Here is a 124,326-nt window from a genome sequence, read left to right on the forward strand (position 1 = left end):
AACCCTAACCCTAACCCTAAGAGCCCTCACCCATTGCATCCTTCCCCTTCACACCCCTGTTCTCTAGCCGCCCTCAGTTAGTGCTCTCTACGTTTCGGTCTCTTTCCTCATTGACCTATCTTTCTCCCCTCACTATGTTCATGTTTTCTTTCTGAAATTCCATAAAAGTCAAGTTATAGGCTTTTGATATTTCTTACTGTTTTTGCTTAGCTAAATCCACTTTAGATCCATCCACATCCTTGCAGATGGTAAGATTTCATTATTTCTGAACCTGGCTCCTATTCCATTGAGAATACGTGGGAGATTAGATTCTACATTCATACATTTATATATATATATATATGTACATATCGCTCATCAGCGAATGGCCTTTGGGACTCCCTCCATTGTTTCACTATGGTTGATAATGCTGGTGTCCATATCATGGTGCTTATACCCCATTGAATGTGCATTTTTGTGCCCCTGAGGGAAATTCTTAGGTGGGCAAGTGCTGTATCCTAGGGTTGTTCAGTTTTGAGCATTCGGAGGAACCACCGTGCTCTTGTCCAGAATGGCTGCAACAACCCGCATGCCCACCGACAGTGCACGAGGGTTCCTCTGGATGCAGAACCTTCCCTGCCAGCAATTTCCTAAGGAGGAAACAGAAAACCTGGGGGATAACATGACTCAGACAGCGTACAGCAAGCAGCCCCAGAAATTCACCCCAGGGTGAATCCTGACGCCATGCCCTGGGAAGCCATCAGAATGCCTCTGGAATGCCAGTGGAATTCCCAAAGACTCTCCTTCTGACTTCACCACCCATGGAACTGCAGAGAAATGATGCCATGGCCAACTCTCTAGATGGTCCACTGAGTGAAACTAGAAAGTCAAGCTTCCCTTTTCAATCATCTAAGGCTTCTTGGAATCCTTTGGAATGTTCCCTCTGCCCTCATTGGAACTCCTTGGATGAAAAAGACAAATCCATTAGGATCCATCTCCTTGGACAAAGGAGAAGCCATCCTCCAAGCCTCTATCTGACCACACACAGCCACCTCACTCTAGATGCCAGCCATTCCACCACAGCCTAGGACCCATGGAATCAACACTGTTAGATGAAGGAACGCATTCTAGGTTCCTAACACTCACCAAGTCCATCTCATCTTCCCTTTCGAATCCAAGGGATTGCCTAGGAAAGAAATGTTCCAGATACCTTCATGAGCCAGAAATAAGCAGAGAAAATGAGATCCCCTGCCAGGTGCTCCCTGCAGGGAACCTCAGGACCTCTGGCATCCACTCGCCATGGCTGACAGCTGTGTTAGTGTGACTTTGTGGCTCCACTGGAGATGAGAGAAAACCCAGGATGTTTGGGGTGAGAGAGAAGATTTACCTCCCAAGCTGGCATGGATGTGCCACTGTGCCCCACGGGCCTGCTGTTTTCTCTGAATGCCGACGTCCTGGGACAAGCTGCATGATGGATTCAGACGCTCATTTCCAAACTTCAGGTCTCGTGGAGCCAGAGCGAAGAAGGGTTGTCAGGTGCGGTTATGGAGGCGCCTCCCACCTAAAGCCTACACACCTGCTCCGATTCCTGGGAGAAGGAGGGACACATGCTTGTTTCTTAAGTGGTCATCCACTTCCTTCTCAAGCTGGCCGATGCCCTTGTCCTTTTTGGAGAAGCAAATAGACTCTTCCAAACAGACACTCAGCCCCTCGGTTCAAAAGGCACCATGGGTCGAGTTTGGTTCCCCCGGCTCCAGACCCCCACCGGGAGGACCCTGCTGAACCATCCTGACAGCACAATCCCATCCAACCTGGGGCAACGGGGCACAGTGCTGAGTGGGGGCCTGGCTCCAGCGGTTGTGACCACCACTCTTGAGCCTGGGGAAACAGTCTTCAGCTCAACACTCCGTCCTGTGAAAACAAACTGCAGTGCCTCACGTTTCAGGGTCCCTCGCCCAGCACCTCCCCATTGCCCTCAGAGCCAGCAGGCTGCAGGGACTCCTCTTCTGGTGTGTTTGCCACGGCAGCTCGGCACTGCCTCCAGTGGTGGCAAGCGGCATTGCCACGCCTTAAAGTGACACTCCCATCACAGCTCACCACGCCCTCCAGTGGCGACCCTCTGTAAAGCCGCACCATCCCTTGTCTCCTACTGCAGCTCGCCACTGCCTCCAGTGGTGGCAAACGGCACTGCCACTTCTACAAGCGTCTCACACTGCATTTCACCACTGCTTCCAAGTGTGGGGATCCTTCACCGTCACTCCTTCCAGCGTCTCACATGGCATGTCAGCACTTGTCAGCACAGTGGGGACAAGCTGCAATGCCATGTCTCTCTCTGGTCCACAGATTCAGGTTGGCTTTCTGTGTATGCTCACTGGACATCTGCCAACACGTGCCCTCACTGCTGCCATCAGGAGCACAATCAGGGAACTGGGTATGTGGAGAGGCATGCACAGCACTGGGGTGTCTTTGGGCCTGTTTGGGGGGAGCTAGAGGCAAAGTAGCCCCAGCAGCTCCTAGGCTGGCTTCTTGACAGAGTCCACAGTGCAGTTAGTGGGATCCAGATCACTTTAATGCCCTCCAAGTGTCCTACCTGCCACTTTCCCAGTCTCTTCCTGCCCCGTGGTGTAGCTCAGGCTTCAGTGCTCTCAGTGGAAAGAGAGAGAAGTGGGCCTCTGTGGCAGCAGCCCACCCACTGAAGAAGCTGAGTGCTTACTCATGTGCTCTCACTTTCCCCCACAGGAGAAACTGCAGTGGCTGAGAGCTCAGCCCTAAGCTGTACCAACTGGCGGAGCGGGGGGCAGCTGAGGCACAACAAACAGTCACAAACTTGGTGGCTGAACATGGCACAAATGTATCATTTCATGTCAGTCAGAAATCCAGGCACAGCACAACCAGACTCTCTGCTCAGGTTCCTATGAGGCTGAAATCAAGATCATTCAGCTGGGGTGGCTGTTCTCATCTGAGGCTCAAGAACCTGTTCTAAGTTCACTGGTTGTTGGCAAAACGTATTCCCTTACAAATATAGAACTGAGATCTTAATTTTCTTACTAACGTTGGCCAAGACTGTTCCCAGATCCTAGAGAACACCTGTAGTTGCTTGAACGGGGCCCCACAGACAGTTCACAACATGGATGTTTGCCTTCTCCCAGGACAACCAGAGCCAATCTCTAACTTCTGCAACCAGCTTGAGAAAACTTTTAAAGGGTTTTTTAAGGGTTTGCCTGATTAGGTCAGGCCCACCCACAATAACATAACATAATCACAGGAGTGATATCCCATCATATTCACAGATTCTTCCTGTAATCAAGGAGATTATATAGGGCATATACAACAAAATGTGGAAATTCTGGAGGCCATCTCATGATCCTGTCTCCCAAAGAAGAGCTATGAGAAAAGATGTTCCTTCTTTCTTCCTCTGTGAGGATTAGGTATGCCTGGTATCTTTCTTATCAGATGGAGGAAGCTTGCCTGGGAATGAAGCCAACCCAGAGGAGAACAAAACAAGAGAAGTATTAAAAACAGAACTCTTACTGCATCCATTGACAACCTAGATCATGCCATATCTACAGGCCTGCCCACAGGCTTTTCCATTTCATAAGCCAATTAATTTTTCTTAAGCTGTAGGACTTCGACTCCATACCTTGCTTCTGAAATGGCCTTGACTATCACAGATGCTGAAATGTAAGGCCCCTGAAGATGCACTTGTGAATTTGCCATTTGGCCTGGGTCTTCTTTGTAAGAGTTTTACCTAATGGGCCCTTTCCCAATGCCCAAATTATTCATCCTGAAGAAAATTAAGTCACAAGTTTTGTTTCTTTAGTAAGGCTTGAGGGAGGAAAAGCATGCCTCCTGTCCAAACACACAGGGAAGAAAGAAATGATGAGAAGACCACACAAGGATATAAAAGATCTTCAACGGTGGCAAGGGTAGCAGAAACAATCTGGAATACAGTGAAATTGAAGAGATGCTGCCACAGGAGGGGATGAATTCGGAACGACTGCATATTGCTGTTGACAGTCAAAGAGTTTCCACTGCAAACAGAACTTTTTCTGCTTTAGTGGGAATGCCTACATTCATGGGTTGCTTTCACATATATGTCATAATTAATCTTCATGATAATTCAGTAAGGTAGTCACTACTGGTATACAGTTTCCATTTTATAGGTAAGGAAACTGAGACTCAGAAAAGTGAGGTCACTTGCTCAAGGTCACCAAGCCAGTAAATGGCTGAATCAGGACTATAAGTCAGGTTTCCTGGGTGCTGGTCCCCAGAGGTGGAATGACATGAGCTGTGGAATTGCCAGGTTCAGAGTCCAGCCCATCCACTGACCAGCTGGCTGGCCAACAGTGGATGGTTGGAGCAATGAATAAAATGACATGTTATGTGCCCAGAATAGAAACTGTTGGGAAGAATTTGTTCCCTTTTACATCATTCAGGAGTGGTGACCATGCCCATTGTTGCCTGAGGAAAGGACTCCTGGGGGTTGTTAAATGTTTGGGGGCAGATGCTGTGTGCAAGGTCTTTCTGGGAATGACAGGAGCCCAGAGGGGCGAGGAGGCTGTGGATGGCAGGGGGTGGTGTGGACAAGCCCTCTGGAAGGATGGAGGCCCACCCACCCCAGAGCAGGGCCCCTTGTGCCTCCTCATTCTGACCTTCACAGTTCTTGAGCACCAGGTGGGAACTCAGTGCCTCTGCTCATGTGCATTATGCAGACATGGTTCCAGTTCCTGGGTTGGTGGAGGTGAGGAGTTTAGCCCCAAAACACCTATCAAGTATATTCCTGGACATCTGAGCAAACACAAAATCATCGTCTGCAATGGGCAAGCTTCAACCCATGAGACACCAGGACATCTGTGAGCCCAGTCCCTGACTATGGGCTAGCAGTGGATGTTCTTCACAAACCCCTCACCTCTGCCGTGGCTTCTCCCCTCCACTGCTCTACCACACGGTCTTCCTCCCAGTGTGGGGCCACCAGGTGCTGCCTCTGTGGGAAGGCACAAACCGAGGAGCTGGTCCCAGCTCTGTCCTTAACTTGCTGTGTCATCTTGACCAAATCACTGGGCCTCTCTAGGGCTTGGTGTCCTTCGCTGTAAGACAAAGGGGCGGAACTCCCAGGGGAGTTTTTATTACTTGAGACTGAAAAACACCATGAAAAAGAGATAGCAATGCTGTGGGTTCCTCCGCCAGAAAAGCAGCTCTCCAGGACTGCCCAGTCTCACGAGACCCAGGACGTACGTGAAGCTGAGTAAGCACTTGTTAGAGAAGAGGTGATTGTCTTTATTTGTATTTATAATCGAAGCATTAAAAACAATTAAGCACTTTCTTCTTGTTGTCTTAAAAAGAAAAGAAAGATGGAAGGGTAAACCAGATGGCCCCCACCTGCTGTCTTCTAGCTTGAAATTATATTTACGGATAATTATTCCTGCCTCTCCCATGTCCCCCCCGCCCCCACCTTTTACCCCTGCCTGCTGTGATCTACCCCCTGCACCATTTTGACTAAAGGAGCAGCCGGTGACTGCCTTGTGTCCAGGCTTCCATATGAGGGTGTTAAAAGAAACCACAGGCCCAAAATGAAGTCATTAATGCTAAAACCACATCACCAGACCAAGGCTTAATACCTAACCTAATTACAGTTCCAGCCTTCTCCAGGAATGTAGTCTCAACCAGTCAGTCTGGAATCTTCTAATCACTACCAATGAGGAAATCTGCCACATGGCCCCTTTTCTTCTCCCAAAGAAAGATGATGTAATCCACTCTTTCCTTGTCTCTGCCCCCTTCAGCCTGTAAAAGCTTCCCATTCTGTATAGCTCCTGGGAGCTCCCCTCTACTTGCTGGATGAGATGCTGCCTGAGTCATCCATCATCCAACAAACCAATTAGATCGTCACAGTGCACCATCGGTTTGCAAGGCTCTACCCCATCTTATGGCACTGGAGTGGTTCTGACTTCATGCAGACTGCATTTTGAGCATCTGCAAGGGGGAAGGACCCCATGAGCTTGCATGGCATGGAGGCAGCTGGTAGCTTGGGAGTCCCCTCTCAGCCCAGCCCAGCCCTGGCCAGACTCCCCACCCCCACCCCAATCCAGGCCTGTGTCCTCCTGTTCGAGGAATAAGTCTGATGGGAGCCCACTTCTGGGGACTGCTGGGCAGGGACAGAAGGGTCCCCCCAGTAGACCTTTACAGCCCATAGGACAGTCACTAACTTAAGAGAAAGGTAAGGTAGTTAAAATAGACAAACAAGGGCCCGGAACTCCAGCAGGGCACCAGGTCTGGCCCTGTCATGAACAGGATTTTCCTGCTCTGGGCAACCTTTCCTGGGCACCACAGAGACCTGTAACCATGGACACGTCAAACTGAGATCTCTGGGCTCTTCTGGCTCCAAGCCCGCTGGGCCTGATCTCTCACTAGGTTCCACCACAGGACCCCAGAGCTTCCCCCCTCTCCCAGGTGGAGACATGGCACACACCCAGCACAGGGTGAGGGCGGGTCTCCTCCAGTGCACAGTGGAGACCAATGACTGACACACAACAGGTGTGACCTTCTTGCGGTGTCATCACCAAGAAAATGGCTCCAGATCCTCCATGCACTGGCCTCAGGCTATCCCACACCAGGACGGAGATGAACTGATGCCAAGGGTCACCACCAAGCCTAGGTGTCGCCCTGACTTACGAAAGGGACCTTGAGCAGAGCACTCACCGCAGGCCACTCGGTTAAGTGCTTGAGTGGGAATCGGGCCTTCAGCTGCAGGGTTCACAGCCTTCCTGTGCACCACACTGTCTGCCACAGGAGAGGTCAGGCTGCTAGCTGTGAGACCCGCACTGTGCTTACCGGTGACCTTCGCCATTTCTTCTTTCTTTCCTTTTTTTTTCCTTTGAGATTTATTTATTTATTTATTCGAGAGAGAGACAGAGAGAGCATGCAGGACGGGGGAGGGGTAAATGGAGAAGAGTCTCAAGCATACTCTGTGCCCAACACGGAGCCCAACACGGGTCAGCGCCATGACTCCGAGATCACAGCCTGAGCTGAAACCGAGAGTCCGACGCTTAAACAGTGGTACCACCCAGGTGCCCCTGACCTGTGCCATTCCTGTACCACACAACTTTAAATACAAGTGGCAAGACATTTCTTCAAAGTAATGTGGGAAACAGAGGCAGATGAAAAACTATTAAGTTTCCTTACCCACTGACAAGCCCTTGACACAGGCAGAGTGACATTCCTCTAGGGACTCACCTGCCTCTACCTTAACACTTTGCTAAGGGCAAATGATGACCCCTACCCCCAACCAGAATCCTATAAGTCTCCTTTAACAATTCCTTTGGAAACTTCTCTAAACCCTCCAAGATAGTGTGGACAATCATTCCCAAACATATGGCCCACCAATACACATCTAAAGGGTCTCGTGACAAAGGTTTTATTACTGGGAATGAATCACCTTTTTCCCAACATTAGCTAGCCCCTCAAGGTCCTGGAAACCTTGCTTCCAAAATTCCTTAGAGACTTACGCCATCCCTGACCCCCTCCCAACTTGCAAGCATATAATGGACCACCCCTCACAGCCCCAGGGCAGCAGCTCTTCGGGCCCACAAGGTCCTGTCCCTGTGCTTTGATAAACCACCATTTTGCACCAAAGATGCCTCAAGAATTCTTTCTTGGTGGTCGGCTCCAGACCTCATCCCACCAAACCTCACTTACGTTCTAAGACTTCATCAAAAGGACCCCTGTGAGCCAGCAGCTGAGAGGTCCCTGGATTCTTAGAGCTAGATTAAAGGACCCGGCCTGATATTGTGACAGTGGGAACACCCTGAAAGGTTTCCCATCATGAAAGGACAATAATGTGTGTCCCATCTACCTCTTGGGCTTGTTGCAAGGATGAGAAAAAACACTGTGTATGAACTTATTTTGTAACATTATGTCTTACGATGATCATAACTTTTATTTTTGAGAAAACTCGACCTATTGGTTGCCAACTGATATTTGAAGCAAAGGAAAGAAAGGCAACTAGCATTTGAGTTTTTAAATGTCCAATGTTACCAGTCACCTAAGAACTGTCAATTAAAATAAAACAATTCTATTTTTACCTGTTAAATTCAGTGCCCTGGGCATGCATTATGGTAGGCCACATGCAGGCCTCACTGAAATAAACTCTTAGGAGCAATCTGGAACAAGCACTTCGGGCTTCTGCCTCAGCCACTTAAGGACATAAACAGAGATGCGGAATATCCTTTATGCATAAGATCTTTCTCCTAGAGCAAGGAGGAACTGGAAGTCACTCACATGTACAAAACTGGAGAAAGTGAAAATGGCACTTAGCTCTTGTCTGTCCAGAAGCCCTTTAGTCAGCCTGACTTCTCCTTCTCTTTCAGAAGCCCTGCTTCAAAATTCTCCCAGCCCCTGTGGTTCCTACCACCGGCGCCGAGCTGAACCCACCTGCAGAGAAGGACACGTGGGCCGGCTCGACCAGTGAGGTCAGCCCACCTGGACACAGACGTTAGTCAGGAATGGCTCTCTCGCCGGGGAAGGTGTACCCTCTGCGCCCTAAGATGAAACTGGCTGCAGTTAAGACCAACGCAGTGGGAGGAGAAGCCAGGAGATGATACAGTGCTAAAGGAGTATTTTCAGATCAACGAACTCCTCGTTTTGCTTACACTACTCTGACGAGGGTTCCGGTCACTAACAATCAGCGCTAACACAGACCACTAGCTGGCAGCCAGAGGAGAGGGACCTGATGGGATATTCTGCAGTCAGTGCACGCCATCCTCAGGAGCGGTTTCTGGGAACATAACAAGACTGTGATTGAGTGAAAGAAGTGTGATTCACAATCCATACACAGCACAATAATTGATTTCACAGAAAAAATTTCATGGATGCAAAAATTGGAAGCCAGCACATCAAAATATTAGCAGCCATGCTGAGTGGTGAGATTATGAATTTTCAACCTTAAAAAATTGTCCATACAGATATATATCTTACAATAAATACCAAGGGAAAAAACTAAGAAAAAGATTTATTGATTTATACTTCCTTTGATCCAAAAAAGGACTTAAGCTATCATGGTCTTCTCAAATGAAAATTTTATTGTCTCTGAATGAGTTTGGGATTCTCCTAAAAAATACTGACCTACCAGTTTTGCACAACAGTAGAATGCTGGTTTTTTTTTTTTTTTTCATTACTAAAACTGAAAACATGCTCCATGATAGAAAAGCAGGCTCAGCTCTTCAATTTCTTTGTGACCTTCGGTCTGAATATCACTAAGAAGGGAGCCGTGATATTAACTGCCTCCAGTCAGGTTATTAATTCACTGATTTCATTGAACTGTGCCTCATTTCCTAAAGGATTTTTCTCCAACCCACTCCATGTCTCCAGGGAATCTGAACCTGAACTAAAAGAGTAAAAACACTAATTATTGGCCATGGCCTGGTAAAGAAGAGCAGACTTGACCCGCTAACCACACACCCGAAGCCAACAGAATCCCGCCGAGCACAGCCGTCTGGGCTCGGTAGTCTCAGGCTCCTTAGCCATTACCTTTCTTTTTTTTTTTTAATATTTTATTTAATTATTTGTCAGAGAGAGAGAGGGAGAGACAGCAAGCACAGGCAGACAGAATGGCAGGCAGAGGCAGAGGGAGAAGCAGGCTCCCTGATGAGCAAGGAGCCCGATGTGGGACTCGATCCCAGGATGCTGGGATCATGACCCGAGCCGAAGGCAGCCGCTTAACCAACTGAGCCACCCAGGCGTCCCAGCCATTACCTTTCTATCTTAAATTCTCTTTTCTTGATCAGGGCCTACCTCGTTCTCTGCCAAATCCAGTCTTCGTTTGAGACACTCATCCCCTCTGGTAAAGGCAAGGGCTCCGACCCTCAGTTGCTGCAGGTGGGCACAAGGGGCCCTGAAGGAAACGACATGGAGGAAGTGGGAACTCCATGGAAGCTGAGCAGTAGCAGCAGCAGACCAGGCCCCTGCTTCTCCTCTTGCCCCCACCGGGCTGCTTTTACCCCGGTGTGGCCTCATCAAGGCCATCCTCGCCTAACCTGGCCCACGGTGTCATTCTTGGGGACTTGAGCGGCTCCGAGGGCAAGAACCCAGCATCTCCATAGAGGGGTCTACGGTGCTCTCTGGTGGTCAGCCAGAGCACGACAGACATACTCTCAAGGGCAGAGCCAGCGCCAGCGCCCGCAGTGACACAGTGGTTGGCTCTCCGGGTGATAACTGGATCTTACCCGAACACAGAGGCTTTCATACAGCACCAAGTGGTGAAGGGAGAAGTCACCGTCAGTGAGTAAAGGGAGAAAAGCAGATACACACCCTCAGTCTGATTCTATCCCAAGTCCCCTCGGCACCCAAAGCCCCGCAGGAAGGCAGCCAACAGCTTTGCTAAAACAAAAATGCAAAAGGGTTTCAACAGCAGACAGTGAAAGCGTAATAAATACGAACATCCATGTTGAAGAAAACAGACCCAACACACTTCACGAAAATAATGCTTTTAATTATTTTGAGTGAAAAGCCCATTTTAGCAAGTTCAATATAAATCATTTTTCTTAAGCAGAAGCTGTTCACTAGATTTTAGGTAAGTTCATTTTGTAGTTTTAAAACATAACAACGCGTATTCCTCTTCCTTTCTTAGCCACGTAAGGATCCGGCAGCTTGGTTCCTGACATGCCTCTTGATGAAGGGTCTTCCCTCATCTTCTGAAACCATGTGTGCAGATAATAAAACCAGTTTCTTCTTTTCTGAAGAAATGTGATTTTTTTTCTTCAACGTTATCTCCTCCCTCATGACCTGACAGGTAGTAATAGCACAGAAGCCATTTAAAGATTTTGAGGGGCTGCGGCCCCCTGCTGAGAGCGGCATTCTTTAAAAAGCCACAAAGTGCAGCTGGGGGCAGTGGGTTTGGAGACTGGCTTAAGCTGGTCTATGTCTGGTAAACTCTACTTAAACAGAACACCAGAAAATGACACACAAAATTCCCTGCATCCTTTCTTCTTTTGCAAGCCCATTTGGGGAATAAAAATAAAGTGTACATATATGTGGGTGTGTATTTTGAGTGGAGAACACAGATTATACAGTGTCCACTTTAATGGGGAAATCAAATTCAGGAAAGGTTTATGAACTTCTTCTGTTCCAGGCAATTATCACTTTAATTTGAAAAGTGAAAAAAAAAAAAAAAAAAAACTTTGTAAGAAATAGTTTTGCCCTATGTTGGATCAACAACTCCCCAAGACTGTCAGGCACAAATGGACCACAAGGAGGAGGGTTTGGCATGATTACGCACATGCACAGTCACACAGGTCAGCCCCACCGCCGGGGTCAGGCAGCTTGGGCACAGCCATGGTGGACTGAGGCCCACTCCCCAGCACTGTGGCTTCCAGGAAGTAAGAACAGGTGTTCCAACGCCTTCAAACGCCAGTGGGCCATCTAAATCCAGCACTGGCTTCTCTTCAAGGAGCACTGCTGGAAAACTATTTGGAATGGATGGAATAAAACTTCCTTGATCATAATGAAAGATATCCCTTTAAGAAAATGGCTTCAAAATTTGCAAAAAAAAAAAAAAATATATATATATATATATATATATATATATATTCTAGCAACCACATCTTCCAAGAAATCCAGGAATAGTGCAACTCTATTTTGTAAACAAGCAAGCAAGCAAAGCCAACAAACCCATCTGGGAAATGTTCTACAGAGAAACATTAAGGCCTTCAGGTGTGCATAAGCCATCCACAGCCACCTCCGGGGTGTTGTTCAAGACGCCGTGTTCTGCTTCACCTGGAGAGGGGAAGAGAGAGGAAGAAGACTTACTTCGTTAAACTGGGTTGACAGATCTTACCAGGTCATCCTTCTAGGGAATGGTTCAAGCAACTCCTGATCCAGAAGCTTAAGATTTTGAGTGAATTTCAGCCACCCAGAATATGGAAGAATTGCCTGGGTTCTGGTATCTATAGGTATCTATAGGTGTGGGGTCTGGCCTCGGAGACTGGATGTCAGCTAGCACCCCTCCCCGGTGAGTGCAACCACAACGCCCTCTGCTACAGCCTCTGGGATGCGGCATCCAACTGTCTGAAATGGACCGTAGTCAGCTGAACTCTGAAAGGTCAGCCTCATGGCTGCCTCTCCCTAGGATTCTGTCCTGCCTCAGACAGGGTGACACCCTGGTCTAGACTTTGGTTCTCCTCTCAAGATGGGGAAATGCTCCCTCTTATCTCTGAGCTGCACAAAAGGCTCCCTAGTCTGCATAAAAAAATGGGAACCTCAAATTTATCTATGCCACCCACTCACTCAACATGGAGACTTACAGGGAAGCACAGTTTTATTTTCTTATTAAAGCCAGCATTCCCCTTGGGCATGTTATTTATACACAAATAATGTCTTTCAGAGATCGCCACGTCATGTCAAAGCAAACATTAACCTTGTGTCATGGGTCTGTCATCTTACTGGCCATCCTCCTGGATAATTCACTGCCAGGTCATCATGTTTTAAGGGCTGCCTCTCTATTCCTATGAAGTAAGGTGGCTTTGTCAGGCCAGGAGAGAATCGCTAGCCTGTGCCTCGCCTCCTGCATGCTCGGAAGCAAAATAAACGCGGTGACTGCTGGTTCCTCATTCAACCAGAGAAGCTGAGAATCTTTGTCTCAAATTATCAGCCTGAGAAGGAGCCACCTGCTCTGAGCCACGTACTGTCCTAGACCCTGTTTGGGAATGAATTAATGAATGAATAAAAGAAATAAAGAAAGAAATCTGAGCTTTGCTGATGAAGAAATTGACAAGGGCAATGGGAAGTCCACAGTTCAGTGTGGAGTAAAGAAATGCTGGAATATAAGCCCCCAAGTGAGCTACAATCTACGGAGTAGCCGCTGGGCCTGGAGGAGGGCAGCTAGGCCACCCACCTTGTCACCGGGAAAAAACTGCATTCTGTATTCCCTCATTTGAACCCTGATCTAATTTCAAAGGATCTAATCACACCCTTCTTTCCTGTCCTTTTCCCATCTTCAGGCTATTTTCTTCTTCGTTCTCTCCCGGAACCCCTCAGGGGTTGACCTCCTCCAGCCCCAAGTGTCCACCTCCTGGTGGGTACCCCACACGGCACCCGCAGCACTCACAGCACTGAGGCTGATGGGAAAGGGGCCACGTGCGCACTCAGATGTGCACCATTCACAGTCCAGGAGCACCCAAGTCTGATTCTCATGGGAAAAGGCCAGCACAGGTCAGCCAGGGCCCCAAAGCATCACCTCAAAACAAGGTTTCAACCTGGCGTTCAAGCCTATAGACAGAGCTCAGGGGTTGTGAACTTGGATGGAAAACAGATGTTTTCATTTTCATTAAGCTTTAACTGAAATTTATCATTTTCTTCCGTGATGAATGTGGACAGCAAAGCCCAGCGAACACGTATCTGTGACGGTCAGCCACAGAAATAAAGAAAGCAGATACTCTCACCTCACATTAGGGTTGTGGCAAATGCCATAAAATACTCAGTCCTCACTACTCAGAAAGTACAGTAATGTTACAGGCTCCCTATTAAATCTTATTTAATGTGTTCATTAAAAAGTCAACATATTACAACACCACACATTTAAAAAATATTTTTACAAATGTATTTCAGTAGAGTCGGCTTTCGTTGTACTGCCTATGTATTTTATACACCTAAATATATTATTCTGAGGGGGTGTAATAGGTTTTACCAGGTTGTTAAAAGGGTCAGTTTGTGGTATACGAAACAATGAAACCCCCCTCCCCCCGCTTTAAAAGACTGAGGACTGCTAATCAAAGTTGCAGTATTCGAAAGAAGAAAGATGTGTAAATACTTACTGAAATGTGACATTATAATATTCTTCAGGTGTCACTATTTTGGGTCCACCAAAGTAGTCCAGGACCCAGATGTTGGTTATATTCAACTTGGCAAAGAACCAATTATGGCTGGACGGCCAGGTTTTCATCTCAGGGTGTCGGACAAACAGGGAATGCTTAGCAAAGCCCATTTCCGTCTGGTTCACCTAAAGGGTTATACATGACATGAATGACTCATGGCAACCACACTCTATGTTCTGGCCTGCTAAGGGGGCGTGATTCTAGAATCCTGAAGAGTTTCTTTAGTTACAAGCTCAAGGAATCAAGAGAAAACTGCAGGAAGCATGCAGAAAAACGGAAAACATCCAGGAGCTCAGATGTCGGGGGTACAGATCTCCTGAGGTGGGGAATCATCATGAGGTCCACCTTCCACTGCTTGGCAGTCCCTCCAGGCTACCAGAGTAACGGGCACAGGGCATAGGATGAAATGTTGGGGTGCTCACGTCGTGTCACGTCGGCCCACGGACCCCGTAACAAGCCCGTGTTCAACGCGGAGGCAAACCCACAGACGAAGGTCTCGGGAGGCGCAGTGGAACTCGAGAGCCGCAGTGGAACTCGAGAGCATCGAGAGCATCGGCTGACCCTCCCTGCCCTGCCCCATTCCCACCTCTCTCCTACTCGTGAAACGCAGCTGCACAGCGGCACCCACACAGAACCTCCAGACCGCTGATCAGACTTGTCTCGGGTCATCGTGATCGGCAAGGTCAAGAAGCACATCTGCCGGCAGGGCGGTGGGGTTGGTGCTTCGACACCTGGCCCTCTGCCTCGCAGCGTTCACTGCGCTAAGTTCACATCTGGTATTTCAGCATACAGGGTCCGCTCCCAGCCCTAAGCCACTGTTAGCATACGGAGACAAGGAGCCCCACACGGGAAATACCGGGCAGTGTACAACATGGCCCGCAGCAGAGGGCTCTGGCTGAACAGGTGTTCCTTACAGAGGAGCTGAGAAGCTGTTACATCTGTTCAGCTTCAAAAACTCGTTCGTTTTCTGCATAAATATCTTATTGAACATCTATACGAAATCAACCAATTTAAGCCTTTAGTTTTCATCAACGCACACATTAGAACATATTCTCACTCTGTATCTCAATCACAAATCATTTTCATTTTGTTTTTAAATTCTTTCTTGGGGCGCCTGGGTGGCTCAGTGGGTTAAGGATCTGCCTTCGGCTCAGGCCACAATCTCAGGGTTCTGGGATGGAGCCCCACATCAGGCTCCTTGCTCAGTGGGGAGCCTACTTCTCCTTCTCCCTCTGCCACTCACCCTGCTTGTGCTCTCTTGCTCTCTCAAATACAATCTTAAATTTTAAAAAAAAGGTATCTCTTTTATTGTTAATAGATGTACTCATCTAAAACCCATCTCTGTTTTTGTTAACTACTCACCTTGGTAACGGTTCCTGACAGTATTATGTGAGCACAGAGGGGACTTTGGGGATCAAATCCCTGCTTCCTGCAGAAGTTTGTCTGTGCCAAAGACATGGTCAGCGTAGCATGTGGATTTTCCTGTATAGAGAAAATAAAGATCCTGGCACGTGAGGCTTTGTCTCTGGAGTCAACCTCACAAGTCACATGCACATTGTCCCTAGAGCTGAGTGTTCTTCAAGGAAACAATGAACTGTAAAACATCACCTACCATTTGAGAAAATGACTAGTTGGGTAGAGATTGATCTTGACTCTTCTTCCCAAAAAGCAGGGGCTAGGGTCCTATATTAAAAATTAACCAAGCCACTCTCTTTTCTTAAACTGTTAATGTTTCACATTCACCAGGGAAATTACGATTATGGTATCACCTAAATACAAGGCTGGTCTAGACCTTCGTCAAAAGATCTAAAGGGTTAGACTCTAGTATGAAACTAGGGCATAAAAATACATAGTTGTTCAACTAACTAATTGTACAATTTAACCAGGAAAGTTGCTGAATCATGTTTTGTGGTTATCTTAGGCTAGCAGAAATTGTGTGATTTCAAAATTGGAGAAGTTGTTCATTCCTGTTTTAGCAATAAGAGAAGAATGCTTAGACTCAAAAAGTGAGGCAAGCAAAATTCTTCCTTCTTTTTCAGAAATCAGCTTTAGGAAAGGCACTGTTGACAGATCACAGCAAAATTCAAATGTTGCATTTAGTACTTTAAACTCCAAGCAGCTTGTGTGGAAAATTCTGCCATCTCATGGTGACCTATCAAAACAACGAGTTTCAAGAGAGCTCCTTGAAATCATTTAGCCAAACAGCCAAACTGTCTGTGCACTATTAGGCAAGAAGCCTTAGGAGACCAAAAAAAGGTCTCTCCTTTCTCTGTGACTTTATAATCGACTGAAAAGTCAGACATAAACAAAACTTAAATAATGCAAAATGACACAGAAGAGATCAGAAGACAATACATAACTGACTATCAAGTGAATGGTACAGTTAGGTGTATTTGGAGTTTAAGATGTCAACACAGCCTGGAGTAATATGGACTCTACAGGGAGCCTTATAAGATACTCAAAATCAGGACAGAAGTGGGATGATATATTAACGGTAATGGGAATTTCAAAAACAGAACTGGGGAAATATGGCACATGATTGTCAGTAATGAGAAACCCAATCTGCTTGAAAAAGAGGTTTGGGGGGGTGGGAAGATGTAGGAGAGGTGGCAGGGGGTGGGGGAGTGAGGGGGGCTCAAGTCCAAGCTAAGGAGCCAGGACTGTGCTCTGCAGGCTGGCATCTGTCTGTGCTTTCCAAGAACCACCTGCATGGGGAACTTGTTAAAATGGTGATTTCTGGGCTCCATTCCCAGGCCTGGTATTTGTACTTCGAGCAAACATCCCAAGTGAATCTTTCGCAGCTCTAGACAGCCAGATGTTGTTAAAGGTCTCTGGGCAGAGGGAAATGCTATGTGGTATTCTGTGCCTATAAATCTGGTAGGTAGAGTGACAGGGAGAAGACAGAGGTCAGGAGGAGGAGGAAAACAAGGTATAAATCAACCTGACTGGTGAAATGACAGGATCAAGTCAGACTAATTCCAATGTGGCCACACCCTTTCACTGACATCTTGGAAACCTGAAATCCCGATGAGGTTCCTTACACCATCTCTCTAGACATGTCCAAAACCTGGGCTGGAATTCTACCTGGCAGCCATTAGCGGCTGGGCACAGGTAACTCCCTGCACATGGGTCTTAGTTGTCCTCCTTCCTACAAACAGGTGACCCTATCAGTGAGAGTTTAAATATAATCGTGGACAGCAGTGGTTCTCAATCCCCCTCCCTCATTAGAAGGATCAGGGAGGAATTGGGGAGTTGTTTTTTTTTTTTAATAAAACATGTTTTTAATACAATACCCGGGCACTTATTTTTTAAAGTCTTCCCGGGTGACTGTGTTTCCAGCCAAGGCTGAGCATCGCTGGCGTGGAATGAGCCTGCTTTGGGCAAATGCCTGAGTGGGGTGGGCTGGGAATAGGGACGGGATGGATGGAGGCGTGTGTCTTTTACAAAGAGCAGAGGTTTCTGATTTTGCTTCAGGTCCCCAGCGGCACAGATCTTCCAAGAAACTAATTTGGAGTCTCCATTTTCGAATGTTGGTAACGACAACAGACCCTCCCCCACCCCTTACGCACAAGTACAGTCCGACGCCCCTGTGGATGTCGGAAACCCCGCACAGACTGTTTTCCCGCGCACGCACACCCGTGATAAAGTCCAGTTATAACCGCAGTAAGAGGCCACGACAGCTACTAAGGAAACGGGACGCGGAACGAAGCGCTGTCACAGGGGAGAATGTGCTCAGTCCCTCCCAGAGCAGCTTGTGTGCAGGACCGCCTGGGCTGGTGACAAACGCGTCCAGGGACAGGGAAGTGGGGCTGGGACGGCCCGGCACGAGGCCGGCCTGACGGACACCATCTCCGGAGGAGAAGCAGGTGCTTCTAACGCGCACTTGACTCCAGGCAGATGGAACCAGGGCGTGAACCCGCGGCCAAGGGGTGCGGGGGAGCCGCTGCGATTCCAAAGAAAAACGCAACGAGCTGCGTGTGCGCCAAAGAAAGCCGGTCTGGGGGCACGTTCCGGTCACGGCCGCCCTTCCGCGACCCGAATCGGGAAGGCGGGCGGACCCCGCGCGGCGCGGCGAGTCACTCGGCCTGAGCCGCGGGTTCTTCACCCGCAGCCTGTCCCGGACTCCGCACAGCTCTCGCCCTCGAGCGGCAGAGCGGGGCGGCGAGGCCCCCGGACTGCGGCGAGCCCGGCCCTGGCGCGCGCCGGGCGGAAACGAGCCCACGGACCTAGCCCCAGCCCCGCTCCTTCCCAGGAAGGCCGTGGCACGGGGCCCCAGAGGCTACGCCCGGCACCCGCGGAGAGCCCAACTCCGCGCTCAGAAGGGCCCCGTGAGCCTCCGAGCGGCGCCCGCGGAGCCCCCGGACGATTCGCGGCGCCGGGTCCCGCCGGCGGGAGCGGGCGAAGAGCCCACCGCAGCGGCGGGCGCCGGACCCCAGCGGCCCCGCCGCGCCCCGCGCCCCGCGCCCCGCCCGCTCACCCGCAGGTTGCCGGCCGACAGCTGCAGCGGGCTCAGGTAGAAGTAGGGCGCGCCGCGGCCCGCGCCCGGGGGCCCGTCGCTGAGCGACAGCACGTCGGCGAAGGCCCGGCCGCGCACCGCGGGCTCCGCCGACACCGTGGCCAGCGCGCCCCAGTCGCACACGTGCGTCACGAAGCGGGCCACGCGCGCCGCGTCCTCGCGGGGCGGCAGTGGCGGCAGCGGCGCGGCGGCGTCCCAGTCGCCGTGACCCCGGCCGCCCCGGCCCCGCGCCGGCGCCACCAGCAGCGCCACCAGCGCCGGCGCCAGCAGCGCGGCGACCAGAGCGCGCGCGGACCCTCCGGCTCGGCCCGTCATGCTCGTGACCCGGGAGCGAGTGCGCGGCGCCGCGACCCACCGGGTTCGAGGGTCAGTCGCGCCCTCCCGGCCCCGCCCACGGCGGTGACCACGAGTCACGCCCCCTCCGGGGGACCAATCGGAGTCCGGGGCGGCGGAGGACGAGGTCGACGTGAAGCCTCGCGCTCCAGGCCCCGCCCACGGCGGCGACCACGAGTCACGCCCCCTCCAGGGGACCAATCGGAGTCCGGCGCGGCGGAGGAGGCGGGCCCCTCCGTGAGCCTTGCAACCTGCGGCGGCCAGAGTTGTTTCTCCGCCTCCCCGGCCGCACTTTTTTTTCCTAAATATTTTATTTCTTGGTGTACTTGAGAGGGAGGGAGGGGGAGAGCGAGCGTGCGCGGGGGCGGGGGCGGGGGCGGGGCCGAGGAAGAAGCGCACCGCCCGCTCGGCGGGGATGCAGGGGACCGGCTGGGTCCCAGCGCCCCAAGACCAGCCCGAAATCGGACGCGGACCCGGCCGGTTCCTGGACCGCGGCACCGTCCGACGCGTGGAGTTTGCTTTGTTTGCGGACGGGGAAACGGAGGCCCAGAGAAGTCGCGAAACCCGCCCGTGTCGTCCTGCTGGGAAAAGACGCGCACAGGCCTCGGGAGACGCCGCCGGCCGTGCTGCCCGTCCGCTGGGCCTCGCCGTCCGCAGCGAAGAGCACCGGGATCCGGTGGGGGCGGACAGGAGCCCCAGAGTTTAGGACTCTTCAGGCTGCTCCCGGCCCCGCAGGCTCCTCCCCAGGCCCGAGGCTGCAGTCCACCCGCAGTGTCCCCCGCGCGGATCCGAGCTGACCGAGGCCGCTGGGGACCCGCTGAGTCGTCGGAGGGTCCGTGGTTGCTCAGGCTTCTCCGCTCTGCTGACCCTCTCGCGCGTGGGAATAGCACTTCTTTCCGCTCCGGCTAAGAAGCTTCGTGCCGGAGCCTTTGGGGCCCGGTTCCCTGCGCCCACAGGCGCTCCCGCCGCCGTGAGCAGGGCCACCTCCCCGCCCCGGACTGCTCTTCCCTGCGCCTTATTACGCATTACCGCAATGGGTCGACGAGCTCAGACCCGGACCCACGTGCTTTATGCTGTGAGCTTTGGTCACTCTCCTCGAAGTGACCCTCCTGTCCCTGGCTGCGCTCCGCAGCCCCACCTTAACTGTCACACACGATGAATTGTTTGTCAGCCTCCAAAATCCGGCTCTGGCGGTTACCTGGCCCTCCGCGGCTGAGTTCCATAGAGACGAGTCATTCCACTCGTGCCCTGGGCCAGTCATGTGAGCGGGTGTGGGCAGCAGGTGTGGGAGCCGAAGTCCTGCCGCTGATTTCTGTCTCAAACTCAGCTCGGTGGGAATTTGTGTGAAGAAAGAAGACGCTTTACTCTGAATAGGAGGTTTTCAGTCCCCTCTGGTAGCCAAAAAAGTGTGAACAACCCTTAATAACAGTGGGTTTCCTTTTTAACAACTGAATTTGGAAGAGCTTCAAGCTAGATGGAAAACTAAGGAGGGAGGAATTTAAGAGGAGGAAAATCAGGTTTGTAATTTTCAAAAGAAATCCGAGTAATCTGAGTAACTGCCTTAACCTGTTAAGGAAAGAGTGTACATAAATTCGCGCTTGGAATTCTAATCTCAGCCTTGCCACTGTCAAGCCATGGACCGTAGAACTTCCATTCGCCTTGTTGGGGTTCAGTTTTCTCAGCTGAAATGAGAAACTGGGTTGATATCTGACACCTCTGTGGGCTCTATAATCTATTAAGATGCAAAATATGGACCTTTTGTGAGTTTCCCAATGACCTTTTTGCAAGAGGACAAAAAATACACTTTTTGTTTATTGCTATGCCTCTACGCTGGGACACAAAATAACAATAGGCCCTAGTACAGCTCCGTGGCCAAACAGGTGCCTGAAGTTGGTCTCCCTGTGCTTGAGCTTGTGAGCTCTACAAACCCCCTAGCTTTAAGCACCTGTCCCCAGGGACTGTCTGCCTGTGACCCCCCTGCTCTACCTCAACTGGGGGCATGGCCACCCAGATCTCTAGTCAGATGCACTCCCCGTGATGCCTCCTTGAACACTTTATAAGATTTTATTTATTAGACAGAGATCACAAGTAGGCAGAGAGGCAGGCAGAGAGAGAGGAGGAAGCAGGCTCCCTGCTGAGCAGAGAGCCCGATGCGGGGCTCGATCCCAGGACCCTGGGATCATGACCTGAGCGGAAGGCAGAGGCTTAACCCACTGAGCCACCCTGGCACCCCTTGACCACTGTTTCTGACAGGCCTTCTTCAGTTACTCTCCAGTGGGCAACACTGTTCGATTCTTCCTTTGCAATTATCACACTCTGTAGGAACTGCATTTATTTACATAGTTACTCATTAATGCTAGAACCGAAACTCCAGGAGAACAAGAATGCTGTTTATCTCACCCAGCCCTGTATTCCCAAGGCACAAGAGTAGGCACTCAGTAAATATTTATGGAACGGCTGCCAACGGAATTAATAACATCCGACGGAATTCTTCGCCGTAGAGCCTTCCAACATCAACAGTGGGGAGGGAGGTTGAGTAGACGGAGACGTTGGAGAGTAGCGTGGGGTGCTTCAGCTCTCCATCCGCAGGCCCTCCTCCTTGGAGTGTCAGGGAAAACCCTCAGCCAGGAGCGGCTGGAGCCGCCATCTGGGGCCTGTTTCTTGCCGGCTGCTGCTTGCAAACCGCCGCCCCCCTTGCCACACTGCCTCTCCGTAGGGCAGCTTACGTCCTGGTGGCTGCGTTGAAGCAAGTGGCGGAGGGAGAGAGAGAGAGCGGTCCAGCAACACGGAAGCCAGATTATGTGACTTCGCAAGACTCTCCGAGTGGCATCGCGTCACTGGAGGGGGGGGACTGGCACAGAATGTGAGTGGGCCAGAGAGGACATGGAGCTGTTGCAGTCACAGGACGGTGGCACTCAGTTACGAACCCAGCCAGTAGGAACTCAGAAAAACATCCGCAATCTGTAGGTCTCCTCCAGCCCAACTCTATACCCTCCCCTGGTCTCATGCCTTCGTCTAGAAATGGAACATGACGGAAAGGGGAAGGAGAGACTAAGAAACCCTCAACCACATAAACTGAAAGTGCATATGGCGGCAGTAATGTCTGGCTACCATGGAGCCCCCGCCTTGATTGTGCCTGGCGGCCGGGGCTGGTGCACGGATCTGCAGCGTCCGGACAATGGTGTCCCCGAAAGTGGCTCAACTAAAGGCTCTGCCAACAGGGGAAGGGCCCTCGTACCTCTGTGTGTAGCGGTGGTCTTAGCAGCAGAGGGCGAGCTCACTTGTGAGCCCCTGTGATAGGAAGGCTCAGAAGGGAGGCAGGTCCCACCGTCGTGAGGGGAGGCAAGGACCACAAACCCAGCGTGTTACTGTTAACGTGACCCAGGCATGGGTATCTGCTGGGCAAATGGAAGCTATTTATGTAGGTGAAGCTGTCATCAGAAGAAAGGAAAACCGTGAGTTGGCTAGCTAGAGACTATGCTTGAGGTGACGAGAAGCTGGCTTTGGTCCAGGTCCTCAAGGGCAACCATGGGACTTAACCTCCATGTCATTTCCCTACCACGTCCAAGAGGCTTAGGCTTGGTGGCAAACTCTTCACTTATCCAAAAAATGGACGAATGGCGTGGAGAGGTGTGTGGGAGATAGGGAATGTGGGGTCGTTAATAGTTTTTCCCAAAAGCAAGGAGGAAAATGAGAGCTAAGTAGTGACGGACAGCTGAATTGTCAAGACATTATGTGGCTCGTACATGAGCACTCATGTCATTTAGGTCTTCACACGAACCCTTACTAAGCCAATGTTTGATAAATATTTCTATTTTTAATGTAAGCGGCGTCTGCACCATAGAAAAAGCTATATTTATTAGGTCATGTCCTTTATTTTGAACAATCACAGGTTTTGGGTTAGAAGAGGATGATCTGATTTTGGAGGGTTAGTGGTGACGGAAGGTAGTGTCAGTAACTGTGCAACGACCAGAACGCCAGCGGCAGTAACTAGAATGAATTAAAAGTCCTTTAAAGACTTCTCCTTCTAGAGGTGCCTGGGGGGCCCAGTCAGTTAAGCATCTGACTCTTGATTTCAGCTCAGGTCATGATCTCAGAGTGGTGAGATCGAGCTCTGTGCTGGGCTATGCGCTGAGTGTTGAGCCTGCTGAAGATTCTCTCTCTCCCTGTCCCTCTGCCCCTACCCCCCACAACTGGTGTGTGTGCACACCCTCTCTCTCCAGAAAAAAAAAATAATTTTTAAAAAGAATATGTAAAGGCTTTGCCTTATAGATACATTAAGACTGTGAAAGACCATGGCCCAGAACACACTATAAAAAACAATTTTCAGGCACCTGGCTGGCTCAGTCGGCAGAGCACGTGAACCTTGACCTCGGGATTGGAAGTTTGAGCCTCATAGTGGTAGAGATTACTTAAAAAAAAAAAAAATTCTCATGTTCCTTAAATAATTAAAATCAGAGCATGTTATTTCTTTCCTTTCAGCCTCCAGAGTCAACCCCGCTGCTCCCTGCTGACTTCTCAAGCCACAGCTCCTCTGCTCACCCCCCGGCCCAGCCACTTGTCCCCTTGTCATCTCCCACACCTCAGACCTTGCTTCCCTGGGGCCTTCCACCTGTCTTCCTAACGAGCCGGCTTCTTCTCAGCCTCCTCAGCCTTTGTGAGGAAAGACTTTGCCTGGCCGCCCCTTCCAGAACAGTCCCTTCCAGTCCCTCCTGGCTCTGGGACCTGCTTTATTATCTCTGTAGCCCTCACCACAGCCGATAATTGTGTCTGTCCACCCTCTTCACTAAAATGGAAACTCTATGAGAAGAGGACTAACTGCGTCCCTCCGGGCCTCTGTAACATACTATCGCAGACGGGGGGCGCACAACCGACCGACGTTTATGGCTTGCAGTTCTGGAGCCTGGAAGTCCAAGCTGGGGGTGCCAGGGTGGTTGGGTAAGGGCCCTCTGCTGGGTCAAACACTTCTGGTATTCTCACGTGCTGCAAGGGACAAGGGCGTCCGGGGGATCTTTTATAAAAGCACGAATCCCCACCTGATCGCCTCCCAAAGGCCCTGCCTTCTAACACCATCACTTTGGGTGTTAGGATTCCAAGATGCAAGTGGCGGGGGGTTGGGAGAGGGGCACAGAACAGTTCAGACCACAGCAAGGACTTTGTCTGTGTGTTCAGTCCGGAATCCTGCTGGTCACAGACAATGCCTGGTCTACAGCAGGTGCTCAGGAATTGATGGCCGGGTGAATGAATACAGGGGTTTTAAATCACGGGCAATATTTAAAATATTTTTGACTGGGTTTACTTCTGTAGTGTGTACAGCTTAGAGTAGGATTTAAGATCACATCTTAATGCTTATCAGAGGAATATACTCCATCCATCTTTGTGTCCATCTGTCCTCCCACTCCCTCGTGAAAAGCCCAAGAATTCTGGATCCTCTTCAGGTTGTGGAGCCAATCCTATGACTATTGCCATGTGCAAAAATAAATCATTTAACTGCTGGGAAACCAAAGCCTTCTGTGGACAGTCTGCATTCAGAGCTCTGATCTCAGCTGTCGAGGACCACAGGCTCTCTGCTGCAAACGCCAGGGGCTGGAGAGCAGGTGTGGCGGGAACGGCACCCTCCCCCCATAGTTTCTCAGGGCGCAGGGATGAGAGGCTGCCTTCTCGCACGATGTTGCTCTAAACTGCAATCACTCGGTAGGTCTGTGGGTCTGAGCTCTCACAGCAACAGATCTTAGTGACGACGGTCCTCTCAGTATGATTCACGTGACAAGTACCTGTTAAGCTCCGTGCGCCCAGCACTGTTCTAAACACCTCCTGGGACCATCTCATTGAATCTCGCGTCTGCTGGTATACAAGCCCTCAACCTCATATCCTCATTTCCAAAATCCAAAAAGTTCTGAAAACAACATGTGTTTGTAAGTCATCTGGCAGCAGACCTTAACCTGGGGGAGGCTCCTTACCGTTTTTGTCCGCTCGGCTCCCCGTGCGTGCGCCTGTGTTTCACAGTAAAATTCCCAATGTTGTGGAAGAGATCCGCAACTAGAGTGCCATCCTCATAAGCCTTCTTTCTAGAACTCCAGGCCTGAGAGGCCCCTAAAGGAGGCTCTGTCTGGGGGAGGGAGGGACTGTGTCATGGGGACTTAGCAGGAGGATCAGCCCTACTTAGTGGTTCTGGGAACGGGTGGTTAACGGTGGGTCTTGGAGGGGGAGAGGAATTCTTCCTGCTTGTCTCAGCCAGGATGGAGGAATTTGGATTTCATTGGGAGGGGTGGGGAGGAGCAGTCATGGCAGGGCTGAGGTCGCATGCTACAGGAGGTGGAAGGAGCCGCTGAGGACGAGGAGTGGGAGGGCTTCCGTGGACACGTCTCCACCCTTCAGGGGCTCTCGCAGGGTATTTGCTGTAAACCCTGCTCTGAGGTGTTGTAGGTCACCAAAGACAGACACTTCTGGGCCCCTTATTACCTTCCTCAGATTTGGAAAACTGTGACTTCCGAGACACACATGGCCCCAGGTCTGTTGGCTGAGGGTCTGTTTTTATCTACCCCATCTTACGGTGGATGAGACTGAGGGCCACCGGGCTTAAGGAGCCCACCCAAGGCCTGGCATTTAGTGCGTGGACCAACAGACAACCCATTTTCTGCAAGTCACTCCCAGGAACCAGAGTCTCTCTCAGAGTCTCTAACAGCTGATTAGAGGGGGTACATGGACAACATCACTTAGGGGCTGTGCCCAGAGCTGCTGTCCCTCAGGACATGACATCCTGCTCTGGGCTGGAGGCAGAGGCACGGCCTCTCACCCTGAGGTCCGGGATGACTGAGGAGAAAGCCCGTTCTGTCAGTTCCATGTTGCTTGCCTCCAAGGGCTGAGAAGGAAACCTGTGCTTATTTTCCTCTCCACTTTATTTTCTCCGTGTCAGACTTTCTTGACCACTGTGACATAAATGAGAAATATATATTTGGCTTCTGCCCCCAGTTCCTGGCACAGACCTTCTAAAACCCTTGTAAGTTCTCGAGTGATGGGAACACCTTTCGTTACAATATGTGATTTTAAGAGTCTCATGCTCTACCGACTGAGCTAGCCGGGTGCCTTGCAATATTTGATTTTAGACCCGACTCCTGCACCCACTGACCTCTGGAGAGGGGAGTCGGGCCGGAGACTGACTTAATCACCAAAGGCCAATGATGTAATCAATGAGGCCTATGTATGAAACCTCTGTAGAAGCCCTAAACTGGGTTTGGAGAGCTTCCAGGATGATAAAAGCATTCATAAGCCAGAAGCACCCCAAACCCCATGGGGACAGAAGGGTGTGTGCTTGACACCCTCCTGGATCTCGCCCTGTACACCTTTCACCTGGTTATTCATCTCTATCTTTTATTATATCTTTTTTAAAAGATTTTATTTATTTATTTTTTTGAGGGGGGGTGTGCATGAATAAGGGGAGGGCAGAGGGAGATGGAGCTGAACAGGGAGCCCAGTGTGGGGCTCGATCCCAGGATCCTGGGAACATGACCTGAGACGAAGGCGGACCCCTAACGACTGAGCCACCCAGGCGCCCCAAGGCTGATCATTCTCTGGTTGAGGGTATACAAGTGGCTGTGTCCCCTGCTAGACCTTCCAAACAAGCTCTCGAGGTCCCTTTGTAGGAGAACGTAGGGGAGTCGAGGTTCTGAGACTCCGAACGCATCCAGTGAGGCACTGCGTGTAGCCATCTGCCTTCCAAAAAACCAAACTTCTTTTTAGAGCAGTTTTAGGTTCACAGCAAAATTGAGGGGAACAGTGATTTCCCAGTTACCTGCCGCCCCACACTGGCACAGCCTCTCCCATCTCAACATCCCCACCAGCGTGCCACATTTGTTACAATCAATGAACCCACACTAACACGTCATAATCCCCCAAAGTCTATAGTTTACGTTAGGGTTCACTCTTGGTGTTGGACGTTCCATGGGTTTAGACTGATGTATAATGACATGTCTCCACCATTATGGAACTCTACCAAGTCCCTCCACTGCCTCAGAATCCTCCAGGCCCCACCTGCTCATCCATCCCTCGTCCCCAGCCTCCCGACCCCCGGCAACCGCTCATCGCTCTAATGTCTCTACCATTTTGCCTTTGCAATGTCGGATAGTTTGGGTGGTACAGTGTGTAGCTGTTTTTTAGATGGGCTCCTTTCACTTAGTAATTTGCATTTAAAGTTCCTCCACGCCTTTTCAAGGCTTGATAACTCCTTTACTTTTAGCACTGGACAAGATTGGACTATGTGGGTGGGCCACTGCTGATTTGTTCATTTACCCACTGAAGAACATTTTGGTTGTGTCCAGGTTTTGGCAATCATCAATCAAGCTGCTATAAACGTCTGTGAGCAGGTTTTTGTGTGGACAGACGTTTTCAGATCCTTTGGGTGAATACCAAGGAGTGTGATTGCTGGATTGATGGCAAGAGAATTCAAATTAAAAAAAAAAAAACTATGGAAATAACCCTCATTCCTCCCTTGCTTCCTTCACTTATCTGCAAGTAGGCGTCAGCACGCACACCTAACATACACATCCATATCAGCAGGCATGTTTTGAACTTTTATCTATTAGCTCAATTAAGAATAAGAGAAATAGTAGGGGCACCTGGGGGGCTCCATAGTTAAGCGTCTGCCTTCAGCTCAGGTCATGATCCTGGGGTCCTGGGATCGAGCCCCGCATCGGATTCCCTGCTCCGTGGGGAGCCTGCTTCCCCCTCTCCCTCTGTTCCTCCCCCTGTTGTGCTTTCTCTACCTCTCTCTCTTTCTCTCTCTCTCAAATAAATAAATAAAAATTCTTTAAAAAGCCAAAGAATTTAGAACACAAAATTTAGGATACTCTGACGTCTTGTGGGGAGGCCGGAGGCTGAGAAGAAATCCCACTGGCCGTGTGGGAGGTAGTGGTAATAATCTAGTTTAGATATTACACATATATATAATATCTCTATACATTTATATAACATACTTACTTTTGCACGAAAAAGAAATTTCTTTTCCCAGCCCAGGAAGCCAAAAAACATTAAACAAGCCAGAGCCTAAAAATAAAACCTCTTTCACCCAGTGATTAAAAAAAAACGCAGATGTTCTGTCCTTTTTGTGTGCCGAGGACAGTTTTTTGGGGGGTGTCCATTTATCTTTTTCTCTCCTTGGCCTGACAAACCATGTAAATGACTGTATTTTTCATTTTCCCATTTGCTTTGGCTGCTGAGAAGCCCCAAAGTGGACCTCTGCTTCCTGTTCATCTCTCTCGGCCCCTGGGACCTGCCCTTCCAGGCTGACAACCTAACTTCCGTTTCGGTCTTGTTTCAGAAGATACAACAGCATCCCGCCGATCAAATCCAGGCTAGAGACGTACTTTGGCCAGTCTGCAGTTACTGTGGCATTAATTTACCTTTTACCTTTTCATCTGAGAGGAAAGGCACAAATCTATGTGTGGACCCATTAAATGATCACGGGCTACACACACCCATGGAACCAGCCCAGATAAAGACCCAGAACATTCCAGGTCATCATGCTCACGTCTCCTCCTGGTTTTCCCCACCTCTCTGAGAAAAACCACCAACTGGCTTCCAACCTCCGAGATTCCAACTCGAAGCTTTGTAAGGATGGAGTTTCTAAAAGTTATAAATCAGAAAATCCACTTTTCTGCCATCCTCTAAGGAAATAGATCAGGAGGCCTAGGCCTGAAGCACGAGCTACTGTCCCTTAGAAAGGGTGTGACCTCCTCATTCTGTCACCCACTTGGCCCACTAGTACAAGACTCACAACCTTGCCTTTTCCATCTTTTGACCTTAATGTCAATGTTTTTGTACTTTTGACCACCCTGAGCCTCTCGTACAACAAGGTGGTATTAGATAAATAAATAAGCAAATCAAAAAGGAAATCAAATAAATAAGCAAATCAAAAAGGAAAAAATGTCCTCCCCTCAACTGAGCCTTCTCTTTGGCACAGAGGTCTGCTGGTGTTATCCAGCCACCCGGTATTACAAAATAAAGAAAATTCCTTTACTCAAGTTGGGGGTGGGGCAAACCTAGTCCCATTTACATTTCCTGGTTTATATACCAAGGAATTACTTGTGAGAACCCATTGCAATTTCTCAAGCCCTTCGAATTCTCTAACATCTGTAATCTTTGACTCCAGCCTCCCTCCTTGTGATAAACCCCACTGGAACCCCACACTGATACAGAACAAAACAAAATAGGAGTCAGGGTAAGCGTAACGAGTAACAAGGATGAGTGGAAGACATAATCTTGTCTGGTCCCCAAGTGTCCCCAATCTCGACTGGTCCCCAAGTGTCCCCGAGACTGCCTGAGGTAGGACGGGGGCTGGGGGCTGTGGCAGCAGGAACTTGAACTTTTGTATCTTCTGTGCTGCTTGCGTGTGTCACAGTCATGTGACACATGTAGAGTTTTTAAAACGGCAAGATTGGAAACAAGCAAAGGGATTTTGACACATCACCTTTACAGTGTGTATCTCGTGAACTGCTTTTGCTCTGAGATGAGAAGGAAACATGAGTGTCTGTTCTTGAGCTCAGAAAGGCAGATTTTTCCTAAAAGAGGTGACATGGTTTTGATGTTGCCCACTAGAACTCGCTTCAACCAATGACTGACCTTGTCACCTAATCTGTGTCCACAAATGACCATGGCAGAGACTGGGAGATGTCCCCCAATACCAACTTCCAGCTTCTTCCTCTTGTCATCAACCCCCAAATTTAGCTGGGCACATGACCACCTAAAATAAAGAGTACACTTCCCAGACCTTCAAATCCTCACAGCCAGATATGGCCATGAGACTAAGTTCTGGGCAATGAAACGGAAGCAGATATGCTGAGTACGAACTTGGAAAGTCTCCTTAAAGGGAAGGGGTCCATCAGTCTTCACCCTCTTCTTTCCTGCTCTCTGTAATGTGGAACTATGACCGGAGTTCCAGCAGCTACCTCCAGCCATATGCTGGGCATCACTACAGTGGAAGGAGCCTGGGTCCCCACATAGCAGAGCACTGCATGTGACCAACTCAGCACTGCCAGTCTCTGAAACTCATTTCTGGGAAGCAGAACTAATCTTTCTTTAAGCCACTCTGATAGACAGATAGATATTTTTTAATCACAGTATATGCATATGTGTATATATGTACATATATATGCATATATATACACACACACACTTTTTTTTTAGATTTTATTTATTTATGACAGAGAGTGATAGCGCGAGAGGGAATACAAGCCAGGGGAGCTGGAGAGGGAGAAGCAGGCTTCCCACTGAGCAGGGAGCCCGATGCAGGGCTTGATCCTAGGACCCTGGGATCATGATCGGAGCTAAAGGCAGATGCTTAATGACTGAGCCACCCAGGCGCCCCCACTGTGATTTTTCTGTTGTGCAGACAAACCCAACCGTAAGTGACCTACTGACTTGAGTTGACCTATTCTAAAATCAGTTTTTTTTAAAGATTTTATTTATTTATTTGACGGACAGAGATCTCAAGTAGGCAGAGAGACAGGCAGAGAGAGAGAGAGGAGGAAGCCAGCTCCCCACTGAGCAGAGAGCCCGATGCGGGGCTTGATCCCCTGAGATCATGACCTGAGCTGGAGGCAGAGGCTTTAACCCACTGAGCCACCCAGGTGCCCCTAAAATCAGTTTTGACAAACATCTTGCAACATAAAGTTGCTTTATATCGGCAATTCTATGCATCAGGTTAGAACATCTACTTCCTGGGGGCGGGGCACCATTCTACACTAATTTGTCCCACAGGATTTACCAGGAAACTATAGTTTAAAATTAACATCAGTCAAGGAGTTTTATTGTGAGATTTTTGTCCAAGTGAATGACCACGAGCATCTGCCTTGAATTCTTTTTCCCCAACTACATATGTCAGAGCCGTGTCCCAACTGTTTCCTGAGTTTAAAACGCACATTCACTGATCCACTCTAGAACAGTGAGACCAAAATCTGTGGGGGGTGGGTCCCCGGGCTCTGCATTTTGAACAAGTATCTTAGTAGGTCCTGCACACATGAAAGTTTGAGAGTTTTTTGGTGCCTCTTTCTTTCTTTCTTTCAAAAGCTGGAGTCGACCTCAAACTGTTTTCTGAAAGAGATTTTGGTGCCAGCTTCTCGGCACTTTTATTTCCTCTGCTGAGATGGAGTGAGGCACCAGCCAGCCGTGAGTCTGGAGACAACCCTAAACTCTCTTCTCCCCTATAGTCATTAAAAGAGCGACAATCTTCTTTTCATCCGTAATGCAGGTTCTTTCGAGAGATCACAAACTCCTATTCTGCCTTGTTCGGTTTTATCAAAATCCCAGTCAGGAGAAATAAAATGGGCGGTGGTAAATTGCCCAGGAAAATGCAGTCCACTCATTCCTGTAATAATTCTGAAGTTTATCCTTGAAATGTAGCAGAGTAGCAGAGAATTGTGCTTGGATGATATTGTGCCCCCCACCCCAACCCCATTTGGTTTTGTTTTTACTGAACTATACCCTGGAGTGACACAATCAGCCTGACTTGGAACATTGTTATAAGAAACACTGGAGGACATTTGTTAGTGTGAATTTGGCAGGGCCTTTGGTGAGAGTGTCTCCCAGTGCAGCAGAATTTGTCCAGTCTGGATATCAGAAAGCACAGTCCTTCCAAAGAACAATTGTTTGTTTTCACCTAATGAGTACGATCAACGCAAATCCTAACTGCGCGTTCCTCTATGCCTTGGTTTCTGAGAGACTCCGCAAGGACACGTATCGTGACCCACCTGGAGCAAACACAAGGCCTGCGTTACTCTGTGCCGCTCTCACCCCGACCTTTACAGTATTACATGTGCTTTCCTACCTCCTATCGCCCAACTTGCACAGTGTGTCATTTGCACGGCATGTGTTTTAAAAACTAACTGCTACTCACCCACGCAAAGAGCAGAGAGGGATGGGGAGATGGAGGTAAATCCAGATCTTCTCGTTCCGAGTCTGATTTTCTCTGTTATACCCCTTGTTGCATACCCTCTCCACCAAAACACACCCTCCAAAGTAAGAGGCAAACTTTTCGAATAACATATAAGAGAGAAATAAAAATGTTATGTTTTATAGGGAAATATAGCTGTTCCTAGGAGTAGTTAGGGAGAGTAGAGAAGAGGAAAAAAGCAAATGAATGGAAAACAAGAAAAGGAGAAAAGAAATGAAAAAGCAAGTATAAAGGAAGAAAGGGAACATATAAAGAAGCAAGGATCATTCTCAGATTGGAGCGATCGAAGTTTTGATTTTCCAGGCTAACGCAGGACCTCAAGTCACTCAGCGAGGGGGTGTGCCGAGATCACTCCCATTTGTGCGCTCCTGCTGGTCCTGGCACTTAGTCGTGTGCCTCTGGGTCAGGTTCTGCCAGTTAGCAGTTGGCCGTCATCTCTCCCCAACTTGTTTCAAAGACACAGAAGGGAAGGGGAAAAAAGTTAAAACTAAAGGGCTTCACAGTTCAAACATAGGTTGTTTTTCTGACGCACGAGGGCGCTGATCCTACAGTTTATGTTCTTGTGGGAAACTAGGTCTGTGGGACTTGGGGCTGGGAGCCTCCAGGGAAAAGGAGTTTTGGCTGTGTGTACTAGGGTCACCAGGTTTTCTGGAATGGGTGGGACATGTTCTAATGTCCGGGGCTGGCCTTCCGCCACAGGGCTGCTGGCTGGAAGCTCCTTAAGATCAGAAACCAACTAACTGCATGTCCTGTGTCTCTGTAGCGACAGAATTCGTGTATCAAGACACCAGGACCAGATTCTGACAGAATCAAGGGTTAGGGAGCAAGTTGCTTAAACCCCTCTCAGCCCAAAAAGGGAAGTATCATCTCCCACAACTGCAAGTGTGTGGGGGGGGGGCGGGGTTATTAAATGGGGTGGAGGGTCTCTCTAAAGCAGGCAAGACAGCCCGTGACACACTCGCGGGACTCGGTGAGCAGGAGTAACACCAGCTGGCATGTAGAGGGGCTGGCGGACGACGTTGCTCAGTACACGTCAGACTGAGTGAACGAATGAAGGAAGGAAGTGGGTAGAATCGAAAACCATTTACTGGACTGAGGAAAACTGACACTGTCAAGCTGCCCTCGTGTGCAGTCAGCCCGTTGGGTTCCCCTTGGAGCGAAGCAATGGTCTTGCGAGGGGTAAGCGCTCCGTAGCTCGGCCGGCCACTGGGGGTCCTCCTCCGATGGGCAAGAAAACAGGGGTCAGAGGGGGAAAGTGATGCGCCCCAGGTTTTAGAGCTGATTAGTGAATCCTGATAAGACCCCGGGTCTCCTGAGTCCTAGCACAAAGCCCAGCCCTCAGGGAGCCCCCAGATGGGCTGGGGACTGAAGGGTGGGCAGAGTGGAGACTGGGGAGATGGGAATGGACTGACCCTAGAAACCAAATAGGCTCTTGACATAGTTTGACAGTGCTCGTGAGAGGCACCCTTACCCAGCACTGACCCCACCCAGGAGTAGAAAGAGCCAGAACCGCAGAAGAACCTCATGCTTGCCCTGGGGCCACCCACGGTTGGCCTCGAATCTGAAGGATCTGCAGAGAGAGCTCTCACTTCCCCAAATGTGCTCCTTCCTGTGTCACAAGGAGCCCTTGGGTCACCTCCTTCCTTTGTGCAATGAGATCCAGTTTCTGCCTCTGCTCCTTTTCTTTCCTGTTATCACTTTCTGTAGCTTTTCCAGAACCCAGTTCTCGGGATGCAGCCCTGCTCCAGTTGGCTCTCTCTAGGGGAAGCTGCCCCCGGCTTCCTGACCTCACCAGAATAACAGAATGACTCATGAGCCCTGGGGTCCCTCCCTTGCTGGGGTAAAGCAGGCTCCCCTGGGCAGTCCCACCCCTCTACTTTTGATCTACAGCAGGAAGCAATAAAAGGCACCTTCCACGTGCCTGCTGTGACCATATTTTCCAAATTCAAGAGCAGGACACATTACCCCACCAGGCATGTGCCTTCTGAACGAAAGACATAAAATTGGGACCGTGCCAGAAAATCCAGGATGGATGGTTGCCATGCGCAAGCCTCAGTGGAAATTCTCTCCTCTCAGGGATGCCTGCCGGAAGCTGCCATCTCCTTCGGCCATGGATTCAAGACTGAGCGTGATTCAGATACCAGACACAGTGGCGCGTTGGTGAACTCATGCTCAGGGCCTGCCAGGAATCTGGGCGTGAACAGTGGCGTCCGGAAAACCCCTTTCCTTGATCTCACTTGATTGCTGTGTCTGCAGAAGGACCCTAGCCCCACGAAGACTTCGCAAGGCCTCTTGGAATGCAATGATGATTCTTCTAAAAATATCAATCCAACAACTCAAGTATGTCCAGTAAATACTATAATGATCTGTTTCACATGTCAGGTACTATGCTGCGCACTGTCAGAGATGAAAAGCTGAAAAAGAGTTTATTCTAACTCTTTTGGGTCCTTGTGGCAGACAGGAGATCATGCTAGTCGTGCCCAGAGAAGGACCCAATGACTGACCAGCCGACTTCTACCTTTTCACCCTCAACTATCATAAAAATAATTATGGCATTATAGAAAGAGAGCCAGACTTGGTGTCATAGGTCTTGGTTCAAATCTTGACTCCTCTACTAATGGCTGAGTCGTCCTGAGCAAGGGAGTCCAACCTCTGCCTCCTCATCCATCTACAAGGAAGTTCTGATACCCTCTGGCAGTGAGGTTGGATGAGGGCCAAATGCTGGCAGGTTCTTTATGTTCCTGTGACAGAAAAGATGCTGAGAAAAGGTTTCCTTCCTTCCTTCTTCCTGTCCTTCCTTCAGGAGCTTAGAAACCAATGGAGAAGACAGATTCTTCTTTTTTAAATTCCATTTTATTTATTTATTTGACAGAGATCACAAGAGGCAGAGAGGCAGGCAGAGAGAGGGGGAAGCAGGCTCCCCGCTGAGCAGAGACCCCGAAGCGGGGCTCGATCCTAGGACCCTGGGATCATGACCTGAGCCAAAGGCAGAGGCTTAACCCACTGAGCCACCCAGGCACCCCAAGAAGACAGATTCTTCTAATACTAACACACATTGTAGACTGTCATACAAGCTCAGTGAAGATGGCAAAGACATGCCAAACCTGCCTTCTGTGCTTTGTTGCCCCTGGGCTGGGGGGAACCGCCCAGACTGGCCAAGCTGGGGACCGCTCACTGTCTTCCTCCCCACCAGTCCAGTTCCAGGGCTCTCCATCCAGATCCGCTCTGTGAGAAGTAACTTCCAGGGCTTTCATGGGCCACACATGATTAGAGCTCAGAAAGAGCCAGGAGGGCTGGTGGCCAAGGACCGCCCCTCAGGAGAAAGACAGGGGCCCAGGAGCCCGGGGAGAGGTGCACGGCCACAGCAGTCTCACTTGAGGTGACTGGGACATACCAAAGTAGCTCCCTGTGAGGGGAGACTCGATTCCAGGAAATTTCAGATATGTGGTTTAGGTGTTTTTGCCCTAAATCAAGTGGAACAGCCAACACCAGGTGCTTACAACTTAAAAGCAGCCACAACAAAAAGCCACCTCAGCATGTCCCAGGGCAGTAAGTAGTGTTCTTACTGAGGTGTGAGGTGACCGTGCCCTCACTCTAGGTGCTCAAAGACATTAGTGCGGTTCGAGCCTCCCAACATCCCAGGGAGGTGGGCAGACTGATTATTGTGACTGCTTGTGCAGAGGGGGAGACTGGGGGTCAGAGGAGTTGGACATCTTGCCAAGACCACACCTGAGAGGCAGAGCTGTGGCTCTAAGCCCAATAATCTGACCCTGAATCTCGACTTCTTTTTTTTTTAAGATTTTTTTTTTTTTTTTTTGACAGACAGAGATCACAAGCAGGCAGAGCGGCAGGCAGAGAGAGGGGGAAGCAGGCTCCCCGCGGAGCAGAGAGCCCGATGTGGGGCGCGATCCCAGGACCAGATCATGACCTGAGCCGAAGGCAGAAGCTGTAACCCACAGAGCCACCCAGGCGCCCTGAATCTCGACTTCTGAAAGAAAACATAAATAGCCTCTCAATCCGTGCAAGAGCTTCGCAGAGTTACTGTGGCGGCCGCCTGCCCACCCCATGCCCGTCCTCCTCGTCCACAGGAAGAGAAATTCTTATTGGGCACCTGCAACTCAACTAAAGACTGCGCCTCCCAGTTTCCCTGGCAGCTACGGGTGTCCACGTAGTTACGCTTGGGCCAACTTGAAAGATAAGTAGAAGTGATATGTGTGCTCTACCGGGCCGGTCCCTTAAAACAAAAGCCTGTGCTCTCCTCCTTCCTGATGGCAAGGATACAGAATGTGAGGGCCGGAGCTGAGGAAGCCGTTTTGGAGTGTAGCACCTCTGAACTACTCACCTGAAATCTGGAGTGAGAGAGAAATAACTTAGTATAAGTTACTGTATTTTTATCTTTTTGATACAGTAGCCTCACTTTTACTCCACTCACCTCTCCCACCTCTACTGTCTTCTGTCTCACTAGCCCACCTTGGAAAAGCACACCAGGCATCCGTCAGCCCACACCAAAGGGTCTGGACTTTGATAAGCAGAGAGAGGGCCCAGAGGAATGCTGACACAATCCAGGGTCTTTTTATAAGCAGGGTGGATCCGTGAAACCTGGAGAGAAGGGAGCCTTGTGGCATTTGGGAAACACAACAATGAGGGCCATTATTAGCTGAGGTGGTGAAATCGCGATCAGAGCCTCTGGGCTCTTGGCATGACCTTTGGGGTCAGGGGTGTCTGGGCAAGAATGGCCGGCTAGTTTGAGTTCAAGGTGCCCCAATTCCAATGTCTCCAGTCTCCATCAAGAAACCTGGGAAAATCTCTCTGTTGGACGCTCAGGGACTGACCCCGACCTGAGCTGCTACCAAGTATCTGGAGAAGCTTTCTGAACAAATCAGGAACAATTAGACATTTGTGCACGCAGGTAGATCGCAGTCTGTGTCCAAATCTCACAGCCAGTCTTCTTGGATATCAGCTTACAGTCCCTGGGGAGAGGAGTTGCTCCCCTGGGGAGGTCATGCCTCAACCCAACTAATTTAAAGCCAAGTTCTTGGCACTCACCTGTCCCCACACAGCTTTTCTTGAGCAGAGCAGACAGTCCCACTGAGCTGCAGTCCCACCTGCCCATTTCTTATCAGGGGCTTGTCCGTCTTCTCCTAATCTAGAATTGTCAAGGGCAGGTTTGCAAGTGCACTGGGACGTCTTCCTCCCTGTCTGGACAGTGACTGGGTCTCTGGGCCCTAGGGTCTGAATCAGACCAGCCCAGCCCCGGCCCAGCTCTCCCTATCCATGGGAATTTCCCAAAGCGAGTATGCTTTCTGTAGCATGGGGAGGTAAAAAAGAGTTATTTTATCATCATGTGTTTATTTTAATTAGTACAGAAAAAAACTAGCACACTAAACTGAGGATTTCATGGATACGATTACGTAGGACAAGACTAATTTAAAACTGAGCAAATTTAACATAGGTCTAAAAACATACTGAGTAAATGATGGCACAGGTGGGCCACACGGCTAAAATAAAGATGGTGCTGGAAAACACTCTTCACTGGGCTCATTTGCCAGCTGAAAAGGAAAACTAGGGTTGCTCAATGGACCCAAATACTCTTTTTTTGTAGTGGGGGTGGTTTTTTAAAATTTTGTTTTGTTTAAAGATTTTATTTATTTATTTGAGAGAGAGAGAGCATGAGTGGTGGGGGGAAGGAGGCAGAGGGAGAGGGAGAAGCAGACTCCCCATTGAACAAGGAGCCCTCTGGGGGCCACAGTGGGGGGCTCCGTGTGAGACTCGATCCCAGGACCCTCAGATCATGACCTGAGACAAAGGCAGACACTTAACCAACTGAGCCACACAGGTGCCCCCCAAAGACTCTTTTTAACTAACAAATGCACTCTCTTTCCAGGAGGATTATCTACCTAGGAGATCGATTTAAGGTAGAAGAGGTTTAAGCAAATCAGACTTGCATTTTAAGGAATTCTGAAATCGATTTACAAGAGAAAATCCAGGACCCCCAGTTCAACTGGAACGTTAGATGAATTATTGCACAGGACACATTAAGACTAAAAATTATTCATCGATGATCTGAAATTGAAATGTATCTGGGCATCTATCTTGTGTTTTTGTCCAATAAATCTGGCAACCGTCCTCTGAAAGTTTTACTTCTTTTTTTTTTTAAAGATTTTATTTATTTATTTGACAGACAGAGATCACAAGTAGGCAGAGAGGCAGGCAGGGAGAGAGAGGAGGAAGCAGTCTCTTGGCAGAGCAGAGAGCCCGATGTGGGGCTCAATCCCAGGACCCTGGGATCATGACCTGAGCTGAAAGCAGAGGCTTTAACCCACTGAGCCACCCAGGCGCCCTTGAAAGTTTTACTTCTTCTCAGCAACTCCAGCTTACCCCCGAATACCAGTCCTAGCTGATCAATACGATATCTGTGATGTCTTTCAAACCCTCCCCTCTGTTCCAGGTTCGGTCTGAATCATGTCTCCGCTGACGTGGCCAGGATCCCCTGACTTGTTTCCCTGTCTGCAAACATATTGCCTCAGATTCCACCTGCTGCTAGAATCATCATCCCAAAATGCAATTCTGACCCCTCAAGACAGCCTCTCCCGGGTTGCCCCTTCTCCTACCAACGTCCAAGATCCTTAGCATGTCCGAAGCCAACCCCCCTCCACCCTCCCAGCCCCCCCTCCACCCTCCCAGCCCCCCTCCGCCCTCCCAGACATCCAGGACTTACTTGGCTTTTCCCTCCCTATAGTGCAGGCTTTCATGTATCCTCTGGTTTGCTTCCTCGGACCTCACAGTCTGGAAAAATCTGCTTCAGGTCTCTGTCATTAATCCAAGTGTCACCTCAGCTCCCTCTGCACCTGGCTGAGGGCATCTGGGGGGCACTGGCTTCATGGCTAACTATCTCAGCGATGCAGTGGAACACCTGAGAGGAGGTGCCAGGGCATGGTCCTGACCACCACAGGAGGGGTCTGGGGACCCTCAGGGCGCTAGGAGGTTAGGAAGAGAGAAAAGGGACAAGTAGAAGAGGAAAAGAAGAAACTTGGTGATGCTTCTGCCCGCTCCTCTTCTCTTACCGTCACCACATAGTGAGCAGCAGGACCTGCACGAGCCCCGTGCGCACACGATCTCAGTTAACCCGCGGGACAGCCCACAGGCTCCCCACGCCCAGTTCCCAGCTGTGGAACTGAAGACAAGAGATGGGGGAGCATGACCAGCCCCGGGATACCTAACTAGTCAGAGAAACAGCCAGGCCTGGACCCCAAGTCTTCTCACTGGATGCCCGGCCCTGTTTACAGAAGCCTGCACCCAGCATCCCCTGCCCCCCGCCCGCCCCTCAACCCCTCCCTGTCCCAGAAGGAGGTCCTGGACAACGAATCATTTCTTCTTTGCTGGCCGCTCGCTCCTTATTTTGTACATGACATCTTCATTTGGCTTGGTGTATTGAATTGGTGATGATTAGGGATTTGTCATGAATGTTTTCAGCAAAAAATTAAAATAGAAGAAAGAATGGGTTCTTTAATTGCTACTGGGGCAAACAGCTGGGTAAACAGGGCTGATGTCTTTTGCAAAAGGGAAAAATTGCAGGATGGAAGTCGGGTGTACAACTGCAACCCTTTCCCTGACCCCAGGACTATAGAACATTCCAAGCAGCATTTTCCTCAGAAGAGACTTGCTGTCAGAGTCAGGAATGTAGGTGTTTTTAAACCTTAAAATTACCTTAAATTACACCATCTCTTGGGTGTCTCTTGGAAATACCAAACACTTCAAGAGGTTATTTTTTTTCTTTCTTTTCCTGTTTTTATTTATTTTTATTTTTAAAAGAAGTTTGTTTGTTTGTTTGTTTGTTTGTTTATCTTAGAGAGAGAGAGCAGAGAGGGGTAGAGGGAGGAGGACAGAGAGAATCTTAAGCAGGCTCCTCACTGAGTGTGAGCCAAACAGAGAGCTCAGTCTCAGGACCCTGAGATTATGACCTGAGTGAAATCAAGAGTCAGACACTTAAATGACTGAGCCACCCAGGAGCCCCTCTTTTCCCATTTTTAAAAATTGTTTTTAAAATTGAGTTGTAGGGGCAACTGGGTGGCTCGGTCAGTTAAGCATCTGCCTTTGGCTCAAGTCATGATCCCAGGGTCTTGGGATCGAGTCCCATTTCCGGCTCCTTGCTCAATGGGGAGTCTGCTTCTCCCTCTGACTTTCTCTCCCCATGCTATTTCTCTCTCAAATAAATTAATGAAATCTTTAAAAAGATTTTTAAAAATTAAAAAAAAATAAAATTGGTTTACATACCCTAGAATGCGCAAAGCACGCTGACCTTTTTTTTGTTTTTTCTAAATATTTTGTTTATTTGAGAAGCAGGGGAGCAGAGGAGGGAGAGGGAGTAGCCGGCAACCCGCTGAGCAGGGTGCCTGATTTGTGGCTCGATCCTGGGACCCCATGATCATGACCCAGGTCAGACATAGCTCCTCAACCAACTGCTTCCCGCAGGCACCCCCCGGAGAAGGCTGGTCACCCACATGCGGGTTGGTGCGTTCTTACGTACACATACACTGGCCCTCAGATCAAGACAGAAGACGTTTCCATTTCCTCAAGGGGTCCCTGTGCCCCTTCCCAGTCAATACCACTACCTGGGGACAACTGTCATCCCGGCCTCTGTCCTCCTCACGTGGCTGTGTGTGTTCTTGAAGGTCACACATGTATTCTGTGTCTGGTTCTGCTCAGCCGTGCGTGTTGTGCGTGTCAGACGTCTGTTTCTCTTTACTGCTGAGTGACATTTGTGTGTGTGTGAATGACACACAACCATTGATCTGTTCTTCGACATTTGGGTGGTTCCTACTTTTGTACTATGATGGATACGTCTGATGTGAACATTCTTGTACCTGTCTGTGACAGAGCCACCTGTTTGGGACTTTGGCTAGATGTGGGTTGCTTGGTCATGGAGCTGACTCTCCCCCAGCCACATGAAGGAGACGGCCATTAAGCAAACCTATGAACAACTCAGGATGTGTTTATCGATCTCAGAGTGATCAGTGTCCCTTCTGCCTTCTATGCCAAGACCTACTTAGGATACCTAGTCAGCTGGGTTCACTGTCTCCCCGTTATTCTGGAAATGTGTAAGGGTAAACAAACCCGGAAAGAATTCTCACGTGCCACGCTGTTCCAGCAGTGCCGAGTGCACTCCTAATCCTGCCTTGTCTATCCCCTAGCCGTTTATTTTCTGGACTATTTTTTTTTTTTAAGATTTTATTTATTTGAGAGAGAATGAGAGAGAGAGCGCGCAAGCACAAGTCCGGGGAAAAGGCAGAGAGAGAGGGAGAAGCAGGCTCCCTGCTGAGCTGGGAGTCCGATGTGCGGCTCGATCCCAGGACCCCGAGATCACAACCCAAGCCAAAGGCAGACGTTTAACCCACTGAGCCACCCAGGCGCCCCTGGAATATTTTAAAGCAAATCTTAGGCCTCTGGAGTTCAGCTGTGAGTACGTGGGTACACACCTCTGACACATAATAACCTTTGTATTTAACACCACTATCACACCTAAGAAAAGTTACACAGATTTCTACACACCATCTGTGTCCAAATTTTCCAGCTGTCTCAAAACCACTGGCGTGTCTGAATCAGGATGCCGCGAAGGTCTGCACATTGTTTCCAGACTTTTCTTAGGTCTCTTTCAGTTTAGAACAATTCCTTCTTTCCCTTTCTTTACTTTTTTTAAAACGTCACTTATTTGTAGAAGAAACCAGCTCATTTGGTCTATAGAAAATCCTATTCCAGGTTTTTCTGATTAAGTCTTCATAGGTCATACATGAACCATATGCTATAGTTCCTCTAAACTGGGAGTTAAACTAGAAGCATGATTAGACTCTGGTTGGGTTTTTAATGACTTTTGCAAACGTTGCATCATAGGTGGCTCTGTGTCCTCTCCATCACATCACATTAGGAGGCACGTGGCATCCTGTCTCCTCCTTTGCAAGATGTTGAGATTTGAAGCATGCGTCCCTTCCTCTCCACTCCTCCCAAGGCTTTGCTCGCTTCTCGCTCTACCGTTGCCCCTCCTTCCATGCCCGCATATGGCCCCCCAACAACCCACAGACACACACTGTCATCATGTCCTCCTCTTGGTCCACTCCACGGGGGCTAAGTCCATGGCTTCAGCAGTTCAAGTCATGGCACAGAGAGCCTGATGGAATGTACACCACTATCACCGCTTCTCAGCCTGATCTGTGGCTGAGAATCCTAGCATCTCCCCATCAGCATCTCCTTGCAAAGCAAGCAGCTGCTCAGCTCTGTCAGAACGTGGAGGCTCCATGCATCTCCATAAGAGACTGCCTGAGATTGGCTTCTCCGTTCACTAGTTTTCACTAGTGGGGGACACACCCCTTCTCACAAGCACAGAGTTGGAAGCCTAGAGCTTATAAAGGTGTTTTCCTGGTTGGTGCTAAATATGCTTTTTTTTAAAAGATTTTATTTATTTATTTGATAGAGAGAGAGATCACAAGTAGGCAGAGAGGCAGGCAGAGAGAGAGGAGGAAGCAGGCTCCCTGACGAGCAGAGAGCCTGATGCGGGGCTCGATCCCAGGACTCTGGGATCATGACCTGAGCCGAAAGCAGAGGCTTAACACACAGAGCCACCCAGGCACCTCCTAAATATGCTTTTTTAGGTATTTTTACTCAGGTAGTCATGGGCCTGGTCTTTGACATAAACCCACAGGTGTGGCACCAGTGAAGTTAATTTGTGATTAAGCATATTCAGGCCTCTATGTTTCTGCTCCCCACCCCCCCATTTTTTTAGTTTTAATTGTGGTTAAAATAAAAATAAATAAAACCCACCCTCTTAACCATTTTTAAGTGCACAGTTCAGTGGTGTTAACTATATTCACAGTGTCGTATAGCAGATCTCCAGAACTTTCTCATCTTGCGAAACAGAAACTCTATACCAATTGAATGACAACTCCACTCTCCCTTTCCCCTCCCCCAGCCTCTGGCAACCACCCTTCTACTTTGTTTCTGTGACTTGGACCACCCCAGATAGCTTATACAAGTGGGGCCACACAGTCTTTGTCTTTCTGTGACTGCCTTGCTTCACTCATGATGTCCTCAATGTTCATACCTATTGTAGCGGGTGACAGATCCTTCTTTTTAAGACTGACTAATATTCCATGGAATGAATATATATCTCCCACATTTCCTTTCTCTATTCATTTGGGAATGAATATGTGGGCTTCTTCCGCCTGTTGGCTAATCGTGAATGATGCTGCAGTAAGGTGTGCAAGTCCCTATTTGAGATCCTGTTTCAAATTCTTTTGGATATTTACCTAGAAGTGGGATTGCTGGATCGTATAGTAACTTTATTTTTAGTTTTTTGAGGAAACTCCATACCATCTTGCACAGTGACTGCATCATTTTCCATTTCCACCAGCAGAGCACAATGGTTCCAATTTCCCCACATCCTCACCAGCATTCGTGTTTTGTATTTTGTGTTTTTTATGACTGCTCTCTTCATGAGTGCAAGGTGGTATCTCACTGTGATTCTAACTTGCATTTCTCTGACTGTTAGTGATGTTAAGTATATTTTCACACACTTGTTGGCCATTTGTGTTTCTTCTTTGAGGAACGTCTATCCAAGCCTTTGCCCACTTTTCAATTGAGTTATTTCATTTTTTGTGGTTGAGTCATAGAAGTTCTTTACGCATTCTGGACAGATATATAATTTACTATTATTTCCTCCCATTCCATAGATTGCCTTTCACTCTGTTGGTTGTTGCCATCAATGTGCAGAAGTCTTACAGTTTGATGTAGTCTATGTAGTAGATGTTTGTCTATTTTTGGCTTTTGTTTCCTGTTGTTTGGTGTCCTATCTGATAAATCATTGCCAAGTCCAATGTCATGAAGGTTTTCCCTGTGTTTTCTTCTGGAAGTCTCATGGTTTTAAGTCTTATGTTTAGGTCTTTAGTCCATTTCGATGTAATTTTTAAATATAGTGTAAGGTAAGGTCCTAACTTCAGTCTTTCACATGTGAATATCCTATTGTCCAAATGCGGCATTTTTTGAAGATGCTATCCTTTCCCTGTTGTGTGGTCTTGGCACCCTCTTGAAGATCACTTGACCACACATGCACAGATTGATTTCTGGGCTCTCTGTTCTGTCCCATCGGTCTATGTGTCTGTCTTTATGTCAGTACCTGTTTAGGTTGCTGTAACGTTATTATGTGTTTTGAATGCAGGAAGTGTGAGGCTTCCAACTTTGTTTTTGTTTTTTAAGATTTTTCTTTTTGGGTAATTCAGGCAATTTGAGATTCCATATGAATTTTAGGATTTTTTTTTCCATTTCTGAAAAAAATGCCATTGGGATTTTAAAAGGAAGTGTATTGACTCGGTAAATAGCTTTGGGTAATATAGACATTTTAGCGATATTAAATCTTCCAATGGATGAGCACATAACGTCTTTCCATTTATTTGTGTCTTCCTTAGTTTCTTCAGCAAAATGTTTTATACTGGGGGCGCCTGGGTGGCTCAGTAGGTTAAAGCCTCTGCCTTCGGCTCAGGTCATGATCCCAGGGTCCTAGGATCAAGCCCCGCATCGGGCTCTCTGCTCAGCAGGGAGCCTGCTTCCTCCTCTCTCTCTGCCTGCCTCTCTGCCTGCTTGTGATCTCTCTCTGTTGAATAAATAAATAAAATATTTTTTTAAAAAAAAGGATATTTGGGGCGCCTGGGTGGCCTCAGTGGGTTAAAGCCTCTGCCTTTGGCTCGGGTCATGATCCCAGGGTTCTGGGATCGAGCCCCACGTCCGGCTCTCTGCTCCACAGAGAGTCTGCTTCCTCCTCTCTCCCTGCCTGCCACTCTGCCTACTTGTGATCTCTGACTGTCAAATAAATAAATAAATAAATAAAATCTTTAAAAAAAATGTTTTATACTGTTCAGGGTACAGATCTACCACTTCCTTGGTTAAGTGTACTCTTAAGGTTTTTTTTTGTTTGTTTTTTTAATGCCATAACAAATGGGATTGTTGTCTTAATTTCCTTCTTGGATTGTTCACTGTTACTGTATAGAAATGCAGAACTGACATCAGATCTGTGTATGGGTTGTCTAGATGTGGTTTTCAGAGACATAAGGGACCATACCTGTATTATGCGATGTGTTAAGCTTCAAGTGATTGACAAAGCATTCCCAGTCTGTGTGACCGTAAGTCATTTGCCTCAGGTACTCCTTAAAACCAACCCCGGCAGGGGTGCCTGGGTGGCTCCATCAGTTAAGCATCTGCTTTTGGCTCGGGTCATGATCCCAGCATCCTGGGATCCAGCCCTGAACCCGCATCCCGGCTCCCTGCTCAGCGGGGAGTCTGCTTCTCCCTCTCCCTCTGCTCCTCCCCCATCTCATTCTCTCTCTCTCTCTCTCTCTCTGTCAAGTAAGTACATAAAATCTTTAAAACTAAATACATAAATAAATAGAACAAACGCCGGCCGTTTACGCATGTGCGTTGGACGGGCCAGCTACTGTTGTGGATGCAGGACACGCTTCTTGGGTCTGTCATGGCAGAAGAACTTGGAGGAAAAACAAGCGCCAGCAGCCGCGAGGGCGTCTTAGAGACCCCAGCCTCTGAGTTTAGAGTCTTTTCCCTCTAGACGTGAATGAGAGACAGTAGAAGGGAAAGAAACCAGGACGGGGGAAAAAAGAAAGAATGCCCTGATGAGTCTCGGAACCATGTTCTGCGAACAAAATGGAGCCGTTCAGCACAAGGGACGGGTGAGAGGCAGCCGTCAGAGATCAAGAGGCCGCAGGGCGGTCACGGTGCGTGTGGCTTCCTGAGTGGTAAGCTGACGGGGGGATAGAAGCCAGGAGAGAAGCTTCCTGCGGGAGAACGAGTGTGAGTAAGGCATCTGCCGAGCAGACTCTCAAGAACGTGGAGGGAAGAAGACGCGGCCGCGCTGGGATGTGAGGTCGACGTGCGCACCACGAGGCGTGAGGAAGGATGTATGGGCAGTGCACAGTGTCGACGATTTCGGAATTCCTCCTCAGCATTTCTGGTTTCTCCCGAGTAACGATCCCTGAGCAGAGCACCTTCCTCAGCTCGTCTGCTGCCACTAGGACAGTCCCTCAAGTGCTTTCTTCCCACCCCACTTCTTTCTTATCAACCCTAGTTCCCACTCTGGTCCACCAGCCCTAGGGTAACCACGACTCGGTGCATGCGTGTGAGAGAAAAAGCACGCCGCAGAGAAACAGACCCAAGAGACAGAGCCAGACAGAGAATTCACGAAGCCTTAAACACAGCTGCAGAATTAAAACAAAAATGTCAAGGGAACAGAGTGTTCCAGCCGACTGAACTTCCTGTTGGTAAGTCTCAGAGGAGGGGTGAGGTCTGGAGCTCTAGAACTGTGGTAGAGGGAGGGCCGGGGCTTGTTCGGGTTGCAGGGGGACCGCTTTGCAGGCCTGGTCACTCAGGACTGGGGTTCCCCTCCGCAAGGCTGTTGACACTCACTTCCTGAGACTGGCCATGGTCAGAGGAGGCTTTCAGCTACTGGTGTGCCCAACCTACAGAAAACAGGATGTCAGGTTTCAGATCTGATTAAGCCACAAGATGCAAATTCCTTCTCCACCCCTCCCCCACGCGGCTCCGATCACTGCCACCCACACCGGTCCCCTTTGGGCAGCAGAAATGCATTCATCTCCCTGTGTGACTCCCATGGGGGACTGCCGTCCTCCTTCGTTCATGGCCAGCTGGGCTGTACGAGATCAGATTTAGTGCCTAACCCATTTTCATTTGAGATTTACGGTCATTTTCCTTAGGAATTCCTTACTACCTCCTTGAGTGACTGATGAGACCCAATCTCAAATGAAGAGAATGGTTAAGTTGCTTCGCTCCTGAGGAAGCGCATAGCTAGGGGCCTGGGGTCCCCAGTCCCGGGGGGGTGGCCCCTCTGTCCTCAGTCGCTCCAGTGTGTGGTCATCCTGTCTCTCTCTCTCTCTCTCCCTGCTCACCTCTGTCTCTCTCTTTGTTTTGGCCTGAAGTTCCCATCACGTACAAAAAGAAACAAAAACACAAAACAGAGGGAATTCTGCTCAAGACCAGTAATCACCTGTTTTTCTGGAAGCAAGTACCGAGCACAAAGCACTCCCAGAACAAAACTCGGGGAGCAGCCGGCCCCCTAGTAGGAGCCCAGGATGGGTTTAAAGGTAATGCTTACTCAGAGGGCTAGCGTGTGCCCCATGCAGGCCACACTTTGCAGACCTGAGGACCATCCAAGCTGGCATCCAACGAGCCCTCACATCCCTCTCCACCACCCCTCAGGCTCTCCGAGACCCTCGCTCACGTGGTTCTTTCACCCCGAGCCTCATCCCCACCCCAACTCCACCAAGCGCCCCAGGCCGGCTGCCTCTTCCTCTCATCCGCAGGCCTTCCTAGGGGCGCAGCAGCCGCCAGTGTTCACAATGATTCAGGATAGTTAGGATCCTGATATTTTGTTCAAATTATGAGTCAGATATGTTCAAGGGTCTACTACTTACTGCCTCCTCAGATAAATGACAGTCTTCTAAGATCTGAACCCCGTGTGGGGCTCACAGGCCCAATGACACTGGTCATTGATGAAGAGAACATCGAGGTAACACGGAGGGTTAGAAAGGTCAGCAAGATGAAAAAAATCTTAAAAAGTCTCAGATACGGGGCACCTGGCTGGCTCCGTGGGAGCGCGCGACCCTTAACCTCAGGGTTGTGAGTTTGAGCCTCACGGTGGGCGTAGAGATTACTTAAAAATAAGATCTTTTACAAACAAGTCTCAAGTACCATCCCAGGTGGGGAAGCAGAGAAAGTGAACGAAGAGACGCGAGTGTAGGAAATGTAATAACGAGGTATTCCAAAGCTCAGAGTCACAAGGAAGCCTCAGGCTCTCAGGGTTGGGAGGTTATCCAGCAGGATGAGGCAACTAAACAAGCCTGTGAGTGGTAACACTCAGAAAAGGCCGAATGCCTGTCTACTCCAGAAAGAAACCCATAGTTCTTATCCATGAAATGTATGCATTATTTAAGTGAAGGTAACTGAAAACTAGTTTCCCAGATGAAGAAACACCACTCAAGATAGTGAAATTTATTCAGAATTGAGGTTCGAGACCCCTTCCTCCCTGCCCCTGCCTTTCCGGCACGTGCAAGCAAAAAAATGCAGAATTGAATCCGAACTTAGAATATCCAGTAACTGTCGAATAAAGGACAAATGAGGAGAAATGAGAGAAAGATGCATCTGTCCTCCAAGGTGAGGCTACCGCCAAGCAGAAGACATCATAGGAAGCAGGTGGAAATCATCAGTGGGGGACTTGGAGTTGAGAGACGGACAGGACGGACTCACGTTAGGAAGGAACCTGCTCGTAGCGATAGTGTTTTCTTCCGGACACAGGATGGCAGCTGCTCCCAGCAGTACCATGTCAAGAACCATCCAGCACTCATCACGCTTACTACTCACCAGCAACCATACTAAGCATTTCCCACGTATTAACTCACTTAATCCCTACAGCTCTATGGGATCAATTCTATGACTTTACAGACAGAGAAATGGGGGGAGGAATGGTTATGTAACTTGATCAAGGTCACACAGGGGGAGCCAGGAAGTCTGGTTTCCATGCTGACCTTTCTAACCTTCCGTGTTTCCTCAGTGTTCTCTTCTCTCTGCTCTTCCTACATTTGTAGGCAGCTGCCGCGGAAGCAGACCGCCATGTGGGTTAGCTGCTGCTTCTGCTCGGGTGCCCGTGTCCATTAGTTCTTCCAACACGTATTTACTCACCGCAGTGGAACTGGCCTTGATCACAGAACTTTGACCAAGGCAGAACGGAATGTGCCTTCATTAAGCGTCAAGTTCTAGGAGAGGATAAAGGAAGCAAACAGGCGGTTAGAAAGCAACTCTCTCAAAGACAGGAAGAGGACAGGCAGGAGGCTCGAGTGGGAAGCATGTCTCTGGGGGCAGGGGGAGGCCGGGGAATGGGGGAAGGGCAGCACGGTCAGGACCCCACTCCCTGGGGGAAGATCAACCTGGGACTGAGGAATGGATAAGGGTTTGCTCTGGGCAAAGGAAGGAACTGTGTTTCAGGCAGAGGACAGAGCTCTTTCAGAGACCTGAAAGCAGTTCAGGACGCCTGGAGTGTTGAGGACTGGGTGTTCTCTGCTGAAGAAGGGGCCAGAGAGGTAAGTGGAGGCCTTGTCAGGAAAGGGTGTGAGTTCACGTTTGAGAGAGATTGCTGTCTGTAGAGTGGAAACCGTCAGGGGAGATGGTGGACCAGGCTGAAGGAAAGCATGACACTTAGGAGATATGCGGAGATGAACTAGGACATCTTATCCAGACGGCAGTGGCTGGTGGGCGGCCGGGGGACCGATAGCTGGGGGACCGATGGCTGGGGGTCTCAGAGTTGGAATGGTAGCACTTTACTGGTAAAGAGGAGAGAAGAATCAAGAACGACTCCCAGCTTTCTGTCCTAACAAATGGGTGAACAGCGAGACCGCTCCAAGAGCAAAAGAGAAACTAACAGGCGGGGACACAGGTTTTTAGAAATTTTTGCAAATGTGCACTTTGCTGGGGTTGAAAAATGAGCATGGAGTGTGCAGAAAATTTCCCACTTAGGGAATGCTGGATGGCTCAGTTGGTTAAGCGTCTGCCTTTGGCTCAAGTTGTGATCCCACAGTCCTGGGATCGAGTCCTGCTTCAGGCTCCTTGCTCAGCTTGGAGCCTGCTTCTCCCTCTGCCTCCTCCTCTCCCTGCTCATGTGCTCGCTCTCTCTGAAAAATAAATAAATAAAATCCCTTTGGAAAAAAAGAAAGAAAGAAAGAAAGAAAGAAAGAAAGAAAGAAAGCGTTCTTCTCCTGTTGTCCGTGTAAAGAACGCAAAGGGGACGGGTGGTAGGCGGGACTTGGGCACTATTCTTCCTCATAACCTGTTTCACTTTACTGTGCAGAACCATCGCAGGTGTTTATTTTAAGGCCGTGCGGGTAATCTCCAGCTTTGGACAAACTCCTGCCCAATCCAAGACACCGGTTCATATTAGTAAATGCCTTTACTGGCAAAACTGCAACAGCACTTAACATCACTAAAAATATCCTAAAAGAAATTGTGATATGAAATTACTCTATGAAAATACACTTTTAAAAAAATGTACTTTTAATTCTGTAAATAGGTTCCCTTTTTTTCTAGAAGAAATTAGTTCTTTTTCCTTTTAAGAATCAGGAAAGAGGGGCGCCTGGGTGTCTCAGTCAGTTAAATACCCAACTCTTGGTTTTGGCTCAGGTCATGCTCTCAGGGTCGTGAGATCGAGCCCCACCCTAGGGCTCCGCACTCAGCGTGGAGTCTGCCTGTCTCTCTCCCTGGTTCTTCTCTCCCGCTTGCATGTGCTCTCTCTCCCAAATAAATAAATAAGATCTTTAAAAAAAAAAAAAAAAGAATAAGGAAAGATAGGGGTGCCCGAGTGGCCCAGTCTGTTGAGGGTCTTGGTTTTGGGTCAGGTCTTGATCTCATGGGTTATGGGATGGAGCCCCGAGTAAGGCTCTGCACTCGGCCTGAGTCTGGTTGAGATTCTTTCCCCCCTTCTCCCTGCTTGTGCTCACTCTCTCTTTAAAATGAATAAATAAATAAAATCTTTGGGTGGGGGGACAATAAGGAACGATAGAGAATCAGCCACATCCGCTACCCAAAATTCAGATGGGAATTAAGACACTTCAAATTCTGACAGTGATTACTCTGTTTTCAAACTAAAATTTTTCCTCCCCAATAGGTATTACTCAGGTCCCCCCCTCTCTTTTCTGCCTCATTCTTCCATCTCTGTTTGTTGGCATGGGTGTGCGTGTGGGTGTGTGTGTTCCTTTCTCTGTCCTTCCATGCCAGTCTCTTTCTCTACATCTCCACTGAACATTTTTTTAAGGAATGCTGCTTTGCCCGTGCTGGTATGTAAGTCTGACTTTGTCTTCTTGTAAGTTTGTATCTATCTTAATCATTGGAATGCTTTCAGCTATAACAAAATACTGTGCTCAAAACTCTTAAACCACAAAGAAATGTATCACTTCACCTAGGAAGAAATCAGGGGATAGTCCCTCCACAACTGGCCCGTTCAGTGCCTCAGCAGTCATTGGTGAATGACTATTTGGTGAATATTTACTGAAGACCTAGCTGTGCCAGCCTTGATTTAGGTACATGGGATGGACACTGACCAGAAAGAAACAAAAGTCTGTCTTCATGGAGCTTGTATTTTGGCTCTTCCCAGCTTTTCTCATGGTAGCAAAATGGTTGCTGCTGTTCTGGGGATAACATTAGGTAAGAAAATAGCCTTTATTTACAGGGCATCTCCTCCTCTCTGTGTCCTTATCAGAAATCATAAAGCTTTCCCCTTTACTCTCATTGACCAAAATCTCACTTATTTCTCTCTAAACCAATTTCTGGAAAGAGGAATTTTTTTCCCTCAATTGGCTCAGACTATTCTGGGTTTACTTCTTTACTGAAGTTTAAAAGGGCCGGGGCGGGGCGGGCCGAGAGGCGGGAGGCGCTGGGTGGCTCAGCTGGTCAAGGTCTGCCTTCAGCTCAGGTCATGATCCTGGGCTCCTGGGATCACGCCCATATCCGGGTCCTGGAATTGAGCCCACTTCAGGCTCCCTACTCAGCAGGGGTCTGCTTCTCCCTCTCCCCCTGACTCCCGCCCCCAACCTCACCTCTGGGTGGGGTACACAGTCTCTCTCTCTCTCTTTCAAATAAATAAAATCTTCAAAAAATATATTTTTTAATTAAAAAAAAAAAAAACTGTTACCAGGTGTCACACCCTAATGACTAGGGGTGGGGCCCAGGCATAGATACTTTTTTCCAAAGCTCCTTGGGTCATTCTAATTGACAGCTAGAGATGAGGCTGGGGTTCAGGTGTTCTGGATGATACAATAAGGTTGAGAAGGTTTGAGTTCCTTGTAGGGCTACATAATTTTCCCTCCTAAACATGGGACTTGCCTCAGAAGAAGCCCACGGTCTGCTGGGGCCTCCAGACCACCCTCTTCAGGTTTTTGTCAACGCTGCTCCTTGGCACGGGTAATCAGACCAGTGCACTCGCTGGGCTTCCCCTGCCCCACCCCAGGAAATCCCTGACGGGCCCTCGCTGCAGCTTCGGACGCCAGCCCCTTCTTTGCTGCCCTGGAGGAGAGCGCGTCTCTGTGGGTGTGTACAGACTTCCCTCCATCCAGTTTGGCTCTTTGTTTTCTTCTTCTTCTTCTTCTTCTTTTTTTTTTAATTAAACCTCTCCCCCAAATCATAAAGATACATGAGTTTGCTACAGCCACACAGAGCTAGCTGTGCCAAGGAAGGCTTGAATACTCTTCCCTTCCCATCTCCTTCTGCTGTCATGCTAGGTGCTCTCTGACTGTTTTCTCTCTCCGGCGTCAGGGACACTGGGGACACCGGGGCCCTGGCCACCCTGGGGATGTCTGGGGTGGAGGTGGAGTGGGAGGAACAGACTGTGGAGGGACTAGGCAGGGAGTCCACTGAAATCAAACAAATGGGACAGTTCAGTTTTTCCCCCACCAGCTTTTTCCTTCATGTTTCAGTTTAAAATAATTTTTAAACATCAAGAAAAGCTAAATACAAAAAACTCCCACATACCCTTCACCCAGGATTCCTTCCAGTTTTGCCAATTATCCTAATAATTTCTCTTTTTCTCAGCTCTACTGAGGCACAATTCACTAACAACACTGTAAGATACTTAAAGCATACATTGCCGTGATGTGTATGTATGTATGTGTATATAATGTATATACGACAACCCTTTACTTGACTATACAGTCGAAGGAGCCAACCAGAACCACACGTTGAGTAGTGGTCCTGTCGCTGTCATCTCCTTCAGCCTAGGACCCTTTTCCAGCCTTCCTTTGACCGTGCTTGGAGGTGACGGACCACTTTGAGGAACACCTTCCTATCTAGCTTCTCCAGTGTTTCCTCATGTTTAGACTGAGTCTATGCACTTTGGGCAAGAACATTCCAGAAGTGATGTTAGGCTCCTGTATCCTGTCGAGTAGCATGTGATGTCAATTTGTCCCCCCGTAGGTCATATTTACTTTGATCACTTGATTAATATGAGGTCTGTTAGGTTTGTTCTCTGTAGATGTGCTTTTTTCCTTTTGTAACTAATGAGGATCTTGTAAGGGGGATGTTTTTAAATTATGCAAAATCCCATTCCTCATCTCATTTTTACCCTCTAGATTTAGCATCCAATAGTATTTTTTGTACGGTTTTATCTATTTAGTTGAGAGAGTGTGTGTGTGCACTTGCGAGAAAGGGAGCACAGCAGGGAGAGGGTCAGAAGAAGCGGAAGAAGCAGACTCCTTGCTGAGCAGGGAGCCTGATGACTCCCCCTGGTGACCCCCAGGATCATGACTTGAGTCAAAGGCAGACCTTAACCGATTGAGCCGCCCAGCAGCCCCTCCAGTAGTATTTCTTACCTGAAATTATACCTATGATGATTGTCGTACAGCAATTGTCTTCCAAACTTTGTTTCCCGTTTGTTCGCTGGTGGTGTGCTCTGAGAGGTTTCTCTCCGCCGACTCACCTGTTCGTCAGTTTGGAGTCAGGAACTTCTATTTTATTTCATGGGTTATACCTCATCGCTATCATATTTCCTCTGATTCTTAAATTACCCCCAAATTATCCCAACATTGCCAGGGGGAACTCCTGCAGAGTACTTGGTCCTTTTAACACTCCTCTGTCATTCACTGAGAACGTCCATATTTTCTGTGAAAACAAGATGTTCCAGGCTAATCTCGTATTTTATCTGCCCCAGCCCTGCAATCAGCCGTTTTCTCCCAGAAGACCTGGTTTCTTTGGTGGAGAACGGTATTTAGAAACCAAGATCTGGGCTCTGGGTGCACTGATTGCTGCTGGGGTGTCACTGCCCCTCAGCTCCCTCGGTGGCTTCAACTAAGAAATACATGCATGTGTGTGTATAAATTGATGTCCACAGCCATGCCTTCACACCACCACCTCCCATCCACTCCAGCACCAGAGTTCATTCTAGTCCCTCCCACCCCCCGAATGTTTGTACCTCCCTTGCCCAGAAACCTGGCTCCCATAGGCCTCACTATATCAACTTATTTGCTCAACTTCCCTATGTAGCCAATCTCCTGATACCTGAAGAGCCAGTCAAAGCCTTCCTCATGCCATCTCCAATCGCTCCTGACGGTCTTCTGCACATTTGAACATCTTCCCTGTGGCTCGTTGCTACTCTGCTGCCTTCAGCCTCAATTTACCTTCCACACATTAAAAACAGCCACCACCTTCCATCTTCTGCCATCAGGGAAACCCTCCATTGTCACTCCTTTAACACACAAAACCCCTAAGCCTTTATGCTTTCATTTCAGCATTTTCAACTCTGTTCCTCAATGATAGTCACTTAGGGCAGAATTAGTTGTTTTGTTTTTGCCACATTCCCAGAATTTAGGGCTGAAGTGTGTGCATGTGTATATATTCTTTTTTGAGTTAGTATCTGCAGTCATAAAAGAATATTTGTTTCTTGCTCTTAATTTTAGAAACGGGTGATCAGCAGCATGCGTGGCCGCCAAGAGCTGCTTGATTGAGCTCTTGACAATTCTGCTCGAAGCTAATGGAGTTGCTGCTTAACTTATCACGGTCTTCATGATCTTTCCTCCCAGTGGGTCTTTTCTTTCACTGGAGACCCACCTATGGAAAGGGCTTTGCCTTTGATTTGATGACAAAGATTCTGCTAATTTGCTCCACTGCCTTATGCACTCATTCCTTCCCCAGATATCCCTCGAGGACCTGCTTTGTGTCTATGGCTGCCCGTGGTAACAAGGGCTCCACAACACACTCTCCCCTGCCCCGGCTACGTGTCTGGTGTTCTTTGTTCTTCCTTCCGCACCGGCTCTACTCACTGCCTGCCGGGCCAGACAGCAGGGGTGTCCGAAGGGGCATCGGAGAAAGTAAAGGAAGTGGGTCCTGATGAGAGACAACCAGCCCCCCAGAGAGGAAGGGGAACAACCCCCTCAGAGCCACTTTCCCTTCCCCTTAGGCTGTCACAAGAGCAGCAAGTCACAATCCCAGGTGACCCAGCAAAAATAGAGCATTTGCCAGCTGGGTTGTCTCTGTTCTGGCTTCTGGGGATCTTCTGGAGGGGCAGGAGGGAGGAAGAAGGGGAGCACACCCCCACACATGCTCATGGCTGCTGAAGTGCGCTCGGGGCTGTGCTGTCCTCTACCCCTTTCTCCCTGTTTTCCACTCCTTCCTCTAGTGAAGGCCTCTGCCTGGGCCCCAGAGAGCCCCGCAGCAGCTTTCCACTCTGCAGGTCCCGAGACCCCAGAACATGACAGAGGTGCAACTTGATTGCGCTGTGGGCCACGGGTTCTTGCTGGGCAAGGGAAGGCGTGAGCAGGGCGTGGGTGCAGCTGCGAGGTACTTCGGCGGCCGTGAGGCTCTCTGGGCCTAACGGTTTCCGGTGGGTAGGCACTTCCGCCCTCCTGTTTCTGAAGCCAGAAACCTGTGCTGGGGCAGCCCCATTCTGAGCCCAACAGAAGACGAGATAGAGGCAGAAAGAAAAAGGCCCCACGAGTCAGGGTTAGGAGACATGGTAAGAGACTCTGTTCCTATCACCCGCTCAGTCCCGTACCTTTCAAAGGAAGAAAGGAAAACAGTCACAAGCACAAGTATGTACTGTAAGGTACCAGGAAATGTCCTTCCCTGCTGTCAAGGGGACATACTCTTAATTCCTGGGGGCAGGGGACCCTTTCATGGGTGCCCAGAATGCCCTGCCCTAAATAAAAGAAATATCTGGTCCCTATTTATTTGAGCTTGTACACAAAGCTAAGCAGTATTAAAACAGCTACTCTTCTCAGAGGCCGGTTGAACTGTATCCGTGAGGAAGCTCAGGATCAGAGAGGTTAAGTGACTTGTCAGAGGAAGCCCAGTGAGAAAGTAGCAGAGCTGGAATTCAACCCACTGTCCGTTTCCGAAATTGAGGTCTTGCCCCTATATCCAGACCTGGAAAATACTTCGGCATTTGGGCTGTTCGTGTTTTAGGGAGTCAAGCTTTCTGCAGGTTCTACGATGGGAAGAAGGTCATGTTGCTAAGACTGGTACCTGAAGCGCAGTCTAAGTGCCGAGGGAGCACTGGTGGTGTTGGGAGGACAGCTGCACCAGAGCAGTCCTTCCTCACTCGAGCCGACTCTCCACTTGTTTGCTTTCCGGGATTCTCCCTAGGTTTCCCTAACAGGGCTCACTGTCGCCCACCCTGCTGTTGCTCTCTGACACTGTTCACCCTCCCTGTTGGGTGCGACCTTGGGTGAGGCCTTGGGGATGAGAGCAGGGCTGGCCAACGCTGCGGGACACCGAGGCGTCTCTCCCTGCCAGCCAGTCCCCTTCCATTCACAGTCCTTGCACGCATCTCCCCCTCTTCTCTCCGTCCTGGGGGTGGGGAGAGGGGATCCAGAAGGGGCACTTAGAGCTGGTGGCCAGTACACATGCTGGGAGCAGAGAAAGAACCTCCTGCAGATTCCAGGTCCTGCACGGGCCCCTCCCTCGCAGCCTCCTCCTGTTCTTCAGCCTCTGCTGGGACAGCCCTGGGGGAGGGCTGCTGTGCTGGGTCTTACGGGAATCTGGAATGGGATGTTCAGGGTCCCGCCCTTTACTCTACTTAATAGGAACTGGCGAAAAGGCCCTTTAGCGAGCAGCTTGTGGGAGCTGAAATTCCCACAGATTCCAATGCATCCATCAAATCAGGGGGAGAGAAAAAGATGTAATGCTACAAGGAACGTGAAAATCCTTGCTTGGAGTCCTTGTGCCCCCTCGCCCGGCACACAGACGAGAGACGGACGGAATGAGAGGTGTTTCCTGCAAACGCGACCGTGCACGTGGAAAGGATAAGGGATGAAAAATAGGAAAGGGGGGTCCCGTGGGTCCCACGCTGAGCGCTGGAGGCTCGGTGGCAAGAGCTCCCGCCTGGGGCCGCGAGAGAGGCAGCCGCATGCGGGGTCTCCCACTCCCACGCAAGGATGCTCGGAACCCCGGGTGTGACCTGAACGCCACCGTGTCTTTCGCACGAGGAAAGAAATCGAGGAGGACGCACGTCAAGGAGGGAAAGAGGAAAGAGGCAGATTTCGAGAATGGAAGAGCGGCGTTGACGCTGAGGGCAGGACAACCGCATTTTAGCGGGCGGGCGAGGTGGGGAAGGGCGGCGACGGGGCCGACCCCAGGGTCCCGCAGAAACTTCCGCGGGCGCGGGGCAGACGCCCGTCCCATCCCCATGTTTGGGCAGATGAATGGAGTCGTGACTCCCTCGCTCGAGTCCTGCCCTGGGAGGGGACAGTATCTGTTTAGATTTGTGTCTAAATTTAAACCCCGATCGCCGGCCTCCCTCCCCCGCTCCCCACCCCTTCCCCCTCCCGCGGCCTCCCCCTTCCTCGTGCTCTCGCGCAGGGCCGGGCCGCCCGCAGTCCCGAGCCAGGCAGCCGCGCGCCACCGCCCCTCACCCAGCCGGGCCCGGGGCGCGGAGCGGAGCGCACAGCGAGCGCGGCCGCCGCGGAACAGGCACCTGGAGGCCATGGAGGTACGGCGCGCGCGCGGGGGCGGCGGGCGCGCGGGGGCGCAGCTGCGGGGCTCCGGCCGCCCGCGACCCCAGCCCCGACCCCACCGCGCCGGGCCGGAGGGCGCGCGGGGTAGGGGCCGCGGGCGCGCCAGGTGTTGGCCTCAGGACCTCTGCGCCCCCGAGTTAGAAAGTGAGTCCGCGCGCGGGCAAACATGCGGGGCCAAAAAAAGAAAAAGAAACCGCGGCGAAGCAGAAACCCCGGGTCTGAAGAGGCGGGCGCTGAGCGAGAAGCAGAACGGGCGCCGCGGGCGCCGCGGGCGCTGCTGGGCCGGGCTCCGGGCTTCCCTCCCGACTGAGGAGTGACCTTTAGGACAGCCCTCCCGCTTCCCGAGCGCTCTCTGTCCGCCACATCTTCCGGACCTCTGGGAAGGCTCGGCTCGTGGGCAGCCGGCCCCGCGTCTGGTCAGCCCCTGCCTCCCCAGCCGGGCCGCCGCGAGGGTTAGGGCCGCATCTGCGGGGCGCCCCGGGGTGAGCCCCCCCCCCGCCCCGCTTCCCCGCCCGGCTCCGTCCTGGTGCTGCTCCCGCCTCCGTGGGGTGCGGGCGTCCCCCCAGTGGAGGGGCGCCTGGTGTGCTCCCCTGTCCCGCCCTCCTCCCCGTTCTGAGGCTTCCGCCCATTTCCCCTGGAAACGGAGACCGGACGTCTAGCCCTGAGCTGGTCTTCACGGGAGGGACTTTGGAAACAGACGGAAGGAGAAGGCGCAAAGGTTCGGCAGCTGCTTGGGTGACTCCCACCCACAATCCAGAGGAAGACCGTTGCTCCGGGGGCTGTAGCCGCAGCAGTCACGACTCCGTGTCCTTCCGGTCCCGCTCCAGGCTCTGCAGCCCGGGAGGCCTGGCTGGCTCTCCTGAGCCATGACCCCGGCTGGGCCTGTGAAGCCCTGTGACTCTGCAGGGCTCTGGGTCTGTCCTGAGCAGGCACCCTGCACTCAGACATCCCGCTGCACTGGTTGTCTTCGAGGAGCAGGGTCGTCTTCAGGGTGCCCCTAGAGTGTGGGATCCGCCCTCCAGAGAAACACTGATAAGCCGGGGAAGCTCGTGCAGATCAGGGCTGGGGAAGGGCGCAGGCGGCCCACAAGGCAAAGCTCCGCAGGTGGCTTCCCGGCCTGCTCAAAGACCCTCCAAGCGCTAGCATCAGGATTCTCCCCGCTGGCTACAGCTTTGGGGCGGAGGAGGGAGATGGCCCGGAGTGGGGCGCCCAGCTTGTGGGGGGAGGGGGCAGGTGAATGAAGGCTCCTAAAGCAGTGGCTTGAGAAGTGGGTTCCCTCCTCTGGGAGAGTACAGGAGGCCTCAGGCCCTAGGCTAGAGGTTGGGTATGACATAGGACCCGTCTGATACCTTGCAGAAATGGACTGGGAATAAGAGCAAAGCAAGCCTTAGGCTTAAAAGCCTGTTGCTGCTTGGGGGCCAAATTCGAGTGTGAACTTTGTTCTGGGAAGACAATGGCCCTGCCGTTCTCTCAGGTTCTCTCTCAGCTGAGGAAGGAATGGTGTGTGGCAGAGGCCCTGAACTGTCACCTGAGCGACTTCCTGTGTGGCTTGGGGCCGGGGAAAGGCAAGGCCCTCCGGTCTACAAAGGGAGCGGGTCGTGGCTGCTGGGGGGTTTTCCCAAGCCGGGGGCTGGGAGGGAATTGCTCAGTCAGCCAGGAAGCCTGTGCCTTGCGCTGGGTTTGCCGAGGGGCACGGATTGCTGATTAGCAGTGACTGCTTTTGAAGTTTCTTTGTCAAAACGACTGAAAAAGCAGCTGCAGCCCCTAGCTCTGGAAAAGGAAGAGGAAACTGAGAGGCTGGGGAAGTGAGGATTCATAGCCAGGAAGTAGACTTTTTCTGGTGGGACATGATATGCGGGAGTGGGATTGGGGAACTCCTGACAAACCTCAGAGCAAACCTCTCTTTTGGGAGATGAAACCCACTTTTGAGGCAAGAGGGCACCTCTCTGTTTGGGGAGAGACTGACTTGTATGACTTCTCAGTATGAGGAATTCAAGCCATATCAACAAGTCTTACTCAACATTCGCTCTCTAGAGCTAACCTACCTCTTGCAAGTCTTCGGGAACTCTGTTCTTTTTTTTTTTTTTAAAGTCACTGTTACCGATATCAGTCATTACTTCAGCCCTCATTAAGCCCTCTGGAATAAACAAGATAAAGATATCTTTCAAAAGCTCACAGTGCGGTAGGCCAAATGAGACTTACCAGATCCTGTCCTGTATGTGTTTTCAAATGCGTGAGTGCCAGACGAATGACTACCGCCCATCATAAGTATTCTGGTGTTTTGAGGTGAGACCTGGCAGAAGCCATAAAAGAAAGGTGGGTGGTGAGGAGAAGGCAAGGAATGGGTACAGGGAGAGCATGCCAGCTTTGTTCAGGAAAGTAGGCCAGTTGGCTGGAGAGGAAGGTAGGGAAGCATCGAGGGAAAAAAATGAAAGTAATAAGATAAAACCACAGGGCCTCCAAGTTAGTGGATGCTGGCCAAGTGGGTGAGTGGGAGCTGGAATCCAAGCCATCTGGACGAAAGGGTTACTTTTTCTTCATACAAAGTCTCCTTGTCTAGCTGTGCCCCCAAAGGGGTGCCTTTTTCTAATTCAGACAGAGGCCAGCTGCAGGCCTCCGAGGCCAGAGAGTGGATGGCCCTGGGTTCTACTCTGCAGAGAGCAAGAAACTCCACAGGGCCTTTAGTAAGATGGCGGTCATGAGGAAGCAGAGATGGACTGGCAGAAATGCCAGTTCCTAGAGTGAGCAAGGGAACCAGGCTGAGAAGCTTCTCTGAGTGTCCACACAGCTTCTGCCTTCAAGAGAGAGTAAGGATGGAAAAGAGGGAAGAGTAAAGAGCATGTGTCAAAGGAGAAATCAGAAATGACCGCCATGCTTGAGCTCACAGGGTGCCCAGAAGCGTTGAGCTCCCCAAGACACCAAGGGGAAGAGTGCAGCTTTGACGTAAGCCTACACGCCTTTTGTAAGCGGAATCTGTCCTGTGGGTCTTCCAGTCTCCAGAGACGGGCACAGTGCCTACAATTACAATCATTTCACTTCTCAGGAAAAGTTTGCTTGGTAAATGAATTACCAGAAACAGGGAACTCCTTGACATCTCAGTCCACATCTCCAGTGCTGCCACCTTGGGAAGCCTTCCCAGATGCCCTCAGACTCTGCAGCGGTCTCCCGAGCACTTTGTGCAAATGGGATCCCAGTACTAGGCAGACTGGTAATTGTCTGCCCAGCTGGCTCTTTCCCCGGAAGGCCCAACAGACACTCAGTAAATGCTTTTTGAATGACCAGAGATTGATTAATGATGGGGAAAAGATCAGATTTTTTTTTTTAAAGCAAGGTTTAGGTATATTGGTTTTGAAATGCCCAGCGCCCCATGAGAAATACAGGCCTCCGTATTTCTCAGATCCGTATCTGTCAGATGTCCCCCGATGTACTCGAGTTTCTCTGGAGCAGCTAATGGGCCCATCGCTGTGGATGGGAGCCGGAGGAGTAGAGCAGAGAAAGAGCTAGAGACTTAGGACACCCGAAGCAAATTAGTGTTCTCAGTCGTTCAACTGTAAATCGTAGGCTCTACGAAATAGCTGGCGAAGAATTTTAATCTTCATGGATGAAATCCTTCATTTGCTCGGTGACTAGTAGACACATGAAAATCAAACTTACGTCCCACAACCACGTGTCTGCTATTTAGGTGAACGTCTGTGAGGACTGAACTTTCTTGCCACTGAACAGATCATTAATTTCTAGTTTGGATGGGGACAGCTAATGATCCCTTTCCTCTGAGGCTACGCCCGGTCGTGTCCAGATATCTTTTGTTCCTCATCTGTTCATGGAGAGTTTATTCATGCTGAACCTTGTGTGTGAATGTGACGCAGAAATTACGGGGCTGTCGTGTCTTTTCCTCCTCTCAGACTATCGGTATCACTGACGATGAGAGAGAGAGGAAGGGACGGAGAGCGTGTGTGTGACCCGTGTGTGTCCCTGTGTACAGAATGTGTTCCATTTGTAACCTACTTTTTCACTGATTTTTTAAAATTTCATTAAGTTTTTTTTTACCCCAATTTCACCAGCAGCCTTTGCTGTTTTGGGACCCACCCTCTCACGGAGCCACCCGTCAGCGGTTGTTAGGGATCAGTGGTTAGGGTGGTTAGGGTTAGGTGGTTAGGGATCGCGTGGTGTCTGGAAGCTGGGGTTTAGCTCGGAGGACTTGTGGGTGTCCCCGAGCACCCTGGCATTCCTGTGTGGCTCCCGGGTGCTCAGCGGGACCCTCAAAGTAACACGGGCTTCCACGTAACCGCCACCGTTCACTCGCCGGCCTGCAGTGACAGGGAATTGGGGGCAGCCCAGGCCCCATCTCCGTCCCGGGAGGGGTGAGTGTGCATTCCTGGGATGGAGTCAGGTTTCAGAGCCTGATCCGCATGCCTCCTCTGGCGAGCCAGGGCAGGGGTTCCGTGGGAAATCGGACCGCGGGTGGCTCAGCGGCCCAGTAATCTTATCAGGGCCACGGGTTCCAGAGAAATCTGAAGACAGCCCTGCCTTCCTCTAGTAATAGCTTCAGGTTCGCAGGCGGTTTGACCACCGCCGCTCACTCATTTCAGAGCTGCGGGTGGGAGGAAACCTTCTCTGGCCGCCCCGCCACGTCGGGAGGGAGAAAACAAGGGGCTGCTGGTGGCCGGCAGCTCGCATCTGGGAGGTCGTGTGGCCTGCGCCGTAAGAAGGAAGGTGATAGTTTCATCCCAAAACGGGGTCCACCTCGTGTCTGGCCTTCAGGGCGTTATGCGGACATGTTCATCCCTCTGCGCGAAAGCGGATGCGAGGACCCTGAGGACACAGGGCTTGGGCTTGGTGGCCACCATCAACCTCACTGTGCTGGGGCGCTCCAGGAGCTCATCTCCTGAACAGATCTGCCCTCGTACCTTGGTCATGGGGGGCAGTGAGCGCCCCGTCTTCTTTCTTTCGGGCACCTGTCTTCTGGGAATGGTGGAAAACGAGCGCCGAGCCCGTGAGACCCCCCCCCAGATCCTTTCCTGAGAGGAGGGGTTCCAACCACTGCAATCACCAGCCCCAGGAGCTCCCTGGGAGGGGAGCAGACACTCTGGAGAGGCCATCAGAACCCGTCCTTAATGGATAATGTTGGCGCCCCCAGGCAGGAAGCATGGAGAAATTACGGACGCTGGAACTTGACATTTTCTCCAACCACGAAGCCGAGCCTCTGCATTGTCAGGTGTCCCCAGCCCTTCGTTCAGAAACTGCTGTGCCATATCAAGGCCACCCTCCTGGCCTCAGGGTAGCAATCACAGGCCTTCCCAGACTGGCTCTTCTGTGACTGACCACTAACAAGTCACAGGGCAGGGCCCCCTCGCGCTTTAACGACCTGCAGCGAACAGGCATTGAGGCCAGGCTCTGGGGACACAGAGCTGAATGCCTCGCTCCGCCTGGCCTTGAAGAACTCGGGACTAGGAGCGGGCAAGCACCTACAGGTGAGTTTGAGTGGTCTGAGCTCCCAAGGACAGAGGACAAGTGGTATACCCGCCCAAGGTTCAGGAGGACTTCCTGTTAGGGGCACTTTCTCAGTGAGGTCTTGAGGGATGAGTAGGAGTTCTAGTGCAGAAAGTCGGGAAGAGCATCCTAGACAGGGCGTGACAAGAGCAAAGCCTCTGGCCAAGAGATGACACGTGTGTCTGGGGACTCCCGCAGTTTGTTCCTGGAGGACAAAGCAAGATAAAGGGTTTGAAGTTGGGGGACTGGATGGGGGACCCAGAGAAATATAAGTTACAGTTCCTGCCTCAAAGGAGCTCTCTTCTGTTTGGGGAAATAAGACGCGCACACATGATGTACAAAATACAAGATACTATCTTGATAAGCTCTCGGGTATGTAGGAGTTCGAAGTCAGCTTCTCTCATGGCAGCCAGAGAAAACTTGCTTCCCCTGCTGGGGATTCCCCGGCCCCCCAAATATGGCAGCCTCCTGGCAGCCCCGGGGTGCACGACCACGGGGATTTCAACCCCGTGATGAGCACAGCCTTGGGCCTGCACCTGCGCAGTGCGCTGAGGAAATCCGTTTGAAACAGGCTTCAGGCCCCGAGGGAATGTGTTTGTGAGGCTCACCAGAAGCCACCCCCAGGGAGCTCGCCTTCGTCAGAAAGAGGCCTCTGGGAACAGCCGTGCTCACGAGAAGCCGCCTCGTCCCATTCACATGTCTACCCGCAGCCCCACTCGTTCCTCCCACCGTGGTCGCCCACCCTGTGCCCGGTCTGAAAAGCTCGTGCCAGGACAAGCTGAGGTGGGCCCAGCAGCAGCCGGCCCGGGCCGGGTCCTGCAAACCCAGCAACAGAAACGGGAAGCCGGGCCTTGTGGCTGCTGTTACACAAGCCCAGCACCCACACCAGAGGTCACCGAGAATTTATGTGTCACAACAGGCCGCAGAGGGCTGCAGGCCTCCTCAGGACCTCCCCTCCAGACCCCCACCGGCCACAGTTCACTCCACGCACGTGAGCTAAAGGGACAGCTCTCCCACCCCCACCTCGCCCCACCTCTGAACTACGTTCCCAGGCTCCAGGCCCCCAGCTCGGCTTGCTTTTGAGGTACGTTTCCATGGATAATGAGAACCACTGCTGAGCAGCCACATGGATGTCAGTGAAAGTCCTGTTCCCTCCGTTTTCCAGATAAGGATGCTGGGGCTTCATATGATTATGTGACCAACGCCTAGAAGGGACTACCCGGAGAGCCAACGCTGGAACCCACCCTGTTGGGTGGGTTTTCTCCTTTCTCCTCCCTGGGGAAGCTTTGGCCACCCTCGTGACATCTGTGTGCTCCCAGGGAGACCACAGGCCCCTGGGCCCGGCCCATCCTCCTCCAGCCCAGGGCCAGCCCACAGTGGAGGCCAGGTGGCAAGGCATGGGGCCCTTAACGTCTGACAGAGTCGTCTGAGCCCTCCCCGCGTATCTGAAAGGCTTCTGGAAGGTTCCAGCTGTATTGCTTGGGGAAATGAGTGCAAACGTCTGTGGCAAAAAAGGAAGTTTAAATAAAAATGCAATTTTAAGACTTCGAGTTTCAAGAGCAAGAAGGAATGTTAGTGATTTCTCCAGTTCCCCTCACTTTAAAGATGAGGAGACTACACGTAAATGCTTCACCAGTGGTCACTCTGTCAGCCAGTCAGTGGTAAAGTTGGAACTCAGACGCAGGCGTCCCAGCCCTCCGGACAGGACATTCCCCTGCACAGGTCACTGTAGATCCGTGTGTGGAAATCATCATTACTGTCTCACGGCCCCGCTTCTGTGTGTCGTCTCCTCGAGGCTCTCCCAAGGCCTGGGTGGGGCTCCATTTTCTAGGCTTTACCTAGCAAGCAGCTTTATTTCTGGGGGTGACACAGGCAGGGAGAGGAATGGCCTTTGTTGTCATCCTTCTAGCTTGTGAGGGCAAACGGTCAGGGCTAAGGCTGGGAGGCCCGACCTCGCAGGTGCCACTCCTACTAGCCTTCCTCGGGGGTCTTCCTGGGACAGCCACTGACCCGTTGCCCAGTCCTGTCTGAATCTTCCCCTGAGCGTCTAAACTGGAGAAAACCAAGGTTGGTGCCAAGCCCTTGTGTTTTCGGGGGGACGTGAATGGGAGCCCCAGCCTGCAGCAGAATCCCAGCGTGCTGCCCTCAGGGAGAACCTCGAGCCTCCGAGTGGGTAGGCAGAGGAGTTTGCTAGCCATTGCATGGCTTAAAACAATAGGAATTTATCCTCCTGGTGCTGGAGGCCAGATACTTGACGGTGTCCCAGGGCCACATTCCCCACCGAGGCTCGAGGGGAGACGTTGTTCCGCGCCTCTTCTAGGTCCTGGCGGCTGCTGGCTTCCTGGGCTTGTGGCCACAGTGCATCTCTACCCCAGGCTCACTTCACCGTCTCCGTGTGCCTGTCCTAAGGAACGTGTGTCACTGGACGCAGGAGTCACACTGATCATCCAGGGGGCTCTCCACACCTCGAATCCATAAGCCTTTACCAAACAAGGGAACATTCACAGGTTCCGGAGACTCGGACCTGTGTGACCATATCTTCTTGGGGGCCACCACTTAGCCCACGACAGCAGGCGACTTGCTGTCCGTCATAGGGGCAGGGGACTTGGGGCTTTGGCAGAGGGAATCCGGGGTTATTGCCGGCTCTACGGCTACACCACTGTCTCTGTCACTGCCTGCGAGTGAATTACCAGTGACTACTCATGCGTCTGCCCTGTGACTGATCTCCTGCCCTTGGGGTAACCTACAGCCCCCGTATTGGGGTGGGTCCCAAACACGGTCCTCGTGGGTCCAAGCCACAGTCGGGAGAAGGGGTCCACAGGGTGCTAGAGTGGGTCTCCGTGGGGCTCCAAGGATTGGCGCCCCCTGGTCCGGTCTCTTCCCCGTGAGAAAAGCACCGTGTTGGCAGGCTGGGCAGAGCTACTTAAGATCATCCGGGATCATCCCCACCTTCAGAAAGGGTTGTGCCTAGCAAGGTTATAAAATTGCCTTTTGTGCGATCTCATTTGATGTTCTGCTGTCAAATCCCTTATTCTTGATCCGCCCTTTATTCGTGTATTTAAAGACACGTTTTCAGCAGCGTGTCTGTGAAGAGTGGGGCTGGGGGCTCTGCTCGTTGCTGTCCTTTCCCCGGGACCCAGGTTGACAAGGCAGCTTCCACATGGAGCATTGTCAGTTATCGTCGCAGAGGGAGGGAAAGTTCCGGAAGCCTTGCCCTGGCTGCGGCTCTGGCCTGGAAGGGTCGGAAGTAGCCCACAGCTACACTCAAGCACAGGAAGAAGGAAGGGTGACCCTCCCGTGTGCCCTAAATGAGGAGAGCGGGGAGAGTTTCATGAACATGGGCAGTGCCCCAGAGGAGTCTTACAAGGCTTGCAGAGGAGACGCCCGTGGATCTGGGTCTGGAGGGAAGACTGTGGCTTTCGGGCTGACGAAGGTGTGAAGACTGTGGAGGAGAACTTGGATCTGTGCCCCTCACACCCACTCACACAACTCTCGTGGTCGGAGGTATTCATCCTGATGAACATGAAGGCTGCTTCGCAAACACAGAGAATGTTTTCAGTGATTTTAATTCTTCTCTGTACTTTGGGACACGCTGGGAGGGGCAGGGAGGTGGGAGGGGGATGCCATGGGTGAACATGCACCATTTCTATAGAAAGATAACACCAGTCAGATATAAACATCAACCATTAGGTGCAACTGTTTGCAGTGTTTCTCAAAGAACAAATAAGTAAAAAAAATTTTAATGTTTTTCAGACATCTTAGCACTGGAAGAGCTAATTCCACAGACCGCGCCATCCAGAGCTTATAGCTACCGTTTTTGATTTGGAGGTACCCCCCACCCCAGCAGTGAACAGGGAATCTATGCTTTTTTCCCGCATGTCCTTCCAAAACAGCCAGAATTCGAATTCTTGCATAAGCCGTATATACAAGCCCTGCCCTCTGTGCTTAAGGAAAGGTCAGGGAAGGCAAAGACACTGCAAGGAGACGGTGAATTTTGAAGAGACAACAGACTGCTGTCTGCCCTCTGTCCCCTCGGGTTTTCCTTTCCCGATCATGGCGTCTGAAACGGGTCAACAGGGTTGCCATGTGGACAGAGAAACCACGAAACCTGAGTTCGGGTTCAGAGTCAGTAACCGCTTTAGGGCCCTAGCTTGTGTCTCCATCTGTAAAATGGGGACCCGTTTTACTTACCTTCTAGGGCTCATTTGAGAAGGAAGTAAGATCATGTGTGATTTTTAAAGAAATTATGAAACTGCCCTGGAACTTTAAACTATCCCATGGATATAAAATCATGGCGATATCGTTATTGATATTTATCAAGAGGACACTGTGGAAAGTCGTGACATCCCTGAGTGGGTCTTTTGGAGGAAGGTTCTGGTGTTCTCTGTGCCTAGTGGGAGGTGGCAGAGAGAGTGCGAGAAGGTGACACTGGTGACTATGGCAGAGCTAAGGCTTCCTCTGTAGGTCAGAGGACGCACAAAGTGGTAAAAAGAAAAACAGTTTTACCACACTTTCTTTCTAAAGCACTCTCCCGTAGCTCTTCAACTAAACAATGAGCTCTGAAATCTCCATCATTGGCGCTAGTTCTCCTACAGTGAGCATAGTAGGTTCTCAACACACGCTTCTGAATGAGGACCAGAAGGCAGGCTATGCACAAAGTCGGCATGGATAAGAGTTAAGAGTACAGACCTGAGGGTCACACAGCTGGCTTTGAATCCTGATTTCTTCCAGTTACTACTAGCTGGTGACCTCTCTGTGCCTCGGTTTTCCCATCTATAAAATGGAAATCAGAGCAGTACTAAAGGATTAGGGTGTTCTGAGGATTAAATGAGTTAAGTATTTGTGTCAAGTGCTTAGAACAGTGCCTGGCACGTACTGGGAGTGACATGATTGTTTGCTGGAATAAAGAAGTCGGTTTCTATAGCCATTTAAAAGGCGACAGCCTCCCTTGCTCTTCCCACAGCTTTGACTGAGGCCCAGATGGACAGGAGGACATGTGAAGTCCTCCCCCAGGAGTGTGTGTGAGCAAGGCACAGCCTTCTGGGCTCCTGGAGGAGGCTGGTCCTCAGGGCGGTGCTGGAACAGTAAGTCCAGACCAGAAACTGGGAAATGGGGGTGACTGAGGCACGGAACAGCAGATCCGGGCCACAGGCTTCTCGCAGGGCGGCCAAAGCCTGCGAGAGGAAGGGAGTGTCAGGGCCGGTAAATGCGTTTCAGAGAAAGGGAGGAGAAGGGAGGGGAAGCAAACGTGTTGTGTGGGTTCATCCTGATGGAGCAGCGAGTGAAATGAGGAGGGAGCAGAGGGTAAGCGGAGAGTCGGACGGCACAGTTGCCACCACCCCCTCCCTCCCACTGACCTTGCGGATCTCTTCCCAGACCCGGACCGTCCTCACCTTTCCCACCCACACGGGGCGCCCCTGCCGGGTTGCTGACCAGCATGGGATGTGGGAGCCGGAGACTGCTAGGACGGCCGCAGGGACGGGAGAGTTTGGAGCTGATGTTCATCTCAGCTGACATCGGTCCCGAGCTGCTGGCCAGGCTGGAGGAATTGAGGGCTTTCGCATGCCAACCAACCAGGGCATTCTGATTTTTCAGACAGTTTCGTTACTTGTCTTAGGAAGGATTTTTTGGCAAGAAGAATTCAGAGCAGAATGAGCTACCTTGCCCGAAGCGTAGTGAGCTGCACTTTGCCCTCTCAGGTCTTTCCTGAGGGGTATCTCCAGGGACGGGCCACAGGCTCTGTCCTTAGCCCTGGCTTGTTACACACTTTTGTTAATGACTGGGATGAAAAACAGAAAGAATCCAGATGACCCACAGCCAGGATAGTTAATACGCTACGTGACATATTCAAGTTCAAAATTATTTATATGGGGTGGGAAGCTGGGCCAAAACCAACCTAATGAAATTAAACAGGGACGCATGTAGAGTCCTCTGCTCGGCTTTAGGAAAAGGGCGTGCGGCGCTCGGGGAGAGCCGGGCTTACGCACCCGCGTTCGTTTGCCCAGTCGTCCCGTGTGTGTGCTGGGCCCACTGCAAGAAGAACCTGCTGTCGGGTTCTCGGAGGGAGTCCAGATGTCGACAGTACTCGGTCAGCGCGGGGTGCGTCGTGGTCGCGGGAAGCCACACGACGCGTCTGCAGAGAAAGGCAGGGCACAGGCTGTTACGGAAGCAACGAGGCCCGGGTGCTGGAGGACCTTCTCCAGGGGGAGCTTCCTCAAGGGGTCCAGCTGGAGACGGCTTTGTGGGAGGGTGACTTCAGAGTGGACCCTGAACACCAGGACGGTTTGTCAAAACAGGTGGCAGGGTGCAGAGGCGGAGAAGCAACGGTGGGGAGAGGCTAAGTGATGAGGAGAAGGGATGACGGACGTGCACCAGCGACGCCAAGCGTTCGAAGTGACCGAAATGGACGGTCTCTTAAGGGAGTGGGTGTGCATGCAAAGGTGCGTATTTGCGTACGTGCACACAGAGGGGGCGCGTGTGCAAATGGGCATACACTTGTCTGTGCGGAGGTGACATGTATGCATGTGCACACGGAGGGGGCGCGCAAGCATACGTGCATGTGTGTGTGTGCGCCGAGGGGCGTGCGAGCATATGTGCACACGTGTGTATGTGCACACAGAGGGGACATGTGAACATACATGTGTACACATGTGTGCACGTACAGAGGGGTGTGTGAACATATGTTCATGCACGTGTGCGTGCACACAGGGAGCGTGCAAGCATATGTGGGTACACGTATTTGTGCACATGGGGGACACGTGTGAATGTGCATACACGTGTACGTGCAGAGAGGCGGCGTGTGTGCATGTGCACATGGGGATGTGCGTGCAAAAGTGTATAGGTGTGCGTGCACATGGACTATACGTGCCTACAGGCTTGTGAGTGCTAACATGCATGCACGTGTACGTGCACGTGGAATGTGCGTGCAAGAATGTGTGCGTGTACACGGGAATGGGGAGAGGTAGGGTGGAGGCAGAAAGGATGAAACCAGGTGCTCTGCCTAGAAAGATGGCGTTGGTGATGTGGCGTTTTTCTATGGGAAATGAAGTCCCAGGAGAGAGGGGCTCCCGGGGTCAGGGGGCTCCGGAAGGCCATTCATCTGGTCCCAGGGCATGGGGTCGGAGGGGTTGGATGGGTAGACTCTAGAGGCCGGAGTACCATCGAGGGGCCAAAGCACCCACAGAAGATGGCCTTGAGATGGGAGAGGAGAAGAAGCTGTGGGATCAACTGAGGGAGGGATCCCAGTGTCGGTGTTTGGTTGGAGGCTGCAGGGCGGGGCGGGGTGGGGGGCAGCAGCGGGAGAGGAGAGTGTGCACGGTGCACAGTGAGCTCACTTTCCGTCAGCCAGCAGGAACGAGAACCATGGTGGTTTGGGCCAGAGAGGCTGCCTGTCCGTGGAGGCCTTGGCCGAATCGGCAGGGAATCCAGTCTGGAGCTCGGAGGGGCTTGGGGTGGAGCGGCTCAGCGGCCACCTGCACGGAAGTGGTCTCTGCACAGAGGGGACGAGGGCCACTGCTGGAGAGAGTCAGGCCAAGGACAAGGCCTTGGACACCCCTCACCAGTGAGGGGCACCAGGAGACGTAAGGACAGTGAAGGAGCACGGCAGTGTGCGTGCCCAGGGTGGGGAGTCTGAACCCACCATACCCGTCACACAGAATAACACTCGGGAAAAGAAGGACTCCGTCCCAGCTCTGCCTCTGACCCCACCAGTGCAGGACCTGCAGTCTTCTCCCTGCACAGGCAGCCTCCCTAGGTCTCTCCTTGGTGGGATCCCATCTTCCCATCTCCTTTCCCCTGGCCATCTCTCACGCTCAAGGAAGGGAGGCCAGGGGACGTGGACTGTGGTAGTCCATATGGAGAGAGAGGAGGGAGAGGGGTCAGAATTCTTTATCCACTGAGCAAAGGTCTTTGAGTTGCTTTTAGTGGCAATCAGGCTTACAGGCTCCACACCAGAGCATCTGCAGACCTCCAGCCACACATAGGGAAGGTCTGAATTACGGATGTTCTGGTTATAATTTGTAAAATGAAGCTAAGACCACAATTAACAAAAAATTCTCTTAGACAACCCTAGGACTTTGTGTTCAGGGTATTTGCCTTAGCTTTAAAATGCTATTTTATTATTATTAAACTAATACTATGCATCTTCAGGGAAAATCATAAAAATTCGTCATCCTGACACAACTGTTTTCCCTTTATTTTTCTTGCACGTTTCTGAGCCTCAGTGTGAATCTCCTTTATCATTAAAAAGAAGCTGGGAAAGACGATTCCACGTAATGCAGCTACTTCCAGCTTTGTGTGCCTCTATTACTTTCTGCCACATATGTAGTGTTTACAAAATTGTCATCAGTGTATGTGCAAGTTTGTATCTTCTCTCTTACTGTAATTCCCAAGACAGTATTCCTGTTTGACATAGTCCTGTTTTCATTTTAAATATTTGAATGGTGTCCTGTTACACAAATATTCCATAACTTATTTAGTTCTTTTTCTACTTTGGGACACAGCATTTGCTTTCACTTTCTCCTTATTGTAAATAACAGAGCCATAAACAGTACACGTATCTTTTTTGCTGTTCTTTTGAATCATTTCTTTGGAAGCCGTTCCCAGCAGTGGAATTATTAGGTCAAAGAATATGACTGTTTTTATGGTTCTTGGTAAATGTGGCCAAATTGGTCCCATCCTTCCTTCCTTCCTTAAAGCCTTGCTGTGCCTGTGGGCACAAACTGTGGGCTCAGTGAGATGTGCCTGGAAGGGAACGTGAGCTGAGAGCGACCTGTGGTGCTGAGCTCTGTCCTCCCAGGTTCTCCTGTGGGTCCTCCTCCACCAGCAGGGAGGGGCAGGAGAGGGCAGGAAGGGTTGCGGGCACCGTGGGAAATGAAGCAATGTGGTACTTCCTGCGGCAGCAGCTGCTGTTGGGGGGAAATTGCACACTAGCGAGGGGAGGCAGAGCCGAGTGGGCAAGACCTTCCCCCTTCCCTCCTCCACCCCCCAGCAAGAACAAGGCAGGATACCCTCTTGGGCGCTGCGGACTTGCTCCTAGGAGATCCCTCAGGGTCACAGACGAGAGTGGTCTGGGTTAGGGAGGAGAGACACGCCGTTGTCTGCTTCATAAATATTTAGTGAGTGCCCACTCTGTCAGGTTCTGGGCCAGAAACTCTGCCCACAGAAGGGAGGAAAACTTGGGCCCTGCCCGCAAGGAGCTTGCAGCCTGGTAAGGAAGTCAGAAGGGTAGCAGGACAGTGACGTGGGTGTGACCTGCAGGGGGAGAGGTTTCCCAGAGGAGGTAACACCTGAGCTCAGAGGAGATGGGGAGCCTCTGCCAGAAGGACGTCCACCCTGGGGACGCTGGGGACGCTGCGGTGGGAGAGAGGGGAGTGTGTGAAGTGGCTGACCACGCGAGACCCCTCCGTCAGGCTTGGTCGTGGCCACGTGAGGATTCCTCTGCAGAGGCACTTAACTCACGGTCCTGACCACGAGGCATTTGGAGCTCACACGTTTCAGTGTAAATTGGATGTTTCTGGGCATCATGACGAGGTTGGGGGAGTTAAAGCCCCTCTGTGTCACCACCATTTGACGCTCAGCCACGGCGGGGGGGGGCGGGCAGGGAATCATGTGATCCTGTTTCCATTGTAGAAAGTTTGCTGTGGCTACGGTTCGCAGAAGGGGGTGGAGGGAGCGTGGCATGGGGACCTTCTGGCCAGCCATCTGACAGAGGTCAGGCAAGCCCTGCGGATGGAGGGGGTGGACGGGGACCCTTCCTCCCGGGGCCAGGGCTTTCGCCCTACAGGCCTCACTGAGGACCGAGAGAGGGAGCCGCTGGTTTCAGAGGCCTGTGCTGTATGGGGACGCCCAGATGCGACCGCAGCATTTAGAAGGAGGCAGCCCTGGGGCTGGGTTTCTAGTGTCCATAATGAGAGGCGGTTCACCTGTGCCTCCTGGGCCTGGGAAGGTACCTCGTGCGGGCTGGAGGAGAGCCGGGTGAGGGCTTCAGTCCAGCTGGAGTATGCTGGGCACGGAGGCCCGCGTTCAGGTCACGGAGGGCCCGCGTTCAGGTCACGGAGGGCCTGCGTTCAGGTCACGGAGGCCCGCGTTCAGGTCTCTGAACTAAATTCCATCGCTGAATCGCTGTGGGATCAGGTCAGTGGCTCAAGATTTGGGGTCCTCATCGGGATGATAATTCCGTCCCTGCCTGGATTATTGGGAGGATGAAATGAGACCACGTGTTCATGGTCAACGCCTTGGAGCAGGTACAGAGGACGCCGCAGATCCAGTGTGGTCACCCCTTCGCTTTGGAAAACACGAGGAAAGATCTGGAAATAACTCGGTGGCTCAGAGAGAGGCAGGCGCCGTGGAGCCTGGGAGAGGGAGGGGGGAGAGGGAGGGGGTGCACAGGGAGGGTGGGGAAGCTGGGAGTCTGCTTCCTCCCCTGCTTGTGGTTTGCCTTTGAAGCTCAGAGCAGCTGTTCGATGAAAGACCAGGTCCTGCCCAGCCTGGGTCACTCAGCTCGGAGGCAGAAGCCAGGTTTGAAGCCACAGCGAGGAGACCAGCTGGAGCCTGGCAGGGCTTCCGGACTCTGAGGTGTTCGGGCCCTGCTGTCCGTACCAGGGGGCCCGCTGCCCCATGGCTCCAGCCAGGAGCTCCCTCCAGCCGCAGTCAAGGGCGACATCCAGCAGCTCTGAGGACTCCTTTTCTCTCCAGTGACGTGTTCCTTGAGTTTTGGAAACAAAAGTCCCAATTAAGGAACAGCAGGGAGCAGGCAAGGTCACAATGACTGCCCAGCCAGTCTCTCTGCTTGTGCGAAGTCCAGCGGCGTTGACAGTGTGGGGTGTGGGGGAGAAGGATGCGAGGCACGTGGGTCCTGACCCCACGCAATAGCAGGAGGATACGCGGTCCGCTGCCCAGAGGGGCTTCCACGGGCCAGGAGCAGCGGCTGTGCTAGCTGGTGGGGCAGCAGCATCTCCTCACGGCTCTGGAGGCCTTCTAGAAGCCCAGGGTCCACGCGTCAGCCACGCTGCTCTCTTCAGTGGCCTCTCCTCTCCGTGCCTCCTCCCGCACCCTCACCGGGTCTTCCCTCTCCAAGGCCACGTCCTCATGTTTGCTTAGAAGGACGCCGGCCATGCGGGATGCGGACCCACCACGAGGACCTCATTCTAACGGAACCGCCTCCCTGAAGACCTGTCCCCCAAGAGCCTCGTCCGGAGGCACCGAGGGTCAGGACGTCACCATTCGGCCACAAATCACCCCCGGCCCCAGAGCCTCACTTCCCGCTGTGGGCAAGAAAGGACAGGCGGCCAGGGAGGTTATGGTTCCCAGTCGCGGCCGCTGGCTGGAGATGGAGTTGCAAGAGGTCTGAGCACCCGAGCGGTGGCCCAGGGCCCGCCTTCCACCCCACGTCCGGCTCCTCGTGTGACTCAGGACAGGGGCCATGTCCTAGAAAGAGGGCGGCAGGGCAGCTGGGCATGCTGAACCCTGAGCTGGCAGGGTTGCCTCCTGGCTCTCCTCACGCTCCCGGTGCTCCCCTCACCCGGGCCCAACTTCCGCCACCTCCTTCCGGTACCCTCTCCTGCCCACACAAGAGTGCAGGGCTGAGGCCCCCACAGCGTCCTCCAGCCCCTCTGGAAAATTCTCCCGACTCCCTCGCTCGTAGGCCTTAGCCCATGCCGGCCTCTCCGCCTGGAACTTCCCTGCCCTCCCCAGCACCCCGTGGGTCGCTCCGTTACAACAGGCTTTTCCTCCCCAGTCACCATTCCCTTTGGGAGGCCACGTCCACGGTCACCGTTCCCTTTGGGAGGCCACGTCCACGGTCACCGTTCCCTTTGGGAGGCCACATCTTCCCAGCCAGGACGCAGCGTGAGGCAGGGCAGGACCGTGGCCACCACGGACCAACTCGCTGCCTATCTGCTCTGTCGACAGGGCATCCAGAGCCTCTGACAGGGCTAGAGGGCTGAAGGGGCTGCTCTCCCCCCACCCCACCTCCACTCTTATCTGGGCTGGGTCCCAGATGTTTCCTCTCACACAGACAGTCACCAGCGCCCTGTTTCCAGGCCCTGGGAGGAGACCCCCACCCGGCTCCTGGTCTGTCCATGCCCCCACCTCCTGAGCCCGTGATCCCCCTTCTTATCACCGGGACTGGGGACGACTTGAGTTGAAAAGGAACGGGGCCTGTTAAAGTCACAGCCTCACCGTGGCCAGACGCTGGAGTGTATTTTTGGACAGGAGGCCTAGGTGAGGGCACAAGCACTTGTCAGCCTGGAACCAGGCCTGCCCCTGCAGAGAGAGACACTGACCAGTTGCTGCCCCAGCCAGAGACACGCATGTTCTAATTATGAAAACCGTGAAGGACCTCAAAGCTGATGAACGTTACCTTCCAAATTCACTTCTCGTCTGTGAGTTTTTTTAAAACATTTTATTTACCTCGTGTGAGCAGGGGAGGGGCAGAGGCAGAGAGAGAGAGAGAGAGAGAATCCCAAGCAGGCTCGATGTAGAGCCCGACGCGGGGCTCGAGCCCACAACCCTGAGACCATGACCCAAGCAGAAATCGAGAGTCGGACACAACCGACAGCCACCCGGGCGCCGCTTGTCTTCACCAGTTGGTACTTACACGCTTCGGTGAGCCACGTCACTGCACACAAAGCACTGAACTTCTCCAGCCCTCGTTCCCTTTTTGTTCCACACACGTCTGTGCTGGGAGCGTCGGGTGCCCGTCACTCTGAATGGGAGCGTAGCGTTCACTGCCTTCGTGCTCTGGGGTTGGCGCTGACCGCTCTCTGTGAGCCGGTATTCGGGTGGTTTCTAGTCTTTCACCTTTATGGAAATAGCAGGGTTATACATGATTCTGTACAAACTGCGTTTTTCTTCTTTGTGTCCTTAACGTCTGTTCTAAACATGGAGCGAATCGTTTTCGAGCTCCTGCCGCACGGCTGCAGACCGTCGTCCCAGGAGAGGGCAGAATTAGTCAAGATGTAACGCAAACAGCGTTTTTTAAAGAAACCATATTCCCCATAGTCCTGGCAACTCTGGCTTCTTATCGTTGGGACCTACTTTGCCCATCTAATGGCTGCGCAATGTTACCTTAAATTAATTTGCATTTTAGTATTGATTGTCAACGTTCCGCATCCTCCCCAATGATAACTCTGTGTCGGCATTTTCTCTCTTGGCTTCGGAAGTGTCTCTGCCCCGTTGCCTTCTGGGTACTTATTTGGCCAAGACGTCACAGGCACACACGTGTTGTGTGACTTCCCGTAGCGAGCGTCCACTCTGGCAGCTTTGTCGCCGCTGTGCCGTCTCTAGAGCAAGCAAGGGACTCATGTGCGGGAGTCTCTGAAACACAGACCTTAGCCCCTCAGGAGGACTGGGGAGGAGCTGTTGGCTTCCTCTAACAGGTAGAGACCCCGAGGCCCAGAGACTTGATCCAGAACCCAGAACCTCAGTCTTTATCCAGTGGCTGATGTCTTCAAACCAATAAATATGTGTTGCACCCCTACTATGAACTGGCCCCTCTGCTAGGAAGGGGGGAAGCCAGTGAAGTCTGTGGTACATGCTTTCAAGGGGAGTCACACCCATGAGAGGGACTGACGGTGCATTGTAGCCTGGGAAGTGTTATGGGAGACAGCCTTGGAGGCTTTGGAGGAAGCAGGAAGCTGGGGCTTGGACGAAGAAGAGCCCTCCAGGGGGAGGTAATAAGGAGGAAGGCTTCCTCGGTAGCGGAACGGCATGTGCAAAGACACAGAGGCATGAAAATGAGGGGTGTGCTGGGGACATTGGGGGAGCATGGGTGTGGAGCCGGCCTTCCGGGGCCGGGGTCCCAGCCCCACGACAGCTCTGTCATCTTCAGCGAGTCACGTAGCCTCTCCAAGCTCCCATTCTGCTGTCCACCACATGATGTTCGTAACGCCCAGCTGGCTGGCTGGGGACTGACCAAAGGAGATCGTCCTTATCGAGCACTAGGCATTATTCTGGGCACATGCAAATGCTCGCCCTAGAAGTACCAGCTCTTGTCATTGAGAAGGTGTAACTTTCAGGAAGGAGGGATGGACAGGGGCCTTATGTTCTCTACTGAGATGATTTGATCGTGGAATAGAGACCACAGAGTAGGTAAGCCAAGCAAAGTCATGATCAGACAGATTTTAGACAGATTGTTGGGGCAGCAGTGGGGAGAGTGGACTAGGAGGCAAAGAGCAGAGGCAAAGAAAGCAGGAGGCCACGTTCTCTGTCCACAGTCAGAGGAGCAGAGGTGGGGACCCTCAGGCGCCGTGAGCATTGTGGGAACGAGGAGGCCGGACCAGAAACACAGATTAAGTAGAAGACAGCAACTGGACTTGGTGACCTCGTGGCTGTGGAAAGGCAGGGCACACCGCCACCTGCAAGTCTGCTCCTGGGCTCCGCCTGCTGGAGCCGACGCAGCGATCCCGTCCATTCTCCCAATGGGCCCATGGTCCCCGATCTTCCTGGCTCCCAGAGACCGGCTCCCGGGGGTTAGGAAACCTGCGGAGGAAGAGCTCAGAGGCCTCTTGTTTCCCAAAGTAGCTGGAGGCTGCAGCTCTCCCCAGGGAAGTGAGCTCAGCTTCCTCAGGCCTCCACTCTTGCAAAAGAAATCTCGGGCTTGGGGCTTGGAACCTGCTCAGGACCATCTCTGACAACCGTCTCAGGCCAGATGTCTCAGGCTGTTGAAGCCTACAGGCCGGGCACATCTCTGCCCAGGGAGGGTGGTGCTTTGCAGAGAGGAAATGGCGCAAACCAGATACTGCCTTGTTTGTTTTCCCTGTGAAGACAAGAGACCATTTGACTTTCCTCTTTTATTTATTTTCTAGGGATGAGGCAGATATTTTTAATTCCTCTAGCTTCCTGCTGTCTACAGGTGTTTCCTGTGGTCTTGCTGTCAGAAGGACCAGAGCCCGGGACATAATCAGCTCTGTTTCTGAGATTGCCGAAAAGTCTCCCTGCGGTGACCTGCAGGCGCCACCTCACAGCCCCTCTGGGCAAGGTGGGGTGAGCACAGCCTCCACGAGTTGCGTAGGTTTTCCACCATTCACCTGCGGTGCAGGCGGGCTCGTTCCTCAGCACCCCTGGTGAGACATGTCCGTGGGGGGACGGGAGAGGAGGAAGGCTCTGGTCCCGTTTTTGCCTCCCCAGCTGAGGTGACCTTCATGAAAGGGCTGCCCCCGAGTTCCGGTAGAATCACTCTTCACTTATTTGCGGGACGGTTCTCCCGCCTCCAACCAAGTAGGACCGTCTTGTAGAACAGCTGTTAAAAAGGCAGAGTGCTTGTTTATTTTTACCCCAAAAAGTTATGCACAAACTCAAACTTTGGGGAGAACATCCTGTTTTTCACACACCCAGAGAAAGCTTTTGGTGATGGGAAATCCTTTTACACAGTGAAGAGACCGCCCGTCAGACAGCATTATCTCTCTCAATTTGTACATGAACCTGTGGAGCCTCGTATCTGCCTTGTACAAGGACTGGGACAAGTATTTATGGAACACTTTTACGACACAGCGTCCCTCGTAGAACCTGCACCGCCATTCTGTGGGTTGGCGTTACTGGTCCATTGGACTGAACAGGAGACTGACGCTTGGGATGGGTAAGGGGTGTCTGGTCGCTGTGGAGGGGCTGGGACAGAAGTCTCCCAGGTCCCTGCCTCATCCTGTGTGCAGTGCACCCTGACCCCCTAGAAGTCGACGGGGAGGTGAGAATCCCTGTGATAGTATTTAGCATTGAGAGCAAAGAATCTGTGACACCCTAAAAGAATTACAAAGAAATTCACGTAATAAAAACAAAAATGCCTCCTGGGATTATCCAGGAAAACGGGTCGAATAGGATAAAACATTGTTCCCATAAATCAGAAGTTGCAAACTCCCGGATCCCTTGCTGCAGGAGGACATGACCTCCCCCCACGAAGCAGGGGTTTCTCCCACCGCCCCCCCCCCAGGTACCCCCGCCCCGCCCTGCCACACCCATGCGTTGCCTGCCTGGCCTCTGAGGGCGCTGGGTTTGCAGAGCCCACCCTCGGTGACGTGGGAGGGGAGCACCGAGCTGCACCCAGGATCAGAGCAGGTCGCGCCCACCGGGAGCGTCTCCCGTGGACTCTGAAGGAGGTGGCGGCTCCCTGGGGGCCAGGGGCGTTCTCAGAGTGGCAGATCCTGGTCAGAATTCACACCGTTGATATCTAGCATGCAAATAGACTTCAGAGAAGCGAGGGTGGCTGTGTTGTGAGCAGAGTCAGCCTGGCCGAGTCTGGCACCGAGCTGCATGGCAGGGCATGGGACTCTGGGAAGGCCGCGCCTCTCTGTGGTCCCTTGTCACGCAGGACACTCGCACAGGAATGTCGTCTCCACGCACGTCAAGCTTCTTCCTTGACGGGCCGTGCACACAGTAAGCGCTCCGTCTGCGTTGGGTCCTGTCCTCCTTTCCTCTCCCAAACCGATGACTATTCCCCGGGGACTGAGCCCATTTATCACGGGATGGAAATGTCCCGATGCTGAGCTGTCCAAGATCTGTAGAAAGTCGGGGTGTGGGGCCTAATGGAAATTACCAGTTTCTCTTTTCTCTTGTCTTATGATTTTGTTTTTCTGAGTATACGCTGAGATGGAAGGGGACATTTTGGCTTCGGATCGATCATTTTCTCGAGTAGAGAGAATTACGTAATAACAAAGCAACAGCATTTAAAAATGTATTTGGGCTGCTGCAAACAGGGTAAATTGGCCTAGATTTTCCTAACCCTAAAAACAGCTTCAAGGAGCATATATTTAAACTTAGGGACGCAATATCTTTTTTTTTTTTTTTTCCATTTCAATGCCAGGATAGTTAACATACAGTGTTATATAACCTTTAGGTGGACGACACCGTGATTCAGCAATTCCATACATCACCCTGGGGGCATCACAAGAGCCCTCCCGAAACCCATTACCTGTCTCACCCATCCCTCCCCCCAGCCTTCTCTGGTGACCATGAGTTTGTCTTCTGTAGTTAAGAGTCTTTATCTTGGTTTGTCTCTCTTTCATTCCACTTCACTTGTTTTATTTCTTAAATTCCACAAGTGAGTGAAATCATATGGTACTTGTCTTTCTCCGACTTATTTCACTCAGCATCACACTCTCCGGCTTTATCCATGTCACTGCAAATGGCACGATGTCGTATTTTTGATGGCTGCGTAGTATTCCATTGTGTGTACACACCACATCTTCTTTATGCATCAATGAACATGGACTGCTTCCATAATTTGGTTCTTGTAAATAAGGCTGCTAGAAACGTGGGGTGCATGTATCCCGTTTATTTAGTATTTTTGTATCTTTAGGGCAAACACCCAGTAGTGCGATTGCTGGGTCATGGGTAGCTCTATTTTCAACTTTTTGAGGAACCTCCATGCTGTTTTCCGGAGTGGATGCACCAGCTTGCATTTCCGCCAACAGTGTAGGAGGGTCCCCTTTCTCCACATCCTCGCCAACACCTGTCGTTTCTCGTGTGTTTTATTTTAACCGTTCTGGAAGGTGTGCAGTCATAACTCACTGTAGTCCTCATTTGCCTGAGGACTACATTCCCTGATGCTGAGTGATGTTGAGTGATGCTGAGTGATGTTGAGCATGTATCTCATGTGTCTGCTGGCCATCTGGAGGTCTTCTTTGGAAAAGTGTCTGTTCATGTCTTCTCATTTTTAATTGGATTATTTGGGTTTGGGGTGTTGACTGGTATCAGTTTTTATATATTTTAGATGTTAACCCTTTATTGGACATGTCATTTGCAAATGTCTTCTCCCATTCTGTAGGTTGCCTTTTAGTTTTGTTGGTTGCTCCCTTTGCTGTGCAGAAGCCTTTTATTTTGATAAAGTCCCTGTTGTTTTATGTCCCGTGCTTCTGGAGACGTATCTGTAAAGAAGTTGCTCCGGCCAATGTCAGGGTCTCAGGTCTCACATTTAGGCCTTTAATCCATTTCGAGTTTATTTTTGTGTGCCGCGTTAGAGAGTGGTCTGATTTCATTCTTTCGCATGTAGCTGTCCAGTTTTCACAACAGCAGATACTGGAGAGACTGTCCTTTTCCTGCTGGATATTCTTTCCTCCTTTGTCCAAGACGAACTGACCACATAGCTGTGGGGTGATTTCTGGGTTTTCTATTCTGTTCCATTGATCTTTGTCTGTTTTTGTGCCTGTACCGTACCGTGGTGATTACTGCAGCTTTGTAATACAACCTTAAGTTCAGTGTTGTGAGGCCGACAGTGTCTTCATGGAGGTACTGACCTGACCTCCTCCTTCTGCTCCCCTCTGGGCACATGTGTCCTGTCTCCTGACACTCGGGCCCTGGCTTTGGTGTTTTGGGAAGACTGACAATTCTCTCCAAAGTTGTTTTCAGGTATTTGCTCCCCACTCAAACCACACCTTTCCAAAAGACTCGGGAGTAGAGTTTAAAACTCTCGTTTGAGTATTTTAAACACTTTTCTTTGTGTTTACCTTAGAATACCTCTTGGTAACTTCCTTTCTTTCCTTTGAGAACAGTCACGGGTGGGAGCCTGGGCGGCTCAGTCAGTTATGTGTCCAGCTCTTGATTTCAGCTCAGGTCACAATGTCAGGGTCCTGGGATCGACCTGCTGGAGATACTCTCCCCCTCTCTCTGGCCCTTTCCCTGCTCAGGCTCTCTCCCTCTCAAATAAATGAATAAAATCATTTTTTAAAAAAAGGAAAGAAAATAAAATGATCACAGGCAACCCTATAAATCAGTTCTAGTTTGCTCATTCAAATACACATACACGGGCGCTTGGGGTGCTCAGTGGGTTAAGCCTCTGCCTCCGGCTCAGGTCATTATCGCAGGGTCCTGGGATCCTGTCCTGTGTCAGGTTCTCTGCTCAGTGGGGAGTCTCCTTCCGCCTCTGCCTGTTGTTCCCCCTGCTTGTACCCTCTCTTTGTCAAATAAATAAATAAAATATTTTTTAAAAAACCACACATACACAATTTGATGTGACTGAAATCGTATCGCGCCTGCTGGGTTTTTATGGGCAGTGTTTTCCTTTTAATTTGCTTCCGCCAAATCAGTTTCCCTCCCCACACTCCAGCCTCCACAAATCTCATATAACCCTTTGTGTAGGACACTTCATATTCTACAACTATGCAAATGATCGCGTAGACATTATACAAACTCACTCAGGCCGATATATACACACACGCAGTATGGGGAGGGCTTGTTGCGTTGTTGCTTCCATGGGTCTCTCTGTTCTCGCTGTACAATTTTTCATGGAAGTCTGGAGTGCTCTAATTCATTCTTTTTAATGGTTTCACAGTAACCCAGCATTAAACGTAAACCATTTCCCTCTTTGAGGGTATTTGCTTTGTTCCCGGTGTGTTGCCGCTGTGAACGGTGCTGTAATGAACCTCTGCGCGCTTATATACTGGCCTTTTGTGTTTATGGAGCACGGGGCTGAGTGGCACGGTTTGTGTAATCTAATTTAATAAGTGTTGTCAGATCATATTCCCAAAAGGCTATAACAACTCACAGTCCCTCCAGCAATGTGTGATGGCTTCTTTTTCCCCAAACAGCAATGGCTCCTTCTCTCTCTTGCCTCTAGCTTCCCTACCCTCTCCGCCTGTCCGCTGAGCATAGAGAAGTCTCAGTGTTCATTCAATTTCTAGCTCTCTGACAACTTATAAATTGGGGCATCTTTTATGTTTCTTGGGCTTTTGGGGTTTGCTCTTTTTCTGGGAACCCCTTATTTATACATTGTTCCTGTCATTTTGAGGGACCACTTAGTATAACAGACACCCTCTCCTTTTCATCCGTGTTACAATTTTTCCAATCTCTTATTTTCTTCTGACGTCATTTATAGTATTTTTGCCATAACATTTTTACGTTCTTTATGGTTAGAGTGGCCTTTTTTCATAGCTTCCAGGATTTCTCTCTTGGTTAAAAAAGGGAACTATTTCATGTTAATGCTCTTTTATCCTGTACTCTGCCGTTCTACCCTATGTTTCAGCTGTAACTAAGCTCAGTGCCTTCAAAGTGTCATGAACCCCAGAGCCAGGCGTGGGAATTCAGCAAAGCCTGCCCTCCTTGGCCACGTGTCTGTTCTCCACCGAGATCCTGTCGCTGATACCAGTCTGGAATTTTTCCATCTCCGGCTCTTAGCCTCTGTCTTCTCTTCCCACCTCTGACAGCCCCTCCCCCATTTGCTCCTTAACTGGGATTTGTCCTTCCCCTTTCCCAGCCCTCTTCTATATTTTGTCCTTCTTTCTGCCAGGATAGATATGGAATGTCCCTGAACTCTCCGTGCCCTGGCTCCAGGGTCTCCGGGGTCACGGGGGACCTTCCTGCCGCCTAAGCCGGGTCTCCCACCCCTCCCCAAACACCCAGCCTTGTCTCTAGAAGGATGTCTGTGCCACCCACCATGGGGGCTGCCCAAGGGCCTCTTTGCTGCGGGGTTTGCACTGGAAGAACTCAGGACAAATGTTTTTCTTTCAACTCCTGCCAGATTTAACCTGACCTCGGGATAAATTCTCACTATGGATAAATTCTCACTACAGCTTCATGGTTACCATAGCTCTTCTGAGGACTTGCTTGGCGCCGGACTCCGGGCTGAGCACTGTCCCTGTGCTCCCACTCGATTCTCAGCCAAGCCTGTGATGTAAATGTTGCTCTCGTCCCTTTCCACGTGAAACTGGAAATTCGTGCGAAATTTGTGCTGACATTCAGCGAGGTTCCGTCGCCTGTCCACGTCACATAGGAGCGGGTTGGGGATCGGCATCAAACATGCAGTGTCCAGAGCAGTGTCTGTAACCACCTTCTGATCCCGCCTGACGCCACATCCTGACCCCGTTGTCACTTCTCCTTCCTGGGTCCTCAGACGCAGCAGTGCCTGCGGCCTGTCTTACCCCTCGGGCCCTCTGTCCTGCCCCACAGAGATACCATCGTCTCCTCAGCGCCCTCCTTATTTACTTTACTTTTGTTTCCCGTTTCCCCAGCGAGACTCAACAGAGCAGGGACCATGACTGAATTTCTCTGTAACCAGCCTCCCCCGCAAAATGTGTGGATTGATTGCTTTTTTAAAATTTAATTTCCAATATAGTTAATATACAGTGTTCTGTTCACTTCAGGTGTACAATATAGTGATCTAACGATTCCCTACATCACACTACTAGACACGTTACTCAGTGTTCGTCACAGTGAGTGGCTCTTAATCCCGTTTTCACCTGTCCGTCCACCCTCCCCTCTGGTGATCACCAGTTTGTTCTCTGTAGTTAAGAATTTGGTTTTTTTGTTCATCTCTTTTTTTCTTTGTTCATTTGTTTTGTTTCTTAAATTCCACGTATGAGTGAAATCGTGTGGTATGTGTCTTCCTGTCCAACTTATTTCCATTAGGATAATTCTCTCTAGATCCATTCACATTGTTGCAAAGGACAAGGCTTCGTTCTTTTTTATGGCTGAGGAATATTCCATCATGTGTGTGTACACCACACCTTCTTTATCCATTCGTCAGTGGGTGGACCCTTGGGCTGCTTCCGTATCTTGACTATTGTAGCTAATGCTGCTAAGAAGCAGAGGGGTGCGTGTATCTTTTCAAATTAGTGTTTTCTTTTTCTTTGGGTAAATACCCAGTAATGAAATTACTGGACCACAGAGTAGTTCTGCTTTTAATTTCCTGAGGAACGTCCATGCTGTTTTCCACAGGGGCTGAACCAGTTTGCGTTCCCACTGACAATGCAGGAGGCTTCCTTTTTCTCCACATCCTTGCTAGCATTTGTTGTGTCTTGCTTTTTTTTATTTTAGCCATTCTGACGGGTGGGAGCTGATATCTCACTGTAGTTTTTGTTTTTTTTTTAAAGATTTTATTTATTTATTTGACAGAGAGATCACAAGCAGGCAGAGAGGCAGGCAGAGAGAGAGGAGGAAGCAGGCTCCCCGCTGAGCAGAGAGCCCGACGCGGGGCTCGATCCCAGGACTCCGAGACCATGACCTGAGCCGAAGGCAGCGGCTTAACCCACTGAGCCACCCAGGCGCCCCTGATACCTCACTGTAGTTTTAATTTGCATTTCCTTGATGATGCGTGATGTCGAGCATCTTTTCGCGTGTCTGTTGACCATCTCATTGCTTTCTGTGTTTCAGGAGGTTTAGTGAGGGGAATATCGAATCTTCTTAAATCTCTCTTGACTTTAAAATACCTGCCGTGGGTGGCTCAGTGGGTTAAGCCTCTGCCTTGGGCTTGGGTCATGGTCTCAGGGTCCTGGGATCGAGCCCCGCATCGGGCTCTCTGCTCAGCAAGAAGCCTGCTTCCTCCTCTCTCCCTGCCTGCCTCTCTGCCTACTTGTGATCTCTGCCTGTCAAATAAATAAATAAAATCTTTTTAAAAAATAAAATAAAATAAGGTAAAACACTTACCGTGATGAACCTACAGAGAAATCTCTGCTTAAATTAAATGTCTCAACTACCAAGCGCTCTCTAACCCTGGCCAGGACCGGTTCTTGGCAATGTCAAGTAAAATCAGCAGAAACTAAGAAAAATAACTATTGGCCTATAAGACACTTCCCACCCACATTTCATTTAATCTTCATGACGACCCTATGTGGCAAGTCTCCTCATTTTACAGAAGAGGAAATGCCGTCTAGAGACGGGTCCTTGCTGAGAGGAGGGGAGCTGGGACCCGACTCTCCTCGGGACTCTCCTTGACCCCTCAGACTGGATGTCACCAGCCGGTGCCTGGAGGGCAGCCTGCCTGGGCCCGTCTGACCTCATCACCAGCCCCACGCGACCCTGAGATGGAGCTGAGCACCACTGCCCCCTGCTTGCTGTGGGCGTCAAGGGGGTCCCACATCCTCTGTGTGTGAAGGGGCCCGGGAGGCCCTGAGAGTGACGCCACCCATCCTGGAAAAGCCATAGCGACGGCCACCCCGGCTCCATGCAGGCAGTGAGCAGGTGTGTGTGGGTGTGCAGGAGAGATGGGTTGGAGCGTTGCCTGGGATGTCCACAGCCCGTTGCCGGTAAGAAAAACCAGATCATCCTGTGAGTTATCTGCCCAGATATCTGGGTGAGGAGCAGACCGGCTGGTGTCTGAAGAGAGCCTCCTTGTGTGCGGGCGGTGGGGGAAGACGAGGGCGGCAGGACGAGGCTGGTTTATCTGTGTCTTGGGCCGTGTACTTGCTTCTCGCCCTGGGATCCGTAGATTTGTGTCTGTTTGCATGCTCAGCCCTGGAAGGACCCTTCTTGGGTTTCCTGTGAGGACCATCTGCTCAGAACCTGGGAGCCCCCATGGCAACGGAGATCCCCCCTCCTGCCCATGCATGGGGTCTGCGTCACCCCCCAGGGTTTCCTGTGGGCCCATTAGTTCTTGAGGCTCCTGCCTCAACCTTTCCTGCTCCAGAGCCACCGCGCTCTCAAGCTGGCCACAGCCCTGAGCCTGTCCCCTTGGTATGGCAGACAGCAGCGAGATAACATGCTGATGGGCGTGAAGGAAAGAGAAGCAGAGCTGTTGTCGCTTGTAGGACCTCCCCGGTCCATAAGCTTGCAAAGAGAGCCAGAGCGGGGGTTGTGGCTTGCCCAGCTGGGCGGCAGCCCGGGGAAAACCCGGAGCTCCCCTTCCACACTGACTTCCCCGCGTTACAGTTACGCTTCTCTCAGCCTCGTGCCCTGAGACCCAGTGCGTGGGTTCTTCTTTGTTCCTGGGTTCTCACCCAAGCAGGCAGAGAGGCAGGCAGAGAGAGAGGAGGAAGCAGGCTCCCCGCTGAGCAGAGAGCCCGACGCGGGGCTCGATCCCAGGACTCCGAGACCATGACCTGAGCCGAAGGCAGCGGCTTAACCCACTGAGCCACCCAGGCGCCCCTGATACCTCACTGTAGTTTTAATTTGCATTTCCTTGATGATGCGTGATGTCGAGCATCTTTTCGCGTGTCTGTTGACCATCTCATTGCTTTCTGTGTTTCAGGAGGTTTAGTGAGGGGAATATCGAATCTTCTTAAATCTCTCTTGACTTTAAAATACCTGCCGTGGGTGGCTCAGTGGGTTAAGCCTCTGCCTTGGGCTTGGGTCATGGTCTCAGGGTCCTGGGATCGAGCCCCGCATCGGGCTCTCTGCTCAGCAAGAAGCCTGCTTCCTCCTCTCTCCCTGCCTGCCTCTCTGCCTACTTGTGATCTCTGCCTGTCAAATAAATAAATAAAATCTTTTTAAAAAATAAAATAAAATAAGGTAAAACACTTACCGTGATGAACCTACAGAGAAATCTCTGCTTAAATTAAATGTCTCAACTACCAAGCGCTCTCTAACCCTGGCCAGGACCGGTTCTTGGCAATGTCAAGTAAAATCAGCAGAAACTAAGAAAAATAACTATTGGCCTATAAGACACTTCCCACCCACATTTCATTTAATCTTCATGACGACCCTATGTGGCAAGTCTCCTCATTTTACAGAAGAGGAAATGCCGTCTAGAGACGGGTCCTTGCTGAGAGGAGGGGAGCTGGGACCCGACTCTCCTCGGGACTCTCCTTGACCCCTCAGACTGGATGTCACCAGCCGGTGCCTGGAGGGCAGCCTGCCTGGGCCCGTCTGACCTCATCACCAGCCCCACGCGACCCTGAGATGGAGCTGAGCACCACTGCCCCCTGCTTGCTGTGGGCGTCAAGGGGGTCCCACATCCTCTGTGTGTGAAGGGGCCCGGGAGGCCCTGAGAGTGACGCCACCCATCCTGGAAAAGCCATAGCGACGGCCACCCCGGCTCCATGCAGGCAGTGAGCAGGTGTGTGTGGGTGTGCAGGAGAGATGGGTTGGAGCGTTGCCTGGGATGTCCACAGCCCGTTGCCGGTAAGAAAAACCAGATCATCCTGTGAGTTATCTGCCCAGATATCTGGGTGAGGAGCAGACCGGCTGGTGTCTGAAGAGAGCCTCCTTGTGTGCGGGCGGTGGGGGAAGACGAGGGCGGCAGGACGAGGCTGGTTTATCTGTGTCTTGGGCCGTGTACTTGCTTCTCGCCCTGGGATCCGTAGATTTGTGTCTGTTTGCATGCTCAGCCCTGGAAGGACCCTTCTTGGGTTTCCTGTGAGGACCATCTGCTCAGAACCTGGGAGCCCCCATGGCAACGGAGATCCCCCCTCCTGCCCATGCATGGGGTCTGCGTCACCCCCCAGGGTTTCCTGTGGGCCCATTAGTTCTTGAGGCTCCTGCCTCAACCTTTCCTGCTCCAGAGCCACCGCGCTCTCAAGCTGGCCACAGCCCTGAGCCTGTCCCCTTGGTATGGCAGACAGCAGCGAGATAACATGCTGATGGGCGTGAAGGAAAGAGAAGCAGAGCTGTTGTCGCTTGTAGGACCTCCCCGGTCCATAAGCTTGCAAAGAGAGCCAGAGCGGGGGTTGTGGCTTGCCCAGCTGGGCGGCAGCCCGGGGAAAACCCGGAGCTCCCCTTCCACACTGACTTCCCCGCGTTACAGTTACGCTTCTCTCAGCCTCGTGCCCTGAGACCCAGTGCGTGGGTTCTTCTTTGTTCCTGGGTTCTCACCCATGTTCTCTGTGAGGCCGAACACCCCCTCGGCCGTCTGGGCTGTGCCATGTTGCTGTCCGAGACCCTGTGAGGCCGAACACCCCCTCGGCCGTCTGGGCTGTGCCGTGTTGCTGTCCGAGACCCTGTGAGGCCGAACACCCCCTCGGCCGTCTGGGCTGTGCCGTGTTGTCCAAAGAATCATTGACCTGATAAGATAACCTGAGTGTCCCTAGTTTTCTTCATAGTCGTTTTAACATGAAAAAATAAAGAGCGAGCTAGCTCAAGGGGCCCTCGCGAGCCCCTCATTTCACAGGTGAGGAAACAGAAGGGCAGGGAGGCCGGGGAGTTCACACAGCTCCCCGGACTGCTGGGTCAGTGGCCTCCCCGCTCCAGGCCGCTCAGCTCTTGAAATAACTCATCTGGGTCTCCCCTTCTGCGGGACAGAGCATGTGTTCCCAGAAACCTAACCCCTTATTCCCACTCCCCACACCATCTGGACCCAAGCATGTTCTCTGGAGAGCTGCCCAAGCCATTCACCCACTGTAGCCCCAGAGGGTATCTGCTCCCACTTGAGACCCTGTCCCAGTCAGACTTGGACACACAGGGGCAGACACAACCCTCACACTCTGCTTAGGGGGCTTTCCTTTTATGGCCCTTCATGGTGCAGGGTCCTGGGTAAAAGGCAAGATGCTTCCCCACCCACAGAAGCCTGAAGCAAGCTTCCCTCCAGTGGCTGGTGCCGCCCCACGATCCCACTCCACATCCCCGAGACTTCCCCATGACCCCGGCCCGTGAACGGCCCTGCTGTGAGTTAGGCTGTTTGTGACTGGAGTCCAGAGTCCCATTTGAGTTAGCCTGTCTGCCATTTTGCACAATTCGGAAGACTCCCGTTTGTAAATTCCTGCACTAAGATGCAGTGCCAGCCCACCTGGTCTGCCAACTTGTCCTGCAGGGCGAGAATGAGAACGACGGGGCAGCAGTGGGTTCCCTGCCCAGCCCTTGCAATTCTGCAGTGTGAGCCGGCTGCTGACAGGCGTCCCCGAGGGGCACGCAGGGGAGTCTGCATCCCCACTAACACCTACTGCGTGGCGGTCAGTACCTTAGGCGACAGCAATGCGAGGGAAAGCTTATCCTGTGCCAGACACTGTGTGCATTACCTCCTCTGGGCTCTACAACCCAGATGATATGATATAATCCAAGGAGATAAGCCTTATTTTACCAGTGGGGAAACTGAGGCTGGACACAGTTAAGCGTCCTGCCTAAGACCACACTTCTGGTAAGAGGGAGGGTTGGACTTGAGCCTGACTGTCTGATCGAACATTAGCCCTTAGCATCCCCGTGACCCCCAAGGGCTGTTATTACCCACATCTTACAGATTCCACCATCCGTGACGGTAAAAAATCTCGGCTTGTCAGCCTTCAGATTCTGAGCTTTCTGCACCATTCCTGCTTGCTCTATCACATTCGTAAGGTAAATTTACACACAACAAAATTGAGTGTACAATGTGCAGTTCGATGTGTTGACAGCTGCTTCAGTCATGTAGCCACCAGCACAAGACACAGATCACCATCGAGAGAGAGAACATTTCCATCCCCTCTGAAGTTCCCTTGCGCCCTTTGAGATCAGTCCCCTGTCCTGACCCCCAGTCCTGGGTAATCACGATCTGTCCTTGGTCATTATAGCCTTGCCTTTTCAAAATACTTCGTAGATGGAATCACATGGTAGTGTTTTGTGTCTGACTTTTTTCCCTCGGCAAACAGCTTTCGAGATCCGTCCGTGTTGTGCGTATCCCTGGTTCTGTGCCACAGCACACAATATGTTTGTTTACCCACTCACCAGGTGACGGGCATTCGGGTGGTTTCTAGATCTGGGCCATTCAGAATTAAACTGCTCTAAGAATTTGCGTACGAGTTTTCGTCTGGACATATGCTTACCTAAGCACGGGATTGTTGGCTTGTCCAGTAGGCGCACGTTTAACTCCATGAGAGCTGCCAAAAATTCTTCTAAGTGGCTCTCCCGTCTAGCGTCGTCACCAGCGGTACGGGCGCTCCGGTTGCTCTGTGGCCTTCCCAACATTCGGTGTCGTCTGTGGTTGTGTCTTAGCCATCCTGCGGGCATGTGGTGTGCCTCTTTGCAGTTCTAATTTGCATTTACTTAATCACCACTGTGCTTATGAGCCATTCATGTATCTTTTCTGGTGAAGTGTCTGTTCAAATCCTTTGCCCATTGTTTTACTGGGTTGTCTGTTATTACCGAATTTGATGGGTAATATTTCATCCCAAAACGTGAATTCCCAAATGCTTTTCTGCTGGAGGCAGGATGGTACTGTGGTAAGGAACACAGGCTTTCGAGTAAGGTCTGCATCTGGATGCTGACCCTGCTGTTCTCATCAGCAAATCAGGGGTGATCACGAAACCCAGGTCCCAGGGATGTCGTGAGAATTGAAAGTGATGATCTTAACATACAACCTGGCATAATAAACATTCAGAAATGAGCTGCTCTATTTCAGTCGAGAAAATACGTGGCAAAGGTTACTATTACAATTAAAAACCAGTTTCTAAAGAGAAACACGTGAGCAGTGGCAGTAGGTGTGGCTAGATCAGTCGGAGTGTCGACAGCGCCGGGCTCCACAGGGACCCAAGCAGCAACCCCCACCACCGCCACGGCCGCTGCACACAGGTGTGGACTCAGGAGGCACTGCCATCCTGGAGTGCTCTCAGGTGGCACCTGGAGGGGACCCTCCCACTGTGAAGCAGCCCCAGACCCGAAGGGAGCAGCCAGAGCCAAGGGCAGAAAGAGAGCTGGGGCCATTGACCAGCCTCCGCGGGCCGAAGGCCAGACTCCCTACCCTTCCCAGTCTCCCTGTTTCAGGCCAAGGAGGCCCACACTTTTGCTCAATAAAACCCAATAGACCTTTCAAGTGAAGCCACTACACTCAGCGAGGCAGTTTTCTCTTCTCTTCTTTGAAGGTTGTGGCAAGAGGAGATACGGGCGATCATTAAGTAATTTCAGGACCCCTTGTGGCCCCATCCCAGCTAATTTGGCTCCTAGGGCAGGTAGAGCCCAGCCCATGCCTGGCACGTCTTCGAGGCACCCGAGACTGGGGACTTCTGCTTAGAACGGCCCGGGCAGCAAAGGCGTGGGGACAGCTGCGGAGTCCAGGCCAGGGCTGAGGGGTTCAGATCCACTGGGGCAGACACCTCTATTTCCACAGGGGCTTTATGCCTCCCTTTGTCTCCGTTTGCTCCTGGATGAAATGTGTCTGAAAATATCAACAGACGACACAGAGATTTGACCACTCTAGGTACAGAAATAGACACATCTTAAGAATGTTTTAGGTGTGTCATGTTTTCGGATAAATTGGGTGGTTAAAAGTGGAGACGACAGATACCCAGGGATGGGAACCTGACGTTGTGACCTATTGCCTAGGTCCAAGTGGAGACCGGGAGCTCAGACGGCTAAGTATCCGACCCGGCACGAAGATCTCCTTCTCTGCCCTCTGGTTCCTATTCCAGTGACCTGGGATGAGTCCATGAGCCTTAATGAAAATATTCAAGGAGGGGACGCCCAAAGCCAACCCTGGCTGACACTTTGTTTCCATTTTCACTTCAAGGTCCTGATCTAAATTTATCAAGCTTTCACTGTGTCAGCCTAGGGGTGCTGGCGCACCCTCATTTCTCCATTCTCTCATTTACTGGCATTCCCTGAGCACTTGCTACAGGCCAGGCATCGGGCTGGGGTGAGGACGTGAATAATACAAGGTGCCTGAGCTCAGAGACTGCGGCGAAGCAGACAGCCGTGCACAGCTGTGGGCATCGCATCAGCTCTCTGCACTCCAAGCTCCTTTCACTTCCTCAAACACCTGTTCTGGCGTCTCGGCCTTCGTGTCAGCTCTCCTGGAATGCCCTTGGACACCCCTCGCCTCCCTTCCACACACACCTGGCTGGCCTCCTTTCCCTCCAGCATCTTCTGCCCCGAGGAACAACCAGCCGGGGGTAAAAGGAAGGACGGTTGTTGAATGCACGGCCCCTCACGACCTTCCCCGAGGCTAGGACCGGCGTCCTCGGGTTCGTGTTTCAGCCCTGCGCAGGGCCCGGGGCACAAGAGGAATGGATGGGTGGATGAATGAAGGAGACCTACATGTGGTAGAACGACAGGAGGGAGCAGAGGGTCCAGCACCGCTCCCTGCCGCAGTGACCCGAGCCACAGAGCATCGGAAGGGCCCCCTGGGGTGAGTCCAGCTTCAAACCCGGAGGGAGGAGGGGGGCCGCTGTAGCAGGAAGGGCTGCAGCTGACTGGGAGGCAGGCCCGGGTCCTTGGATGACTTGTTCTAATCTTAGAAGGTATGTCTGCGCTTTCTGCCGCGGCCAAAGGACAAATGTCCCAGACCCCAGGACACACGCTGTCGCTGTCACTCCAGAAACCCCGGCAGGCACTTGGGGCGGGGCTGTCCCCAGACCCTCCTGGGCGCCCTTCCCTCCCTGGGGCCAGCCCTGCCCCTCATCCCCTCTCAGCTCACCGCTCCCGTCCTTCCCAGGCTCCCCTCTCAGGAAAGGGCACCCCTGTCCCCCAGCAGCCAGAGCCAGAGATCTGGACAAGATTCTGACTCCTCCCCATGCCACCTGGTCAGTCACCCATCCTGGTTGTAATCCTTTCTCCTGAATGGTTTTGAGTCCTGTCCCCATGTCCCTTCCCAGTTCAAGCGAGCGTCCCCCTCAGTCCGGCAGACCCCTGAAGTCAGCAGAATGCTGGGGCTCGAGCCCTGTCCTTAGTTAGGACAGCCACTGATTCCCAAGTGGGACAAATGTCACGGGCACCGCTGAGCCCTGTTCTCAGCCTCTGGAAAGTCCTCATCCTCACTCTCCTACAAGGCCAGCAGCCCCAAGCGCCCCATCCGTCCCTCACCCGTGAGCCCCTGGCCTCCCCTGGCATGTGGTAGGGACTCGTTTAGATCTTCCGAGCGGGAGAATCCACAAACTCGGCATCTTGAGGCCATTCCTTTGCCCACAGAAGGTGGGCTGTAGGCACTGTGGGTTCTCACCCACGAGCGAAAGGCTGCCACTCGCAGGGTAGGAGCTGCAGGACAGCTGGAGGCCCTCACCGCTGCCGGCGTCTGACAACCACAAGCCACCGACGGCGGACTCCCAACAGACCCTCCATCCCTGCCCCCAACCCCATCCCCAGACTTCCTTCCACCCTGGACCCTGCCCCCAGACGTCGCCGGCCTTCGACCTTCCTCGGGGGCTCATCCCCTTCCCGACCCTCCACATTCGCTCTTCCCAAGTGCACTTTCCAGCCCCCTTGGCAGATCCAGATGCAGTAAGAGGCTTGGCCCAGTGCAGCGTCGTTCAGGGCCAACTCTGTGGGCAGCCGTGGGTGTTCACGCGCTCCGTGCCCACTTTGATCCCAGGGGTGACAGCCTCCAGACCGGGCTCCCCGTCCCCAGCCTATCCGGTTCCCAGCCAGAGGAGCATCGAAATAAACCCAGCAGTTTTGCTTAAAACCTTCTGATGACTCTGCAAGGCCCTTGGAACAGGGTCCCCGCTCAGAGGCCCTCCCATTCCGGCCGCTGTGTCCCCTCCTGCCTCTTCTCCTCCCTCCCACCTCAAGCCCTGCACCAGACTCGGGGAACCCTTGTGCTTCCTGAGCTGCCCTGGCCTCCCCAGCCTTCACACATAAGGCTCCATCGGTGGGAGAAGGACCAGTCGCGCTCATCCCTCAAGCTTGGCCAGGCTGGTGCTTCCTCCTGGAAGCCTTCCCAGATGCCTCCAGCCAGCATGGGTGCCCAGGCCATGTTTCCACCCCGGCCTTCTCCAGCCACAGGGTCCTCAGCTCAATGTCACCTCTTCCCCCTACCCCTCTTCCTTCCCTCCTCCTCAGGGAGGTGCCCTGTGACCACACACAGAAGCGGAGCCCAGTGCCCCTGTCTCCGGTGAACCACTCAGGGCTTTAACAACACACCCATGCTCTGCGTTCACTTGTGTATTCATTCACTGCTGGTCCCTCCACCAAATGCGGGTTCCAGTGACGGGGGGCGCCGTGTCTTCAGCGCAGAGCGCACAGCTCGGGGGTGCTCAGCAAACCCTGGCCAGCTCCCTGTCGTCCTCCTCCGTGGCCAATGAAGTGAACTGTCACCTGTCACCTTGCAGGTCTGGTGGTCGCAAGTTTGACATGGGTCTCCTTGCACGAAGATCAAGCTGTTGGCAGGGTTGTGTTCCTTCTGGAGGCTCTGGGGGAGAGCCTGCTTCCCCGCTTTTCCCAGCTCTGAGGCTGCCTGCCTGTCCCGGCTGTGGCCCCCACTCCGCCTTCGGGGCCCCACAGCCTCACCGGCTCGCTCAGACGCTCACGCCCCTTCCAGCCCACTCTGCCACGTCTGGGAAGCCTCCGGCCTGCACTGGGACCACCCAACTCATTCAGGACAATCTCCCTGTTTTAAGGGCAGCTGATCATTCCCCTTTGCCGTGGAACCTACCGTATTCACAGGCCCCAGAGGTTGGGATGCGGACGTCTTTGGGGGCCGTTATTCTGCGTACCAAGCAGATGTGTCACACTTTAAATACTTAAAATCCCCAGTAGCCCGTAAACTCTGGGGTGCAGACAGCACCCCTCATGGCGTGTCTGTCTCCTCTCATCCGGTGTGCATCTGCCGTCAGGCGTGCAGAGCCTCACAATGGTCCCATGAGGGAGGCAAGGCAGGCCTGACTCCCACTGCACAGGGCAGGAGGCCGAAGCTTCAAGAGCCTGTGTGAGGTGACCAGAGTTCCCCAAGAAAGGGGCAGATCCGAGACCATGCTTAGGACCTGCCCAGTGTCCTGACCAGCCGGCCTCCCAGGGCGCCCTGCGTGAGGGGTGGTAACAAGCAATAACCACCACGAGGAGGAGAAGAAAAGAAGGGAAGGAGGGAGATGCCGATGACGTAAAAATACCTTCCTTCCCAGCAGCCTTCGAAGAGCAGCAGCAGATCCCTCCTGTCATCCCAGCACGGCAGGAGGGGTGGAAACACACGCCATTGTGCCATCTGCTTCCAGAGGGTTCCTCCCACGCAGCGAATCCCGTCACTCCCCCATCACGATGTTTCCTTAGCTCCCGCATGCCTGGGAGGTGAAGTCCACGCTCCCACACGCCTGGGAGGTGAAGTCCACGTTCCAGAGCGCCTGGGAGGTGAAGTCCACGTTCCAGAGCGCCGTCCCGGCAGCCCCACTTGCTTGCACACGTCCTGGGCGAGGACGCTCACGGCAGGTGTTGGCCCTGAGGGCCACCATCATCCTGTGCCCTCGTGACGACACAGGGACACGAGGGTTATCATGCTGAGTTTACAGGTAGTGAAACTGAGGCTCAGAGATATCAAGGTCTGCCCGAGGCCCCCCATGCAGCTAAGACCTGAGCACCACAGCCTGAACGAAAACCTGGACCCACCTCGCCTTTCCACCCAGACCGAACGGAACCAATTAAACTTCCCAAAGACGTATTCGTCTTCCGCACTTTGACACTTGGCACCTGCCAGTCCGTCCCCCGTGCCGGGTATGACCTCCTCCCTCCCCCCACTCCCCCCATCCCTCCTGCCAAGGTCTTATTTACCCCTCAAGGCTGCTTAAGCATCATTTCCTCCATGCAGCGTTCCCTGATTCACTCACAACCGAAGTGTCCCTTCTCTTAAGCTTCCACGGCAGTGACGTGCGTTTCCCAATCCCAGCCACGGTCTTTCTGCATTAGGGTAATTTTATTAGTCTGTTTTCAGTAAAACGAGCAGCTCCTGGAGCCCCAGGACCATGAACTTTCAACGTTGTATCCCGGCACTTAGTCAGTGTTGGGAGCGTGACAGACGCTCAGTGAATACTCTCTGAGGGAAGGCGGGACCGACCGTGAGCCGAGGGCCTCTGGTGCAGGCCCTTCGCTGGCTGCTTGACCTCAGATGCCTTCTGTCCTGCTCACAGACCTGTAAGGCACCTGACTGCGTGACCAGCCCCTCCAGGGGCAAGTTGGAGGATGCTCCCTAGAAGGGTCTGCAGCTGCGAGGCATGCTGGGAGCCTGGGAAAGCCGAACGTGAAGGAGGGGAAGTCGGGCACATGGAGACAGAGCCGGTGTCCTCCATTGGCCTCCCCACCCCCAAACCAACAAGCTCGGTTGACAGAGAATTCACGTCCCGTACAATTCGCCCATTTAAAGGTTTTCCCTGTATTCACAGAGTTGTGCAGCCATCCCTGTGGTCAGTTTCATAACATTTTGTCACCTCACCGAAAAAGATATCCCACACCCCTGAGCCCTCGCTCACCCCATGTCCTCGTCTTCCCGTCCCCCCAGCCCTGCACAACTGCGCCTCTCTAGTAACGCGCCACAGAGCAGTCTGTGACTGTGAGGGACCTGCTCTGTCTCCACAGACTTGCTTATTCCGACAACTCGTGTAAATGGAATCATGGAGCACGTGGTCCTCTGTGACTGCCCCTTCCCCGAACGAGCAGCAGCCTTCGGGGATCACCCACACTGTGCCGCGATCACTGCCGCATCCTTCGTGTGGCCAAGCAGCAGTCCGATACACAGATAGGCCACAGCCACCTGTCCGTGCGTCCGTGAGTGGCCACGGACTTGATATTTTGATCCCGCTGTTTTGATTTGACATGGAGCTTTGGACGGTTGGGGTGTGTGTGTATCCCCGATCTACGTCCTGACTGTGAGAAGCATAAAATTGTGCTTGGTTTATTGTTCTAATCGCTCATTACCGAGCACATGGGTTTCTCGGTGATGGTTTGAGCACTCAGTGATGGAGTCTGCTGGGAGCCAGCCTTGCTGGTAACGTAGCCAACCAAAACGGCTGAGGCACGATGGCTCCTCCTGAGCACCCAGGGCGGGAAGCCACAGGGAGCACATCTTCGCCAGCTGGGGGTCCCCCCGAGGTTTCAGTCACCCAAAGGGAATGGGAGAGCAGGAATAGACTAGACGAGACCCTGGACATCCCTTGGCGTATTCAGGGAGCCAGTAGCCCCATAGCCAGCATTTAGTAATAGCTAAGAGTTCCGGGAGGCTGACTTCATGCCATGCCCTGTTCTAAACATTTTACATGCATGAACTCATTAAATCCCTCCAATGACCATATATCATAAGTGCAACCATCATCATCCCCATTTTACAGATAGAAACTGAGGTGCAGTGCTCACTTGGGTAGGGTATATACTCAAAGGGGCACCTGGGTGGCTCAGTCGGTGAAGTGTCTGCCTTCGGTTTGGGTCATGACCCCAGGGTCCTGGGTTCAAGCCCGTGTCGCTTCTCCCTCTCCCTCTGCCTCTCCCCTGCTCATGCACGTTCTCTCTCTCTCTCTCTCTCTCTCTCTCTCTCTCGCTCACTCTCAAATAAATAAATCTTAAAAAAAAAAAAAAAGATAGAGAAAGAAAGAAATGGAGGCACAAAAATGGTACGTGGTCCAAGGCCACAGAACTAGTAAATGCAGAGGCGAGGCAGGATTTGAACCTGGGCCATCTGGCTCCCACCTGAGCTCCGGGCTCTACTGCGTCACAGAGAGCATGAGAATCACCAGCTGGGAACCCCTCCCAGCACAGACAGGGCTCATTCTGAATCTTGTGGGGACTCTGGGGATGCTAGCCACTTCCTGTGTCTCCGGGAAAATGATGGCATCGCCCCTAGGAAACAGGGCACCTGTTGCATATCGGGTTGGACAAGAGGCTAATGGATCTTAAGAATTCTGTTTACAAATAAGGAAGCGCAGAGTCAGCAAGACCCATGTCCAGTACGTTTGAGAGCCAAGACTAGAACCCAGATTTGACTCCGAATGAGTTGTTCTTTCCACTTCTGTCAAGCAGTCCCTGTGCCTCCCCAGCTCCACCAGACTCAAAATAAAGGTGTTTTCCTTATGCTTGTCCGACAGGCGATGGGTTTGATAAAGAAAGTGAAGATACCTTATCTCCCAAATTACATTTATAAGGTCCTATCACTAGAATGGCACTTGGGATGAACATCTCTGCCTCCCCTCTCTGTTGTCTTCTCTGTTGTCCCTGCGGTGACCTGGGAATGCGCCTGGACCCTAACCCAGCCCGTGCCACCACCACTAACCCAGCTGAGCCCGCCTGGATGACCCACCACTCCCCCAAGGCCATGGGCTACACTGATTCTAAGACCACTAATGCGTCCGTCATGTGTCCCACTGACTGAGGGCTGCTCAACCTTGTCCACACTCCCGGTCTGCCATCACCTCCTGGGAGGAGACTCTCAGAGGCCAAGCACCTACTATTTTCAAATCCTTAAAGCCCACAGATGGGCAGATATGGGATATTTGGGACTTTGGGGGCTTATGTGAAATCTGGTCAGCATTCACACACACATTCCTGTCCCTGTGCCTCATCTTGTTTCCGGTCTTCCCCTTGCCCACCTCCTCCAGAAAGGGCCGTGTGCCCTCTGAGGGCCACCACGGTCATCCCAGTGCCTGCTGCGGGGTCTGGAGATGCTCAAGAAATAAGGAAGGAGGGTCTCAATAGCACGGGGGACGGACACGAGGTTTTCTCTGTCCGGTGACATTGCAGTGTTCTTACCCTCTGTCACCTGAGCCACAGGGCTCTTCTGGCCCCGACCCATCCCATCTGCAGGAAGATGTCTGCCAGGCCCCTCCTTAGCGAATGACAGCCAACCCGGCATTCGTAAGGAGATGGCCCAGAGTTCAGTCTGGGACCCTTTCTTTGCCCTATTCTGTGTATCCTCTGATTTTATCTAGTCTTGTGACTGTGAATACAGTCTAACGAGTGACTTTCCCAGTTTCGTGTCCAGCCTGGACCCCTCCTCTGAGCTCTGGACGTGGTTGTATTCTGTTCCCTTCTGCCGCGTCTCCAGTTGGACGTCTACGAACATTTCAGACGCTCATGACCGAGAAAGAACTGTTCATCCCTCGTCTGCCCTCACTCACGGTTCTCATCCCAGCAAGCCTGCCCCAGCGCAGGAAAAAATCCCGCCGCCTCCCACGGTCCGAATCAGGCTCCCGGGAGTCGCCCTCAGCTGCTGCCTTCCCTTGCTCCCCAGACCCAGGGCGTCCGTCTCTCCACGCTGTCCTGCCCCCAGACAAGCCCTTCTGCCCCTGCAAGCCTGGCCACTCCACCACTGGCGCTCAGCGGGGCCACCTGCAGAAGCCCCTCCTGGGCTCTCCACTTCCACCCCACCCGCCCTCCACAGACAGCCTCTTGTGGGGGGCCCAGCTCCCAGCTCTCCTTGAAACCCTCCAGATGGTGTGCTGTGAGACGGCCTCCCACAGCAGCCCCCAGGCCGCCTCGCATCCTTACCTTCCTCGCCTCATGGACGCACCGTGTCTCTGTCCTGCTTGTCCCTCTGGCCCTCAGCCTTTGTTTCTGTCTGTGCTGTCCGCTCGGGAGAGTTTTCCTCCCATCTCGTCCCCAGCTGGGATTTAACTCGGATAACGCCTCCTCGTACATGTCTTCCCCCACCCCCAGAGATAACGTTTTCTCTCTTCTTAAGCACTCAGCAAGTCATCTTATCTACCTGTGTATGTGCTTGTAGTTTGTGTCCGCCTTGGAACAGCAAACCCTTACAGGTGAGGGCTCCGTCTTGTTTACTGTTATACCCCAGGGCCTAGAACCATAGATGTTTATTGGTGATATTATTGGATATAATTGGATATATTGGATAATACTGGATATATTAATGACTGAGTAAGAGAACCCTTCCCAGAAAGGTCTAGAGTTACTTAGCACGTTGTTCTGGAAAGAGCTGGAGCTTTGGTATCTAGGGAAGTCCGGTGCTGGCTCTTACTGACTTGAATAGCAAGTTACTCAGCAACTTGGGGTAGTTTCTTCTCCTGGAAGAGGGGCTGTGAGAGTTACTGCGAGTGTCCCGAGTGCTGTAAGGACAGAGCTCCCCACACAGCAGGTGTCCTGAGCACGGAGGTAAGTCATACGGGCCTTCCTGGTTCCCGGCCCCGCGCCATTTGCATCGTCCCAGGATGGGAATGGCTGGACGCTGGGTGAGTCGAAGAGTCAGGGATAAGGGAGGGATGTGAAGGAAGACTCTGGAACCGTTGTGGCATCCCGGAGAGTTGGTCTGTAGATCTTTTGAAGTGAGTGTGTAAGTATGATCATTTTGGAAGAATGTGAATCCCTTAAAGGACTGTGTTAAGATCCATCATCATTCTAGAAGAGCAAAGAAGGAAACGCTTCATATTTTCAAGGCTCTGGTCATCTGTGCTGTCTCTGGCGAGCAAGAGAACCTTCCTTTTAGCCAAGAACAGGGGCTCCTCAGCCCCCGAGCTGGTGCTCTCCTCGTTTCTCTCCCTCACTGTGGACGGAGAGGCCTCCCTCGGTGCCTTGTTTCCCTAATGCAGGGCCCAGACGGTGTCAGGTACTTGGGTCTTGGACAGAAGAAGACGATGGAGAAACGGGCAGGGCCAGGAGGGAGGCAGAGCCCGACTCGGGCCAAGCACGAAGGTTCCGCTGTGTGCATGGTCGTGTTTACACAACACGGCAACGGCTTGGGGGAAGTTCCACGCCATCCAGACACAGGGACTCCTCAGTTCTCAGAAGAAAGTCCCATAGAAAAGGAAAGTAAACACCAGAGGTGATTTTTTTTTTCTAGCCTCAGCAAAGTCAGACAGGAACCACAGGAGCGGTTTCCAAGCTGGCTGGCAGAGCCAGGCTGATCGGTGGAGGGAGGGCTCGGTGAGCCAGAGCTGGGCCCAGGACGCTGGCGCAGAGATACGACAGTCGGGAAGGACGGGTGTCAGCTAAAGTGGGACACAAGGAGATGAGTCCAGAAAACAGACTGAAGACCTAGAGACTGACCCAAGAAGAAAGGACCCGCTGGTATCTCAGCGGTGACTCAGACCTGGTCTGGATGCAGCTGGGGAGAGCCTGTGACTGGCCAGGTCCCAAGGGGGTCAGTCAGGGTATCGGCGACTCTGGGTGCAGGTATGGCCCTGACGCTGCCGGGGGCCGGGGGGGCGGAAAGCCCCCTCCGACAAGGACTTTCTGCACACTGGGCTCTGTGTTAAATGCCTTGTGGACATATTAGGGACAGAGAAAGAACTCTTAGTCCCAGGGAGGTCGCAGGGACCCCAGGAAAGTCTGGGACTAGGCAGGGACCCTGACATCCTTCTCAGTCCAGGTGGGCGCATGGCCTTCCCGAAGCAGCCTCGGGACCAGGAGAGAAAGCTGGAGAAGTCCCTCGCTAACCTGGAGCCTGCGTGGTGCCCCTTTGAGCCACTGGAGGAGGTTAGCAGCTCTAGCTACGAGAACCACGAGGCAGAGACCCAGGCAGAGCCTCGAGGAGGCTGAGCTGTCAGCTCCTGTCCATTTGCAAGGCCACACTTCTCCTGCCGCACCAGTGCGACCCAGTGGCCAACAAGTTTCGCTTCTTACAGAGCATTTCCCAGTTTCCCAAGCGCCTTCACAAATCATGCTGCCTGACTGACATCCGTTGTTGGATTATCAGCTGCTGGAGGAAAGGGTCTCAGAGATCATCCTCTTGGGTCCCGCTGTGTGACTCTGGCTAAGTTACTTGCCCTCTCTGGGTGTCACTGCTGCAGCTGAGAGCCTGGACTCTGGAGAGGGGCTGGTGGCGAGTGGATTTTCCAGGCTTCAACAAGCTCTGGAACCCTCGGACGTTCTAATGGAGAACCATTCACTGGGCTCCAGGGAAACAAACTCAGATGTATTATAATCTTTCCTTCAACCCAGCTTGTAAGCCCTAAATGCTTTCCAGAAGCCTCATAGCACTTCTCTGAGCTCCTTGCCAAGCCCTGTTTTGAGACAAGGAAGTTAGGGGGAGTTTCTGAGTCCCATACAGCTCTATTTTTGTCTGGAATGTGCCTTCCTGCTCACCCGCCACCGGTGCCTTGTGAGCAGAGGCAGAGTGTGTGGTCAGCGGGGCCCAAGCAGTGAATAGCAGCCGACGGAGAAACGATCTGTTACATGTGTGGGGAGTCGGGCAGAGGCGCAGACCAGCCGGCCCAGCGTCTTTGCCAGGGGGCTCTAGTCATCGAATCCGGGCCAAAACCTCTCCATAGGACCCGAAGGACAAGACGCTGGCCTGTGATCCCTCCTGGCATGGCAGGTGGGAGCCCCGGGAGCTCCTCAGCTGGGCCTGGCTTGGGGAGGGGGTGCTCAGTCTCCCCCGCTGGCTTCCCGAATGGAGGTGAACCCTTCCACATCCGCATGCGAGGTCAGCATGGGGTGTTTAGGCTGGGCTTGACCTTGAATTACAGCAGGAAAGAGCAAAGACGAGCTCGTCTTTCCTCCGGGACAGCCTGTTCTCAGACCCGCGAAGGTCTGTGTTCCGGCCACTCCTCTCCATCTCTAAACAAAGGCGTCTTCACAGGCCTCAGCCCTGATCACTGAAGTTCACAAGAGGTTAGTGGGGCTTGGGGCTTGCCTTACCCCTGACCCCAGGCAGGGTCTAGCATGACCAGTGACATTTACTGTGGAGGGAGCACCCAAACAAGAAAGGTTGGACACACCTCTAGCACAAAAATGAGGGCCTAGGAAGTGCATATGCGTGCGTGTGTTGGCACGTGCATAAGCGTGCATGAACGTGAGTGCGTGTGTGTGATGTACACGGACACAGGCCTTATCTCTGTGGGCCACGAGCCCCGTGCAGAGACCAAGGTGGGCTTTCTCAGACTAGCTGCTGCCCAAATCCCAGTTTCAGGCTAGACGCAAGGAGGGGGAAGTCACAGGGGGTGTCTGCAGCCATCACCATCATCCCCAAAGCAAAAGCCTGATGCCTCTAGGACTGGACATTTAAGAAAATACTGTAGCCAGGTGGTTACGTAGGCCACACGCCCCACAGCAGAAGTGGGGTGGCCATGTACAGCCCTCGCTGACTCCCCAAGTGTGTCTCGGTGACAAGTGCCGCATGGACGCCAACAGTGTCCAGGGCACGTTGGTCGCGTCAGGAAGCCTGGAGGCACCTGGAGGGAGTCCCAATGACCTGCGCGGGAGGCCACGCAAGCCTGCGCACGCCTGTTGCCAACTTGGGGAACCCTAACTTGCAGGTGGCTCGTTCGGCGAAAAGGAGCAGAAGGAAAGACTGGGATGAGCCGCTCTCGGGAGGGACGCGGTGGAGAGCAGAAGGGCTCTGGCAACGATCCCATTGCTGGTCATAATGACAAGCCTTCCAGAGACCTTCATGGTGTGCCCAGCTGGCCTTGGCACTCTAGACAGTGAATCATTTAATCTGCGGAAAGGTGCAGAAAGGGCGAGCCACTGGCCCAGCTCGCCGAGCTCGTAGGAGATGGGAGAAGGCAGGGCCTGAACCGGGGGTCTGGCTCCCTTCTGCTCGCAAAGTGCCCATCAGACTATTTCCTGATTAATTCAACAAAGAGGTACCGAATGCTTCTTTGTCCAAGGCACTCACTTAAGGAGAGAAGCCAAGACCTATATCCATGGTCAGAGTTCAGTAAAGGACACCTGCTTACCCTGTTCCCTACACTTAAAGCCCTTCTTTCCAACGTGTTGGCCACTCCCCATTTCTGAAGGCCTCTTCTGACCAAGGGTAGGAGAGCCCTGTGCCATCTCTACAGACCCCTCTCCAGTCTGGGTCTTTGCAGAATGAGGAACACAAGGCTTGTGCTACTTCGCAGACCCCTGGGTGCCCCTTTGGGACAGGACCCAGTTTTATTCCTCTCCAGACCCCCGGAGCCACACCCAGGGCCGAGCGGGCCACCACTATGCACTAAACGCCCTTGAGTGGAGGTTCAGGATGCTACTGAAATGGGTCGTTGTCACAGCTTCCCTGCTCGAGGCCACAGCACAGCGCCCAGCGTGGCCCCCAGGAGCAAAGAGGAGAGAGCCAAGCGCACATCTGCCCGTTAACTTTCGCTTCCCCTTGGTTTGCCAGGAGAGACCGGCAGAGGCCAGGGCCAACGTGGATGACTCAGCGCCCCCCTCCGTGGCCCAGCTGGCTGGGCGGTTCAGGGAGCAGGCAGCCGCTGCAAAGGAGGTGAGTCGGAAGGCTTCTGAGCCCCTCTTCTGGGAGGGGGGCTGGAGGAAGGGGAAGTCTGGGTCAGGCCCAGAGGAGAGGGAGGGAGGAGGCTCCATAATTACCAAATTAGGAAGAGAAGCCCGAGAGGGGTCCCTCTGAATGTGAGGGGTGTGGCCAGGCAGCTGGGCCTGGGCAGAATCTTTCCCCACTCAAGTGAAGCTTCCCACCAGCCGGGAGTTGGGTCGGGGGGTCCTGGAAACATGGGAGCCTGGCTTCGTTTCCATCTTGGTCATGTACTGTGGGGGATTTGGATCCTGCCTGGCCATGCCAGGCCTGGACAGGTTCAGAATACGGAGGTGCCCCATGCTCAGCTCCCACCCCCGCGTCCAGGAGTCAGGAGCACGGTGAGAAAGGGGCAGATTCTGAGTTGAGAATTGAAGAGGAAGAGAAAACTTTTCAGGGACGTGCATTCTGATGGGAGGCCAGGGATCGGGAAGGACAGGGATCCAGGGACCACCAGACCCCAGGGGAATCCAGCTGGAGGGCACAGTGTGAAAAGGGTTGTTGCGATGCTGGAAAGAGTTGGGCTAGATTGTCCTGAGTCACTCGGTGTGCAGAGCTCAGCGGGAATGACAGGAAGGAGAGGCGCCCCGGGGAGGGCCATGGCCCCTTGGGGCAAACAAGGGTGCAGCGATCATTCTTCTTTAGGTGCCATGTTTTGTGCTTTGGTTTTCCCATCTGAAACATCGATCTTCAGTTTCTAGAGAGTATCGCGATGTCACGAAGGGTGAGGAAGGTAGTGGTGATAGAAGGTGCCAGCAGCACTTGGAGACCGGAAGCAGGTGTTACTTTGAGAGGCTGTTTCAGGCCAGTGAGTCCCGAAGCAGACAGGGTACTCCAGCAGAACAGGACCAGGAGCCCGGAAGTCAGAAGGGGCAGACCATGGAAAAGAATCAGCTCATACAGCTAACGGACAGTCTTTATTAAAGACATGCACCCCCTCCCTCCATCTTCTCTCTCCGGACATCCCTGAACATTCCTAAAACCAGCTTCCACTTCCTCCTCTTCCTCCTTGTTGCCTGATTAGCTCTCTCTCTTTTTCTCTCTGTGTGTCTGTCTGTCCCCCTGCCTCCAGACACCAGCCTGTAAACCAACGAGAAGGAAACCGCCCTGCTCCCTTCCCCTGTTCCCCCCCAAGGTAGAGCTGGGCCAGAACGGTGAGGAGGTAAGTGTCATGCCAGGGCTCGGGGATGCTGGTTATGGATCTGCTTTCTCCTTCTAGAGGAGAAACACACACATGTAGACCTTGAAACCTGTGCAGGGAGTTTCTCCCGTCCAGTTTCAGGGATGAAGTTCCTCTTCTTAATGCTCCCAGCATCCTTGATTCAGACACCCAGGTTCCTTTCCACTCCTCCTCATGGAGGCTCCTTTAGGATTTGTCTAGACTTGGAGCACTGTTTTCCAAGCCGGAGAATTTCAACAAAGAGAACAAATGGGTCATACAGTATTACCACGCCAGCCTCCGGAGTCACCGAGCTTAGGTTTCAGTCCAGGTCCGACTTTTATGATCTTCCTTGCGCAGAAGTCACCTGGAAAGAGGCTGCACTTGCGTAAGGCAGGGTTGCCTCGTGAGACCGAGTACCGTGGTTTCGCACTACTCTTGTAAAGACTGGCTACTGCTCTGGGTCCCTGGAAGAAAATCAGAGTATACAGAGGCCTCGTCGCCCTGACATATAAATAACCAGCATTACCAACAGAAGACGGGCGCTGGTATCACAGATCTAGCCAGCAGTAGATTCCCAGACTCGGTATGTACCTGCCCTTATTTATCTCATCGTAGCTGTAAGAGTGACTTCTCTGTGCCCCCTCCCAGAGCCCAAAAACCTTCATGGTGGCCACACCACGGTCCCCGAGAAACGAGCTTGCATGTTCTCTCATCCAGCCTGGGAGACCCACCCCGAGAGGGAGCAAGGAAGCCAAACACAGCTCAGTTCCCACATCTCACCTCAGCCACCTCTCTCCTTCCCTTCTGGGGACCAGCAACTTGATAATAGACACGAGCTGCCCGTGTGACCTTGAGCGCCTATGGTAGTGAACGTGTGGAGGACAGAGTTTCAAACCATTCCCACCCAAGGCTTACAGGCGGAAGCCCGTCAGAGAAAGCGGAAATGCATTGCTGCTGCTGGTCAAGGAGGGGTGGGGGCATCTAGAGGTTACTGCTCTGAGGTTGCTCCCCCAGGCCCTGAACAAGGGTCTCTTTCTGGAATGGGAACCCCAAGAAACGCAGTTTTTAAAAACTGAGGATTTTTGGAATTTCTTCAAACACCAACATTATGATTCTGTGGCCTCAAGGAGTTACTAGCCAGTGCTATGACCAGATACATGCCAACGACTTCTCTTTACGGAGGGTCAGCTTCTCCTGGTGACTCTCAGCCCCTGGGCTTGGTGTCTGTGGCCGTGGCCCTTAGGAGCCTACCCTGAGGCTGCCCCCCATGACCCGGGCTCGGCCCTGGAGAAGCCCCTGTCTTGCACTGAGCCTGTTTCCTTATTTGTGAAACGGGACACGAACACTAACCAGACAGATGACAGGGGCTGGACGGGGACGTTTTATTCCCTGGAATAAAAGCAGAGCGAGTCAGGTTAGTTCAGCGGCTCTGGGAGAAACGGTCTCCAGGTTCACCCCCGGGACCGCCCAGCAGAGAGACGGCCTCTAAGAGCCGAGGGCTGGATGAGTCGGAGGGCGGAGTTTAGAAGGACAACCTTGCCTGACGTGGCCGGCTGCTTGCACGAACGTAGGAAGGACATTGCTTCCAGGACCAATGACGTCTTGTCACCTGGGTGATCAGGTGGAAATAAAAAGAACCAGCCGCTTTGGCTGGCCAGGCTGGAGGGAGGCTGCTGCCTGCAGGAACCCGAGTTCCCGAAGCCTGGGGGGGTGGGGCTCGAGGGAGGGCCCCAGTCAGGACATGCTCAGGGCGGGCAGGGTCTCCCCAGCGCTCCGTCTTTGCTGCCCGTCCAACCACAAGGCTAGTCGGTCAACCCTCTACCAGAGAAAGGCTGAAAAGCTCTCCCAGCTGAAAGATCAGCTTCACAATTTCCAGACCTTCGAGGAACATCACACATAGACATACATACTTCCGTTCAGAGCCTGAGCGAGTTTCCCTCCGGGGACGACGGAGGCCCCGCCAAGGCCGGGAGCCCCGTGTTAGACGGCGGGGAGAATGCTGTCCCCTGCTGTCGTGTCCGGGAACTGCACTGGCTGTTGCACCCAAGTCTTCCCAGTCTGCGGCCCACGTCAAATGACCGCGGGCTGGGAGCCTGGGCTGGGTTCCCAGCCCGGTCCTACAGCACAGGGGCTGCTGTTATCCAAAGTCCCCTCTCTAAGGAAGATAGTGGTCGCCCAGGGAAGAGAAGTTTCTGATACAACATAAAGTGAGCTTTGTCAGCAAAACCCTTGCTGCGGTTCCCAAAACAGTATCTTCAGAAACAACAGCTCCTGTGAAATTTCACAGTAAAGCCCAGAAATTAAAACCAACTGATTTGGGGCTGGAAGCTCTTTGCACTCATCAGGGACACGTGGCTCCTTGCACGGCTGCTCTGGGAATGTCTGACAGGGTAAACTTGTGGGACCAAAGGCACCTTCTTGGCACTGGAGGTGTCCTTAGAATCATTGTTTTCTTAAAGATTTTATTATGTATTTGACAGAGAGGACATGAGCAGGGGCAGAGGGAGAAGCAGATTCCCTGCTGAGTGGAAGCCCCCAATGTCGGGCTCCATCCCAGGACCCCAGGATCACGACCTGAGCCAAAGGTGGACATTTAACCAACTGAGGCACCCAGGCGCCCCTAGAATCATTTATTCTAACCTGCCTGCCTGGGTCTTGGTTATCAGGCTGAGGCCAGGGCACCCGACTGTCAAAAGCCGAGTCCCAGCTGGAAACTGAACCAGCTCAGCCCCTCTCTCTCAATGTGGGACCTTAAAAAGGTCACAAGGAGTTTGCCTGAGTAAGTCTTCCTCCTTCCATCACTACCGTACAATTATCCTGTTAATAAATACCTTGGACTCCCTCCAAGAGATGGGCGCCACTCCTCTTTTTATGATGCAGGTAAACTAGCACGCGGGGGCAGGAAACACATGTGGGGTCTCCAAACTGTGGACGAGTCCGAATCCCGCCCCGGCCTCTGCTAAACCACACGACGCCACTGCCGTCACCATCACGTCACTGTCTTCACTCCAAGTTGGGACCCATATATCAGGGGACCGAGACTCAAGTGACAGGGATTTGACACAAAACAAGGAGTCCATTTTTTAGACAAAATAAACTACAGACAAGATTCCTGAAGTACGTTCATCACAAAAATATCTCCAACTGGCAGAAAGTTTGTACGGTTTTCTATGTATGTATCAGCCACTGGCTGCTTCTGGAGGCCAGACACCAAGTCACACTCATCCTCCTAGAACCAGTGCGATGCCCGAAGGCGGCAGGGATCAGCGTCTTCTTAATCAGGATGAAGCGTCAATGTTCTGGAGAACGATGATTGATAATTAACACACGGGTCAGATTTTTCCAAAAATATCATTAGTTCAAGGGAGAGATTTCAGTTGTGCCTCTGTGACGTTTCAGCTTTGGTCTGTAGTTGTGGTTTTGTTTATGCAAACAGAACAAATGGTCATTTTGCCCTTTCTCTTCGGAATTCCCTCCCTGTGGGCTCACGTTGTTGAAGGTCATGAGGTGAGGCTCTCGTGCCTTCCGACGGAGTCTGTTCTCGCTTCATGACCTTGAGGTCTTCCTTCCTGGGGCAGGAGGCCTCTTATGTTTCGGACGTCTGTCCTGCCAGCTCTGACTCACAGATGCAAGTGGTCTTGTTGGCTGTGAGATGGGGGGCATGTGGAGGGGAGCCTAGGCTGGCACGGGCCCGGGCGTGGTAAGTGCGGAGCTGAGGCTCAGTGGGGAAGTGCTGAAACCAGCCTCTGCCCCCGCTCTTCCACCTGTGCCTCGCAAGCTCCGCCGGAACACCACCTCCCTGCACCTCGCTCATTTGGTTGTTTTGGTCCGTTTGCTCTGTAGAAATCACCGCCCAGTGCAAGCCACCCTCCTAAAATCAAGGTGAAGAGCTCGCCTCTGATCGAGAAGCTTCAGGTAAGCGCGGAATGGTTCCCCGTGGCTACTCTGATGCCCCCTCATCTCTTATCCGACACCCGGATGCCTCTGGGGCTCCTGAGGGTAGGACCTGCCATCACCTGAAGACTTGATCTCTGCTAACCAGCTACAAAGGATGAGGATGTCTCGGTACAAAGGGCCAAACTAAAGATCCCACCAAGCACGAGCTCCTGTACTTAACAGCTAATGGTTGGTGGCTAACGGGGTGGTCCAAAAGTCTAGAAAAAGACATGATAGTGCAGAAACGCTCCAGGACTAGCCAAGTCCTCTCCCCCAAAGCCTGAATGTCCCCACAAACCATTTCAGTCTCACACAGAATGGAAACTCAGCGGCTGGGCGTTGCATGGATTTGCCCGAATCTGTCGTTAGGAAAGCCTGCCTCCCCGATCACCTTGTGAGCACAGAGCCCTCACTACCGTGCCCACAGCTGGCCGGCTGTCCTGGGGGTGTAAATGAACGTGCAGCACTGAACTTGAGCTCGCGGTCTTTTGGGGGAGACAAGACGTCCACGCATGATACAACAGAAGACATACAGATCTACGTTGTGTTAGCCGCCCAATTCCTGCTGCTCCAGATCGGGGTTTCTCTACCTGGCAACACGGGGCGGGGTCATGTTGTGGCAGGGCACTGCCTTGTGCATTCCAAGATGCTTAACAGCATCCCTGGTCCCTACCCGCTAGAGGCACCAGCACTTGTGACAATGGGAACCATCTCTAGGCAGTAGCAGATGTCTCCCGGGACACCCTCCCCATCCCAGGTCAGAACACGGCTCTGGAACTTTAGAGCAAGAGAAGACTAGAGTGGGCAGGAGTAGTAATGAAGGCTTTATGAAATGCCTAGACCCTGAGTTGGTTCTCAAGGATGGGAGGCTGGAAAGGAAGGAGGAAGGTGCTCCCGTTGTGGGAGCGGCACGAGCTAAAGCTAAGAGGAAGGTTGGCATCGGTCTCGGCCAGGCCTGTGGAGGCTGCCCGGCTTTCACCACGGTCTCTGCTTGGGCACCCAGGAGAGCAGCCAGGCCCTCGTGCTCCACACCCTCCGGTCCAGGCCCATCTGGGAAAACCAGCTCATCAGCCTCACTCCAAAGCCGTTATGAGGGGTGTGTCGAGAGGAGTAGCCACAGCTCCTGCCTCCACCTCTGGGAGAGCCCGGGATTTGGCCCCCCGCCTGGTTTGGGGTTAAGCAAAGCATCTCCAGTTTCTGGCCGTGAGCCTACCCTGCGCAGGGTGTGAGGGGGCTCCCCTGACGTTGAATTCCTACCGGGAAGCCCCGATTGCATTCCAGCTCCAAGGGAGGAGTGGGAGCCACCTGCCACGCAGGAGGCTGCTGGGGTCCCATGTACATGAGGAGGATCTCAGAAGGGTCTCCAGATGTGCACCCCGCCCCCGAGTACAGGGTAGCCCAGGACCGGCACCCTTGCCTCCCCGCCCCCATCCGAGTGCCAGAAATTTGTTCCCATGGGCTCTGTGCCCCGCAGGGTTGTTCTCCTTCCCTTCCCTTCCCCATCATTAAGGAGTCTCTCTGGGAAGCCCAGCAACTGAGAATAAGACTGTGATTGCTAATCATTCCACCTCATTAAGAATGTCAGCAACAGGATGACAATTTGGCCAGATCCCATAGGAGCCTTATTTTGTTAGAAAGGGGAGGGGGCAGGGGGAGCCAAAAACTAAGAAATGCATCATCCGCTAGACTTTTCACCCAAATATTCTATTAGATGAGTACGAAGTATGAATTTTCCTCCTGGGAGTAGTCCATAATTCAAAGTTCAAGTTTCCTGCTGGCCAGCGAGATGTATTTTATTTGCAAGCAGTCTTAGAGAGGGAACTTCCCAGCTTGAATTTGGGCGGGGAGGGAGACCTCAAAGCTCTAACGCCCAGCCCTGAAGCCCTGTCACCAGGCCTGCCCCTTGGTACTCATTGCATGCTGCTTTCGGGCATGGCTTGGGCTCACAGCGTTGCTGTGTAACTTTTCTATTTTTCATTCTTACCAGGGCTCAGCCTTGTCCGTGTTATAAGTTCTTTCTTCAAATCACAGTCGAACATACTGACACTTGCCTAAACATGAGTAACTCTGTGTAGTCTGCGGGTCCTAAAGCACACACGGGGGTTCTCCAAGCCAACAGAGCTCTGGCAGGAGGAAGGGGGCACCCGCACAGCTCTGGAGGGAGGGGGCTGGGGGTGGTGTGTGAGCGGGTGGTGGAAGGAGACAGTGCCAGGGACCAGATCATAGAGGACTCTGGCGGGCAGGCTAACCGGTTTGGACAAAGAAAGAACCTGAGACTCCGGCTACTTACTGGACTCACTGTGGAGATCAGACAGCTGTTAGGAGAAAGATCCGAGTTTCGCAGACCTCTCTGTCTGTGTGGAGAGCTTCCCCTGAGCCATCTGTCCCCTCCCTGTGAGGCCTCCCTGCTGTCTGCTGGTCTGGAAGACGTCTGTACAGGGTTTGAGGACCCAGAAGGTGACGGAGCTAGGAGGAGTGCCCGTTGTGCGGACCACAGGCCACACAGCCATCGGGCACCACGGCCTTCTCCACAGCCGTGGGATGGAGCTGGGCCTCCCTGCCCCCTCCGCCAGCCCAACTCCTGGCTCCCTGAGGCCTCAGTTCCCTTTAGGTCACCTTCCCTCGTGTTGCCTCCGGATTCATCTGAGTCTGGTTTTCCCTGCCCCGCGATGGCCCCAGGGGCGCCCACACTGGTGTCTGGTCCATGGGCCCCTTCTCAGAAGGGCTGGGCCGCCTGCCGTGTGCACCCCTCTGCCCATCTACCAGCAAGCCTTGAGGGACAAGCCGGCCTGGCTTGAATCCCAGGGCAGGCTCTGCGGCCACTTTCCTGATGGACACAAGGAGAACAAAATGGACCGTGTAGGGCTGCTGTGTGCCAGCAAATAGTCAGTGTTCAGGAAGAAGGGACTACGAGGGGCTTCTCCGCGAACGTGGACCAAGGGGCGGACCTGCTGCGACACCGTGTCTGCACGTGCTGGTAGTTGCCATTTCGGCTTCCTCGTCTCTAAGCTGGGGCTGTTCCGTGGCATTTTTGTTGGATCCAAATCAGCACTTTCAGGGTATTCTGGAACGCAGCCTGTGGTCAGTCAGGGAGCAGGAGACAGCTCTCGTGGGCACTGCTTCCAGGCCCGGGACATAACATGGATACTTGGGACAGTGGATACTTGGTTAGGAAGCGACACGAAAGGCCTCGTGTCAGCTGGTGACTTGGCCCCCACCAGTTCCAGGCCACATGCCCAGCACACCCCAGCAGAAGCGCTCGTGGTCCCCCACCGCTATTTAGCGGTAACAAGCCTCCCCTTTCCTCTGCAGGCCAATTTAGCTTTCGATCCCGCAGCTCTGCTGCCTGGGGCCTCGCCCAAGAGTCCTGGACTTAAGGCCGTGGTGTCACCGTTCCAGAGCCCACCCTCCACTCCCAGCAGCCCTGGCGTGCGGTCTCAGGCCGGGGAGCCCGAGGATGTGCCTGTGAGCTTTGACCAGCCTCCTGAAGGGAGCCGTCTGCCCTGTTACAACAAGGTAGTGTCTGGGCCCAAAGCCCTGGGAAGCCCTGGGGCGCATCTGAAGAGATGCGGGGACGGGACAGTCTCGAATATCTCTGCCCTGAGGACGCTGGCGCTCTCCTCAGAGCTGCCTTTGACAGGAGGAAACTTTTCCTGCTGGCTCACCAGCCTCCCATCCTGTCTCCCAGAGCTGTGCCACTCACGCGGAGGGCCGCCTGGGGGATGGAGTGCTCTGTCTCTGTGGAGAGAGGGCAGAGGGCTCGGGACAGATCCCAGCTGCACAGACTGTTGTGACAAAAACTGAAAAAAGTCTGAAGGCCTGATCAGACCCACACAGTGGGTGGGCAGGTCGTGAGGGCTCCGAAACACGCGGCTCTGGCTGGATCTAAACCCATTTAGGTGCCCCACTGTGGGCTGAAAGGCCTCTTACTGCAGCTTGCTCCGTTGAAAGAACGTCCAAACTGTACCCTTTGCACAAAAGGATGTGGGGCCCATTTCTGTAGATGCTGCCGTGACAGTGAGCGTGCTTTCCTTTGTCAGACCCTCGGCCCTACTGTACCCGGTAAGAATCGGAGCTCCAGTCCAGCACTGTCCGGGCGGTGCCCAGCAAATCGGGGCCAGAGCCCGGCAAGGGCCAACATAAAGGGATCTGAGGCCAGGGGATGGCAAATGGATAGAACTTTAAAGAAATGGATGGAAAGAGTGGGGTCTTCCGGGCCATTTCAGAAAATTCATGGGGAAAAATCAAATGGGTAGAAACAGGTAGGACCCAGGGAAACAAACTGATGCTAAGTCTTGAGCCTGCGGGCTGGGGACAGGGCAGAGATCCTCCGGCTCAGGGTAATGGAAAGACCCCTGACAGCAGAGAAGAACCCAGGGCAGAGCCTCCTCTCTTCATGGGATGCTCACTAGTGAGACGTGGCCGAGGGAGGGAGGCGGGGCCGGGAGGGAGGGGCTGCCACCTGGTTGTGATGGGGGAGAGGGGTGCTTTAGCCTTCTGAGGGCAGCAGGGACCCTGCTGTGACGGCAGGGCCAGGCCTTGATAACCTAAAGGGCTAGCAGCGCCATGGTCTCAGGAAAGGGCCTGGGAAGCCCTACAAGAATAAGATTTAAGGTTCATATGAAATTGTGAAGGACACAACACTTGCATAAAGCAAGGCGTCCACATAAACATTTCCACCGCGCTTCTGGCAGAGTCCACTGGGCCTAGATGAGGCCCGCGTGGCCCGGAGGCACATGCACTTCCCGGACCAGACAAGATAGTCAGGCGGCTCCGCTGGACGGCCCTAAGCCTTCTGCTCATGCTGGACCGGAGCCCAGGAAAGAGAAGGCGTCTGCCTGTGCAGCTTTCCCGGGATTAGCCAGCTCTGCGGAGGGTGGGGCGGGGGCGGGGGGCGCCAGGCTGGGGAAGGGGGCGAAGCTGATCACCGGCTGTGCGGCTCTGTCCCCATGAGGTCCCTGAGCAGGGCCAGGCCACCTGCAGACCCCTAACGCTCTTGTCTGTTGGGTTCACCTGTGTCAAAGTAAAATGTCCTAAATGTTAAAACATGACTCTTATAAAAAATAGACATCGATTTTACTCAGTTTGTCCATTTGTGAGGAAACCTGTAATATGGAAAAGCTCATGCAAAGAACCTCAAAAAGCTGGTTATTTATAGGCAGCGAAAAAAAAATGTTGGTATTAAATTGCTAAATTCGACACCAAACGGATTAATGTTTTACAGGATAATAAAGGTTATCGTTTTTAGTGGATGGAAAGCATTTGCATCTTCATGAGGCAAAAACCTACAGGTCAGCCTGTGACTTCACAACCCCAGATACACAGCACGCAGGGGTCCGTTTTCCTGGAAAGTAAAGGGCCCTTGGAGGCTGGCTGAGGAAGCAGCAGACTGACATCGGAAGACACGCAGTCCCCCTCTTGGCCTTTCTCACAGGCAGCGAATAATTTCTCTTAACACGTTCTTCCAGGTGCGGACGAAGGGCTCCATAAAAAGGCGTCCTCCCTCCAGGCGATTCCGGAGGTCCCAGTCAGACTGTGGGGACCTGGCAGACCTCAGGGCCCCCGAGTCATCCCAGGAGAATGGTGCCAAGGAAGAGAATGGGGATGAGGTGTTCCCATCCCACAGCGGGGCCCTGGGTTCTCCTTCTCCCGGCGAGGGGCCAGTGGGGGCCCAGGAGAAGCCTCCTCTGAGGAGGACGTCCAGCCGAGCGGAGAGGCAGGAGAAGGGCCAGGCCGTGGATGAAGCACAGCAGCCCCAGAAGGCTGTGGGGGGCTCTGAAGAGGAGGCCAGCCCACGTCCAGCCACAGGGGAGGCTGTCCAGCCAGCCCAAGCCTCCAACCCGGAGGCCGAGAATGGTCGCAGGATCCCCACAGAAGGAAAAGAAGAGACAGAAAAGAGGGAGGCAAAGGAGGAGACGGCAGCAAAGGAAGACGATGAGCCCAGCCAGAGGAGCCAAGACACAGCGGGGTCGGCAGAGAGAGCTGTGGGGGAGGCCCCAGCAGGCCCCCCTGAAGGGGCGGAGGTTCCCCACATCCTGGAGCAGGGCAAAGGCAAGGAAAGGGACGAGGAAGGGGCTGCTCTGGAGCCAGGCTGCCGCCCCAGCGAGGAGGCCCCCGAGACAGAGGTAAGCGGCCTGCACGATGCCAGGAGGTGGCCAGGGCTAGAGTGTGTCTGCTTATGCGTCCTCACAGATCAGCTCAGTTGTGCAGAAAAAAAGGCCCCGGCTTGAGACAGACTGTTGTGGATGGTGAGAGGACAGAGACACAGGAAAGAGAAGCAGGCCCGGGAAGCCCGGGAGACCAGCAGCTCCTTAGGACACGCTAAGGAAAGCAGAGTGTGGCCCTGGGCAGGGGGTTCTCTGGGGGAAGCCCAAAGCACAAGGAAGGGGGCAACCGTGTGTGTGTGCATGTGCGTGTGTGTGCGTGTGCGTGTGGGAGGAAGTTGGAGAAGCTTCAGGGTGAAGATGGCATTTGAGTGGGGCCATTCGAGGAGGAGGCTTTGTGGTGGACACAAGGGCACAGAAGGAGGGGGTCCCTTGGCCCCGCCCCACCCCCACTTCCTGGCCCTTCAGCAGCCCCTTCACTCGCGTTGAGCTGAAACTGCACGTTCCTTCGTTACTCTCGCCCATTCCTGCTCACGAGGTGCCCACGTGTCTTCCACGTCCCTGTCTCATCAGTCCCTAGGCCTTAGGGGCTTTCCCTCCTGCTGCTCCACTGTCATGACCCCTTCCTTATCTCTACAATCAGACTCATCCCTCCTGGGATTCCTGATCTCCAGACTTGCCCTACACATTAGCACCCAATTCCCCTTCCTGAAAATGGCATCTCGAGGTCTACGCTCCTGCCCCAGATGCTTTGATACCACACATTGGAAAATCGAGTTCCTGTTCCTCTCCGTGCTGAACTTTCTCCCAACTTTCCCTCCCCGCCATCATGGCACCCATGCCTCTAGCCAGCCTCCAGCACCCACCCACGAGAGGCAAGGCACCCGCCCATGCATCCTGCCGTGGCCTCCACCATTGACGCCTGCACCCCCAATGGAGATTTCCCTTGGTGCCACCTGGAAACCATCCCACTGCCTCCATGTCCTCCGCAGACCTCCCCTGACCACTCCAGTGAGACACCCGCAGGGACCCGTGCAGTCCCTTACATTCAGCACAGCACATTCTGGTGGCCCAGGGCCCAGGCCGTGGTCACATGCCACGGACACACTGGTAAACGTCTCTGCCTCCAGCCAGAGACCCCGTGGTCTAAGGCCTGGTGCAGCCCCAGCCCGGAAGGAGCCAGAAGTCATGCTTTGGGTTGAATGTTGACTAAACAGCGATTTTCCCTTTTGTTAGAGCATCCACCTTCTGTTTTGGGTTCTTTGTGTTATTTTCCCACTTTTACGCCAGCAAAACTTCTGAAGCAGTGTAGCGGAAGATGAAACAGAGCAGGAGTGGATGCATAGGTGGGAAGCTAGTGTGGGGAGGGCGTGGGAGCCGGGCGTCAAGGAGCAGGCGATGTTGCCTGATAGTTAAGGGCTCAAGCTCTGGTCTGATAGTCGAGGGCTCGAGCTCTGGTCACCGGGTTAAATCCTGGCTCCACGACTTCCTAGCTGTGTGACCTAGGGGAAGCCACGCGACCTTCCTGTGCCTTCACAGCTCCACCTGCAGAACGGAGCTAACAGAAGTATCTAATGTGTCTTGCTTTTGTGAGGAATAAAGGAGCCGGTGCTGTCGCGCACGCCGCGTTGTCGTCACCACCGCTGCCGCTCGTGTTACATTCTTGCGGGTCCGCCATCCCCAAAGACATCTGCCGAGCATCAGGATGTCCCCCACTCTCTTCCCAACTCATCTGTTCCTCCTGTGTTTGCAGGAGAACACCCCTGTCCAGGACAGTAAGATGTGAGGAGGTCACCGTGCCTTGTGATGAGGCTGCCGGAGACGCCTCTTTCAAAGGAGCAACAAGAGTAGCAGCCAATGAAGCCGTCGCTGACGCAGAGCTCGTGGAGGGTCTGGAGCGGCCCGAGACAGAGACCTCACTGTTTCTGGGTCTCCACGCTGACACTCTCTTGCAGGCAGAGATCAGTCAAAGGCCGGCAGCCTTGCATCACCTTGAGTTCGTGTCACTGGATGGACTTGGTTTAAGAAAAAAAAAACAAAAACTTACTTAGAACAGTTTACTGTGGGGACAGCTCCCAGGGATCCTCGCCAACCTGTGGGGCCTGGCTCCCAGCCGCACCCACCTGTCCCTGCGGCTGATCTCAGAACTGGATTCTGACTTAGCTTCTCAGATTTTGTTTTGTGCAAAGCAATAGCCTTTTTAACGCTCTGAACTTTTTATGATTCTCAGATGTGAGTAAAAACTGATTTCAGGTGGGTGGAAACAAAAGGAAAGAGTGTTGCTGAAATATAAATCCCGTTAGTTACAGAAGACCTCAGTTACGGAAAAGCTTAAATTGTGGAGACCCCGAGACAACCTCTCAGCTTTGTCCACATGTGAACCGGCCAACCAATTTTTAAAACATTGGCGTGGAAGAGGTACTTACTGCACCATTTAAAAATATGTATTAGGAACCTCTGCTGTCCGGGAGTTTTCCAGTCTGTGGTACCCGGGGAGGTGACAGGCTCAGCCCATGCTCTTCCCTGGGGAGGAGGAGGTGGAGACGGGCAGATCCGGAGAAGCAAATGTGAGGTGTCACGGTTCTGCACGCGCTGCCTTTCCTCATCCTGAGAGCAGAGTGGGGAGACCTTAACAACGGCCGCCCCCTGACGCATCTGGGGGAGGAAATGTGCTGTTCTGCACGACGTCCTTGAACCTGGAGTAGGTGCTTCCTGGGAGGTGCTGGCGCGTCTGTTTTGAAAGGTACAGGATGAAGACACCTTCCTAGCTTCCCGGAAGCTGCTCTTGAATCAAAGCCCAGGCCTCCTTTCCAGATGGGATTGGGGGGCCTGGGTTTTCAGCCTCTTCTCAACGGGTTGCTCTGGCTTTAATGTTCCGTGTGGAGAGTGCAAGGGGCTTTGCAAGGAGCAGGGGCCATTTCCTCTCCCCTCCTGATGCAAAGCTGTTTATCCAAATACATGGTTAATCTTTGGGTTTGGTTCTCATCCAGGGCGGAGGGTTTCAGCGTCTCGCTGCGCTAATGCGGTAGACGGAGCAGCTGTTTCTCTGAAGGTCCGTCTGACAGCCTCCTACCCTGACTTCAGAAAACCGTGTCCCAGACAGAAAGGCCTCTGTCCCTGCCGGTACCTCAGCATTCTCAGTACAGTACAGGTTCCCAGGACCGTTTTCCTAACTCCGGATAGTGTTCATACTTGGGATATATATTTTTTCAAAGTTTTTTTTTTTTCAAAAGTTTTTTTCAAACCTTTTAAAATACAAGCATTTTCTAGACCTTGTAACTTAGTTAAGCCCGAAATTTTAAGTTTTATGTTTTAACAGGATTTTGGAGCTAGGTGTGTCTGTTATTTTGAGGTCTACATAATCCATAGCTATCCCTCCCTCCCCCATCCACCCATCCATCCGTCTGTACCTGTCCCTCTCCTATCTGCCCATCCATCTATATCAACAGAGATGTGTTACCCCCTAAACAATACATGATTTTATTTACATATGTCTTTGGGTTGTTTATGACACACACATCTGGGCCAGAGTTTAGTGAATGTGTGTGTGTTTGTGAGCGTGTGTGACAAAAGAAGGGACATCTGCCACTTTCCTTTACTTGAAAAAGGAATGGGCCAGGCAGCCTGGGATGTAGCTGTGAGGACAAAACTATCTTTTGTCTGGAGGCATGACAGCTACAGCAGCAGGTGGGTAAGGAACAATGCATAATGACAAGAATGGGACCCTAGAGGAGCAGCCGTAATGGGGTCAGAATGACTTTCTACCAGCGCAGTTCCTAGTGCTCACGTTATTGGATCTACCTTGTGAGAAGTCAGAGGCCCTTTCCCAGTGGGTTGTTTTGACGGCTGGGGGCTGTGGGCGGGGGATTCACAAAGAGCCCAAACTGTTCTGGCTTCCGAGGCTGTCCCGCCGTTGGTCGCTTTCCTTCCCGAAGCAACTGCGATTACGTAACGTGTTGCATTTGCAGATCCGGAATTTCAACATTGGGAATCCGAGAAATCCATTTGTGTCTTAGTTAGCACAAAGCCATCCCTGGGCCAGGAAGACTTGGTTTGGTTCAGGCTTCCCTGATAGGCTTGAAGGAAAAATACTGATTTCTTCACAGCTATGAGGCTCCAGAGAGGAGTCGAGGCGTTCCTCCTCTGCCTCTGTCTTCGGCTTGATTTGCATACTGTGTCTTTCCTTTCTCCAGAAAGGGAGCAAGAAAAACAAAAACCCTGAATGCTTTGAAGGGAGATGCCAGTATTTGATCTGGGGCTGTTCCACGGTTTCAGCCGCGTGTGAGACTGGTCACCAGGTGACCACCGGAAGCCCAGGGGCCTCCACTGTCCTCCCTGAGCTGCCCCCCGGACAAAGCTCGGTTTGCCAGTCAACTAGACCCTCAAAAAACATATGTCTAACAAAGGGTTAAATTAGTGGACAGGCAGCCAGTGGTTCATCACCTCCTTTGACGAGACACTCTTGGCCGCATGACTGTGTAACAGAGAGTTGATGAATGAGAACCTGCTGTTGCTAATGAAAGAAACCCAACTTCAATTGGCCGATAAAAAACAGAAAACTGGGGGCGCCTGGGTGGCTCAGTGGGTTGAGCCTCTGCCTTCAGCTCAGGTCATGATCTCAGGGTCCTGGGATGGAGCCCCTCGTCAGGCTCTCTGCTCAGCGGGGAGCCTGCTTCCTCCTCTCTCTCTGCCTGCCTCTCTGCCTGCTTGTGATCTCTCTCTGTCAAATAAATAAATAAAGTCTTAAAAAAAAAAACAGAAAACTGTATCTCTCTATGAATCTCTCTCTCTCCCTCCCTATATACTGAATAATATAAATTAAAAACCCATGGATAGGCCTAAATACAATACTCAAGCAATATCAGAAGCCTCTCTTTGTTTCTTGGTCTCTGCTTTCCTCTGTGTTGGCCATATTTCCCAAGCAGGCCCTTCACAGCCTGTAAGCCCAATGGAAAGAGCTTATTCTTTTCCAATAGCACCAGGGAAAGAAAACCTACAAAGGATTTCTATAAACCCTGTGTGGATCACATGTTCATACTGGAACCAGCCTTTACGACTGAGGAGCTGCGGAGAACAGACCGGCCAGGCCTGGGTCATGTGACCTCTGGAGCTAAGGGCTAGGTTAGCAGTTCCTGTGCAGTCTGCAAGGACTGTGAATGGGGACAATGGGTGTCCAATGGGGTGCTGTTACCAAAGGAAATTATGCTGGAAGGTCCAAAAAACATAGCAACAGATGTGTCCAACAGGGCAATCCCAGACACACCAAACTACTATTGCATGGTTTACTAAAACATTAAATTTTGTTTGACCCCTCAGCAAGATCTAATCAACGTTGTGCTTATGGGCCAGGTAAACATAGTGGGAGCAGAATGCTAGAAAAGTCTAGGGACAGGAGACAGAATTTTCTGACTTCCCAGTCTTGCTTGGGACAACCCAGGCTCCCACTCAGCCCAGTGACGTCCTGACCAGAGTGGCTATGGTTGCCAAGAAGACTTGTGTTCCAGCGCTGCCCTCAGATCCCCGGGGAGCTGTGGAATTCCGGAGAGGCTCCGCTGTGCCCAGATGGGCAGGAAACCTTGGCTCTTTGAGACTCCAGAGGAGGAAGAGACAATGCATACGTTGTGTACTTCTCAGTGAAAAGGGAACCTGGGTAAAGCCACCTACCTCAAGAACCAGAGCATAAAGACTTCTTACTCCTTCTAATCCTGGAAAGCTGTGGGCTTCTCCGTGGGAGTCCTTGCAGTGCCAGGGAGGGGCTAGGAGGAAAACAGGATGCAGAAGGAAGGGGTCAAAACAAGCAAACACCCCCCCACCCCCACCAGCTACTCCTGTAAGTAATGATTCTGGCCCTTCAAGGTGTCATTTTACATAAAAATTTGAGAAAATTACTTGAATTTAGGCAAACCTGTAATGTCAGTTATCACACTTCTCAACCAGTTCTTTTTAAAAGAGTAAGTGGACTGGATTGCACTTAAACAAGCATTCAAAAACAAGACTCTAGAATGACTATGTATGGTTGGTGCTAAAAAAACAGTAGGAGCCCTACCCTAGTCGTTACTGTTGGACGGTCTAAGGAACCCATGGGTGCTGGATGGCTCCAGGAACTCCGTCCCATCATGGCTGCACCAGCCCCTTCGGGAGTGACCGTAACAGCTTTACTGACGAACTCCAGAAGCAGCTAGGCTGAAAAATCAAAAGGCCTGTTTCACACTGCCTCAGAGTCTGTGTCTCTTTTCTTTTACCAAGCACAAAGAAACGCAGAGTTCTTAAGGTATGATTTAGGGTGCGTGGGTGGCTCAGTTGATAAGTGTCTGCCTTTAGCTCAGGTCATGATCCCAGTGTCTTGGGACTGAGTCTCGCATCAGGCTCCCTGCTCATCGGGGAGCCTGCTTCTCCCGATCCCCCAGCTTGTGCCCTCTCTCTATCAGATAAACAAATGAAATCTTTAAAGATAAATAAATAAAGTGTGATTTAAAGGTGTTAATTATCCTTATTCTTTCTTATTATAAAAGCAATACATCTTTATTTTAGAAAATCTGTGGAGGAAAGGAAAAGTAATTAAGAACAAAAATGTTTATAATTCCACTACCAAGAAATAGCTAGTATTAAGATTTTATGGAGTTTTTCTAGTTTTTTTTAATCTGCATATGTATTTTTGCTTTAATTCTTGTTACAAAATTAAGTTCTCCATACATGTAATTGTGCATCTTTCCTTTTTGTAACATACTATCATGAACGGGTCTTCATAAACAATCCCACTTCTGATCATGAAAACTGTACACTTTTGTCCTTTTCTATGCGGCCAATAACATCCAGAGCAAGACCAAATCTATATAAAACAGAGGGACAATAAGATCCGCTGGTGGAAATGGTATTCCAGAAGAAAGTGGTTCTTTCCACAATCTCAGCCTTAGATTTCTATCACGTTAGGACTTCAAGACTTGAGGACTCTCAAAACTTAAATCAAGTGAAAACTTTTGAATGAAAAAAGAAAGGCCTGAGGCAGTACCAAAGATTCACTTCTGATGATTCAGGGTCTGCAAAATTCAGGGGAAGTTATGAGATAGACCTCAGAAAAAGAACCATTGAGGGAAACCATGTAGAAATACTTTTAGTAAAAAGGAGCTAAAGCTATTATAGGATATTGGACTGGAGTCTGGAAAAGACACACATTTTCAATCAGATTCAAGTTTCTGTTTGGATCAGGGCGCGGCTTGTGGTGGTGAAGCAAATCTGAGAGTCATGACAACCTCAGCAGCCTGAAAGTCAGTTAGTGCCTAACTTCAGGGGCAGCAAATAAGGCTGAGCACACAGTCCTGACTCCAGTCCTGGGTGCCGAGTCAGCAGAGTCCCCTGAATGGCAGACCCATGTGATCAGATTGTATTCTCACTTCCGGAGACTAACGTCAGGTCAGAACAAAGTTTGCACCCCTTGGGTCTAGATTGGGTCTGAATTCAGCAGCGTGCAAACATTAGTTACAAAATAGGAATGAAAATGATTGTTAAAGCCATTCCCCGTTCCAAGGCCTCCACCCTGACATCATCCCAGAGTTACTCTAATCATCTCCTAATGGACCTACTTTATTTATTTGACAGAGTCACAAGTAGGCAGAGGCAGGCAGAGAGACAGGGGGGAAGCAGGCTCCCCGCTGAGCAGAGAGCCCGATGTGGGGCTCGATCCCAGGACCCTGAGATCAGGACACTGAGATCACTACCCAAGCCGAAGCAGAGGCTTTAACCCACTGAGCCACCCAGGTGCCCCAGGACCTGCTCTAATTTCATCTTCTTCCACTCATACATCTGACCCCAAGTCAAAATTATCGTTGGTTGTAGTTTTAACATCACCACCATTCTCAAAAGCGTTGATGCCACCAGATTCCTTTAATAAAATTAAAATATTAAAGCATGGGTTTTGGGGCACCTGGGTGGCTCTCTGCTCACCGGGGAGCCTGCTTCCCCTCCCCCTCTCTGCCTACTTGTGATCTCTGTCAAATAAATAAATAAAATCTTTAATAAAAAGGAAAAAAAAGAAATAGTTCATAAAGCCTGGGTTTCAAACTTCTCCAAGAGCCACTGGTCCTGTTCTTCCAAGACAGTTTCCATCTTACTCGCAAACCAGCCGAGCTAAGTTCATTGGCATGAAATTGCACACGAGCCATAAAAGTTGTCACAGTGGTCATCTCTTGTGACCGAATTACCTCAGAAAATCACCTAAAACATGAAAACTGTACGCACAGACGGGCCAGTCAAGCAACATTTACTCCAACGAAACGCTGGGCGCGGCTTCCGTAGCCTGCGGGGAAATAGGGATGTCCTTGCCGCGTGGTCTTGAGGGCACAGGTTTAAGTCACTAGGAGCGACTTCAGGGATAAGAAAGCAGGTGTGGGAAATTCAACGACCTTGAGAGTGGCCGGGCAGAGGCAGGAGAGGCCTCTGGAGGAGAGGAGGTCTCGGACGAGGACAGGGTGTCCAGTTCCACGTGCGGTCCAAGCGGACAGAGGGCTTAGCTCGGACGGCCGCCCTCCCCAGCCACGTCCTCCTGCTCCAGGGTTAGGGTTGGGGTTGGGGTTGGGGTTGCGGTTGGGGCTGCGGCTAGGGTTAGGGTTAGGGTTAGGGCTCTGCAATGTCTGCGGGGCCAGGCTTGGCTTTTCAGCTTTTGCTCTTGGATTTGAGGTGTTTACACCTGAATTCACCTCTACCCCCGCCCACACCCCCGCCAAGGGCGCGAGCTCCGGTCCTGACCTTCCGTCGCCGAGAGACACCCCGGGTGCCCGCGGGCCTCAGGAGGAAGGGGGCGGGGAAGAGCAGAGAAGCAGGTAGAAGGTGAGGAGCCAGACCAGCGCCCGACCCTCGCCGGACCGTCCGACCGCGACGCAGCAACAGCTTCCACAGAGCGGGACTGAAAGGAAGCTTGGGGTCCAGAAGCCCGCTGCAGGAGCCGGGACCGCCGCCATCCTGGGGTGGTCGGGGGTGGGGGGGGGAGGCGGGCCGCAGGTGGAGGCAGGGCGGAGGCGGGGCCG

The 124,326-nt window shown here is 52.1% G+C and overlaps 2 protein-coding genes across 6 annotated transcripts; one reads left to right on the plus strand and one right to left on the minus strand.

Moving 5' to 3' along the window:
• Positions 1-11,561: 11,561 nt before the first annotated feature.
• On the minus strand, positions 11,562-18,672 carry LOC111150747 (cellular repressor of E1A stimulated genes 1). 2 transcript variants are annotated; one of them, XR_002640813.1, is made up of 3 exons: positions 15,204-15,917; positions 13,782-13,966; positions 11,562-11,745 (listed from the first exon to the last, which is right to left on the minus strand). XR_002640813.1 is itself a non-coding variant. In XM_022508327.1 (3 exons), exons 1-3 carry the CDS (start codon positions 18,670-18,672, stop codon positions 13,778-13,780), a joined length of 663 nt encoding a protein of 220 aa, XP_022364035.1. In that variant the 3' UTR covers positions 13,617-13,777. The 2 variants fall into 2 exon arrangements, 1 of the variants encoding a protein (XP_022364035.1); XM_022508327.1 differs by lacking the exon at positions 11,562-11,745 and adding an exon at positions 18,319-18,672 and having other exon boundaries at positions 13,617-13,966; positions 15,204-15,323.
• Positions 18,673-57,014: 38,342 nt separating this feature from the next.
• On the plus strand, positions 57,015-118,797 carry LOC111150665 (RCSD domain containing 1). 4 transcript variants are annotated; one of them, XM_022508183.1, is made up of 7 exons: positions 57,015-57,164; positions 103,958-104,059; positions 105,177-105,266; positions 109,110-109,181; positions 112,515-112,718; positions 114,671-115,327; positions 117,060-118,797. In XM_022508183.1, the coding sequence occupies exons 1-7, from the start codon at positions 57,159-57,161 to the stop codon at positions 117,090-117,092; spliced, it is 1,164 nt and encodes a 387-aa protein (XP_022363891.1). In that variant the 5' UTR covers positions 57,015-57,158; the 3' UTR covers positions 117,093-118,797. The 4 variants fall into 4 exon arrangements, with proteins under 4 accessions (XP_022363891.1, XP_022363890.1, XP_022363889.1 ...); XM_022508182.1 differs by lacking the exon at positions 57,015-57,164 and adding an exon at positions 69,009-69,119; XM_022508181.1 differs by lacking the exon at positions 57,015-57,164 and adding an exon at positions 99,594-101,331.
• Positions 118,798-124,326: the final 5,529 nt, after the last annotated feature.

This window comes from Enhydra lutris, unplaced genomic scaffold, assembly GCF_002288905.1.
Source record: "Enhydra lutris kenyoni isolate GAN:26980312 unplaced genomic scaffold, ASM228890v2 scaffoldscaffold24, whole genome shotgun sequence".
Lineage (NCBI taxonomy): Eukaryota > Metazoa > Chordata > Mammalia > Carnivora > Mustelidae > Enhydra > Enhydra lutris.

Bases quoted from the DNA above. Each gene is read 5' to 3' on its own strand.
- LOC111150747 (XM_022508327.1), bottom strand. From the start codon at position 18,672: ATGACGGGCCGAGCCGGAGGGTCCGCGCGCGCTCTGGTCGCCGCGCTG. The intron at 15,324-18,318 runs GTGAGCGGGCGG...TTCTCTATACAG, and splicing joins TGTCGGCCGGCAACCTGCGG to GAAAATCCACATGCTACGCT. The intron at 13,967-15,203 runs GTGAGTAGTTAA...ATAACCCTTTAG, and splicing joins TGTCAGGAACCGTTACCAAG to GTGAACCAGACGGAAATGGG.
- LOC111150665 (XM_022508180.1), top strand. From the start codon at position 103,820: ATGCTACTGAAATGGGTCGTTGTCACAGCTTCCCTGCTCGAGGCCACA. The intron at 105,267-109,109 runs GTAAGTGTCATG...TTTGCTCTGTAG, and splicing joins TGGGCCAGAACGGTGAGGAG to AAATCACCGCCCAGTGCAAG. The intron at 109,182-112,514 runs GTAAGCGCGGAA...TTTCCTCTGCAG, and splicing joins CTCTGATCGAGAAGCTTCAG to GCCAATTTAGCTTTCGATCC.